The sequence below is a fragment of the Styela clava genome, chromosome 2 (genome assembly GCF_964204865.1).
Source record: "Styela clava chromosome 2, kaStyClav1.hap1.2, whole genome shotgun sequence".
Lineage (NCBI taxonomy): Eukaryota > Metazoa > Chordata > Ascidiacea > Stolidobranchia > Styelidae > Styela > Styela clava.
The window spans coordinates 11396394-11525889 of record NC_135251.1 but is presented as its reverse complement, the minus strand read 5'-3'; the positions used below and the strand labels follow the sequence as shown (position 1 = coordinate 11525889).

Below are 129496 nucleotides of genomic sequence, written 5' to 3'. Positions count from 1 at the left end.
ACTACTGTTCTACAAATACTGTTTAAACATTTTATGAGTTAGGTGGGAGAGTAGGTTATGAATTGATTCTGGTCATTTTTGTCCATCCTGGTAGCAAATAGGTCATTGAGGTTTTGTTACAAACAGTTTCCTTAATCTATTATTTGTATTATTTCAGCCCGGGGTTCTAGGTTCGATCGCTGTGAAATTCAAAAATATCGCTCAATACTTAAGGAAAATCGCTAGTAAACATCTCAATCCAAGCCAATTTTACTGTGTTTAGATTGACAAACATACCCGTTTCGCGTAACACTTCATTTTTTCATACTGAAATCGTTTAATACTCTTGCCTCGCTGCTAGTCAGATGTTTGTGACTGAGACGAAATTGGTGTTTGTCGTTTAGGTGTGTGGAAGTACATCTAGTATTATGCGATGCATTTACTATGTAACTCTACTAAAAAGGAAGCAATAACTGATATTTAATAATTTCCTGTCTCTATTATTTCTATTTATTGCATGATTGTCCCCACCTAACTACAAATCCTTTTGTTACCTATTGAATAGGTACTTATCTACTTGCACTATATTGTATGTGAAGATATATATACAAAAAAGAAGATACATGTAATTTATTTCAGATGTCAATTATACATATTACAATATGCTAGTAACCATACAGAAAAGTAATGTTTAATCGAATATATTATGTCAAATAAAAAATTAAACGCTACTTTTGTATGTCATCTCAGCGGTCGTGTGGTCCCAGTGATGTTAATTAGGGCCAGGAACTAAATTCTCTTAGAATGTCTTTATAAGGTTGAACGCATACCAATATGGCACCACAATTGGTGCCACTTTTGCATGTGATTGAGATCTCGTTAAGCAAGTGAGATAGCTTATCAAAGTGGCACCAGAAATTATACTTGATAAATAGCAAATAAATTCCGTGAAAATTGCGAATCAAGGGCATGGAATGATTACTTATTCGGTCCCTAAAAAAATATAATATAATCAAACCAACGAATGATAAGCTTAATTTCCATTAAAGCTATTTTTTTTAAATAATTTAATATTTGCCAAATCTGATGAAACTGCCTTACTAATTGTACGAATATTTGTTCATTTCTTTAGTGAGCTTCTCGTTAATAAAATGTGAATTTTAATTTTTCCAACAATTAAAAAAATAATTTTACACAAAATACGCGAAAGAAAGTAATCATAAAATCTTACTGTGAGCGGAAGCGGCTGAGAACCAAAGCTGTTTTGCGAGTAGCGACTCTGAAAGTTCTAGTATCCAATCAAAATATTAAAAAATAATACTTTCAAAACTATTGTTATCGTCGTAAAGTAGGCCTATCTTATGATCTTGGAGAATTATTCAAGGAACGTGTCTATCTAGAAAAAGATGATCAAAGATTACAATAAATTTAAATATAATTGAGTTAATACCGCAGGCTTCATAATAACGAATTGACCACAACCGGTATCGCGAGTGACCTAAGTTAAAATTCAAGTTTGTAAAACAATAGTCCAGCGATGTCAGAAAGTTCATAAGTTCATACAACATCATGACAATCCTTCACGAGTCTCAATCAAATTATAAAAGAGTTTTACTTTACGTCAAATCAACGAATTCGAGATTGAGCTTTGATTCATCGAAGATATGATAGACTTTAGCAACGGATTTCAACGACATTCTAATCCGAGCTACCCATAGATCCACAAGGATATATTTATTGGGTGATATGGAAAGACGAGTGCTTGAGAAGCAGTGAATCGGTGACGGTTCGGACACATTCCCGATATTTATTGTTGGTTCATTAGTCAGCAAAATTTGTACATTCGTTACTTTGCTTGTCTTAGACATCAAATCCTGTGTAAATGATATAAATAATATTAATTGTGGTAATAATGATGATTGTTGTGTGTTTGACAGAGTCAATTTGTTCATCACTAAAATCTACAATATCGACTACTTTTGAATAATACGAAATTTCAACATTTGCTCGAAAATATATTAAATATTCACCAAATTGACAATATTTTATAGTTAAACGAGGTAAATTAATTTTTTCTGTTATTCGAATATTTATCGGGATGAATGTGTTACTGACATTTGAACGAATAATGTAACGACAATGAATTACGTTTTGTAGCGAATTCAATTTGTAGCATCGATGTGTACAAGATATCGAATTGACTTTGAACCTTTGAATAAATTCAACCATATTTTCGCCTCACAGATATAAGTTTCATGATGTCAATGTGAATATAAAAAAAAAGTTAAAAAATAGATGAAATTTTTCTGTAATTTTTATTACATAATTTTTTAGCATTATTATCAACCGTAAACTGAGTACTCAAAAATATATGAGTACTACGTAAACTGATACAAAAGAAAGAGCTCGAACAAAACAAAATAAACCTTTTCAATTTCTAAAACGATCAACACATAAAAGATAACAGAGTGACATTTTCAAATGTAAAATACAAAATCACCTCCAAATAAAGTTTGTACACACTTTCAAACTTGTGCTTTTCTTGATTCCACAGAATTGATATTCCGGACTGGAAGCATGAAATCTGTGAAATCCCTATGTTACAAAATACACTTTACAATTTCAAATCTTTGAAAGTGTTTATGAACATTGTACTTATTCTTGGTTTGTTTTACTGACTAGCTAGAACATAAACATACCAAAGGTCATTCGGTTTTATAATAATAAAAGTTTATAATATTACTATATTATTACGCAATTTAAACTTCTGGGCTATTCAATTCCTCTCCATTTCAATTGAGAAATAAAAAATTCCGATTCCGGAAATCGTTTTCGAAGCGCTTCCTAAATCTGAAACTTTGGATTAGAATTCAATGAACTATTTTTAGGCAAATGTTTGTTGGCGCATCAGTATTATCTTTTACTGTTTTTCAAATTTTCTTAATTTTTCTGCACAAAAGTTTCCAAAAAAATGTTAGATTACTCGTATCATATTATTATGGGACTTTTGAAAGTTCATACCATAAGAAAATAAAATTAAACTTCATAAAATAGAAGATGGGTATGTCCAATTTCAACCGGACCACTAACCCCAGAACTCTTAGCGCAATTGAAAAACTGGCTGATGTTGGCGACCATTAGGTGTATTTTATTGAACAGGTTCCCAACAATGATATTCCAAATAAAATATTACTGTGTTTCTGTATTGTCGCGTCAAAAGTTAACTATAGTTTTTAATTAGTAAATGAATATAAAACTTACTTGTTTCACAATTTTCTCCCGTATAACCCCACATGCATTTGCACTTTCTTTGACAACCGATCTGTATGCATGATCCCGAGTTAAGACAGGGGGATGGTGAACATCTGTCAATGGCTGTAAACCATCAAATCACTATTAATACTAGATTGGAATACTATTTCAAATACCTACGGTTACAGTACGAGTACCATAAACTTTCATCACAGACGAATAGTAAAATCCAGAAATTGGTCGAAAGTCGATATATTATATTTTTTGTATCATATTGAAGAACTGTTTTCGTGGCCATTGGATATTCTGAAGTTATCTATGAAAGTTTTATTTATTGGTGCAATAAACAGCAGAAATAGTAGATGTTATTACTGAAGAAAAAATGTCTTCAAAGCCTAAGCCTAAAGAATTCTTTTTATTAAAGGTATCTGTTATGTCAAATTAAAAACATTGTACCTGTTAATAAATCTGACACTCTAAGTAATTACATAACAGTTTTTCTTTTTGATAAATAACATTCTGCTCTAAAAATACGAGAAAACTTGCAATCTATTCGGGCTCTTTTTGTTGAAATAGTTCGTGCGCTTAAAATTTTTTTATGTTTACCGTTTGCTACATTTAGCAATAGCAAAGTTTTTAGTAGTCTCATATAGATCTTAAATGGCCCCTCGATTTCTCTGTTTTTACATTGCTTGAAATTGTCCTCAAACGTTATCTATATATTTTTTACTCATTTTTAGTATGACTATGGAAATAGTATGAATATGGAATGGACAGAATAAAAGGAAATATTACATGTTTGAACAAACTTATATATCGTACCTGCTATCTCACATATGTAACCTTGCTGTGCATTGTTCTCAGTGGCAAACCATCGCATGCTGTTTCTAGAGCGATCTGGATGAGAACTGAGAACCATTTCGCCTTGTTTAGTGGTATTGTCAAACCAAGATGACCATTTTGAATCTTCTCCTGTTGTTGGAACGACTGTACCATCAACCCATATCCAACTAGTATTAACTTTGTATCCACCAATCCAAAACAGAATTGTTGGTCCTGTGGCTCCATACTGAGTAATTATTTGACTTTCAGCCAAGGCTTGTATTTCTGTTGTTTTCATCATTGCAACCGCTCCCCCAAGCTCTTTACAAGTTGAGTTCGCATCAGCGAAGGATTTTTTGTCGTAAAGGTTGATGTGATATTTGCAATTTTTAGCGGTATTGATGATGAATCTTCTTTCTAGACAAAATCGAAAAACATTTTTATTTAATTTACGGTGTGAATATATATATAGTATTGTGTTATTTGTGCTTTCATTTACCGCTTTGCGCATTATCAATTTTCGGTTCGTAAACTTGCTAGGATCCTTATTATTTACATGGTTTGATATTTTCTGAAAGTACATTCCGATTATTAAAAAAATATTTTAAAGATACATTTTAAAATTTTTATGTTTAACTGAAAATGAAATTTTTCTCCGAATTACTAATTTGGGTTGATGGTCTGATGCTATCTACCTTGATGATCAAGAATTATGAGATAATAAATAATGGCAGGTAAATGCAAAGACTTATACTTTCACATGATGTTCCAGTGTAAGCAGATTGACAGGTGCATTTGTAATATGGCGATTCAAGAGAATATGTACAATTTCCTCTGCTCGTGCAAGGAGATGAATCACATTGATCTGTGTTGTTGATGTAGATTAAGAAAACATAAACACGTGAATAACATTATTTAAACTAATATAAAAAGTATTCTGTGGAATAAAAATTTGTAAGTTGAACTCAATGCATGATAATTTTTTATCAATTTTGTGTTAAGAGTAGATAAGTCCTTCTGATGTAATTGACAGGACTTATCTTAAAAAAATTAAATATATGATCTAGTTTACTGAGAACATATTTAATCTATGAAAATATCCGATAATAATATAGATATATTTATGTAATGTTATATATCTATCAAAATTACTCGTTAATATTAAAGATTTTCATTTTTCAAAATACTAGTGCTAAAGTTTTTTGAGACAATTGTAGGCTCGTTTATCAAAGTTTGGGATATTGTTCCTATAGAATGCGGTTCATTTACAGAGCGCTTATAATTCATTGATTACTAAAATTGATGAACATTCCGATCGGAATTATTCTCAATTTTAAAGGATTAGGTCACAAACTCACTAGTTACGACCATATCAACTTCAACTGTTTTCAAATATGATGGTTTATTGAGCGCGCTCGCCTCTATAAAATAAGTTATTGTCGATGATGGAACAATGATGGGGTCATCACTGAAAGTCAACGAGAATGAAGGATTTTCATTGCTGATCCAAAGAATCTGCGTTGTATAAACTGTGATATTTTTCTCATTTTTAACAAAAACATCTACGTTTCCGTTGTATGACTCTATCTGTAAAGTAATTTTAATACGTTCTCCTCGTTTTATTGAAATCCTTGGAAAGGTCGAAATAAACAATGTTTTTGAAAAATTAAATATGTGATCCTTTACTTACCGACACGTTAAATTTAGCAAAAATATTACAAACTTATTATACACTTTGAATTAATTCGCCTGGTTTGAACACCGTATGTCACTGTGACTCTGGCATAATACTTCATCGTGTCATGGACATCATACTTGTATAGAATCGAGAAGCAAAAGCAATTCAAATTTTTGATTTCCTGTCGATTGCAATATTCTCTGTATATTTACAAACCTGGGTTTACTACCGTTATGGTTGCCACTCTCGAATATGAAGCAGCTGAAACCGGGGTGGCGGTGAAGTTGTAAATTCGCGTTTTTGAATTTACTCCGAATGGATTGAAAGTGAATGAAAGGGTGGTTAAAACAGTATTGCTCGTGATTGCTGTTGTAGATTTTGATGTGACTGAAGAATTGTCATTGGTTGAAACTCTAATGTTGATGTTGCCGTCATAAGACGTTATATTGAATTTTACTGTTAGACTTTGCCCTTGTTCGATATTGTATTTTGCAGATGAAGTTGATATTGTTAAAAGATCTGAAAAATAGCACAACATGCTGTAAGTGATTATGCATTTTATGGCAATTGTTTGAGAAAAATAAATAAACTATACATATGTTAAATAAAATTACTCAAACTAGCTGATGTGTTGAATTATAGTTGATGCTTTGAAGGGTGACTTTTCTTTTTATATAAATATCCGATATGTTTTTTTCTCTCAATACAATGAACAATCAACTTTTCATTTTTGGATATTGATCTTCCGATCCCATACAATCCTTTTTCAAGTACTAATGATTTCCTTCCACATATGTCGTAATATTCACTATTACCACAGAGCATTTTTACTCTGGATATCCCTGGCTTACAAATTCTGAATGAATTTCAAAATTATGAAAATTTAATGCGAAAAGCAAATAAGTCACTTATTCAACAAATTGCTTCTGTTCACTCAATCCAAATTCTACAGTTTTGAATAATTTGAAAAACGCAATATTTTTCCAGGGTTGGGAATATTATTGAATTTTTGAGTCTTGGAATTATATTTTATGCTAATTCGCTGTCGTTACAAAATGCGTATTGTATGCGTTTTCTAGCAAATTAAATATTCTGTCAAAAATGCATGCATGGGGAAAAGTTTACTTCTTATGGTGTTACAGTGTTATTTATTGCAGGCAGGTGAACAATTCAAATGGCAACTATAATCGCTTAATTTAACTCAGTATCAGACTTATGAATGCCCTCGTTCCTAATTAATCAAAAGACAAAATGAATTAAAATAGTTTTCCAACTCAACAATATTAACGTAAACAGAAGTGTATTCGAAATTACCTTTTTCGCATTTTGTCCCAAAATATCCTGCATCGCAGGTGCATTTGTATCGATCCTCATGTAATTGACAGGTTCCCTTGCCTGAGCAGACATCTCTACCACAATCACCGGATGATACATCTGTTGTAGAATACTAGAATATTTTATTGAATTCTAATATCCGAATAGAACAGATCTTGACACTAGCGATATGTTCTTATCAAAACCTCGGATTAGATTTATGACATGACCACCGCTAAAAATTATGATAATACATTTGCATCGCAAAAAATATCATAATCCGTGTCACTAAAATTTGAAAAACGCAAAATTCAGATCAAGACCATTCGCAGTGTATATCAGAGACAGTCAAAAAGATATACTAATATTTCCGGTTCCTTGAACGGCCGTATATACCAAGGAATTCCTCATGATATATTCTTTTCCTTAAGATGAGGATAAGATGTCATTTTGTCTAAAACAGTGATTCTTAAAGTGGACAATATCTCTAGGGGTAATTTGTGATTGTACTTGACCAAAATGTCTCCAAATATTAGAAAAAACGTTAAGATCCCAAACTATGTCTTATCAAAATCTGCTATGATATAAAATTACTTTCTTTTTTTGTTTTGCGGGAGACTAGGTAATGGGGTGCTGTATTTGTAAAGTGGCGACGGTGCATCAAAGTTTAAGGACCACTGATCTTTCCACATTTAAAATTTTATTGACTGTACCATATCTCCTTTAAAAATGAATTAATCACCTCGCTGGCAAATATATCCAGAAAGTTGATTGCAATCGTAATCAACCCATTTATAATTCACACTGGCGTATTTTATCAAACAGTTTTCTATTTTTCCTCCATTTGGTTCATTTCCACCAGACCATTTTTCCCTTAAATTATAACAGGACAATAATTTAAATTAAATCGCAATAGTGATTAACTAACTTTGTTGCGTCTATTTGACTCATTTCAGTGCCTGGCAATTCATTTCTTTGTGACATAATGCAACAATTAAACTAAATAAATAACACGACCAAATGTGCTTTATGTATTATTGTTGCCTCAAAAAACTACAAAAATAAAAATATTTTTCTAATAAGCGATAATATTTTTCTTTACGTTTTTCAATGTCATCATTAAAAAATTTCAAATCCCTCTCAAGGTGGCAACATTCTTCATCTAGTTTCGAATATGGCATAGCGCATATATATATAGTTTATTTTGGTTATTTTCAGGATATTCATGATATATATAAATCACATCATTCCATAAAAACTTACGTAATAAACTTGTTTGAGCAATAGGGTTCATTACAAATCATTTCAAGTTTTGTTCTTCATACTATCCCGAAATATCAAAGTTAGTAAACAGGATAAATTTACCAATTGTCATCGTTGATATCTATAGCTGTCCCATCTCCCCATTTCCAAGATCCTTCTTCCTCTAAATCACTTCCACTCGTCCAGAAATTGTTGCTGTCACTGTTTGAAAATGAGAGATGATTGCATGAGTTATCGTATAAGATCGGCAAAAGATCCCCTCATTTGTTACATTTTCTCTGAGGTGTATTCGATAACGTGCGCAGCAATCGTGCAAATTCATTAACATGAATGACAAACATGAATGATTAACATGAATACTGATGATGTGGCTTGGAATATTCCAAATCCTTTGACACGTACACATTCATCAAAACAATGTGGTAACATAGCCTATTAGAAAAAGAACAAGTCTGTTTTCCATCGTATCAGGAAAATTGGAATATTTGCAGCCATTTTAAATCAATATTAACAATACTTATATAAAATATTATAGTAATTTAGAATATTAAGAAAACCATAATTTGTCGTCGATGAAAGAATTAAGAGCAATATTCTTTTCAGATACCACGAGCAACAAATGAAGTTGGTTTGAAATGCATATTTATGGTGCGAAGTTGCTCTTCTTGGACTCCGGTGCGAGTCGAGAGTGGGCGACGCAATTTGAAGTTAGGTGTCGCTATACATCTATAGTATTTCTGTTTTAAATTTTTGATGTGTTGATGTGGAAAAAGCTCATTTTTATGAAAATGACCTTCGTAACTAGAGTTATGAGGAAAAATCTGTGTGGCAAAAAGATGCACAATTGCAGTAACATTTCTTTTATTTTTGGTGAATTGTACTGTGTCTATAAAAGTTGAAAACATTAAACAAATAGAAATGAAGTTTATTGATTGATAATTAGTGAAGTGCAAATTTATTTGTGTAGTAATCAATCAGCTACATTTTTGCTGGGAAAAAGATAAGTGAGTTAGAAAAACAATGATAATTTATTTTAACACAAACTAATTCTAGTTTTCAATCTATTTTACCTGTCCTATATTTTACATCAGGTGGGTTTTTCACCCGCCAAGTTTTTTTATTTGCAATAAAATTTTTCATCATCAAAAATTTCATTGTGTTATTTGTGTCCGCCATATTATAATCAATAAGTAAACTTTTCCAACCTCAATTTTTGATTGATGAATATTTCCAAGGCATTTGTTTTTATCTCCACAAGTGTCGATCCGTTCTTAGCACAGGATTGTTGAGACTCAAAGAATGTTTTCACAGGACTTGTTATTATTTGAAGTGTTAGTTCATTGTTGAAATTGATCCAAGTTCTATCTATAAGATGAGAATTTACCACATTAATTAGAACCAGATATTTGATGTAACTAAAAAATAGATGATTTACTTGGTACGACAACGACAGCTTAATTAACAAAATACTTGTTTGTCAATCACCTATTTAACTTAGGACATATTTAGTTCGAAAAAAAAATCGATTGGTACTAAACAGAATCCAACCACGTAAAATTACGGCTTAAATGCTCATCAAAATAGACAGGAACCGTTTCAATTTTTCAGATATAAAGTTTCCATCCCATTTATTATGTTAAGGCTCGTATTTCGGAAAGTATTTTGCACACATTAGAGGAGCTAAAACAACAGTTGAAAATGAAAACATACCTGATTGACACACGTATCGATACCCAAGTCCGCAATCGTAATTCATCCATTTTCCATCAGATGATCTGGAAGTGACACAGAAGTTGTTGAATGAATCAGACACTGTTCCAGGACGACCGGGGACCCTATATGAAAGTTTGTATGAAGGGATAAGTTTCCACAGTTTTTGTTCAGCATGTTAGGTTTATTTCATTTATCCGATCCGTTAAAGATGGCACTTTGTACAAGACTTCTGAAAAGCCCGAAGATCGTTGTTTGGGTTTCTACTTGTCGATAAATTAAATTTGCTAAACAGCATCATCGTTGAAAACATGGCCAAATCATTATTTCTCACTTTTCATAAGTTTAATACACCCGAATGTATTTTTTCTTTTTATCGAATCCAAAACATAAATTGATTTTGTTATTCGTTAACCTCGTGCTTAATCAGTAATGTGTGGGTCATGTGGTTGAGCGTATACAGTCAGAATTGTCCCCTTTAACCCTCATTAAAAGTAATTTATACTTGATACCGAAATGTCATTGACTAAAGAACGAACAAACCAGTTAGCGTAGTGTAATTCATAGATGTTATTCCATTTCCAACCTTTGTCATGATGTAAACCAATCCAAATAGTATACCTAATGAAAATAAAATGAAAAATTTGAAGATACAAAGCCTTAACCCTTTTCCAGCGCTAAGCTCATATGAGAGAATATTTACGCTTAATTTTGTGCTCGGTAAACTACTGTTAATATCGCTCTTAGCTCTTTGTTGACTTTATCGCCTGATATGAGAGAAGCGATGGAACCTTCCAGCCGTGACGCATCGTGCGAATTCTATAAATAGCGTGGATTTCAAAATCGCCTGTCAGACGTTTGAAAATGTCGACTCAGCTCAGACAGGAAATACTCCTTTATAATGACTTATTGTTGGTTTAGCATGTATTTTCAGACATATATACTATCCCTGACCATCCCTGGCGCTGTGTTGTTTTGATAAATAAGATTTTGACTGCTCCATAGTTGGCAGAAGTATGGAGATTTTTTGTAGTTAAAAAAAACGTAAAATTAATGGTAATTTTAACGCGTAAATGCGCGTATGGGATTGTTTACGCCGTTCTACGCGCATTTCCGTCGAAAAAATTTAATTTTTTTGCGTTGGGGGTGGTCTGTGCAGTAATAATAAGAGCTGTGACGTCATCAAAATCAGTAATTTTAGCCTTGAACTTGATACACCTGTAGATACAATTGTGAATTTCAGAGTAATAACCATTTATGCTATAATAGGCGTTTCGGTGATGTTGTGTTAGGAAAAACTTGACGAAAACGTTGAAAAAAAAATTAATTAATTAGGAATTAATTATTAACCCTCTACTGTACACAGAATTTCTAAAAGTCTAATTTATTTTTAGAAATTTTCGAGATATTTTTGCAAAAAAATTTTTTTTTCGGAGTGTAATTTAAAGATATATTGCTGAATAGAACTCTAGCACACGCTTTTAAAAATCCATAAGAGAAGCTTTAGGGCTTAGTGGTTGACAAAAAAAATAACTTTAAAAAGACCATGTCAAATAAATTGGGTCAACAGCTGTAAGAGAGTTAAGAAAATGTCTATTCGTTGTAATTTTTAACACATTATTGTCAACCTCTTAGACCAACGTTTGGTTTGGGTCATTCTGCTATCGGGACCCCGTGCCACATTTGGTACTATGCGTGATAGGCAAAAAAGCATAGCGTTGTTCTTTTTCTCAATTTATACATTTATGTCAAATAAATATACATGTTAAATAAACTCACTCAGTAAGTTGTCTCACTGCATCTTGAGTTTCTTCATCCTTGATCTCAACAAGCCATGCATTTCTTCCTTCACATACAGTCCTGGCATCATCATATCTCTTTCCTTCTTCAAATAGTTCCAATCTATAGTTTCGAAAATCTGAGGTACCTTGACAGTAGATGCAATAATGATTTCTCAATCGCAGTATTAAAACAGTCGCAAATAACAGTTTGTACTAACACAAACAGCTTGATGTTTGCTTTGCTACGACAACTCATGTTTCACAACGTTTGAATTTTTAGCTGAAGAAAATAGCTTTCTAGATCCCATGCTAGCATGTTTGGATACAAAAAAATAAGGTGTACTCACTTTCTGGGGTCTGTGATTGAGTCAGACTGAACAATGAAATCCAAATCAATAAAAACCACATATTAGCTTTTACATTCACACTGTTTGTTCTACGTAAAATGGTAAAAGTTTTCACAGTTAATTAAGATATTTTTTATTTTATTGCATAACCAGTTTCACGCTGCCCTAATGCCAAATGGACTTTAGGTAAACAGATTAGGTCGCTAGATTTAGGTTTTTTAATGATATTTTGAGTACTATTCTGGTGGTCATGACGATTGGGTTTCTACGAGACTAACTCTATATCTCCGTCGACTAATTTTTGCGACGAAGGATCCGTATGCAAATAATGCAAGGATGCTGCAGCAAGAGTAAAGATAACTATCCTGCGTAATTCAATAGTCTTTCCGCACACTAACACAAATATATATAGTGGGATCTGCGTCATGGTAAACCAAACAATTGATGAATATATATTACTGCTTGCTGAGTTCACAAACACTTTCCACACTTTTATTTGTCTCATGTTATAAAGGCATGGGCGTATATAGTTCATCATAAATATTAAAATGCCATGAATGCACATGATGCTATTGAGGTTTTCCGGAAGGTTATCATTGCGTAGGCCTAAGAAATGAATCTTGCGCATTTCCGAAATTGAGTTGACGCAATGATCACCAAGAACGTCACTGAAATGATTTGTTGGGAACAAATAATTTTAATATAGGGAACGATTCAATTAAAGCATGCTTTTAGTGCCTTATTTCACTTATAATCTTAGAGAATTCATGAACCAATGTTCAGTTTCATATAAAATAACTATCAATAACTTATATTAATAATATCTTTGCTTGAAGTCCACTCACTTCTTGGGGTCTGTGATTGAGTCAGACTAAACAATGAAATCCAAATCAATAAAAACCACATATTAATTTCTACCCTAAATATATCACATTCACGCTGTTTTTCCCTCGTAAAAAATAAGTTTACATTAATGAAGATCATTTTTTTTTAAATTTTATTGCATAATCAGTTTCTATCTGCCCTAATGCCAAATTGTCTTTAGGAAAACAAATTAGAATCTTAGATTTCAATTGTATGTTGAGTACAATATGAAAATGGCCATGACTTTTGACGACCAATGTATTCACATTTCGACAGTAACGAATTCGAGCAATCTACAGACACGATAAATAAATCTGATTTTTTTTTATTTTCTTGACAATGAACTCGATTTAGTCAATTATTGTTCGATGAATTTCTAAATTATTGTCATTGTATACCAAACAATTGATGAATATATTTGACTGTTTGCTGAGTTCACAAACACTTCCCACTCTTTCTACTGTTATGGATCTGAAACGAGTCTAATGTTATAGAGACATAGATGTATATAGTTCATTATAAAGAATAAAATGCCATGAGTGTACATGATGCTATTGAGGTTTTCCGGAAAATAATCAATGGGTAGGTCTAAGGAAGTGAAACTTACAATTAAAAGTACAGAGTTTTAGCAATGATCATCAAGAACGTCACTGAAATAATTCGCTGGGACAAAAAACCTTAATATTGGAAACGATTCAATCGATTCGGGAATGTCTTATTCTATCATAAGCATTCAAATCTCTAAATCATTCAATGTAGGTTTTCAAGACCACGGTAAAGTAATCCTCGGTTAACGAACGTACCATATCGTTCTCTAAATCATTCAATGTAGGTTTTCAAGACCACGGTAAAGTAATCCTCGGTTAACGAACGTACCATATCGTTTATCTGTAGACCACCATCGGAATTCGGGATAATAAAAACTAATGGCAAGACTTATACACGACTCCGTAAGTTATCTACAACTTTCGATCGCCGAGATAATTGTAACATGAATTTGAAAGCGTATAAAAGAGATTCATATGAGTATTATTGTTAATAAAAAGAATGATTCACTATTTCAGACAATCACATTCACATTGAATTTGCAACTATTTACATAATTCCAAACAAACAATCATGCTTTTAGTGCCCTGTTTAGTGTAAAATAAAAAGTTTTTACCACACATAGATATTTCAATATCAAGTATGGAACTGCTTTTATTCGAAAAGTTTGTCAATATTCGTTGCGACTGACGATGCAGCAATGCAAAGAGAATTTTTCATATGAATGTCAGAAGTTAGTGATCTCTCGGATGATGTGACATGGTTCATCCGTGAAAAAACTTGCTCGTACAAGTGAGTGCTTTCAAATATTGAAATCATAAAAACTGACTCTTCTAGCTTCACAGAAAAAAAAAAAAAAGATCGAAATACATGTCAGACGATAAACATAAATTCAAAATCTCTCTTCAGCAATACCACCCACAAAGGGACATAAAAATGGACAAATATTACTGTGCGGGCCACTCGATAACCTCCGGCGGGCCACGGATTGGACGACCTTGATCTAACTATTCTTGAGGCAATCAGAAAATTATAGCTTATAGCTAGTGGAAACCATGTCACATTAACAAGTATTTACAATGATAAAAATAAAACAGATATTTATGGGTGGACATCAGTAATGATCATTATGGAACCGTCCAAGTGTATACCCATAATGCAAATTACTGCAAAATTATATTTTACGATAAAATTGTAGCACATATTTATTAATTTCATATTATTATCATTTTCTTATTAAGAACTAAAGCGTAACAATTTATTTGGTAAGGATATATATCTTTCTGTCCAGATTCATATTGGGCATATGAGTCTGTTTTTAGTCAATTTTTACTGTTTAAAGCTTTACACAAGAACTTCTAATTTTAATTTCTTTATTTTGATGATTGACAAACAATGCTTTTTGCTCTCTCTAAAATGTAATTTTCTTGATTAAAGTTATTTTCTACAGAAATCTGATTTTCAACCGAAGTTTTTTTTTATCTCCAGCTTTCTTAGACATAGTTACATTTCTTGGGTGTTCCAAGAGGAAATATTAGTTGTATATAGGTACATACCAGCCCAGCATAGTATACTGCACATTCACTTAATATGCAATGTAATTAGAACTATAATATTGTGATGAATGAAATGTAAGGTTATCAAAATGTAGTCAAAACACGATAAAAAAAAGAGAATTCTTATTGGTCCATAAATGGCAGACTAATCAAGATGCATTTTTCTTACTACTTAAGATAATAGCACAACACAATTTCCAATGAATTACAATGGTATTAGATAAAAAAAACTTGATAAAATATTCACTAGATTTATCAATTAACAATAGATTAATGGTAGTCTCTATATTTTACAATCTGCACCATCCGTCTTCTGCAATTCCTCAAATGCTTGACAGGTCGGAGACGTAATTTTTCTCGCGTTTCAATTCCTCAACTAAATTAATACTTGCCGAATAATTTCCGGTCCTTCCTGCCTCACCACTAAAACAAAAAATATACATTATAGTATAAATTGAAATTTGATCAAAACATTTCCGTAGATTATAGATAATATATAATTTATTGTGTGATTAATTTAACTTTGTACTATATTAACAATACTCACAAAGTTTTTTTAATATAAAGATCATATTAGAAAGTATTTGTTTAATTTTGTGGTAATATGCATGAAGCATGTAAAAATGTTTCAATATTTTACCGTAGTTACGACAATGACATGATAAATAATTATAAATGTACCGATACCACTTTTGTCGCCGATACCGATTCTAATCTAATACCAACGAAAAACGCCGATACTGATATTTTAAAAAGGCCGATATTCCGATACTATGTTATTATCAACTTAAGCAGGGCTTCCCAAACTTTCTTCGCTGTGCACCCCTAATTTTTTATTCAAAGTCGTACGGACCCTCAAATGTTTATTGAAGATATCCAAGTTAAATTTAATGCTGTCTAAATAAAACTATTTAATTTTAGTGTGCTCTGTATAATTACTATATGAAAATTTAGACTACCAGGAAGGTTTGCCTGTGGCCCATGCATGTCGAGTTTGAGCTTTTCATTCCGTTCGGTTCGGGTACTAAGTTTGCAAATTCATTTCGATTTCAATTTTAAATATTTTATCAAAACACTTTAATTAGTGTAGCTATGGTAGGTTTATTATATTACTTAAATATTTCCCTTTCAAATTCAGAACCCGAAGACACCTCGCATAGATTGGGGCGGTTTTGTCACCCTGGTGCCCGCTGGCTCCTAGTACGCAGAACAATTTTTTTTTTTGGAACAATTAAGTTTTTAATTCTCTTACAAAAGTTCCGGTGAGAAACCTTGCGGCTGCTTGTTATTCACGCATCTACATTCTAGATCTAATTCAACATTATTGCAAGCACTCATATAACATTTTTTTAACCGTTTCTTCCGGTTTATCCAACATGAATCAAGTGCAACATCTTTAATGAAATGTACTCATTTAATATAATTAGCACTTCATCTGTGGATCCTCTAAAATTGCGCAATGAACCCATGGGGTCTACTTGGACCACGTTGGGAAGCCCCGACTTAAAAAAGTAGATATTCAAATTGAAACAGATGAGCGTCTTTCTCTTGAAATTAACTTTGAAGTAGGCTGAGAGAAGAAGATTTACCTCGACGAATGTGATCAAATTCAGAGTTTTATTTTTATTAAGTGAAAGATAGCGGGTGAATGTAATAACACATTGATGGCAATATTAAAGTAAATTTTACGTTTTACGTTTTGTTTATTGCAATACAACAATTTCGTTGATCTAATTCTACTACGAATTTAGTACAGGTACGTGGTTATCACACTATTTCCGTAGTTAAGTTGAGTTTTTTCATCAAAACTTAGTTTCATATCACTTTGTGTGTGATATCGTGGACTTGTTTGATTTCGTGTTATCACAAGTATTATAGTGCGGGTGACCCAGTCATTTTTGTAATGTTATTCCGACGGACTGTTACCCCTGCCTGCTCACTGCGGCGCAACGATTACTCAAAAGAGCTTGGTATAGTATTGAGAGGATCACATGTAAAGTCGTCCACGACGACGGACGCAAACTCACGTACGGCGCCTTGGATATTGCAGAGCTCAAATTAAACATATACCGCAAGTTGGAATACAGATTCCGTCGTCGACGTTTACTAACGAATTATTAAAGAACGCATGATTTGTGGAGATATTTTTTTAAATTCATTGGTTATCACTTTTCTTACATTTTTACTAGGTTCTAGACAAGCAGAAACAAAATAAATATTTTTCAAATGGTAACTCATATAGTAAAGTACACTTTAATAGTTGTCTTAATATGCGTTATTTTACCTGTAGAAAGGCCCTATACAAGCAGAACCAGCTAATTAACTTGAGTAGTATAGTACCACACATAGATATAACGATTTTTATTTAACTTCAGCGATGGGTGAGATATAGTGCCACACTGTTCTACCTCCTCAGTCAGATAGCAATCTTACTATGTTATATGCCTTCATCACATTGTTGTATATTTCAGTTGTTTTCTTCTCCAATTGGGGTTGATAATTTGACTCAGAATTGATGTACTTTTTGTATGGCCATAAATAGAAATTTTGAACGAATACATAGTAACTTTGAACTTTTTAATAAAGTAAGTATATAATCACTTCAACATATGGGTATGGTCTCCAATAAATGTCCTTGCACGCTAAAAAAAACGCCTTTGAAAGTATAAGAGAAAACTTTTAGTCCGTCATACTACACGCAAACAAATAAGGTATTCCCATAAAAAACAATCTTCAACTACTTTATATAAAAGGAGTCATAGTTGTATATTATATATACACTTATTTAAATTTGATAAAAGACTTGGAAAAAACAGAACATGCACATAACAAAAATCAACTTTTATTGAATGTGTTTTGTCACTGATGTTGTCGTTGAAATATGATTGATCTCACATAAAATGTAAGTTTGCAAAAATTAATATTAAAAACGTGACCTACATAACATCATGACAATCTCTTGATAGTTTCAATAGTTTCATACACTCTACAAGATATTACAATTTTGAAAAACATTTGATACACACACAATTTAGTTCTTGGTTAAACTATCAAAAAAAAAAAAAACAGAAAAAACGGCCACAGTTTTATGTTTAGTCAAGGAGTGGATTTTTATTGGGTTGTTTTAGATTTAGTTCGAGTGGCTTGAAATAACATAGACGCATGCATAAAGCATGCTTACCGTTTTTCAACCTCAAGGAAAACACTTATTTTTGTTTAATGCATTTTAAAAGACCGGTACTTAGGTTATAAAATTATTGTTTAAACTTTAAATCATATAAACATTAAGTTCCGATAACAAATGACAGAAGCCATTTTAAACTTTCTCAAACTCACTTTGCCGTAGTTATTTTACTCGCACTCCTAAGAATTTATATTTTCATAAGTTCTCACGGTGTTATCAGTTTTATTGATAGTTGACGTTGGTTCTTGTTAACGTGCTGTATCGTTGTCGTAGGTATATGGGGATTCGGGTTCATTTGGCTTTGAACTTGATGGTGATGATACAAATGTGGTTGGATAAGGGCTAACAATATAAATATCGTTGGGTCGTTGTGTGGATTGTGGTTCCAAATTCCGGCTTCTTATTCTAGTAAAAGTTCAAACATCTTTGAAAAATATAGAAAAAACTTTAAAAGTATGAAGACGTCCAGGATTTATTTTTATCAGATATGAAATAGCGCGAAACCAAAACCATAACATTTGAACGTAAAAAACATTTACACGTTCGTTATCTTGACGGTGGAGCTGGAAATGCTCCAGCAATATGAAATGGTGCGATTTAAATGTGGCAAAATGTTTTTAATTCTCATATTTTATTCCACATGTTATAAAAGTGCAAATTCTGCTACGATGTTTTTAAAGTTAAAGTAAAAGGAGGGTTAAAGCTAATTCGCATATCAATCTTCCATAAAATTCAAGTTCATTTTACTATTTTCTGAAAGATATTCATATGTTCTTCCATCTGTGATAAACTAATGCGTGGAAAGCTTCTATAAAATAGATATTTATGTCAATCAATGTTGTCTTGTAAAAAATCATTTATGACGAATTATAAGAGTATTTCAAAGCTAATTTGCATATCAATCCCCCATAAAAGTCAAGTTTATTTTATTATTCTGTAACGTTTCGTCTGACCAAAATCAGACTTCCTCAGACAAGCAGTTTACAACAATGACAAGAAAAGAGCAATCATGCCGTTTAAATACGGCGATAAATAAATTTGTTTGAAATTAATTGTGACCAAACAATGAAAAAACAATTATTGATATTCAGAAACAGATTGCGAAACAAAAAAATGCGATCGGTTCTCAGCATGGAATAATTGTTCCGCGGCGTGCTTGATTTCACAATAAGTTTCACTAGAACATTTATCAATGTGTTCTAGTCTCAGATCTTGATAGCCATGGTCTTTTTAATGTGATTCTTTTAAAAGCGTTGAATTCTGTTTAGTATTGCTTCTAAATTCTTTTCTTGTGGTAGTTGTCGAGTCACAATTAATTTCAAACAAATTTATTTTTCTCCATATTTAAACTGCATGATTGCTCTTTTCTTGTCATTGTTGTAAACTGCTTGTCTGAGGAAGTCTGATTTTGGTCAGACGAAACGTTACAGAAATATATTTGTGTTAGTGTGCAGCAGGACTCTTGGATTGCATATTATGGTATTTTATTCCTGCTACAGCATCCTTGCATTACATGCATACAGATCCATTAGCGCAAAGGCATAGAGAAAGGATTGGGAGTTAGTTTCGAGCAACCTCTACTGATCGTTATTTTATTATTATCTGAAAGAGTATTTTCATATTCCTTCCATCTGTAGTAAACTAATGGGTGGCAAGCTTCTATAAAATAGATATTTATGTTTGACAATGTTGTCCCGTAAGTGTCATTTTGTCAAAGCATAAGAATATTTCAAAGCTTATTTGCATATCAATCTCCTATAAAAGTCAAGTTCATTCTACTATTTTTTGAATAGTATTTTTATGTGCTTTCCATCTGTAATAAACTAATGCGTGGCAAGTTTCGATAAAATAAAAATCAATGTCAGGTAATGTTTTCCTGTAAAAAATCATTTTGGACGAAACATGGGAATATTTCAAAGCTAATTTGCATATCAATCCCCCATAAAAATCAAGATTATCTTACTATTTTCTAAAATGTATTTTTATGTTCTTTCCATCTGTAATGAATTAATGCGAGGCAAATTTCTATAAAATATAAGTTTATGTTATACAATGTTGTGCCGTAAATGCCATTTTGGACGAAGCATAAGAATATTTCGAAGCTAATTTGCACATCAATCCCCCATAAAAGTCAAGTTCATTTTACTATTTTCTGAATGGTATTTATATGTTCTTTTCATCTGTAATAAACTAATGCGTGGCAAGTTTCTATAAAATAGAAATTAATGTCAGGTAATGTTGTCCTGTAAAAAATCATTTTGGCCGAAACATCGGAATATTTCAAAGCTAATTTGCAAATCAATTTCCCAGGTCAGGTGTACTTTACTATTTTTGAACGTTAATATATACACCTAAATCTCGTTTAGTAAGAAATCATTTCGGACGATTCATTGTAATATTCCATAAAGCTAATTTGCAAATGAATCAATCAAAGTACTTTTTTCATGAACAGAGGGATGATTTTTACATTTAAAAGTGGTAATTATCTTCAACTTCCACTAAAAATCGTAATTTATTCCTTGTTTTTCACGACACTAGTGTTGAGCTTTATTTTGTACCGCAGGTGATCTGTTGCAGCGAAAAGTTACTCCATCCCACAGTTTCAGTTTCCAGTTTCGGACGTTTTGTTATGTTCAAGTACATTTGTATCGCGTAGTTTTGTGCAGTGCAGTGGCCCGCTCTGTATTTTCCAGATTGAAGAAAACAAAAAATTGAGAAAACTATTTTTCGAGTGATGTAGTATAAAAAGATGTGATACAAACGATTTGTTTATTTTCCTGGAATGCGCTCTGTAGCCCTTTCAAACGAGCCATTAGTGTCATTTTGAATCGAAACCAACTGGGAGGATAAATAAAGGTGCAATAGTCGCTTATACACTTGGTCTTTTATTACTCTATATGACGTTATCGCAAAACAATCAAAACTAGACGACCCTGTTCTAGATGATTGAGCTCTTTGCAGCTTCAATATTTGTATTATATTAACAGTTTATGATGATCTGTGTTACAATCTTCTGATTACATTATCTCGCAAATTTATTGTTAATATTGAAGAATAAAATCAAAGAAGTTTGATGCAAAATTGCCCCAAAAAAATCCAATACTGGACAAGTTATTCAATTCAAGAGTCTTGCTGCACACGAACACAAATATATTTCTGTAACGTTTCGTCTGACCGAGGTCAGACTTCTTCAGACAAGAATTTTACAACTATAACAAGAAACGCAATTGCATGCACATAAATATTGGTTTCAAATGTTGGGTCTGTTTGCGATAGAGAGATATAAATAAAATTGGGACAGTGCCAGAACAATAGGGAAGCTAAATTTGATTTAAAATCAATAGATACCCCACAGTGTAGTGAGGGACAATTAATAAGAAAATTAAACAATTTCATGCTGTTATCCCGTGACTCCGACTGTGGTATCGCCTAAGTTCATTTAAGGGTCATGGCTGCAATGTAAGGAAATGACTTAAACCGCGAAATAGAAATCAAGTGTAAGTGACAATGAAATGTAATGTTCAAATTAGCAAAAATTGTGAATTTATCCATCTCTTAAATTCATCCATAGAGGTTCTAACGTTTTGAATTTGTTAATAAAATAGGTTTCTTTCGTTTGCCGGTATACTTGATCTCGATATAGTTTTTCTATTCCAATTACCAGAAAGTCGTTGATGGAATGGCCTGATTGATTGAAATGTTTGCCAACTGCAAGATCTTTACTTTTTTGATTGATGCTTCTAATGTGTTCTGTAATTCTGTATTTTAAATGTCTGCCTGTTTCACCGACGTACTGCATGCCACACTTTCTACAGGTTATCAGGTATATGACATTTTCTGAATTGCACGTTATTCTTTGATTGATGTTCATTTGAAGTTTTGTGAAGCTGCTGGTGCATCGTATGATGTTTCCGTTCCAACACAGTATTAACGTTTAATATTTCAACGTTCCGGCTTTACTCTCTTTCACATAGTTTAACTTGAATCTGACTTGATATCACAAGTCTTGTGGGGATTTATATTTTCATATGTTTCTCTGTTGTTTTTAGCTTTCTTGATTGTCGACATTGGTTGTTCATAACATGTGGTATCGTTGTCGTAGATGTACGGAGACTCACGTTGAATTTGTTTAGAACTTGATGGTGAGCCACTATTTGATAAAACTGTGGTTTCATACGGGCTAATGGTGGAAGCATCTTTTGATCGTTGTATTCTGGCAGATTTTTTTTCTTCGTTTCTGCTCCTTTTTCTAATTGGATTGAACTTGCTTTAGAAATTTATCAAGATTTAAATATTAAAAATGTAAACGATATATGAATTCATACTTTTTAATGATCCAAAGAACAACCAACGCTACAGCAATTGCGATTCCGACACAAGTGACAACAATGGCAATCGTTGGGATGGTTTCTGAAACATTATGTAATGAAGATCATGTATAATGGCAGCTTTTCATTCATTAATTTCATGCATTAAATATATTTCATAAAAACAGGTATTAACGCAATTTTGCCAAACTTACTCGTCTCACAATTATTTCCCGTAAACCCATCCGAACATTTGCACGTTCTTTGGCAACCGTTAGTTAAGCAGGTCCCCCGGAAAAGACAAGGGTTTGAAGAGCATAAGTCGACAGCTAAAATGATGAAACATACGTCATTTAGTTTATTGCATCATGAAACCGAAACATATCGGTTTGTATTTTGTGCATCACACAATTAACTTTATGTTCACAGTGTCCAGTTGAACTTAGTTATCATCAATATTTCAGATTAATTCAGCGATAACATTTTTTTGATCGGGTATAATAACAAAGTATTATCTCTGTATATAATAGTTTTATTTATTTTCTCAGACACAGAAATGTGGAAGTTTATAAAAAAACAATTTAGCAACTATACCTATATTAAAGTGTTGGTGGGATAATATGCTAAATACTATAGTAGACTTACTTGGAACCTCGCAAACATATCCTCGGGTTGTTGCGCCGTCATTATTAAACCATTTCATATTATTCCTTTTTGTAGCATAAGAACTCATAAACAAATATCCATCCTCATTGCTAACGTCAGTCCACGCCCAGCACTTCCCGTTGATTATTGGCGTACCGTCAACCCATAACCAATCGGTATGTGGTTTGTAAGCTCCGATCCAAAACGCAATTGTGTCACCTCCATTACCATATAAAGCTATTATTTGACTTTCAATTAAATCCTGTATTGCGTCTGTTTTCATCATCGCGACTGTTCCTCCAAGACTATTACAAGTTGTATTTGCTTCAGCGAATGTTTTCTGATAGTAATAGTTGACGTGATATTTGCAGTTTCCATTCAACTTATACTTTAATTCTGTAAACGATAACTAAACTGAGATTTCAATACATTATCATTTAAGTTAATTACTATCGAGCAGAACAAAACTATAAAAATTGATCAAGTAATAAGACACTAATGTAAATAGATTTATTTAAAGATTTTTGGCGTATAATTGTTGAATTTTATGCACTGAAACTGTGTACATTTACTATAAGTGAAAGACAAACTTGAATGTTTATACCATTTCCTTTTTTGAACCAATTTATTTTTTCGTAAACTTTAGGTACCTATATATAAATGATCTTAATATTTACCTTCACAAGTAGTTCCATTGTATTCTGACTGACAAGTGCAATTAAAATATGGCTCTGCAGTCAAATATTGACAGGTTGCCCCATTTTTACAAGGTGATATATCGCAGGCGTCTAAAAATAAATCAGTACAAATATTGCGCATTTGAGCTGTCCCAATTGGGATCAATATTCTAGTTGAATTTATCGTTTTTTTTTCAAGAAAAAATGTCGTGAATCCATTACAGCCACATGCTATTTTCAAATAGAAACATAGATACATCATTTTGATGATATATCCCATTTCTTAAACCATAGACACGTTTTAGAAAGTTGCAGTCGATATGCATCGAACAATTCTAAGAAGACATCGCGAAAGATTTTAGTTTCTGGATCGAATGTGAAAAATCGTTTTGGTAGAATCATATTAATCATTGATATTTAATCAAGCGAAACAAAAAATGTACTGTTTGTATTTACCATTATTATGTTTATAGCAGTGTTTGTATCGTTGAATATGATGATACAGAATACTCGTGTATCAATTTTTTTACCTTCACATATCATGAACACCATTAATGATTTGTTAAGCAAATATAGTTTATTTTCATACATACCGCTAACTACCAACGTCAAGGTAACCATTCTTGAGTAAGACGGATTGTTGCCCTGAGGTCCAGCTACAAACTTGTATAAAATAGTTGTCGATGGAACATCTATGGGACCAATATTGATTGTCAATGTAGTTGAAGGATTGCTGCTACTGATATTGCTGGTCGTAACGGAATTAATTTTCACGTTGTTCTGATCTCTCACATTAACATTAACGTTCCCATCATATGATGTAATGTTGAGTTGAGCATCGGGGCTTTCTCCTCTTTTCAAACTTCTTGTTCCTTTTGCTGTGGAGATTGTTATGAGATCTATAAAATCAATATATATATATATTCAATGTAAAATATAAATATTTATATGCGATATGGTAACTCATCAGTGCCGTGTCTGTAGCTATAGCCTGATATCGATCGTGGAACCGCTTGTAATAAGTTAAAAACAGTGTTCCCAAGAGTAAAAATTAATACAGCAAAATTTTGAATAAAATATCTGATCTCATAGGATTAATAGAAAATATAGGAATAAACGAAAGTATTAGTTTTCTAGAGACAAAATCAATATTAACAACTAATAATTTCAAAGCAATTGATGCAGTAGTTGAAGAGGAAAGCAATTATTTCATAACGATGAGAAGTAAAGCAAAGAAAAAGAACAATAACATAATAACAAAGCGATCCAAAGGTCCACTACGTGTCAAATAACTGTTCTAACATACTTCTGTGTACAGATACTCGCAACGATTCGTTTAAGGTTAAGCGTTTGTGAAACAACAATACATTTTGTCTTTTTATAGTAGTTCCGTTACGGGGTTGTTTGACTAAAAGAGAACCTTTTGTGGGGATATACAAGAATATAATGCTACTTTGCAATTTAATTTATTTTTAATTTAATTTCGGACACATTCATATAAAAAGGTTCTTTATGCTAGGTCGAAAACAACAGAAGTGTATAGTTTTCTTAAAGCTTATGTTTTGAAACCGTTTATAGTGCTGTATAAGAGTTATGTTCACAAATATTTTTGACTAAAACTACTAGACATGTATTTTTAATTTTCATTATCTTTCCTACATTAGACTTTTAGGATAGTCTATGTAAATAAATGAACAATATTAATGAATTGCCAAAAAATAGTTCAAATATTAGGAATCACTGTATTCGTATTTGTATTTCAAATTGAAAATTAAATAATGTATTGTTTCATTTTCGCTGAATAAAATAATAAAACCGCAAACAATATTTCAATACATTTCATTATTGTCTTTTATCTTTTCAAATAGAAAAAAAATAAGAACTTGTCCTTTCCCCATTTTTCTCAGTATGAGCAATTGAAATTCGCCTTTCGAAAGTTTGGTTAGATGAAATGAATAAAAAAGGCGTTATTTATGCCTCCAGGATATTGACTGACGACTATCTTATGTTTGTCAAACCTAGATTGAAAATCCCGGTTTAGCTTTTCAATTTTTCTGAACGTTATTACCGAAGAAGTACGACATGCTATATGCAATAAGTTTATCTAAGATGCTAGATAAAAACGAATTAAATTTTACAGAAAACTCCATATTAATTCGCAATTGTTTAAATCAGAAATACATTCAAAAGACGGGATTCTACAGGACATTTATTCTTATACGTGGTAGTGAAGGAATCAACGAGAGATAGAGTGTATTTACCACTCTCACACTTTTTTCCAAAATATCCTGGCTCGCAATTGCAATTGTATCTGTCCTTCACCGTGGCCGTAATGCAGTTTCCGTGATTGGAGCAGGTTTCGTTTGTGCATGTTTTATTAATGAAGGTCATATCTAAATAGTTCAATATTCACTATTAAATCGCGTAAAGAACACAATAATAATAATAATGGGTGAGTTTGAATAAAATTCTGAAACATTTTTAAAAACTAACCTTTTTTCGCTTTTCTGATTTTTTGTGAGTAGCGCCATTGACTTTGGTATATATTTTCTGTCATACTAAGTGCCAATTAAGTTATAAGTGACCCACTCATATAGGGTATTCGATATAAGTCGGTTTTTTTAGCGACTTTTAGCGATGACTTTATTTAGAAATGAAAATCGAATTTTAATATTACAGAACATAATTCAACCTGACTGGCAAACGTATTTATGTCCATATTTGCAATCGTGATTGCGCCACAATCCTGTTGAGGCAAACTGACGAACGCACTGATTGTTGAAGTTTGTTCCGTATGTTATTGGACTTATACCATCCCTGCAAAAGTTAGAGCCTAATTTTGCTGAAATGAATTGTAATTACCAATAAGATATAATGTATTCCGCAATAAGTTTGGAATAGGAAATATCAAATTGCCCAATAAACTGCATTTTAATCCACCAATTAAAGCAGAACTATTTTGTAAGTATATTTCTCCATACTTATATCATGTCCTCGACTACCAGATATCGTTTTGCGATATCATCGATATAATATCAGGTTTTTTCTACCGTTGCTTATGGACCGTTAAAACTATTCAAGCTAATATTATTGAATTATTTTTTCAAAATACACCGATTTTCACAAAATTTTATATTACTGAAGTTGTTTCTAGTCACGTTGGTAATCAATCGGGTCTTTGCCCATCATATTGGTAAATGCGCTACTTCGATATATATATATTTTTTTTTTTATCTATTTTCTTCCTTCTGATTCATGAGATATCAATAAATACGTATTCGTACCATTTGGAAAATTCCACTTCACCTTCTTCGTTCCAAAGCCATTTATATTTTGGTAGATAGTTCAGTCCAATCCAGATATCGGCTCTGAAAAAATTGTGAAGTCTATTTCAACCTACAGTTTAATAGTAAATATGCTCAATGTACTTATACATGCTGTTGTGTGAAGACTTAATAAATTTACGAAGTTGCTTATGCATGGAAACTTCCTCTATATTGAATACCTGGTTAGATTTCTTACGGCTTCGTGTGTTTCGCTATCCTTAATCTCAACAAGCCAGCTGTTTCTATCGGTACAAACTTTTTTCGCTGCATACCACTCCTTCCCTTGATCAAATAGTTCAAGATTGTATGTTCGAAAAGTAGCTGTGTCTGAAAATATTTCAGAACCGGTTAGTTATACTTTCGACGACACATATACGAATATATAATTTCATCTATTACGATAAAATAACAGTATATTCATAAACTCACGTTTTGGATTTTCTGATCGAATAGTTGACAATAATGAGCTTATCAGAGCAAGTACCCATATTGCGTTCCTCATAGCATTTGCGATTTTTCTCAAATAACACTCTATTTTTTCGTCTTAATTCAACAGAAGCTGATAATGATAAGAGAGATGACGTGTGATTTTTGTTATAACCACATTTTTTAGTTCTAAATATAAAATGTTGATACACCTAATTGTTATTATGTTGCAAATTTTGTGATATATTTCTTAGTAAAGCTATTTAATTAGTCATTTCAAATTATTTATTATATTCTGGAGATACGAGGGCATATTGTGGGCGGTATCTTTACCTCCCAACTTTCGCGGACTGTAGTTTTGCGAAAGCGGATTTTCATACTCTTTTTTGTGAATATATTTTTAGTTAAGCAAACTTTTGCAAGAGTTTGTGGAACTGTCATATTTCGGAAATGCATTTAGGAAATAAGAATATGGCGTTATTCTAGCTTTAATATTGGTTTCTTCTAGTTTGAATAAAGATAGACATTTTTTGTTTCTGATTTATATATGAGTTTGATTCAGAAAATGAAATTTAAAGAATTATTCAATGGCTTTGATTCAATAAGCCCTGAAAGTTATAGTTTATGCGGAGCTTATATTAACTACTGCAATACACTTTACAATTTTTTCACGCAAAATTACTTTTTTCGCAAATCTGCATTTTACAGAAATATTTTTGAAAAAATATTATCACCAACAATAATCAGAAATCCATTATTACGAAAACAACCCTGTATAATTTATAAGATTAAAACACGCTAACTCATATGAATTTCTACGCAATGGTAAGGAGCCCAGTAAATAATTCACTTGCAACCAATTGTAATTTGGTGCAGGAGTAACTCTACCCCCAGCTAGGTTTTCCAGACGCGATGTTTGTGCAAGTTTTAAGTTCTGACAATATACATTAGCCTGATGTTTTTGACAATACCAAATTTTATTTCGGATTTGAGCGTGCATTTGTATTAGGACACGGTGAGTCCATTTTCGACATGGAGGATAATGTTATTCAAACAAAATACTGAAAAATTGCTGCAAACCTAAAACAGAACACTTGTGTTAGCATCGACTAATCTAATTTAATTCGGATATATTTATTATCGAATCTATCATTATTCCCTAACACAGTGGTTCTCAGTCCTTTCTTTCTGAATTATACACATCCCATTTACCTCAGTGGTTCTTTCCCCTACAAATAAAGACTGATATAATTTGGTAATCAGTTCTTTAATGGGGTGTAGAAATCGAGCAGAAGTTGAATGGCCATCTTTCTTTGCTTAGTGTTATTATGATCCTCATTTTGTAACTATTCATTATGTTTACTGTTTTTAATTTTTACAACTCGTTCATTATCCACCAGCAACTCACCAAGTCCCCACGAGTTGGGAATTATCGGCCGGTTGGGGACCACTGCGCGAACGCTATAAATATTCTCACTATTTTTAAACTAACAACGTCATGTTTCTATCTACTGCACTGCGGCAATTTAATGGCGCTATTTCTGCCACCCTGGGAACTTATGAACAGAAAATCAGGATGTCATATAATATTTCATACTTCCCACATCCTCGAATATATATACAATCTCAGTATGATTTGTATCATTGACACCACGTACAGGAAGTTTTTTGTTATGCTATCATTACGGTTTGAAGTAGAATAAAATAAGGAATCATATAATCCACATACAGTGAACCTATACCTTCTTCGTTGCGTTTTATTTAAACTTGTTAACAATGAAAATTTTCGTATGAAACATGTCGTATATTTATTGCATTTCAAACGCATTTTGAAATAATAAAACAAGGCTGAGATTAAGACCGAGTTAAACCTGTGCCGATTTTTTCACTTATTTCTTGTTCAAACTGACTTTTTATTTAATACAAAAACATGTTTGTTGTGACGTGCAGTTCCATTGAAAGAGCTGCTAGATGTCGATGGTACGCGAAGTACCAATGATGTGTTCAAGTGTTTTAGATAGAGGTGACGAATGACTCAATGAATCTTTCACCGCTTAGTGGTAGAATAGTGTGGATGATTAATAACAGATACTTTTTCTCTCCCTGTTTTATAAAGCAAAAGTTTTCAAGTGGCATATAGCAATATTCTTTATAATCTAGTTATAATCTACCTAGGGTAAATCTAAGTATTTTCGAATGTTTGCATGGTTGCTATACAAAACTCTTTTACGAGCACAACTATATACTTCAGTTGTTGGGACTTGTTCACAACATGATTTTCAGGCTCATATACTTACATTTGGTTGCATTGGTGCATTGCTATAGTACGTATAAAATTGAAATTCAAAATATAACAACAGATGAAAGAATGCACCATTAAATAGCAATATCACGTTAACCATTATTGTTATAAACTTATAACTCCACGGCACCTGTAGTTACTCATTAAACAAAAGACATTTAAACAGAAGACATGTAAAACATCCAAAGCAAAAGCCTCATTACGGAATAAGTGGAGTATCATATAAAGGCGCTATAGCATAATATATATATACACTGCCTCAAAATTAAAATAGGATATTACGAGAATGTATATTGTCTTAGTAGAGTAAGACAAGTCTAGAAACTCACTTTTCAGTTTCATAATAATGCCATTCATATAGGACGTTTGCCTTCAAAGTTGGTTAAACTAATTGCAATTTACATCAGATGTAAAACTTGGTATTTGTATCCATCTTGGCACCAGAGGTATTTTAAATATCCTCATATACGCAGTTGTTCTGAATTTTGTTCAATTTCATAGGAGTTTCGTATGATTCAACTTGTACATATTCAGCTTCAATGTTAAAATTGTTACATTTGTTTGGGGCATTTGCTGTATCAATCACATTTTCACTTGCTTTTAACCTTTCTGGTGTATTTGGTGTCAAATTAGTGTTTTCGTAACCGTTAATAACCTTCTGGCTTTTATGCTTCATGTACGTGGTTTGGTAAGGAACAGTAACTTCATCTGTACTAGCATCATGTCGAATGGAATCCTTGGTGTCATCACGCGATCTGGAACAAGAAAGCAATTCTCAAATATATGGACACGAAGATAGTATTAGTTTCGTAATGACTCAGCGACAAATTTGCTGAGAAAATCTATAGTCAAGCGTGACGGAGGTGGATAAAAGTAATCCAACGAATTAAAATAAAACACCAACGTTTTGAGTTGAATATCGCGTCTCTTAGAACCCAGAGGTCATTTTATGAGAATAGATCAATGGCGTTCTAGCGTCTTCAACCAACTTTCGATATCCAATATTTGTAATCGATTACTCCATTCGTTGCAAGAAAAAGCTATTTGTTCGCAACAACAACAAGAATGTAGCAACCACCCACAGGTCGACTTCGTGAAAATTAATCCATATAGTAAAACTAAAATCAAATTAAACATTATCAGAAACAAACCTTAATTTTATACAGAGAATGAAACTGGCGAAAAAAAGCAAAACGACTGCTGTTCCAAGAATCGAAGATGGGAGTATAAGTGACAAGTTAACCTTGCTTTCCGTGTTTGATCCATCCACAAAGACTAAAAGTAAAATATCATTGGATGAATGTCTTTATGACTGTATTTAAATAATAGTGAATATTATTACGATTTCCAAAAATGTTCCGATTTTAACCGATCTTTATTGGCATTTACTTACCAATATCGCAATGCTTTGATGATTCAGCACTTGAAGTTATCACATACTTATGAGTAGCTGGTGGAAGCACACATTCAGCAGGGCATAAGATGAGCTACAAAAATAATATATTTATAGGTTACTATCAAGATTGATATTTGAGTGTATGAAGTATCAATCAAAGTAGTATAATAATATCATTTATTAGGATAGATTCGGGTCTCGATTTGATTTAACGCATTCATAGGAATAGAAAGCGATATCAAGTTTATATTATTTTTACAATATACCGTCTCTGTTAAGTAGTACGTTAACCTCTATAAATTTCAGTACGTTTAATTTGTAAACTTGGGAATTCGAAGAATCAAACTAACACCATACCCGCTCTATTTCCATAAATATATTTGTTATCATTTAGTTTTAAATTTACTTTTGATACTATTTATTTATATTTCATTTATTTCTGTTAGTAAGTCTTATTGGTACGTAAATGAGCTTCCAAGTGTAAATATGAAACTCACCTTTATCATGTACATCGTTGAATACTGTAAATTGTTGAAGAAAATTGAATTCATCTGACGTACTGCTACGGTTTCATGTGATGCCAGTAACTGACTAGAATTTTTTTGAGATACTTCAATCCTGTTAGAACAAATAAAACGATTATAATAAAAATCTACAGAATAGCATCATTTAAAAGTTTTATCGCTGTTGTCTTCAATTACTTGCTCTTATTGTCATCTTCATAAATTTGTAAAATTTATTGTTAAATGTATATTAAATTTTAGAATTTTAGTCATATCCTTTAGTCATAACACAATAAAAAATCACCTATGTGTTACATTCAGTGCTTCCAACGAGGAATAAAAGGTTATTTTGATTGCCGTGCCACACTCTTCAATCTTCAAACTCGGCAATGTCGACGATGCTACGAAAAGTACAATTACATATAATATATGTTGAAACAATCTGATTGCATGCTTTATTATCAGTTTTGGGTTTCATTAACACGTTATAACACTAATTACACATACGACTGCATATAAGTATGTAATTCATCCATATACATGCTATTAGTTCAAACAGTGATAGTATACATAATAGTAAATAGTACAGTTTACCAAAATTTTCACATATGAATCCAAGTGTTCTATTGCATTGAACAACATTCCAGTACCATAGGTCCCAGTAGGACATACTAGCACAGTCAAACATTATATTATTTGGTTCGCCATCCTTCCAGCCAATATATTGTCCATTGCTTGATCGATTGTTGCGCTCATTCCATCTGCACAAAATTCGATAACCTACTGTTTATTCACTACAGTATTTTGCTGCAGACCACGTCAATATATTTTGATAGTTCAACATAACTATAAAAGCATTCCACAAATATTATATTTTACAATGCAAAAATGTTCTTACTTTCCATTTTTTGTTTCATCGTAGAATGCAAATCCATTCTGCCATTTCCATTCGATTTTTCGTTCTTGAATTTTCCTGGTTGCGCCGATGTAAACTGAACAACATATCAACAAAATTAGAAGGCAAACCTTTATTCAAACCTAACTCGTACTATAATCACAGTGCAGTATTTGTTACTGAGTTCATAGATATTTATTTCATTTTCAAAAAAGCAAAATTAGATGCACAGTGAATTCTACAAATATGTTGATATGTTTATGAACTGTCGATATAAATTGTTTGTATCAGTCAATATTTAAAGCTGAAAGATATGTAAATAACATTTCTGGTGTCTAAATACTACTCGACGACAAATAAGCACGTATGATAATTGCATATATTTATTTTGTTATATGAATCATTCGAGCTGTAGTATTTTATATTTTATTCACAAAAAAGTGTAGCTAACCGTCCACATCAACGCCAATGTTTTGTAACTTTTTTGATATTGCATTTTGAGTATGATCATTTGAAATCGTCACTAAGTTCCCACCAGAAGAATGACATAATTCCTTTGCCTTGTAGTAGGTTCGCCTGTCTTTTTGTTTCCAGAATATTCGATAAATCATGTTATTTTTAAAAACTACATCTATAAATGAAAGAACAGCAATTAATGTTGTACTTTAAAGCAGCGATTGCATTTCTATGAATGATTGCGATAGTTCGAAAATTTTTCAAATGTTGCAATATCGTCACATAAATGATAATATTATTTCATCCACACATTTGAATACGTAAAGCCTTAAAAAATGAAAAGGGTATGTATGAATGTTGTATCGCAGCTGCAAGGAAAAATGTATTAACAAACGATTTGTTGCGAGTTATATCATGATAAAATGGATGACTTACCGTTATTTATCAGAAATTCATGAACTGCTGACGTTTCATAGTCATTTTGGGCAAAACAGTGCACTTCAGTTGTTTCAAGAAATTTAACCAAACTTATGCGTAAGATTCCTGTCGTCTGAACAAGGTTATTAGTAGAATTGATAAAATTGGAAGTTTGAAATATGGAACCGACGATATTCTCATTTATATTTCTCAATTTTGAGTTGTATCGATATTCCCAATATACTTTGGGAGCAGGATACCCTTCAAACGTACATGATAGCAAATCTTCATTGTTTGATACGTTCCAGTTAATGAGTTGTAATTTTCCTAAATAAGAGATTAGCAATAAAAATCTGAATTTCAAATCACCTTGAAATACTGTCATAGATCTCAGCCGTCGATTTAATATAAAGAATACACTATATACAAATAATATAAAAAATACTAGAACAGTTATAATTATTTGAGTTGGGTTGCGCGAGACTAACTTCCTATCTTTTCTCTATTCTCAATCATATCAACAAACGGAGCTGCAACGGAAAAATTATCAGCTTTCATAGATTACAAATTAACTAACCTCCTGTGCAAAGAGGTAATACCATCATATGTCAGAGACAGTATGGATTTTCTGGATATTCTGAAAAAAATTGACAATATTCCGCCAGGATCTTATTTAGTAACTATGGACGTGACTTCCTTGTATACAAATATTCCACATAAAGATGGCATCTTAGCGGTGGAGAAGTATCTCAGTAAATATACCACAGAAAAACGGGAAATTCCATATATTAAAGAAGCAGTTAATATGGTTCTTGATAATAATAATTTTGTATTTGACGGAAAGCATTATCTCCAAATCAATGGGACAGCGATGGGAACTAAGATGGCTCCCAAATATGCAAACATATTTATGGCAGACTTAGAGTCTGAGATTCTAGAAACAGCCAAGATTAGGCCACAATACTACTATAGATACATCGATGACTGTTTTTCTGATCTGGACACACGGCGAAACCGAGCTTATATCTTTTATAAACCATGCGAATTCAACACACCATTCTATCAAGTTCACATTCGAATACTCAACGGAAAACATTACACTTTTAGACGTAAAAGTCCATATCATGGACAACAAATTGGAAACGGAAATTTACATTAAAGACACGGACTCTCACCAATATCTTTTACCCTCCTCATGCCACCCCAAACATATTACTGCAAACATTCCAAAGGGACTCTTCATAAGAATAAGAAGATCGTGCTCAAATGTCGAATTTTTTGACAAGCATGCAGGAATTATGAAACGCTATCTCATGCAACGAAATTACGAAGAGACTTCTATTGACAAAACAATAAAATTGGTAAAAGAAATGAACAGAGATTACCTTTTAACACCGAGAAGTACAAAACAAGGTCAGCAACTATTGCCATTTATTACCAACTACCACCCAAACCAACCGCACTTAAGAAAAAAAATTTTCGGACTACCAATATATTCTTGACAACAATGCACGACTAAAAGAGATTTTCCCTCAACCTCCGAAAATTGCATATAGAAAGTGCCCTACATTACGCGATAGACTGGTTAGAGCTAAACTACAGCCAGTAATATCACAGAAAGTACAATCTGGTTTTTATAAATGTAATAGAAAAGCATGCACCACCTGTAAATATTCCGAAGAAACAAAAATAAGTACCGGGAACGTGACGGGAGTCCATATAAACATTAACGAAAGAATAAGTTGTAAATCAAAAAATGTTATTTATCTAATATACTGTAAGAAATGTGGGATGCAGTATATCGGCGAGACCGGAAGGTCGTTAAAATATCGTATAACAGAACATCTGAGAAGTATTACGAAAAGGAAATATGATTTAGTAGTGGGAGAACACTTCAACAAACTGGGACATTCAATAAGTGACTTTTCAGTAACTGGAATAAAAAAACTATTCAGAGACCAGGGCTATCGCCAAACAGTAGAAGCATACTACATCAACAAATTCGGAACATTGGAACCACAAGGACTCAATTCACGGGAGAAATAGACTGTAGACTCATCTAAGAATTATTATTTAATAATAATTTTCATTTCAACGTCATATAATATTTAAATTTAACAATCACTCTTTTTCTTAAGTTTATATTATTACTCGCCCCTTGATTGGCGTTTTATTTTACTATTATTTTCAAGTGTCCCAAGTTTAATTTTAATTATAATTCGAAACCTTGGAGTTATGTGCTTGCGATATTTTTTTTATTTTTATTTTTTGTCCTACTCGAAATATGCTAGATGGTTAATTTATTCATTTATTATTATGAATTAATATTATATTTTAACGCTATTTAAGATCAAAATTCAGCAATAACTTTAAACCTTTTTTAATTTTGAAATTGGTCCTCACCAGACTAAGCCTTGATTTATGTTTAAATGTTGGTTTACTTCCTCGTGGTTCTTTAAGTGCCCATAATTTCAATTACATTTAGTTACCCATCATTTTCGTAAATGCAATAATAAAATTTTTTTTTTTTTCAATTACATCTAAAATGAGCTCCACTGATATTTGTGGTTCTAATCTTCCCATCATTACTTCTACGGCTAAATGCAAATTAAATGTTTATGCATTGTTACGTCATACTTGATTTGATATTTCAAATTCATTTAGCAAATTTATTTCTTGCCATTGTTGTAAACTGCTTGTCTGAGGAAGTCTGACTCTGGTCGGACGAAACGTTACAGAAATACATTTGTGTTAGTGTGCAGCTGGACTCTTTAATTGAATAGGTATAATTATAGTAGTGAATAAATTCGCGATTATAAATTAAAAATTGAGATGTTTTGAGGAGTATGTCATCTATACTTATAATGAAGGTAATATTTCTATCAGGTATATATGCTTTTATAATAAACTTGTGGCGTGGGATTTATTTGTTTTATCATAACAGGCTTATGAATATGACGCAAAACTAATTGACTTAAAAAAACAGCAACTTATATAAATAGATTGTAATAACAACTCACCTTTGAGTAAAATGGTAACCGAAGTAGTTTTGTAATAAGCATGAGAACTCGATTCAGGTTTCGCATGAAAGTTGTAAGTTAATTTTTCTCTTCCTGGTCCAAATGGACCAAATGTAAAACTAACAGTTCCTGTTATGTTGGATTTTGTCGCAACTGATGTTGCAAAATCATCATTTTTAAAAACTTTAATCTTTACTGGTCCGTCATAGCTCAAAATCGTTAAATCAACTGAGACACTTTGTCCAACGAATATTGTATAATTTGTTTCCGTTGGTAAAATCGATATTGATTCTGTTTTGTTGAAAAACAATTCAGATTCATGTTTTTAAATATTTTTCAATACTTTATTTTGTATTATGTTGAATTTTTTGACTTGTTATTTTTAATATCCAAAATGAATTCGTATCGACGCATCATCATCTCCCTATTTCACTTTTTCATTACTATCTCGCTATATGGCATATTTAATATTAAAAATATGCCAAGTTGTTACTTTTCTGAAAATTGCTGTCAGTATTACAGAATTCGCAGTTCTTGAACTTTTCGAGACACATTATAGTTGAAAAATTGTTTAGATTATGCTTGCATTTGAAGGAAAAAAAAACTTCGGTGGTATGTAAATGATATTATTAATTTCTACTTTGTCACTCTTAGCACTATAAAAATGAGTAATTGGTAATATACGTAATCACACTTGCCGCTGGTGCAAAATTCTCCAAAGTAACCTGGAGTACACATACAGTTTGATTGACAGCCAATCTGATTGCAAGTTCCGCCATTGTCACATACATTGGTTGAACATCGATCGAAAACTACAAAAATTGAAAAGTTAATCGTGTTAACGTGAAACAGTTGATAAGCAACGTAGAGGAAATAACTTGAGAAGTAATGTCTTTAGAATCAACATCATTGCTGTTGTATATATATATTATTTTCCAATTGTGAAGTATTATTTTTTTTAGCAAATACAGCATTTCAGTTCCATCCAGGTTCCACAAGCCGAATGACTTGTGAAACAGTAAAGATATAAAGACAGGGAAAATAGTGTCAAGGAAAATCAGAATGTTTAGCATCGCTATTATTCATATGAGGCTTCAATTATTAGTTTTACTAAACTCATGCTCAGGTGTCGCCTACTGTTGTTGTAGGTATGTATCGGTATTTCACCGATTTATAATTTTAATATTACTATCAGTAAATTGTGCTTGTTGTAGCCCCTAATACACAGTATATTCTAAAAATCGTGAGTTTCATTAACCCAAAACCTATGCCTATTGTGCGACGTATCTATTTTTACCGCAATTTACCGCATTTTTGCTTTAATTGATCAAAATATGATAAGATTGTTTTTGATTCTATTAGGTATACCTGATATTTCACAAATATAATCACGTAGCTTTGTTCCTCCATTATTAATCCACCTCATATTATTTCTTGTAGTTTCATAAGAGCTCATAAACAAATACCCAGATGACGTCTTAACTGCACTCCACGCAAACCTCATGTCCATGTCCGATATAGATGATCCGTCCATCCAGATCCACTTTTTATTTTCCTTATAAGCTCCAATCCAAAAATCCACAGTTCCACCCCAATTACGATATCGATATATTATTTGACTTTCAACGAAATCCTGTATTGCTGTTGTTTTCATCATTGCCAATGATCCACCCATACTTTTGCATGTTGCGTTTGCTTTACTGAACGTTATCGCGTTGTTATAGCTAACGTGGTATTTGCAAGTGCCGTTGGGTACCATATTGCCTTCTAAACACAATACATTTATAAAGAATTCAATGTAGCATGGCTATAAAACAGGGCTTCTCAGTCACCTATTGTCGCTGTGAATTCTAAATATTTATTTCAGAAGTTTATCCAACAACATATGAAAAGTGCAACAACTTTGAAATGTACTTTTTCAATATAATTAGCACTTTATCAGCGGACCTCCTGTTATCGTGCTGTGGACCCCTGTGGGTCTACCTGGAACCCATTGCGAAGCCCTACTGCAATGTATTGCCTTCTATATATACCAGTAGACATAAAATGACTTGAAATACTAAAAGCAACTTGAACTTGTTTGAAAAACTCAGCTGTTGTGACTGCGAGTTGGTTATCAACTAACCCACTGAGTGATTGAGATAAATAAATTAAAATACAGAAAGAAATGCCCGAAAAGAAGTATTTCGGACGAACTTTCAATAATATGTTCACAATTTGTTTCAGATATCTAAACATTTAACGTAAACGGCATTCATATTTCAAATCATGGCTATATTTATATATATATATACATATAAACATTTTGTATCTCAAATACTTACTGTCAGCCTTTACTTCTGTTGAAAGAGTCAAGAATATCAAGATAAATGTAAAAAAAATAATATTCATTCTGCTAGTCCCTGGAGCTTAAACAAAATCAATAATGATAGCAAGATTTTTTTCTCCAAACCTATTTATTTTTGATTAGCATAAATTATCAACCAAAAACCACGAAGAGTGGGGTTAATGAATATTCTCTCAGATTTATAATTGAATTATAAAAGGTCTTGGGAAAGAATGGTGGCCTGTCTTTAATCCAATCTTATATTACAGTAGTTCAGTTTAATATATGCGATGATATAAGTAAACAGTTATTTAAGATTTTCGATTTACTTCACTTCTGTTATGCTTTTAACTTTTTCACTGAAAAAAGGCGCTCCATAAGTATGTGTATCAAAATGGAGGTAACTAATTTTGTTTGCATTACCTTACATTAAGTTGTGTAAAGATAGGGAAGCCTATGGGCAGGGAGTATATTCACTCGGCTAACACAAACAGTCGCCGAACTCGTAACTGAACTAAAATAACGGGAAATCGGAATAAAATTATGGCCTAACCCTAACCTGGTACACATACAACGGGAGTACCAAAAAACGTCACAGACTAGGCTGTCTTTATTCCTTTTTCGCCCGCTGCTTACAATACATCATGATGCATTCGAAAGACTCTCACTACGCTTTGTTTTCCAGCACACATTCATATGAAACTTTCATTTGCGCAAAATATTGTGGGTGGTTTTATTTTGTTTGTGACAGCAAATGTTATACTTTCTGACTAGGTATTTTGATAAGCACTTCCTTATCTAACACTTTTAGATTTGGTTTATTTTAGGCAAATGACGATTTCAACAAATCTGTAAATTACTATAATTTGAAGTTAACGGCGTCAAACTACTCGAGAATTCGAGTGTAAGTTTTTCTCGTCTCCACAGTTATAAATGGAATGCATGTCGTCACTAGGGCTGGGCATTTTCGAATACCTTGTGATTTCAGAATCGAATCGAATAATTTTTTCGAATCGAATCGAATCTCGAATACTTGAAAATATATAATTGTAAGCGACTTTATTATATATAGTAATTGGTCCTCTCAACAAATGAATTACTGAAGACATAGAATGATTCACTCAGATAGATTACTGAGCGTTCACACAGAATAACAAACACGTTTTATCAATAACTCACTACAGAAAATAGTCATATGTTAGAATTCCGTTGAAAAAATATGACTCAAATAAAAAAAAAATTGGGGAATTCACCTCGACCATTAGCGGAAAGATAAAAACAAGGTGGCGGCGATTCGAAATTTAGCTCTGAACCGATTCGAATAATTTACTATTCGATTCGATTCGAATATTCGATTCGAAATGCCCAGCCCTAGTCGTCACGTGCTCAAAAATTGAGAAATTACTTATATTGAAGGACAATGTTGTAGTCTGGCTTATAAAGCCATTCCCATCACCACAGACAATTTTTAAAAACACTGAAAATTCATCTGTCATTTATTTAAAGTAGTCAGGCATCTGCTAATACATTCGAATGTCTCAAATTTTTTGATCGCTCATTCTTATATGCAAATTATAGATGTAACATACACATTTGCGATGCAATTTTATGATCTTATTCCTTTTTATTACATTTCATTATCATATGCTTATTTTACAGATCACGTTAGTTTGTTTTTGATGACTGCTTAATTACTCCCATCGAGGAGTCTAGTAGTATCTGAGAATTTGAAATTCTCTAGAGCTCCCAGTGAATGGAGTAACTTTGTCCTCAAATAAGTAATCCCCGTGGTATAAGATACGATAAATGCCAGTAGACTGAGATTTAGGCACATCCCACTCTATTGTTACGTGACTCTCCGTAGTTCCAGGATCTGCTTTTACTGGATCATATTTCTTTAAAACTCCTTTTGCAATCATTGCTTCTTGGATGCTTTAAAATAATAAAGAGAATGTATGAAAACCAATTTCATGTTCAAATAAGAGTGTAACAAATATTGTTGATCTGATATTGACTATTTGCTTATTCATCTGCGTGAAACGACCAGCTTGTGTGAGTAATATAATGAATTATTTTTATTATATTACACTCATTTCAATTGAGTTAATAAAGCTTAAAAGCAAACCTCAATTTGACAAAGTATCCATGATTATTTTATCAAATTTTACAGCTTTTATACACGCTTTCAACCGTAACACCAAACGCATATTTGGGGGAAAATCCGTAAAATAGGTAAATTTGAATCAGGTCTTTCAGGTCGTATTTTATGAGACATGTAATTGAAAATTTTACCTGTGATATCGATTCACATCTGCATCGTATGAAGGAACACTTAATTCACCTAGTTCGTACAGCTCTCTGGCTTTGTTTAAATCAAAGTATAATCCTGTGGCTTCAGCTATCATATCAATAGCTGTTGTTATGACATTTTCTTCTTTTGTTGAGTCTCGGACACTACTTACATCTTTCCAAATAAATTTGGTTTCCCAATCGGAATCTCTAAAGATTGTCACCCATGACGTATCGGGATCTTGATACATTTGAACTTCAAGGTAAGTACCACCCAGCTGAAATGAAAAAAAAATTAATTGTGATCTTTGTATTTTGAGGTTTTGAAAAATCTTATCCAATCTGATTGTTATTTTGACTTAAAGCAGAAAGAACTTGAAAAAGTCTTTTGAATTCTGCAAAAATTGGAAGTTTTCTTTGGTAATTAAACACAAATATTTCTCTAGGATTTCAAAACGTGCACGCATTAGATAAAGGAATCTTCAATCCGCCAGGCTATACGGTGAAGGAAAACTTAAATTTAAAAAACCTTGACTGTATAGAGCCCGAATGCCTCAATATTTTATTTCAAACTGTTCTTGCATTTATATAAATACACGTATATATAAAATATCTTACCTTCACATTATGTCTGGGGTTTGCTCCGTAGAATGTCAGACTAACTGTGTCACCGGGAGCATAAGTTTCATTGGCATCAGTAATAACATCACCAAAATTCACACCGTCGGGAATATAATCTGGATTCGGTGCACCCAACAGTTCTACGGCATCGTTGGGTAATGTCGGTGACGGTCCAGGTTCAACTAGTAACCATAGAATACCATACATAAATATATATATTAACAATGAATGAGATTACTAGCCGATTAAAATGTCTAAAAGTCATATGAAGATCACCCAAAGTGTCCAAGTAAAGACTCCCCACTTCTATATATATTTATTAAAAAATGTAAATTCTCTTTCACCAGTATTACCATTTTTGAATAATATGAAGACTCGTCCAATTAAAGACCCCCAAGTAGGATGGGAGATGATCTTCATATGACCCCCAATTTTTGTAGGATCAATGTTTATTTACTGGGATTTTAAAAGTACTTTGAGCATGATTGCTATAAATTAGTTTCATAAATAATAAATAAAAGCTGAAAGTTACTTTCTTCTCCTCTGAGCATGCTTTCGACCATATTTGTATAACGTTGCATGTAAGCCATGTGAGTGTAAGGGCCAAATAAAGTTGACGCCCCTTCATATCTTTGTGCTTGATATTCTTCGTATGTCACCATATAGTGAGTATAGACATTCGATAGTCCGGCAATAACAACCTTGAATAACATAATACTTTAACACTTTCAAGAATGAAATATATATAATTTTAATGTGTATCAGAAACAGTTACAAATTTCGAAAAAACGGCATTTACTGGTATTTTTTGTTCGATTGTCGAGACAAAATGAGGAGACAGAATGATAATTTCATTGCGAGTTTTAAAAATAACTTTTATAAGCGTTCTCCGCAAGATAGAGCTAGAGATTTGCCAAAATTTGAGCCGACCACATGCTCTATCTCTCGGAGAACGCTTATAAAAGTTTTTTTTAAACTCGCAATGAAATTATCATTCTGTTTCTATATTTTGTCTCGAAAATGAACAAAAAATACCATTAAACATTGTACGCAATTGTACGAATAGGTATAGAAATAATGAATGTTATATAAAGTAGTTTAAATGCAAAAGCAGAGATAGTAGACTCAAAAAACAAGGATTCAAGTAAGGATGCTATAATTTTATTAGTTGGACAATATATTTTGAAAAATTCAAAAGTTCTATGATTTCTATGATATTTGCGATCGAACATATGATACGTTTTCGCCACTTTCATAAAATTGTGATTATTTGTTAGACCAGAATAAATTGGGCTTCAATATGTATTCAATTGAATAATGACCATCAATGAGAATGAATAAATTCAAAATCACCCTTGTGTTCTCCGGCATTCCCATGCTAATTGCCTTTGCTTTTATTGAATCAATCAGTCTTCTGCCTCCCATTGTTGAGAATTCTCCAGGAACAGCGGCTATCAATAGTTGTCCAATCCGGAGCAATTGTACATCAACTATGGTTGGATGCCATTGATACGGTTTATCCATATCTAGACGATGAAAGAAATTTATTAAAGCATATAACATGACAATGATTAATTGAAACAAATGTTTTGTAAATCAAGTACGGATTTTGTCAATACTTCATCGGTGTGTATTTGTCTTCATAAAGTCAATTTATAAACGACCAAACAAAATTTAGCATTTTTAAATCAGCATCTTTCAAACGCGCGTAAAAAAGCCGCGGATTGCAATTTTAGTAGTGAGTGACAAATAGACTCAAATATTTAATGTATTTTTACATCCAGTTGGAAATAAAACCGGCTTTGGTGCCTGACAAGCCGCGTATGCATCATCGGGCAATTCCCCACTACAGGCAATTGGAATGAGAATTGCTCTGACGACTTCCCAAAATTCTGTGCCTTCTGTCGTTCCCTGGTGAAAATCAAACGCTCCGGTGCCATCCGTACATCCCGAAGCAAAACTAAAAATATAATCAATATTTTCATCAAACTGTTATATAATTTTGAGTGTCGTAAATGAAACTTAACATGGCGCTCCTCCTAAAAAGTATCCTTGTCTAAAGGCGCAAGAATACAGAGACGACCTACTTACGGTACGGAACGCTAATACTGGCTTTTGACTATGAAAACAACACACCTGTATCCTAATGCAGGCTTGCAAGTCGTTGCTGTTTTGCCTTCCCCAAGATCGACTACTTCATGCGACATGTTAACATACTGATGAGCAAACGAGACTGGTCCATGTACCGGTTCTCGTTGCGGACTGAGAGCGTAAAAAAGTATACATATTTGTTAGTAAAAATTTGTTTTTTTGACCGTTTTAATCCGAACAATTGAAATATTTGATGTAGTTCAAATTTTTATAAGTCTTATATATACATAGTATCAATCTAAACTAAAATCGCATATTCTAACGAGTCGACACTCGAACAATTTAGTAGTCGATCAAAAGATTCGAGTCAAAATTGATGTGGAACGGTAATTCAGAGCTCGAACACCCAAGCCGAACCGAGTGCGCATCATTTAGTAAACAAAGGCCTCAAATATTTGAGGAAATAGAAAAGTTGCTTATATTTGTTATAATTATTGTCGTTCAGGTACACATTTTTTCAATTTTTTTGGTATTTTGGAATACGTAGGAACATATTAAAAAAAAAAAACAGTGTTTCTTATGGCAAAAACGTTGTGGTACAATCACGAATTATATTCAACTAATAAGACATCATTTTTTGCAATTTATCCATGACTGTTAAGTTACACATAAAATAAATTTATGAATTTCCTGTGTAAGATTTTATTACTTCTTGTACTAATTGCTGAAGATGTAAAAGTAGCATACCTTTTTTAACTGAAATTAAATTTATTTTACCTGTGGAACATACTGCTAGCAAACTCATATTGTTTTCTTCCGATTATATCTGTAGATTCAAACATGTCGTTGCCGGGTCCAGAAGCGACGCAAAGTTGTGCGCGTTGAATTTCAAATTTTGGTACTAATGGTGGCCGGATGCTGATTGTGTACGGACAAGTAGAGTTGTAAAAATCGCATTCCAATCCTAATAGAATTAGGATTTAAATTGTATCTTGTATATTTAGATCAGAGGTTCTCAAACTGGGGTACATGTGACCCCAGAAGTACATTTCAACTTTTCAAGGGTGCATTACATCACAAGTATAAGGTTATTCTTTCCATAACTTCTAAGATAACTGTCTTAAAATATTTTTTATCACCTGCTGTTAATAATTTTCAATGGGACAGGGTCTACCACCTCATAGGCAAGTATTATTCAGTCGATATATTGCGTATTCGAATGCAGTGTTTGTTTTGAGCTTGGATTACATCTTTGTGGTCTTTGAATAATACTATTAACTTATCTTTGTGGTATCAAAGTAAAATAATCGTTATTAAAGTTTTTGGGCAAAGTAAGGGGAATGTAATGGATTGCCTGGCTACAGAAAATAAGTTGTGCATCAGAGCGAGTGAAGTTTGGCAAACTTAACAAATGAGAAAATTTTGGGATATGCGAGCGAATCACGAAATAGTCCGAAGGGTATACCGATGAACACAAAGTTTGGGAAACCCTGCTTTCGACTATTATCTATTTTCTAAAATTAATATTGTTCAATTAGTTCATCTCAGCTCTAAACGTTCTTTTAACATTATTGTTATATTTTCTCACCTGTATCAGTGCATCGAGGTCCTGCTGTATTTGGCGATACATCACCTAGATGAGATTGAGCAAATGCGGCCGAGAATGATTCCTAAAATAAATGTGTTTTATGTGTATCACTTTATTTCAGAGATAAGCGACAAAATAAGCAATACAAGAATACTATAAAGGAGAATTTATATTACTCGTGTATAATAGATCCAACTACAGTCTTTGACGACGCATTAAAACGAAGTTTGCGTTGTAATAGCAATTATACGTTGGCCAAAAAATGCATATTTGATGATACTGATTTGTATTTAAATCACATAGCCATTGTATTTGTACAGCTGAGAAAACTTCAGGAAAGATGAGAGCACTTATGAAAGCGTAGAATATCAAACTACTTCCTTTCCTACGTCACACTGTAAGATATTTTAAAATATTAACATAAGATTATGAAAAATTAACCCTATGTTATAATAAGGCAAACAAATTTTAGTAATGGCGTGAGAGATATGAAAAATTAACGCAAGAATAATCGGACGTTTGGCAATGATATGCAGTTCATTAATTTTGGTTAAAACGTATTTTTTCGTGTGAATGCAACAACAACCGTTGTTAGTAAATTGCACCTTTCCCGTCATGTTTTCTCCTTCATTTCGCATAGAATTTTCAAATAATATAGCTGCCCTTCCTTTGTTATCTGAATTTATCAAATGATTTGAGCTGTTCATGCTTGTTAGGTGAACTGGAAACCAAGTGATGATTCCTAATGGTCCGGCATCTGCTGCGTCAAATCGCAAAAGTGTCATTTCGTGATCAGTGTTGTATTTGTACCTTCAACCAAATAAAAGCTAAGTAAATGTATAACGAGATATTTTGCACCGAAAAGAAAATACAGTGGATATTAGGGTATAGTGTACTGAACTGAACTAAATATTCGATGTTTAATCAGGTTATATACATCTTGTTTTGTCTTTAAGTTAGACTATGATTTGACAAACGTTTATTATAATTGTTTTTTGTGTAAATAGATTATGCAATTCCAGGGAAAAGAAAATAGTTTATGTAGTTGTTATCTGCACAAGATTGTATAAAATCGAAGAGAATAACAGTATGGAAATATTGAAACAATATTGCTATAACAATTTTAAAATGTCAGTCAAATGTTGAAATATTTGAACCATTAAATCATGATTCATTAACTTGAAAACATTACAAAAGTAAAAGTATCCGCATTCCATCCCCTTCTTAATCTCCAGTTGCTGGAATTTGCAATTGCTTTGTCTATTTATATTAGTTGGAGAGGAAGAAATTTTCTTCACAATTTTACTGGAAATATCGTTCAAGCGTGAGGAAGGCGGATAAGTGAGATGGTATGAGCGTTTCATATTCACAAAAGATTGTTTATTAGTTAAATTAAAACAGAAAAATGTTGTGTAAGTGTATAGAATCCCATATGACAGATAGAAAATATGAAAATGACTGAAAATAATTGCCCCCAGCAGCTTCAACAATTTTTATTACCCAATAATTAAAGCAATTTTTCACAGCAAAAAAAAGTTAAACAAAACGATCTACTAACCTTTTTCTCTCGCTTTCTGGGTTCCGCAAATATGCGCTAGGACTTCTGTTGATATTCGCATCATGAAGTTCTTGCGAGATGACCTGAATATTTCCAATCCGCATTTTGCTGTGAGCTACAATAGATATAGGTCGTTACAATCAATTGCATTGAACATCTTTTAATGAAAGGATGCAAATAAAATATTTACGTGAACGAACCATATTTTATACTTCGAACGATTCCTTCGATATACGATTCAATTGCTTGGGAAACCATTCCCTTTGAGGTGACTTCAAATAAAGTATATCCAAAAAATCCTCCTGGAGCAGAGTGTGTATGCGAACCGGATAGCACAACGTTTCTCTCCGTGTAACTTTTCCGTGTAAAATTTTATAATTTTGATATTTTTGCAAATTTTACTTCAAAAAGTACAATTACTCTTAATTAAACAATCAAAATCCATTGTATACTGCAAGATTTTTAGTTGGATTAGATTAGTAAATAGGTATTTACTTGCGTTTTGCTAAAATTTCATATTCATACTATCAATATCTTACATTACAGTATATCTCGAAAATTATTAAAAAAATATCTGTTATATTTCACAAAATTCTTTATTGGGGTTAGTAAATAGGTTATTTCTTGCGTTTGAGAAATTTTTAACTCATACATTAATCATACATGTCACCAAATTCTTTTCGTAGTTCCTCTATTACTCGTAGTTTAACGAGTTGTGAAGTCATTCCGTAATCGACACTGACAAATGCTACTCGAGTAGTTTTTGACATATCTGCAATGATAAACGCGCGACTGTACAGTCGAGTATGAATACCACCCGCATTTTGACCAGGTTTAGCATAACCCATCTAAAGATAAAAAAAAATTGGTTTGAAGAATATTAGACAAAGACAATGTATGTAAATATATTTTAAATGTAACTTGAATAAACAGTGTTGTTGAAACAGGTTATTCAAGAACGGGAAAATATTAAAAATGCGTTTTCACGAGATTGTCATGTGAAAAAATGACAACACTAGAGCCATTACGTAAATTATTGGACAAAAATGTGAAAATGTATTAACGAAAAATTTTGTATCAATTTTTCATTCAATAATTATTTCTTGTTGATCAAATTGGCCCTATAAACTTTCAAACGCAATGTATTTTTCGAGTACAATTGCAAATATGTCATATTGATTTCTCACATACCCTATTTTAAAAAATAAGACACCTGATAAAAATTTACAGAAAATATGTATTTTAAAAACATTGTGCTATTTACTTATTGAGTATGCATTTGGTTAATAGAATATTTCGCATATTCAGAGTTAAAATAATTTGCTTTATTAACAGTATTGTTCCTATTGGACATAGCTATGCATACCATGTTTACTTGGCTGACGGGTCCTGTGACGTCATTTTTCCATATACCGATATAATACTCTCCACTAGGGATAGGCTCGACGACTAAAACAAATATTTGGCAAACATAAATCATATTGTCAAAAAACAGATTATAATCGATATTATGTCGTGGTGATCAAACAACGCCAGTGCATTTACCGTTACCAGGAATTCATTAATTTTGGTTTGTGTTGCAGGTTTGTGTTGCATGATACTTGTTGGTTTCATCGACGAAAATTAGGTTTGCCCGTAGTGTGTGTACCAGGTAAAAATTAGGCCATAATTTGAATTTGATTTTCCCTCATTTAGTTCTGTTACGAGTTTGGGGACTGTCTGTGTTAGCCAAGTGAATATACCCTCCTAGCCATCAGCTTTTGTCCTATCACACAACTTGATGTAAAGTAGACAAAAAAAAATAAAATAAAAATAAACGCTTTAGTAATGATAAGACAGTAATCAGTTAGAATCAAAATTTGAAAACTGTTGAAGTTTTTGCATTCCTATATATATATTGAAGTGAAAAGTCGGCAGACTTGTGATATTTTCACTCATGTGTGTGCGCGCCACTTTGTCAGGACCAATTCTTGTACACTAATCAAATATCTATATAAAATATGTATATTTAGGTTCGTATAGACATCACAAAGGAAGTGGTTTTATACAAATATAGAAAAACAACAATGTCATGTAAAGTAATTTCACCTATGACGTCGTCATCTTGTTTTTCGCTATAAAAATAGCCGGCCATTCCACACAAGAAACCAAATATTATAACAGTGACGATTCCTAGGATAAACCGACTAATCAACTTCTTTTGAGAGGTTATTGAAGGTGAATTGTCCCTTTGCTGTGAATTACACATAAAATGTGAAATATTTCATTGGTAAATATTCGAAAAAATGAAATTGCTAATGTGAAGTGAAATGCAGTACAATAATATTCATATAAACGATGAACCGAAACAGGTGAATCACAAAACTTTTGGAACAAAAGTACTAAGTTATCATTTCTCTAATTTCTCTGACAACAAGTCAATTTGTTTCATTGGTAATGATTAAAAAGGTACCGCTTTGAAATAAAACTGACCACAATAACTTTGCAACTGTTTTTTTTTGCTAATTATTTTTATTTTAATAAACTGACAAAACGTGGATGAAATAAACAACTTAAAAGAGTCGTGCGAATATTGAGATACACAATTTTGATTTATCAGACTAACATGTATAATGTGAAATAATAAATATATATTATGCCACATAATTTTAGCACGAATACTTTCTTACCAGATGGTCAAATTCTTCCATGTTTCTGAAGCAACTTTTTCATCGGTACATGAATGTAATTTTGCTGCTGGAGATACAGTCATCAAGAAATAGATCACATCAACAAGTGATTACTTTATTGATATATTTGACTGCTAATCAAAGCCAGCTTCTATGTAAGTACTTGAAGTACAGAACCTTTAGTTGAAAAATAATTGACATTTAATGAGTCGACGACATGTCACCCAAAAACATAAATAATGAGTTTCTTTATCGCAGGAAAAGACGTACTCCTTCAATTTAGCGGCATTTGTGATTAAAAAAATTATTGGCTCAGGATGCAAAACATTTATGCTATAATTAAACCTGCATTCTAGACCGAATCTATTAGCAACGAATTGTCGTCTAATATATATAATTAGAGTATACTAGTTTTATCTCATGATGCGATAGCTGTTTTTGTGTGCTTTACTTTAAAGCCAATCAGTAATTGCACTTATCTTTGACATAGCTTAAAAATTGGAGACAAAAATCATAAAACTTTTTTGTATACCTAAATTGGCTGAACATCTATTTCAAACGTTATCGCCAACTTCTTCAAACTAATACTATCGCAGTCAAGTGAAAAGTAGTAATAAGCTCGACATTTATCACTGCTGTTTACGACCGGCTTGTATACTGCACAAATATAACTTTTGTTTAATTAGTGATGTTCTGTATTCGAGTAATACAGTTATCAAGGACGATGCCAATTATGTCAACGTTGGTAAGCTGACTTAACAGCCATAAAATTGATTTCAGTATTGAAAGAAATAATATGTGGAAATTATATTGGCCACGATCAATGTTTTCGACATTGTTGGACTAATATCACTTTTTATTTCCATGAAAATAAAGTTTACATTTTTACCTGAATCGCATAATTAATGTGTTTTAGATTCATCTTGAACTGGATGGTAAGCTAACCCGAGATCACGGAATGTGGGTATGCACAGGCAGAATCAGAAATCGTTGGGCGATAACAATATAGCTAGAGACAACGTAGAAGTTCGAGCACAGTTCTAGGTTCCCCAGGAAACTTTCGGGTCGATCTGGACGAAACGTGACATGTGGGTCGGGGATAGTGTCGATATAAATTCCGTCATTCGTCCCGCGCAACGACTACCGTGCATCTATCGAACACCAAATTTGCGTATCCTTTTTACTCCGCCCAAATATTTTCCTTACATTTATCCATTCGGGTAGCGTAGCGACCATCAACTGGATTGACTTAATGTATTCTACGACGATGTCCTGGCTGAATTCAAATTATGTAAATGGCTTTTAACTTATGTTAATGAATAGGTTTTAATAACGCTTTGTCAAAGTAGATGTGCGTCATTTGGATAATATTTTCATTTTTCTCCTAATTTCACTAAACTAATATTTTGCATACTCTCGTGGAAGCATGTAATGATATTAAAAACAATCTTCACAGGCACATATTGATTGACCTTTTTTCTATTTTTCACCTTCGAGCGTATGATAAGAATGATCATTGCAGATATTGATATTTATGCAGCCTAGGACTGACATCATTTGAATGGAAATATAAAGCGCTATCGCGAGTTTCGTGATTGATTGAAATGTTTTAAATAGTATATCTCCTGAACGGATATCACAATGTATTTATTTTACCACTGCATTATTGAGGATGTTTCACCAAACATGGCATTTCATAAATTATGTAAAAAATTTGGTTTTCGTGTAGACAAAGTTTTGCAATTCAAATGACTATTTGTCTGCAATATTCAAAATTCTATTCGAAACATAAAATATTAAACACACGCTAAATTAGGGGAGATAAATAGGCAATTTTTGTAAAGTTATCACGGATAAATGATATTTTGCATGAGGTTGTAGAACTTCCTTGTTTCGAATGGAAAAAGTATGCAAATCAGGCATGACTACCACGCTATGATATTATATATGGGATATATGATTTCATAAGTCTTACGTTATCACAGTAGCAATCCGATAACACATTATAAACCAAGCACAAATCAAATTTCGATTTGAGCAATTGTTAAAATGCAACTGAATTAGAATAGCACTTTCTATAAGTGGTTATTAATACAGTTGACTCCAGCTGAAATTTATGATCCGAATTCAAGAGTATAGTAATTTTATGTAATTATTTTTTTTTTTTTTCATAAATTTGGAGAAATAACAGAAGAAATTATTTGTTGCGTAATTTTTTGTTAGATTTTGGTCTATTATGTTTCAAATGGGCGTTTTTGAAAAATCGAATCTCTGTTGTCGCCTGAGCAAACCTGATTCATGATATAGTTATATACGCAACCACTTGCTTCCTCACATATTATTAAACTTATTGTCCATTGTTATTGCCCATGCTTATTAAAATAAAAACGTGATATGATTAGGCAAAGGCTATTGTATTTTATTTACTATCCCAATAAATAGCATATTTCTAGTGTTGCAATGTTGCAAATATGGCGGTATGGTATCACGACCGTTTTAGGTCATCTCTTGCTTGATTGACGAATCGAGTTATAGTTATGAAGAAACTGATATTCACGTGGGTAACTGTTTAGACGGAAACTGCGTCACTCCGGTAAGTGTAGAGTTACCTGCAGTCGATTGTAATATTCGTATCTGTTGGCATTCAGTTGAGTCGAGGAATTGTGAGGTCGTTGCACCTAGGTATAATTTAATTGCTGTAAATCGTTTACTTCTCTATATCTGCTAGCCTTTATTATATCCGCTGAAACTGAGTTAGAATAAAAATTTCTCAAAATGAAACAAATTCCTGTAGTCAGTAACCAATTGCCAGATAAAGGAATTTCCATAAAAAGGCGTGACGAAAATCTGCTGAAGTGAGTTTCTTGGAATAATCATAATTATTTTTTACATGTCGTTATCGCTACAGCGAAATTTATGAAAACATTTATACAGAAAACAAATTATCTCATTTCGTATTCATCGATTTATCTGTTTCGAGAGCGACAAGGGACATTGTTCCTACAAAAATGTTTTATAACTGTCCAAGAAAGTACTCAGCGTTAATTCAACTTGACGTAGAGTTGTATAGAACTGCTTTTGTTCGGGACTGGTCTTTGCCAAAACAATACCTATATATATATATATATATTTGTATATATTATACATTGGCAGGCTATTGTCCAATTTTGTGATATATTAGATCTGTTTTTATTTTGTTGACAAAATTAACATCAAGTAAATTTTTTCTCTGTAAATGCATCTCCGACTTTGCAAGGAATGGCTTTTTGACTTCGGAGTTAGTCTCAATTGAACAGCTGTCACCCAGTTACAATTGCTATATAGTTGAAATAGGTAAAAATATTCAATGATTTTTTTTTGGATTCAAGAAGAAACATGACACAAGAATAAGGCAAGCTAATGGATGGGTTAATCAATATTGAAATATTTTAAAAGTTTGTGTAATTTATACAGTTCGACATAGTAGAGCGAAATGTTTGAAAATAATTCCTAATACAGCGTGAAATACCGAAAGAATGACATGTTGATGATTAGAATTACATGTTTTAAACTTAAAATGTTTTAACTCTTATTAATGAAAAATGGGAAATCCAAATCATTGTTTATTTCTTGTAATTACTTTGTAAATGAAAACGTGGTATTGGATGTATATTGTACATTACTTTTATATATATACTGTGCCTATATGAATAACACGCTTGTTTTAAATGAATAGAAAATTTTGTAACTTAAACTTTAGGAAGGCCCCAAGATTATCAACTTAGTGTGAATTCTTTTTTTTTGGCACAACACTGTGTCTAATTGCTACATTTCTTATTAGGTTGTTTTCCAATATTAAACATCGTTCGCTTTGTATAGCATGTATTAATGCATTATTGTGAATCGGGTATTTTTAATTCGTGATCTTACTCACTCTCCATATTGACTATAGAAATATCCTGAGCCGTGATGCGTCAATGTTCCACGGTCCGTTCAACGAAACAGAAATTCTTGCTGGTGACTGCATTTGACCTAGCAAGGTGCAACAAAAGCTTACGATTGGAAGCGACCAAATTCGAAAATACAGGTCGAATCGTCTTTTACCCGATTACTACCCGACAACTCACGACACGAAATAGGGCTAGGAAATTATGCCGAAAAAAAACAATATGACTTTTAGTATTAGCTACACAAATACTGTTGAACTGCACAAAAAAGCAGACAAAAATAAAATATGCCTTTCCATTGCTTACGGACGTTGCATATCGATATACAGTGAGAGCCGACTTTTCTGAAAAACAAATGGACCGATAAAGGTGATGCAATAATAAAGTGTTCGCATTTAACTTAATTTGAAATAAAAATAAGTTTGAATGCAATATCGGGGCTATTACAATTCAGGATCATTTTGAAAAACTAATGGAAGTATTAGCCTTCTAGAAACTGCTTTCACATTTGAGTAATATTGAATTGAAGTCGATTCGTCCATTCGTGGCCGAGAAATACAATTTTCCCCCAACGTTAATCATGAGAAGAAGGCGAACATTAATTTAGTAAAACGACTGATAGACCCATTCGTGACCTATAACCGAGATGTCACCAACTAGTAAATAAAAATTAGACATGTAAAATAAAGAAAAACAGTTGGATTTGATATAGGGTAAGTGATATAAGTGTCATGCACGCTTTCTTTCAGAAGCCATTTAAAGAAGCTTTCAAGATGCATCTACCCAATAGCATTTCATTTTATAACCTTAGGCGGTTACCTAGTTTGATAAATTTGTAGATGTCATCATAATTCATAAATTGCTGTCTACAAGATTTACGAAAAATGCAAAGTCAAAACATGGAAACTAGAAATAAAAACTTAGTTACTGCCACTTGACCCATTTTTTCTAATAATATGATAGACCATGCATTAATGTACCAGTAAATAAAGTGTGGTAAAAGGAATGATGTGTTTAGTTGAAGGATGAATCATCCTACTCCGCTTTCTTGTATATCTAAATTATTCAATTTTCTCAGAGTTATCTTACCTGCAGATTAATCACTTGTTTTCCTGTTGAAAACTACCTTGAATATATTTTTTCTTGAATATATATTTAACTTTTCTGCTGCGGATCACTATTGCGAAAACAAAATTATGGTTTGTTGTATTTTTAAATATGAGGTTTAACTGACGACCATTTTCGTCATCTTTGAATCATTTTCTAATATGCATTCTATATATGTGAAATGGAAAGTTATTTCGTTGCCGATTTGCACCTTGCAGATTAATTTGCACATTTTTATGGATCATTCAAAATTTATAATGAAAAAATAAGATTTACCAGTCTTAAACTAATTTATTGCTGAAAAGTTCTCTGTGGTATTTTTCTTGGTTCAAATTTTTACAACGCCAGGTGCAACATGAGTTGTAAATGTTTGTGCAAAAAAATCTTCACAGAGATTGTTAACATGTGGGTTACAAAACTCTTTCAGTTCAATTTTGCCTGTTCGGAATTTGAGTCAAAACAGGGGTAGGATAAAGTACGAATTTTCGACAATATTTATAACATAGTTACGTTTATGCATATTACGAGTTCTGATATATCTCTTTATTACTCCCGATGACATTCTTATATGCTATTGCTTAGGAAATCTCTACGAGGAAGTAGATATGAATAAAATTAGTGCTCATCTTTAATAACGTTGTTGTTCAATATATGACGCAAATTGAAGGAGTGAATATTGCGCACGTGGGACTTAGTTATCTCGAATGTCCGTACAGGGCTACGTCATTAAATGTTCATATTTCAAAAGAAAACATAGTACGATATTCAATTATTTTATATCAGTTCAGCAGAGTAGGAGGCATTCGTTGTCTTGTGATTATTTAAAGTTATTTTGATACTATAAGTAATTTGTCTTTTAAATTCTCGGTATCGTTTGACGTTTAAATCTGTATGGTTTATTTCATGGTATAACGTATAATATTATCTTATAGTTTATGGAGGAGATGAAAAAAAGTATTGAGCTTTTAAAGTTTAAAACCAATTCGTCTGAAACTATATTGAATAGGAAAAATAAATTATTTTCTTCGCGGTTTGTAAGAATGCTTGTTATAGGACAAAGCATAAGTTACAAAATTATATTTTATTAAAACTCAATATACAAGTTCTTTTACATATAATTTGTGTGATTTGAAGGGACCTGGACCTACGCATAGCTTCAAAAATAAAATTATAGGATTACCGCATTCGCAATAAAGCATATTTAGTGTCACAAAACCAAAGGTGAAATCACAATTTTAGCCGTTTGTAGGTACATCTAATATATATTTAAAGTTATTAAAATATATCTGTTAAAAAATCGATTGGATTTTTTTATCTGTTTTAAATACGAGCTTTTGAAGTCAGTGACGGATAAAAGTATTCATTTTATACAATCACATGTCATCAGATTTCTCAACAAATATCCGAAGTTATGATGTATTTTATCTGCATTCCAGTTATCTGTTTTCTATCATAAACTGAGTTTTCAGTAACATAATTTCTTAGTAAATAATTTCAATAAAGTGGAATCATTATTCATTAATGATTAAATAAACATATCTCATATCTATTTTAGTGCTTTGCTGTACATCGAACACATCAGTAGGCAGACTTTCACTTTTCATAAGAAGCAAATTCAACAAAAGTACACAAAAAACGTGTCATTACAATATTGAAGCACTGAAGAATGAGCGTATAAAGTTTAATGTATTGGTTTATCGCAAAATATATTGATTTATTTTCGGTGTTCAAATATTCTTTTGAACTACCATTGTTGAAACAAAATTAAATTTCTATCTAAACGTCATTACGTTTAAAATCAATATTTTTGTTAAAATGTCGATTTTATTGTAAAATATCATTGAATAAATCTCAAAATCCAGAAATGAAACAGCTATGAAAGCAATAGTTTGAAAATCAGATATATATTGTATGGATAGTAGTTGTAAGCATGCCACTAGACTCTAGTGACTAGAGTAATGTATAAATTTGATTGTATTTCTCATCGCTAAAGACATTCATATACATACAAGATTTGGCATGTATACTTTTTAAATTCATGTAATCTTTTTAAGGTAGTAGAAAACCGTTAAAATAATTTACGAATGTTACGCAAGCGCAACATTGAATTAAAATTGTTCAAGGCAAAGGTGAGAACAAAATCGGCGATAATATATATATTTATAATATATATATATATATATATATAATATGTTTTGTTATATGGCAGCATAACGAATTTAAATATGAGTAAATAACTATAGCAACAGATTTAATATGAAATGTTTTGGTTTCATCGTCTTCTTTTTTCTGGATATTGTCGTCCAAGGGCAAGATCCAAGCGGTATGTAAAATGCATTTTATTCATTTAAAATATTCACCTAATTCATCCTATCTATCGCATGATTGACTTTGCTACTGTTGGTAAAATGAAATGTTAACTTGCAATCTTATATGTAACGAGTATTGATGTTAAACAACTGCGCCTTTTTAGAGAAGTTTAAAACTTGGCTTCGTCTTACAACCTCCTTTCTTGGTACTAATTTCAAAATTTACTACGCTGAGGAAGTAATATTTAGATCAATAAGATTCGACAAAAAATTTTCGAATGGAGTCTAGTGCTGTGATAATGGATTTTCTAAGCGAGCTTGGATTTCATAAAAGGGCAAATCATAAATATTTGTTTATTTTTACGTAATAGGTAAAATAAGCAGTTAAATTCAGCTAAACTTCCAAATGTTTATAGCAATGGCTAAAATTGAACGTTTTTTTGTATGATAAAATAAGCAATTATAAAATGTGTTTTTTCCTGTGATAAATATTAAATACAATAGTTGCCTCCATTTAAGTGAAATTGATCTTGTTATTGTTCAGGTACATCAAATTTTCGAAACTACAGATTAGAAGTATTTCAAGATGGAAAGGGCTATGATGATGCAAAGGCTGTGTGTGTAGGAAGAAATGCATGGCTTGTTGAGATAAAAGATGAAGAAACGCAGGCTGCAGTGAGACAGTTAACAACGTATGCATATTCCAATAAGTATTTTTATTTGCAAAAGATAGTTTGATAATTTGATACGCAGTGTGAAATTCCAAAACATCAACTAAATATCATGACTCCTGTTGCATGGATATTCAAAAATACATAAGCGCAAGACTTCAATATACGAATCTCTGCAGAAGTTTGGAGTTTTATATATTGGTTTTGGACATTCTAGTACAAGCCCTTCCAATTGTAAAAACAAAACTGATATTGATTATTTCTTTCAGACAATATCATTTATGAACTTCATAATGATATATTATTGAGTTATACGTGCTTATTAAATTCAGCTGTTGATACTTTTCTGATATTCTAATAAAAACTACATTACTTGGGAGATAGACAGATAAAATCGTTACAAAAAAATTCTTTTCAGACAAAATATTTGGATCGGCTTGCATTATGACAGTGGATGGAAATGGAACAACATGGGTTTATTGAAATATACAAATTGGTGGGTAATTTGAATCAATTTTTTTTTTCTTTCAATATGTTTGCACGTGCCGCAGAAACTTTTTCTTAAAATAATATTTTAAATGAGATTTTAAACGCCATCTGTACAATGTGATATTTTGAAAAATAATAAACGATAAACGAACTTTATACCTTATACATGTGCAATATGTTCTAAATCTATCTTAATGTTGTGATAATTATATTTTGTGACTTAACTTTTTCTGTGTCATAAAACAGTTCTTGTAGAATAAGGGTCTCCATCACGGGGCCCGCGGGCATTTTTTTTTTCTGTCCGCGCCATGATTGAGAATTTTCCACAAAAAACTGAAATAGTACGATGTCAACTATGAATAAGTTTTAACGTGTTATTTTACATCAAGAGCCGGTCCGACAAACTGTAAACAGTGAAAATATTTTTTCCTGTTATTCCACTTTACCAAGTTCATATTTTATTCTATGGACGTTTCGCGACCCTTGACCCCTGAAAGACTTTCTCTATAACTCATCATAACAAAATTTTCAACACTGATTTTGAGAGTGTTTTAGAAAGTTGGCGCTTACAGACTGGCTCAAATGTTCAAAACTATCGTTTTTATTCAAGCGTTATTTACGACTTACGTCATTCTTAACTTATGGCTGGTTTGCAATTGTTATGGAAATAAACAAAGAAGCTCGAGAAGCATTCCTTGTAATAATTGAATTGTAAATTTAATAATTTCATTTCGCATTTTGATTACGATAAAATAAACGAATTTTGGTCAGATCATTGAAGTGTGCAGTCATGCATGATTAATTCTGCCTATACGTATGCGCAATGGAAGCAAAATTAGATTACTATAAACTTGGTATAGAGTAGTGAACCTATACGCAATGTCCAGGAAGAGAAAAATGTTCGGAAGAGCTCAGAATATCCTAAGAGAAGTGGGAGGATCTGTATTTTGTGTGCAATTCTAAAAACAAGATTCAGTGTCTGTGATCTTACATCACATATGTTGTATATGTAAGTTAACAAATCCGCACACGACTAACGGACGGGCATGCGGTCCTAAGACTACCGAATCAACGCAAAATAAGGCCAAACATCGAGTCTCTCACCACTACAAAACAGTGCCAAATATCAAGCACAAGTAAATGAATATGTTTCATGACTCATTTGGTGTGAGATTCAACAAATACATTCAGATTTCTTTTGTTATTTTTTATGTATATCAATTTTGTAACTAATTTGTTGGTTTGTGACCCGCGTCGTCAATAAAGTTCAAAAAGTGGATCATGACATATTTTAAGTTGGAGACCCCCTGTTGTAGACTGCACTATGGCGCTAAATTTTACTAACTGCGTTAAATTTTTTGTAAATTATGCGTTTGGTGCAATTTTAAAAATGTTGGGCGCTTTCAAGTTATACAGTATCTCTGAACTATTTCCTAAATGTCGTTGCGGATCCCAACTGTAACTTGAACTGTGAAATTTTAGGAAAATTTTTAAATAGTATCAAAATTGATTTTATGTGTCTCCCTTAAGTAATTATTCTTAATTCTTAATATAAAGCACTGTTGAATAATGAATCTCAATTTTGAAACGAGTGACCCACGATTGAAATTTTATTCGGAAAGTGGAAATTAGTACTTTCAAAATTATTTTTCTCTTCGATAATAAGCTATGTTTTTTGTATTGGCATTTTACCGAAGAATTCTCGTATATTGGTTTTCTTGAATATCATAATACCACAGACATATCATTTTTCATTAATATATATTTTTTTAAATTAGTGATGAGGAAGCAGTGAAAACATTGAAATATTTATTTTTGAAATTCCAAACTGCATTCATCAAGCAAAAAAAGCTTGTGTGCAAGTGATAAGATGAGAATTTCCTTGAGCAGAAATGAACACTTTGTCAATTTTTTCGATATTACTCCGTCAGGGCCACCGATAATCCCCGGACTGTTCGCAGCACAAATAATAACTACTGTGGAGCATCCAAAACTTTAGATGGAAAATGGCATAATCTTGACTGCAAAGTCGGGTTGCAGTATGTTTGTCAATCAGGTGAGTTAAATTTATCAGTCATTTCGGCACTGCCGAAGTATGTGCACCAAGATGACGCACAACCTGAACCCTAACCTGATACACATACTATGTTCAGGTTGTACGCCATCTTGGTGCACATATTTCTGGAGGTCCGTCATTTTATATATTACGCGAGTTCTTTGTTGATCAACAATGTCCATTTAAACACTGTTTAACGCAGAATACACATGCATAAATCAATACGGAAATTAATTTGAATATTGAAATAAAGAAAGGGTTCTAGTAAAATACGACGCAGGAAAGTTCGCCGTATAAAATCTCCCCGCAGGAAATTTATTCGCATAGGAAAAATCGCCGCATGAAAAATCGCCGCAAGAGCATTTTGCTGTAAAACAAGTATTTGTGATAAAAACAGGTTTTGAAGTACTTTTTTTATTCATAAAAGATTAGGTATTTAAAAGCATACCCTAACTCCAACCCTATAAACCTAACTGTTTTTATCAGAAATACTTGTATTACAGCAAAATGCTCTTGCGGCATTTTTTTTTGCGCGAATTTTCCGGACACGATTGGAAATATATATAATTTGCGTTGAACGTTCTTTTTCATATTTTTACACTAAACTTGTACATAGAATTTTGAAAGTGAACTTCCTTTGTCATATTATCGAAAACTGATATGCGTACATCACATTGTTGAGTAACTTAAATCATATATTTAAATATATAAGTATATATATATATATATACATATATATATAGGACTAAATCTATTACACGCGAACATCAGTTTACTTTAATGGTTATCATTGTTCACGATAATAAAGAAGATTTCCAGGTCATTTTTTCATATATTTTTGAGCGAAACAAAATCTTATTGTGTTTTGTGGATTATAATAGACTTTTGTTTTTAAAAAAATTAAGACCATCTGCTACAACGTTGAAAAAAATTAAGTGAATGAATCTATAAAAACGTACACAACAATATAAAAAAGTGGGTGCATAGTCAAAGCACACAATTTTCTAATACATTCAGATTTTTTTGTTTACAAAATTATCTATGACGAGAATTGCTTTTTAGTCCAAAATTGATATTCATTTACAGATTTGACCTGGGTTCTCCACAGTACCAGTGCTTTGGCTTTCACAATAATTAGCGATCCGAAGAAATCATTTGCTGATGCTACATCAGCTTGCACTGCAATTGAAAAAAGCTTAGTTTCCATTACACCTAATGCATTAGATTCATTCTTGACGACAAAACTATCTCAGAAGTAAGTATTGTTTTAGGGGTAATTATTATTAGTTATCGAACTCACTTCATTCTGACAATGTAAAAACGTGGTTAAAGTCATCGAAAATGCCATTCAACAACAATAACAAAATATTTCTGAGGTTTGCTTTATAGTTCAGCATACAGTCTACAAAGTAATAATGCGCGAATTGACAATCGCTATCTTAGTAGAGTGTGAGTGTATGCTTAATTTTCAGTGGTACCATGAATTACTGGACAAGTGGAAGTGATTCAGAGACAGAAGACATTTGGAAATGGGGAGATGGAACAACTTTTAGTAAAACTGATCCAAATTGGTGATATATGTATATATATTTATTATAATATATTTATATTATTAAACTTCAAAACATTTGCTTCTATTGTCTGCTACTTTTGCTTAACCGGTCGAGCGGTAAGCTGAAATTATTTTCATTAAAGTATTACCTCGGCTATAAATGTCAAAAGCGTCCTACAATATATCACAATTCGTCGAGAATTCTGATCACAAGCATTGCGCGCAGTTACAAGGCGTTCCTCGTAACATTGGATTTTGAGTGTCACCTGTTTACTGTATAATTTATAATGACCAGCTGAACACATTGATGTCGTCAAATATATTTGGTTTATTCTCCCCATGAATGTGCATGTTCAGCTCAAAGTGTACCTCGTATTTTATAAAATATAAATTATATATAGATAATATCAATATCTCTGTATTTTATCATTTCGAAAAAATTATTGCATCAGGATTTGCGCTTTTTTAAAACAAATTGTCACAGAATAGCCCTATTGTAAACCGAAGTTTCATTAGGAATAACCCTCATTCAACTTCGATGTCATATAAATTAGACCTTGGAATAAATAGAGTAAAAGTTATTAAAATTTTTCATTATGCGAGTCTAGGAAGAAGTGGATATTTGAGAGAGATGAGCCAAATGGGGAAACAAATGAAAACTGTTTGATAAAATATGCCAATGCAAAATATAAATGGGTTGATATGAGTTGTACAGCAAAAGCTGGTTATATCTGTCAGAAGGGTGAGTATTCAATTGTAGTGCCCAAATTGAAGTCAATTTGAATAATCCACAGTTTTATTAAACATATTCAAAATGTTAAGCAAATTATCACAATTCTATACTGCCGATACAAAAATTGAATTTTATTTTGATCTCATACATCCAACTAAATGAAATAGTGGAATGAAAAACCGCTATTAAAATTAAACATAAACCTCCCATTTATTTATGTAATATAGTTGCATTTGTTAATTGTCAATAATTTGATAGTTATATTTTCGGGACAGCTGAATATATTTCATAGAATATACAATTTATATTTCCATATGAATTTTTACGACTCCCTACTAAATATTCAAGCATTGAATATTTACAATCCTGCGATCTTGTATAAGTAAAGGTGAACATTGTGAATGCAAAAAGTATGCGTTATTTGGTGAAGGATGAATTATTACTCATATATTTCATTTTTATATTCTTTCTCAGACGTGAAATCTGGTAACTGTGGTAGTGATGTGTGCTTAAAAAATGGAAGCTGCAAGATTAAGAATTCACGGTATACATGCACATGTAATGCGGGTTATTTCGGAACAAAATGCGAAAAAGGCAAGATTAATGTGAATAAATGAATTTTCGTTTTATCCTAATATCATATCAACAATTCGTTTAGGGCAATATTTCAACTATAAGATTCCTCAGATACTTTAAGATATTTTTTCTTGTTTTCTCTTTTCCTCTGATTTTTTGAAGCTCAACTTTTCGAGAAAGCGAAATCATGTATTACTTATAAAAACTAAATTATAGCATTTTACAGCAGTATTAAGAACATGATATTTTGAGATAATCAGTCTCACCACGTGTACAATAACTTCGATTAGTTTCACATAAATATAAAAAACTCGAAAAATAAGTGATCATATCTCAAATTTATGAACGCAACAGTTGTACATTTTCAACGGTAAGCCATTAGGCACCGAGTTTGCAGAAAACAAGGCGCGAAGTTAAATTCGGAGTAAAATATTGGATTCAATAAATAGGAAATAATATGAAAAACTGTTAGCGACTTGTTCGGGTTGAAATCGATTTCTCTTATAATTTAAGATAAATGGACGTTTCTATAATTTGAGCGCAAAATGAACAAGAAATGATGCCTAAAATCTTCATAATTGATTTGTAATCCTGAACTTAAAAATGAAATATTTTTTTACGAAGCAAGTATAATAACGTCACGACTGCAAACATCATTTGCGGATTACTTCGTGGTTGACTTCCCTCCATTCAAAAGTCATTCGTTTTGCCTAGCAAAGCACCAAACCGACCGCAACTACACGTGATAAATCTTACAGATGATCTAGCTCTAGCTATTGCTATTCCACGATCAAATCATAACCCTGTTTAGATATTCCAATTAAACATTTAAACTGATTTTGCAATAAATAACGCAATAATTTCATGCATGAGTGATATATCTTCAGCGGTACAAAATAAATTTATGTCTATGACCAGCATTACTAAATTTTTTAATGTGTTGTTTAGATGTTATAACAATCTCTGCAACTCCTACAAAAAGAAGTGTGAAAAGAGGAGAAAGCACCGATGTTCAACTCAACATTGAATCTTATGATGGAAACGTTAATATTAATATCAGAAACCAGAATGACTTAAAAATTAAAACTGTTTTCACTAACGATATCAGTAGCAGCAATCCTTCAACAACGTTGACAATCAACATTGGTCCCATAGAAGTTCCAACGACAACTATTTCGTACAAGTTTGAAGCTGGTCCTCAGGGAAACAATCCGTCTTACTCAAGAGTTGTTACTTTGGAGTTGACAGTAACCGGTAAGATACTTTATAAATAAAGTGGATAAACGTATACATTGCAACATTAATGACAAATAGTACAGGTCTTTTGTTGATAGTATGCCTTTAAAATAGAGTAATCAATATAATTGCAATCAAATCTACGACAAATACAGGAAGTTAAAAGTTTTTAATTTTTCCTCCTTTCATATTATAAATTAATACCTCCATATTACGATAAGTAATGTTACGCGTTCAAATTCTCTTCATTTTATAGAAAAACAGATTTATATTTCTTGTCCCAATTCCTCTCCGAACCCGGCATCCTTTAGAAAATAGCCGAGGTGACCGATGTGTTTTGTCGCAATTTATTTTATGAAATTGAAGTTGCCGTTTCCACAACCCCGCATCTGTAGCAATAAGTATCGAAATCAACTGAAAAGTCTTATTTCAGCGTGAGCACGTCATGTTGACATTGTTTCTTATAATAAAACCAATTAGTAGCCTGTTACTGAGTTGAAACAAAAGTCAAAAGGCTCGCGCTTTTCTCATTTCCAATCAGGTAGTATAATACATGAATCAAAATATAAAAATGTTCGAAAGGAGAAGTTTCTTGCATTTTGTTTTATTCATAAATTGTCACTTTCCGTTATTCACAAGTATATTACATATATATATATACAAGGTGTTCAAAAAGTTTTGCCCAATTTTATATTAATAACAATTGCAAACTTAATTTTATTGTATGATAAATGAGAACTACCACATCCAACATACATAACATCCAATTCAATACAGATTGACTATGAATATTTTTACAATTCAAAAAAATCATTTGATTATAAAGACTTTATGATCGGGAGACACTGTTGGACACCCTGAATATATACTTATATTTTATTTTAGTATTTTTTTTATGGTGATCTAAAATGAAAATCAACTATTCTTGTGATAGCTTATATGTCAATCAATTGTTGTAACCATTTATGCGCCTATTTCTAGATGCCTGCATGTTTCTATTTCTTCATTGAAAAACAATGAATGACTGTGCCATTGTCATTAATTATAATTATACAAATTTATTTTTAGATGCCTGCGATTCATTACCTTGTAAAAATGGGGCCACCTGTCAATATTCCACTGCAGAGCCATATTACAATTGTACTTGTCGCCCGGAATACAATGAAACTACGTGTGAAGGTAAGAAAAAGGGGTATTATATATAAATATATATTTACCCAAAGCTTACCAAATCAAAGGGTTGGGAATGATATGAAGATTCGGGCATAAATCTGCAGAATTTTGTACATACAATCCCAAAATTTGTGCATTTTTTATAGCTATTTTGGCTTGATGATAACTATTTTAGACCCTGGTTTACACTGAATTGTCATAACCTATTGTATCATTTTTTAAACAATAAAATTTAAGTTTTCTAATTTTAGACTTTTTAATCACAGAATTAAAGTATACGTTAATTGGAAACTGCAAATATCATGTCAACTATTACATGAGAAAAACATTTGGTCAATCAAATGCAACTTGCAATAGTCTTGGAGGAGCAGTCGCCATGATGAAAACAGACGCAATACAAGATTCTGTTGAAAGTCAAGTAATAGATCAATATGGTGAAGGAGGAACAATTGCATTTTGGATTGGAGCTTATAAACCAAATACCAATTGGTTATGGGTTGATGGTACGCCCATTACTAACGGGAAGTTTGCGTGGACTGCAACAAGAAAAGGAAATGGGTCTTTGTTTATGAGTTCTTATGAGACAACGAGGAACAATATGAAATGGATTAATGATGATGGATCAAGAATTCAGGGATATGTTTGCGAGGTTTCGAGTAAGTTTTAGTCTACTATTGTCAGGGCTTTATTTTTTAATTAATGTTTATTTTTAACACCCCCGTCCTCCAAAAATATTTTGTATACTTATTCTTAAGATTCTTCTTTACTTTTAAACCGCGTTCTTGTTTTGTATTATATTTATCTACAAGATAAACTCGACATAAATTTTAATATTATAAAAGAATGAATACTTGTATATTAGCGTAATGTACGAACGTTATGCACAGTATGGCGTTTTGCGGCGTTGCAATAAATTCAGTGTTGGTATATGATTGCTCGGTGGATAGCAAATTTTTGAATCTGTCGCTAAGACATGTTTTCATTCATCGCAATTCTTAATCTTTTCTAAGCGAAAGTGTCAAATTCATATATAGACTTCCTTTAATTTAGGGGTGTTACTTTGGAGAGAGGTCTACGTGAGATCTACCACCCAGTAGCACTTTAGCGTGACGTACACTGCTGTATAATACCTTACGCGATAGACTTTATGTTGCACCTGGGTAGGCTGCATATTGCGGTAGACTTCACGCTAAAGTAGCACATATCCAAGTCCTTACTAACAAATATATAGGAAAATTTGTCAATATAAAATTTATGCTGTCACTAAATCAATATTTGGATTAGAAGCATTGTGGAATTGTTTATTATGAGTGCGCGTGATGTGTGACGATTTTTGATTTGCAAAAGTTGAAATGTTGCAAACAATAACCCGTATATTGATGCATTAACGTCGCTTACTTTATTTTGTTTACTTTCATACCATGTGTTTCTACACGCATACCAAATCACAAAATTCGAAACTCTGCTCATAAAGTAAATTTTTGGGTATTCCCGTAGTGTGTAAACCAAGATGGCGGACACCGGAACGTAGTAACAGGTTAGGCCACAATTTCATGTACAAATACTACGGGAGTCACTTGATTAGCCCCCGAATTCGTAATAGAACTAAAAGAAGGAAAATTGGAATAAAATCATGGCCCGACCATAACCTGGTACTACGTTCCGGTGTCCGCCACATACTACGGGAGCGCCAATTTTTTTCTGTGAAATTTCCAGGCTTGTCCATGGGAGATATTTTTCTGTCCCATTCCAATCCCATAGCAATTATGCCTGTCCCATCCCATTGCTTTTTATAGCTAACAAGAGAGATATGCTCAAATATATGGACACGAAGTCCATAACGGAATGTTTTATCATCATTTCCCCGAAAATAATACGATTTTCGTGTCCCATGAGAAATACAAATGTGTGCTGTCCCACCTCATCCCATGGGACGTTTCGCATGGAAATCTCATTCCCATGGAACAGCCTGGAAATTTCCTACTTTCGGGAAGAATCTTACCCTCTTGCGTGAATATAAAAATGAATTGAACTGTGAATCGACAGTTGGATTTTAAATAGTTTTCGGAGTTTGTTTATTTTTGATCTAGATGCGTACTCTGCGCAAAGCTTTGACTTATTTAGTGTTACAATAATTTCAACATTGAGTTGCCGGCCCTCAAGTATAGTTTACTTTCTCGCGTTACCCGTTCGCCTACGTCGAAAGAATGAGATTCGCTGTTCAGTACCAACTCACACACATTTTTACACATAGATGTCTACCTTCGATTCTCTCTCTACTCCTGCTCATGGCATTTACTTGAAGTAACTTGTTTTTACCTTCGTCGTCATTTTTGATTGCGAGTCGATCGGCAACATGGCTGGAGCATTTATCATATTTTTACGAACATTTATATTATCGTAAATATGCAGCACTATTATTGATCTTTAGTGAAAATGAAAGCTGAAACACTACGTTGTGATAATGCAAAAAACCTATAGTTTGTTCAATATAGCTATTAAAATATCTATCATTTTTAGCCGTTGACTTGTGCTCTCCATCTCCGTGTCTTCATTGGGGAACCTGCTCAAGTATTGGGTGTCAAAGAAGTTGTGAATGTTTGATTGGTTTTACAGGAAATAATTGTGAGACAAGTAAGTTTGGTAAAATCAGTTTGAAACATCCATATCTCTCAAGTCATAAATGTAATGTAGTTTTTTTTTCTTCAATTTATTTACAAGGCTTTATGTGCATAATTCTGAAAATAAATTTCGTTATTTCTCAATTCTTTGTATCGTATTAGTTGTTATAAACATTTCATTTTCAACATCTTTTTTTCGTTTTTTAAGAAAATAAAATTAATATAGTTTGTAGTTTTGGTAAACAAATTACATAAATCCATCAAATATAATATGGTAATTCACAAGAATAGTTTTAAATTACCTGCTAAACGATATTTTCGTAAGATAATCTCGTTTACCTAGGTGTTTTCTATTTGATTGTATAGTTTACTTTTACTAGCGTGAAATTTTAGAAAATTGCATGATGCGTTGTATTTCCTCTAGAAATAAAATCTTTCACTTTTCTGCAAATTATGAACAACACAAAATTGAATTGCAGCTCCAATTTCAATCTTCTCTACAAAACAAAATTACACGGCGAATATCGGGGAATCTATCACGGTAACGCTGAATATTCAAAGCCATCAAGGCCCAGTGAGAATACGAGCCTTCAGAAATTCAAATTTCAACAATGTGATTTCTACCAAACGAAATGTAGCTTCAAATGTTGAAATACAGCTTGGGCCTTTTACGGATCCTAGCACAAAAACCATATATACTTTCCGCGCGGACCCTGAGTCCAACCTTGATGCCTATTTCATATCAACATTGATAACTGTCGTTATTGAAGGTATGTTCAAAATAAATTTTAAAATACAAGTAATTGTGTAATCTTCATATAATGAAAATGAATGAACGCCATATTTTATTCTTTAATTGCAAGATTTCAATCTTTAACTTCGGAAATAATATAATAGTATTTTTTTAAATTTAAATTCAGCTGGGGCTGCAATAAGTCAGCTACAACCAACAGATATCACCATTGGAACAAGCCCATATTCTATCAGATGTTACGCAACCGGCGTGCCATCACCCACTATTCGTTGGTACAAAGATTCAACACTTATCACCACAAGTTCTTCATCCAATGTATATCAGCGGATAGATAAAACCTATGTTGAATTCAATGCCCAGAATGCAAATATTTCCGATGCCGGAATCTATACTTGCATTGCAACTAATACGATACAAGGAATTGAAAAGTCGGCAAATTCTACAGCAGTCGTTAGAGGTGAGAAGTTTTCGCCATTTCTTTACAAATTTTTAATATATAAACTTATTACTTTATACAAAGCATTTTTATAAGCATTTTAAAATTGCTTGTAAACCTCAATGAATCGAAGAAACCAAAGAATTTCATTTATTATATATATATATATAATTACTACTCAAAACAATGTTTACAAAAAAAATTTTCAAGTAATTTTTTTAATGTTTTCAGCAAAAGTGACCCTCGTCAACTCATCAATAACAATGCCCAACAGCAACTCGGAATCTCTCCAACTAATGTGCTCGTTTGAAGGGTTTCCGACACCTAAAATAGAATGGAAATTCAAAACAAAGGGAAGTTATCGAAAGATTTTATCAAATCTTTCTGGATCAGTGTTCAGATATCAGAATTATGCTGAACCTGCAAATCACCCGATCAGAAACTCGAGTCAATTATATATTTCATTATCTGAATATTTGGGGACAATTGAAGTTGTCTGCTCTGCATGGAACGAATTTGAAAACTCGTCAAATGAAAAGACTTTTCAAATGAACCAAAGTATGTAAACAAAAAATATGATATCTTGATATGTTTGCTTTAGTACATTAGGCCGAAATTCTATATAAATTTTCAAACAGACGTTGAGGCTTGCTTTTCTCATTCATCATCTCCTTGTTTTATTATATTATAATGGCCTATTATTTATATGATAGTGAAAGTAGTAGGAAGTCCAAATTTTATTCATTAGAGAATATAGCAAAAATTTATCATCACACCCATTCATAGAAATGTTTTCTATAATGTAACATTGAAGACGTTGCGGTGCATTGTCTAGTTTTATTTTTATAGAATTGAAAAATAATCGGGTAGTCTATATTTTATCCAAATGGCCATTACCAAATATCCATATTACTAGCATGAATATTATTAAAGAGTAATTTTTCGAATGTACAGAGTGTCCATAAAGTCCTTTCAAACTTTTTAATTTGTCATGAATTCAGTTCTCAACATATCTCAACCAGGTTTGTTGTATCTATTTTATTCAGTAATTGTTTAAGTATTTTGCTTCATTTCAAAATTTTTAAGACTTCATTGACACCCTGTATATTTTCAGATGTTGTGACATCTACTGGAAAGTTGTATAAATTATTCGGAAAGGTAGAAAATGATAAAAGAAATATGTCTGGCGCTGAACATTTTTGTTATTCTGCTGGGAGTCGTTTGGCTAAAATATCCAACAGCGAAACTCAAGCATCACTGAAATCGATGATTATTCATACCGGGTTTTCAAAAAACGGTAAACATTAATACACATAAATATTCCGATAAAATATTAATAATTTTTGTTAGAAGATGTATTTTTTCGGCATGATATAACACTAATATTAACTAGAGCTGCGTGCAGCTTTAACAGGCTTCCCGCGTAAAAAAACTGAAGACGCGTTTTGCTCACTGGAGCGTGAAAGCGTGGTCAGTCATGCATAAAATTTGCAATTTATGATGGGGGACCTATTATCTGCATGTGATGTAAATTTCAAGTCTCTAAGTAGTGTCGTTCTCGAGAAGAAGATGAAAATGTAAAATCCTATATTGCTCACTGGAGCGTATCGCCGAGGTCACTCATGCGTATCCTTGACATATCGTATCCGGAACATGTCCATTAATCATTGTTATGAATTTCAACCCAATAGCATGTATCAATTTCGAGAAATCGCAAAAAAACTGAAGACGCGTTTTGCTCACTGGAGCGTGAAAGCGTGGTCAGTCATGCATAAAATTTGCAATTTATGATGGGGAACTTATTATCTGCATGTGATGTAAATTTCAAGTCTCAAAGTAGTGTCGTTCTCGAGAAGAAGATGAAAATGTAAAATCCTATATTGCTCACTGGAGCGTATCGCCGAGGTCACTCATGCGTATCCTTGACATATCGTATCCGGAACATGTCCATTAATCATTGTTATGAATTTCAACCCAATAGCATGTATCAATTTTGAGAAATCGCAAAAAAACTGAAGACGCGTTTTGCTCACTGGAGCGTGAAAGCGTGGTCAGTCATGCATAAAATTTGCATTTTATTGCTAGCTGAGAACTTCTGCACATTTGAGGTGAATTTCAAGTTTGTAGTACCAATATGAAAAAAAAATAATAAAAATAAATAATAATAAATAAATAATAATAATAATAAATAAATAATAATAATAAATAAATAATAATAATAATAAAACGTAGGAATACATTAGGTTCCCTGCTGACAAGCAGTGGGAAGCCTAACAAGAAGGCTCTGCTCAAATATATGGACGTAATAATAATCAAGTAATAAACGTAATAGCCTTCTAACGGAGGATACAATCTTTTACCACTGAAAAATAAAAAGTATTTGGTTCAGTAATTAAAAAGAAAAGCGACGCTTAACGATAGGAAGGAAAATTCTAACAACGAGGCAAACAACAACAACTACAACCTATTAAAGACGGTCCGTATTTGCTAACACAAGTCTGATTTCATTCTTTTTCTGACCAACAGTATATATAGGTGCAGAAAGGACAATTGAGGAGAATAGCAAAATATGGAGATGGCATGATAACACATTGTTTTACAACGAGACCAAGCATGGAACGTAAGTAAGAGTTGAACTTTCTCCTTTCATCGAAAAGTTTGTATGGCGTCATACAAAACACGAAATAAAGAGAGACAAAGATATACAAAGTGTCCATAAACTTACCATTAACTTTTAGGTAAGTTGTCTGGTAAAAATGAAAAAGTAGTTATTAAACAAACCAGTAGTTAGTTATTAATTGATGAGTAGGTCACATGGCAATTTTGGTCTTCATTGAAAAATTCTGAATGTTTAGGTGGATGCAGAACGAAAGCTTTGTAGATGGAAATTATGTTGCTTGGCATGAAGGAAGGCCCTATTATGATGTATCTTGTCTAGTTTTGCGATCGGATTATCAGTGGGAATGGGCTGATGCATATTGCATATCAATTAATGGCTTCATTTGTGAAAGTGAAAGTAAGATACAAAAAAAAATGATTTCTACAGTATTTGAATTCATGTCACCAATTCATGTTAAATCTAGATATTTGTGTAATATTATCGTTGTTTTAATCAGTTTAAAGATCATATCATCTTTTTTATGCATACCACTTATTCAGGTATGTATGACATATTAAATCACGAAATTCAACCTTCTCCAATGTGTATATTGTCAAAAATTTAATTTTAGCAAAACTCGCTTTGATTCAAATTTAATCTACTACGCTTTCGTAGAAAATCGTAGAGCATTGACAAAACAAGCAAATCAGCTCCTCTACGACAAATTGTTTCACATAACTTCTTATGATAACTGCTCTCGAACCACGAACGCATCACCTCCAAATTTAAAAAAATGGCTGTATTGATTTTTCATTGGAAGACTTGATAATAAACCAACTAATATTTTGATAATCACTTCATCCTTTGTTTGCAGTTCCTGAAATTACAAAAAATTTCAGCGCAAATGTAGACGAATGCAGCTCAAATATCACAATCAGTTGGTTTACCTCATCAGGAGCAGTTGGAATTTTACACAGGTTTTTGTATTTGACTATAAAATAAATTTAGTTTCATAAATTTATTGTCTCAATGTTATTTCATATGTCAAATATTAATAAAGAGATAGTTTTGACATAGAAAAAAAAATCTATTGTTCTGTCTAACCAGAAAACATGTTGATGGTACAAATAATAACAATGATAACAATAACACATATTACAGTCTTTGGTGGATGCTGACTGGAGGGTAATGATCCGATCATATACGGTCATCTGAGTCAGCTACCACCCAATGCAAATACATGAATAATAAATTGAGAAGAATTCGGTTCCATTAAACTCTCATTATATAAAAAAAAAATTATATCCATGATATACAAAAACAATCTGATTAAAAAGAAGATGAGTTTTGGGCTACATTTTGTTTAAACAGGATAGTGGAATTATTTAAAGAAATTTTCAAATTTCAACTTTTTTTAAAAGTAAATACCGAGTACTGAAACTCATCGAAATTAACTTTTGTTTTGATGTTACACAGAATTGACGTTATAAAAGAAGATTCAAATAAAACTTTGCAAAACTGGCAAACGGATGTTGTTCCTTCCCATCAAAGTTTGATGTCAGTGAGATTAACAAATTTAAATTATTCTACAACGTATCTTATCCGAGTGAGTATTCAAAGAATTAACGTTTTTATTTATAATTATCCAAGTTGATCTGCCAAAGAATAGCATGATATGTGTGACTGAAAATATCTTCAAGGAATTTCACTTTTATTTCCTTCATAGTTTAACAAAGATTAGACTAGAATATTAGCTTAACATGCTCAAGTCCAGATGGTGGAAAATTGAAAACCAAAATGTTTGATTGACAACTCGCATATGTAATCGAATTGCGGAATCAATTTGTTAATATAAATTCAATATTGGAATTAAGGTTACTGTGTGTCCAGAAGAGTGCAAATACTCTTTCACTTCGACAATGAAAGTAAGAACACATGCAACAATTCCTGAAAAGATAGAAGAAGCAAACGTAATTAAGGAAAAAGAAAATAAAACATGTTCAATTTCATGGAAAATGAAAACAGTAGACAAGGGGATCATTAATTTTAAGGTAATAAATTGATTATAAGTTTTAACATATGATGTAACAGGTAAATTAATTTACAAGATCTTTGATACATTGCGACTTATTACTCTTGTTTGAAGAAAATATTTTATTACTTTTAAGATAATTGCACATTCCACACTAGTCTATGCAGCTTCGGACTTCTATTCCAAACAAATGTACCAGACAGTTTACAACGCAACAACTCAATCCACAAAATTGGACGTCGAATACTCTTTCAATAGAAACTATTCATTCACTATTCAAGCAGTAACTTGTGCTGGTGTAGGCCCACCGTTAAATATTATTGGCAATTGCATAACAGAAAGAGGAAGTGAGTATATATATCAGGAAGTAATTTAAAATGCGTCTATCTTGATATGTTAAACACAATAAATGATCTTGTTATATTCAGTACCAGACAAAATTCAAAAATCAGTTGTGTCAGACCAACCAAACAACGACGGAACTTACAATGTTGAGATCAATTTCCCAGAAGAACAAAATGGACCTATCAGGTTAGTTGAGAACATCAAGTTTACACTAATGATTTTTATTTGCGAAACTCCTTATACTGTAATATTGCTTTCTAACTAAAAGTATAAAACTAAACACACAATTGATGTTAATTTTAGCATTTTTCCTTTTCAAATATTTCGAACTGTTTCTGTTTTATTTATTCTGATACAATTTAAGATAAAATTCTTCTGTGCATCAATGAAGTTGAAATTTTTTTTATTTTTTGGTAATTTGCCACTCAATTGATACTTTCACAAATCATAACATAAATTTTCAATAAATTTAAGGTTTGCTATCTTTTAGTTGTTTGTTTGTCATTGTTGTGTATGAAGCCAACAATTCAAGTTTAAGGCAAATTGAAAATCTCGAAGAATTGAAAGTTCTCATGAGAAATTCAGTCGAAGCAAATCAGCCATATATTGCCATTGCTATTTCAAGGTGAGCCATATGTACAGTTTTTTTAGTTGAGTATATTCAAGTGAACCAAATACTATATTATTTCAATTAAAATCTAAAAAAACGCATTTTTTATATTGTTTTAAACGTTGATTTAAAATTGACATTTCATTTATCTTTCGAAATATTAAACTGACATATAAGCTAATGCCATGAACATCCGGTTCCACGCGTATTCAATTACTGGTTGTGTTGCCAATACAATCTATAGTATAATATTGTTGCTTAACCTCTGAGTACATTGAGTCACATAATAAAAAAAATTGAAAGTAATTTTTATTTAAAAATAAAGGAATAAAATAAATGAAGAAATTGGAAACACTATCAAAATATCGCGACGTTTGGGAGATGAATCATTAACTTCCTGCAACATAAATCTCGCCTCCAATAAAACAAGAAACAAGAGAGCTGTGTCAACATCTGATGATGATGTGACAGGTCAAAACCTCAAGCTAAACAATGATGCCGAATACAGGTATTGATGACCTATCAACGTGACGTGAACTGTACGATCGCTCAATTATGAACCTTATTTAAAGAAATAAATGACAGATAAGAATTGCTTGCATATCAATCGTTTTAACACGTCTTTCGAAGTGTGGTAGATATTTGCCAAATTACAGATATTTTGAAAATAAATGCAGCATCATAATCTTCGAATGCAACTAAAATTATAATATTTGTCATGTGCGAAAAGAGAGATTTGTTTATTGCCGTGACTCTAGTTGAGGACTACGGAACAGAAGGTGGCGTGGAATCATAATTAGGGATAAGGTTATTTTGCTATTCGTATACAATTGTAGTATACCTGTTGTCTTTCATTACCGTAATCATCAAGACCTATCTTCATATTATATATCTCATTTAAACTGTTTTACAAGATATATATAATATCAAAATGATTGGTAATTTTAAATGCGGAACTCAAGTCTAGATAAATGCCACATTTGAAGTTAAAAAAAAACGATTGAGAAGCCTTCCTTTAATAACGTTGTTTGTAATATTAATACAGTCTATATCTGAAAGTAAATATGTGAACTATGATAATGTGTTGCCTTTTTTCGTGGATTTTAATATATGCAAATGCAAAAAATCTGTTTCAGCTACTACACAGTGTCGGCAACACCGGGAGAAGATGATGTTTTGTTGAAAGCCAGTGAAATTTCACAATTCACCACTAAGTCCAAAGAACCCGTGTCTACAAGTGAGATGACGTAACAGTAATTTTAAACTCAAAATTTAAATATACAATTACTAAAGTTTTATACATAATTCAGTTTTTGCTTTCACTAAGTATACTTTAATGGTATAAACGTTTGTATTTATCGGGTGCTTTTGTAATCAGAAGATGACAATATAGAACTGGAATTGTTTTGAAATTAAATTAATAATTCATTACTTTTCGCTATAGATACATTTTGCCAAAATATTCAGTATTGAATATAATATTTTACAGCAAATCCATTATACATCGTCTTACCTCTGGTTGTTCTGGCTGTGTTGGGTATTTTTGTCGTCATTATGGTTATTCGAAGGTATGTAAACATTTTCTTATTTTTCCAACCATAATTCATTTGCTCAATAAGAATGAATGTCGTTTTTGCAAAAAATAGCATCGTATAATTACGTTCGTCGGCTAGGAACAAACTTTTATTAAAGTTAATTATCAAGTTGAAAATTCAATATTAGGAAAATCAAAACTACAACCAATTAAGACTAGTTTTTTTTTTGAATAAAACTCGAATGATTCATTATTTAATATGTAAATGTTCTTTTAGGCGACGTGGGGGTGAGAAGAAAACGCCCAGTTTGAGCATGCAGGTGCTACATGACGAGGAAGGTAAGTTCATGGGTTTATGCCTGGTCCGGGTGGTCGTATTCGAATTCGAACCCTGAAAAATATTTAGTTCGAATAGAACTACAGTTAAAAAAATATTGGCATCGAGAAAGTAATATGAGATTTTTGTCGTCCTCTTTATATTCGTCCACCGGACATTTACGCCTAAAATATACCATTAATTTCCTGGTTAATTTTCTGTGTTTTGTTCGTTTTCTAAAAGTAAAAGCAGCGATAGTGTATTTAGAAAACTATTTGGTAGTTATTTAGATTAGCAAAAACAATGTACGAAAAAACACGATGTGCAAATCCAACAATGGATTTTTCAGATATACGTACTCACTTACGTTCATGTTTTTTTTAATTTTTGCTTAGAGCACGTTTACGCTAATTTATCAATGAATAAACACGAACCAAGGTCAGAAACAGAAATTCAACTTGATCAATTGTTGGAAAATTATAACATGATGATATCTTCAGACAGAGCAAAATTCAGGGAAGAGTTTGAGGTAATTTTTGATTATTGATCAATGATATTTTTATATTAGCCTTTCGTTAGAACCTATCATGAATATACAATGTATCATTACAATCTTTCATCAAATTCAAAATTTTTGCTTGTAATATCACGGTGAAAAATAGTGAAATCTGTGTTGTTTGGAAATGTTTGAATTACAACATCATTTATGGATGTTTGATATACTTAATTATAAACTTGTTTATATAACTTACAGGATTTAAAAGAGAATGCAAAGCGTCTTGATTACCCAACTGAAATTGGAGCAGCTGTTTCACTAAAAAAGAAAAACCGATACAAGAATATTTTACCATGTGAGTTTCTTTACTTACCATTTTAGTTTCCTAGTCATGATACGATATTGTCATTTTCATCGTGTAAGCTATGTTAATTAATACCACATATATTTATTCATGTCATCTCATACTTTATATTTTTGAGTCCTTTACTTGTCAGCAAAATTTTATTTCTTCTCTTATAAAATCCTTTTGCCTGTGTAAAAATCAGTAAAATTATTTTGCAGGTGATAACTCTCGAGTAATTCTGAGTGGTGAGGGAGACAGCAGTTACATCAATGCTTGCTACCTCCATGTAAGTTCTCAAGATTTTTTTCTCCGAGAAACCTAAACGCAGCTCGGCCGCGTATACATATATATTGATTTTTTAAAAACACTAATTTTATTCAATACATTGGATATTTTTATATATGTTGGATATGAATATTTTTGTTGCTCAAGTATCGCATTAACTATTCGTTGTTACTTTTTATAAACATTTGGTGAAATCAACTTTGCAATAAATTGGTTAAATGATAAAAATAAGTTTATTTGATTTACCCTTGACAGAATAATCTTATTTTATTTTTATAAGAAGTTTTTATAGTTTTTCGCCTCCAACACGACTCCAGCACCAGCAGTCGATGCTAGATAGGGGGCTGCTATTTTTCGTTTTTGTACTTTTTAGTGATGTAGTGGATACCAATAATTGTTCTAAATGATACCAATGTTGCCATCATAACAATAAATTATGTTTAAATAGGGCTTTAGCAAACCGAAGAAATACATTGCTACACAAGGTCCTCTACCAAGTACGATGGATGATTTTTGGAGAATGATTGCAGAACGGAAAGTTACTTGTATTGTTATGCTGACAAAATGCATAGAAAATGGAAAAGTATTTTATTTTGTACTATATATATGTATATATTTCAATATGACTTTCGTCAATAACGCAAATATCTTAATTGTGTAAAGTGTAAACTTTTAATATAAGTTTTATCAGCAAAAAACGAAGTTTAATGACCATTGAAAAGAATGATGGGATAGGGCATTCTGGAATTGATAAAAATGTCTATGCTGGAGGTAAACCTCGATATCATACAAACCGTTAAAATACAATCCGCCTATAAGACATTTAATTTTGATATAAAATGTACAGAAAAAGTGCGAAAAATATTGGCCAGATCAAGGAATGGCCAATAAGTACGGAGAAGTTGAAGTTGAAAATTTGGAAGAAGTTACCTATGGGGGATTTAAAGTTCGTAAACTAAAAGTTATATCAAATACACAGGTAATAATTGTATGTGAGTTTTCCGTTGATATCACTATATTTGTTTGGTCTATCTACATTGCGATTTTCACCATCTTCCAATCCTTATGATCAAGTCGCTTACTTCATTTACTTTTTATCAAGTACTTTACATGTACATGTTGAAAATATAGCAAGTTGACAGGTGATAATTTTTTGTGAATATTACAATTGCCCACTCGTTTGGAATTATGTATAGTCATATTGGCCTGTATCGTTTTCCTCTTATTGATTTATTTTATTGACTACTTTTGTCCCTAAATTGTTGTTATGTATATATACACAAACATAACTTTCTTCCTAAATTATTTATTATTCATTTAGGAAATTATTATCATAAAAATTACTTTGCTCTTAAGTAAGGTTTGTTATTCTGCTATATAATAGAATGTTTGACTGTTTCAGAAAATAACAACACACATGTTTCATTTTGTGAATTGGCCTGACCATGGAGCACCAGTCACTACCAGCAATCTAATTAGATTCCACAATACCGTATCAACCCATAAAACGACTGCTCCAATTGTTGTGCACTGCAGGTGCGGTACTAAATGAATTACTTTATATGTCTTTGCGCTGTTATTTTACTATTCAAATTTAAATTCTGCTCAATCAAACAGATATATTTATGAGCATATAAACAAACATGAACATAACAATTATTTCGCTAGAATTTAAATTGCTCTTGCATATGTGACATATTGATCGGTAGAACGAGACAAAACATATAACTTTATGCTAAATGCTTCTTTATATGAGCTAGAGCTAAAAATGTTTTCGAAACCTAAATTTGTTAGATGGTTTTTGGCTTAGCGCAGACAAAATATACTGTAGTCAAAAGAAACAACAAACTTTCATCTGCTTTTTACACATATACTTAATGTGGTCTAATTAAATGAAATTAAGTATCGTTTAATATTTATATTTCAATTAATTGTCTTTGCTTATAAAAACTGATCGTAACTATGCAATCAATCTTTTATATTAATTTTAGTGCTGGAGCAGGAAGAACGGGTGCTTTCATTGCCTTCGATATGTTACTAGAAGAATCTAGAGCTCTAAGATCAGTTGATGTTTACAATTGTGTTTTAAAAATGAGAGAGCAAAGGGTGGATATGGTTCAGAGCTGCGTAAGAATTCACTTTTTACTTATTTTTACCAGGATAGATTTAGGTCAAGCATTTAGACATGACTTTGACTTGAGCGTTATTTTTTTTTTGAGGTATGGTATGATTTTTTGACAACAATTCTACAGACGATGATGAACTAACTAAGTGTTCAAACGACTATAGGGGAGGAAGAGAACGATGCAAAAATATATAGTCAGAAACGCCAAAACGACGGATAGTCTAACTTACCTTTTACAGTATCTTACCTAGTCTATAAACTTCATGACTTTTGCGTGGAGAAAGAAGTCGCAGAACCGCTAGATATAAATTATATTACTTTTGAAGAGGTCATCACTCAAAATCTCGAAGTGAAAATCACATATAGCCCACTAAAAAGCTTGAAGTAACTAAAAGTAATATCCTTTTATGGAAAAATACTATCTTAACCACTGAAAATTTCTAGGCTATTGGTCCAGTGAGTATTGAGAAAAGCGTAACATTAATGAGAAAATAATGGCAAAGCGATCCATATATATACACCTCTTCTCCAAAAATTGTCAACTGTTTCATAACCATAAACGTTGAATACAACATAGAAATGAGTATCACATTTTAATTTAACCCACAAGTCTTATAGTGTTAGTTATCATTAATTTTGTTTTAAGGACCAATACATTCTCGTGCACAAACTTCTCTTGGAACATTATATGTACGGTGATACTGATATGGGTCCAGATGAAGTGGCTCAATATTTAGAAGGGTAAGACTGAAAATGTAGTTGTGCTATAATGTTGTGTTTAACTTGGGAGTAATAGAACAATATTATGTCATAAAATATTTTTTCTCATATTTAAAAACAATAAACAATCATTAATATCTTCTTGTAATATCACGAATTTACATCAAACTCATCCAATTTCTTAAAAACGTATTTTAAACTTTGTGGAAAGAGATCATTGTATTTTTACAAAATTATCCATTTATTTTCATAGATTTGCATTAATTTATTTACAGCGACCAGAAAGGTGTCAAACTTCGTAAACAGTTTGACAACTTGGGAAAGGTTGGACCAATAAATCAAACTAAGCATGGGAATACGGGGGATTACAGAGCAATGAATAGAAATCCAGATGTAATGCCATGTTAGTAAGCTGTAAAATACTTATTTACTTCAACGTTATATTAGCTAATTACAAACACGTGATGGTATCTCTGATATGATTATATTATGCACATATTAATTATTGTTACTCCAGAAGTATGTGAACTAAGATGGCGGACACCGGAATACAGTATGTGTACTAGGTTAGGGTTGGGCAATAACTTTATTCCAATTTTCCTTATTTTAGCTATATTACGAATTCGGGACTAGCCGAGTGACTCCCGTAGTATTCGTACCTTAAAATATGGCCTAATCCATCGTACACATCGTACACATACTATGTTCCGATGTCCCCCATATTGGTTCACATACTTCGGGAGTACCTAAATAATTGGGTTGATTAAAAAGAGCTATCATGAATAACAGTTTCTTGTGCTTACAGACATTAAGAACAAGGTTGTGATTGTGAGGGGAAGTGATGAAACTGAAACGCCTTATATTAATGCATCAAAGCTTGAAGTGAGTAAAAATTTCACCTACTGTTCTTCAAGATAAACATAGCCAAAACGAAAGATAAACAAAGACAAAAAAGTTGTTATCTGTCGAATGATTTGTCGAATGTTATCTACACAAATGATGAAATGATGAACAAGTTGAACAAAATTTCACTTGTAAATATTTGAATGAAAATCTGAAAATTTATTTTCTGTGGAATAACAAACTGAGTTATGTTAATTAACTGAATATTTTGCAATATATATTCCATTTAGTCATACGGCGATATCACAAAATTAATCGCTGCTCAAGGTCCAATGGAGTCCACCACTGAGTTTTTCTGGAGAGCAGTAATTGACAACAATGTCAACACTATTGTGATGTTAACCCTTAATGAAGAAGGCAATAAGGTATTTGTAACATCGTTTCAAAATATCCGAAGGTATGATGAACTGTCATTAAATCTTTTCAATGTTTCGCAATAATATTATTTTATCAATAATTGACTTTGAATTGGACACGGAAGATGTGTAACTGTACACACGATACTTCCACACATTTCCTCATGGCGTTGATATGAATATAATACAATACGAAACAGACATTGAGTTAAGAAAATTTGAACGTAAGGTTAGATGCTAAATAATAAAATGACAGACGACGAAGTTGAAATATAAACTATATAATCGTGGCAAAATATAAAAAAAACTTTGTAATGCTTCGAAGTAGTATAAAATCGTTTACATTAAATTATAGATATACGTTAGAAACACTAGTAGCTTTCACGGTCCGGCACAACTCAGACTGTGTTTAAGATTAAGTTTAATAAACATAGGACGCATCTTAAATACGATAAAGTTTTATACTGACAATGATGAATTCAAAGAGTCTGAAAAAATGGGATCTTGAAATAGTTTACGATGTTTTGGTCATCTACAGGATTATATGAATACTGAAATCTAGTCCTACTAGGTAACTAGGATATTTCTCCATTCTATAGAATAGCGAACTATCCTCACACAAGATGGAATTATTGAAAAATATACCATTTGTCTTTTTAACCAATTGATTGATGATTTGTATTGGTACAATATATATATTTTACACATACATAGTTGAATGAAATTTGAATCATTATAATTTATAATAGTTTTCTTCGTTTTACTAAAATAGGAAAAAATTTGAAGTCTAAATCATTAAAAAATGTATGGAAAATAAATTATACCCAATAAAATATTATGTGCGTGCAAAAGTCTTATTTTAAAGCAATTCTAATTATTATACACAAATACCTGAGCCTGATAACCCCGTGTTTTTTCCATCGAAAATTGAAATTATTTCCTGCACAATTGGGAATATCATAATTCTACTGAGAGGAATTGAAGGCAATTGTAGGATTCAAATGTTCTGTTATGTTTGAAATACAACATTAGTGCTGGCGTGACCATTCACTTGAATTGGACTGGTTTAACCATTTACTTGTGTATAATAACAAACACCTACTTTTCATCTTTCGCTGATAGCTATGTTTACATTAGTTTCATTCAAGGCCCAAATAAAAGTTATTAAGCAACAACATAGATTTTTCGGTGGTGGTTGCTACCTTGAAATGGGAAACAGTATTTTCTTTTTAAGGCAGGCAGCTTTGAATAGTCAAAACTACAATAATATATCCAGAAATCGTTAATGGTTGATAAAGGTTTTTAATAAGTAGAAAATCAATGGATTAAGAATTGTAATAATATTGATCTTATTTGTATCACTAATAACATGTTCCCTAATTTCAGAAATATGATGTCACTCCGCAAGCTATATTAAAGTAACACACTAAATCTAACACATATCTTTCAAAACGACAAATATAGCACTTTTTGCCAACTGCGACCGCCTTACGTACGAAACAAAAAACAAGAAGTATCACAACATTCCAAGAACAGACAAGAACCCCATGCCATGCAAACCCTACGAGTACCACCACCGGGCTGTATGGCATAAACAGTATAAATTAAATATATTGAGTTATTAAATATCTTCAATATTTTTAAGACGTTATAATTTTATTTCTAGGAGCAATGTTATCCTTATTGGGAAGATCATAAAATGCTTTCAAGAAGCTTGAATATTTCCGTAAAATCTACGAACACAGAAGGACAAATTATTAGAAGAGAAATCCAAGTTTCTAAAGACGAAGCAGTAAAGGTAAAATTATATTTTAATTTTGGTTTATTCCACGTAATGTTTTTTGAACGATCCATTGACTGGCCATGGAGAGAATATTCAGAAAGCGATTTTTGACATTCTAATATTAGTGGATGCTGTTTATAATCTAGTATTTATTACTCACTCACCATTTCAGTTCAGTTCATATTAAAAATATGAGCATATTGCAAAATATTGCAATCTCGTATATAATTGTTTTAAACTGCTTGTCTTATGAAGTCAAATACATTTGTGTTAGTTTGCAGCAGGACTCTCAAATTGCATAGAATGGTCATGTTAATTCCTGCTATACAGCATCCTTGCATTTTACGCATACGGAACCACTAGCGCAAATGAATTGAGGAAGAATTGGGAGTTAGTCTCGCGTAGCATGATAGGTATAGAAATATATCCTTATTGTGTCAGCACTCAGCAATATTTTTAATACAGACAATAATTCACTACCAATATGTTGGATGGAAATCAAACGAATCTCCCGAAACAACTTCTGATGTAATTGAACTCATAAAGAAAATGCAATCGAGCGTAAGAAGAAACAAAGAAGCAACTGCTCTGATTCATTGCAGGTAGAGTTTCTAAAACTATGACACAATGTTTACAAAATTACACCGCATATTCAGAATCATGCATCCAACGAGTAATAAAACTTGTCTTAGTTTGTGACCAAAATGTTATGCAATTTATTACAATTATCTAGAGATTTATATCGCTTCAAGTGATTTGTATTTGATATAAGCAATAAAGAAGCACTAAAATATTTGAATTTTAAATGCTATCTCGCTATTTCAATTTCATCACTCAGTCATCTGATAGTAGTCAAGATTATTGTTTCGATATTGCTTACCTATAAGAAAACTTGTAGTCAAATCTCCTATCAACTAACCTCAAGCTTGTAATCACAGCGATGGAGCTGGAAGAACTGGAACATTCTGTGCAATATTGAATTTGATTGAAAGATTAAAATGCGAAAATAGGGTTGACGTCTTCCGGACAGTAAAAGATCTACGTGACTGCAGACCTGGAATGGTCCAAACTTTGGTAAGACTTTATTCAATTCTTCTCACTAATCCTAATTTTTTATGTAATTGGATGATTCTAAACTGAAAACACACTAGACTGATTGACCTACCAAAAACGTTTGGCAATAACTCACACGAATGTAACGTAACGTTCAATAAAGCTAGTTACAAGAAGATTATGTGGTGGGTTGTAGGTAATAATTCATGTTGGTATAACTTATAACTACCAGAAAGATGTTTTGTAATTACGTACCTGTTATTCGTGATAATAATGAGCACTATTTGGTATGAATCCACGTATTTTATTTCAGGATCAATATCAGTTCTGTTTCGAAACTGTTTCAGTTTATTTATCATCGTTCAACCTCTACTCAAATTTTGATGTTAGCAATGGAAAGCAAATTACGCAGGAAGAGAGTTTGTATCAGAACTTATAAACAAATCATGACGTCTGAAACAGAGATTTATTAACTAATTTTGATGTATTTCTGAGCTAACGCAAACTTATGGAGATCTTTAAGTTGAACTAACAGTGAAGTCGGCGGAATACGCCTCGTTTGTAGATAATTTTTTCATAATCATGACCTTAAGCTTCCATAACCATGATCTTAAAACATAAAACTTTATGATAATTAAATAATCAAATTTCTAATTTTACTAATAATATTACTGTAATGCAACATTATTTTATTGCTACTGCTCTTATTAACTTGCACTTTACATTTTGAAATTGTCTACTTTATTTATTTCATTGTTTATACTGTGTATGAGAGAATTTCTATATGCTATATATATTATGTTTTATGGTATGACAATACATAATTAATATTTTGAGAATGAAATAATAATTGGAGTAATCTGATTTATTTATCAAATACAGGAATAACATGCATGCTTGTGCAGATTATATGTATCGGCATAAATATATATATTTAATAGGAGTTATTACAGAAAAAATCTTTGATAAGCTAACATTTTGAATTAGTAAATAATTTTTGATACAATACGTAGTCTAGATGTTTTGACAATAACATCGCGAGTTAACTTGGCAATCGAAATAAAGTTAGTGGCTAAAAAGGACAAATTAAGACGGCAAAAATGAATGTCTACTGTTTTCTAGAACCAATCATATTTCCAAAATGAAGACGTGATAGCATGAATAGTTTAAAGAAAACGTTCCACAACACTTTTTTGAATTATTCTGCTAGCGGACGTGTTTGAAGCAAAACAAATTAATTAAGCAGTTTCATATAATTCGCTTCCTTTTTATATTACGTTTTTCTAACTATGACCTTAATTTATTTATTTCACTCCATTGACGTAATGTAACCGTTAAAATTTCAGCTGCATCATGTGAATAGTATTCACATACTAATAAAATAATTTAGTAAATAACAAGTTAACAATCATTGTGACTGAATTTCATTTCATACTTAATATTATGTCGATAAAAAGTGATATGATTTATTAATTAATAAAGAGTGATGTCATGCATGCTTGTGTAGATTATCGTTTGTTTTTAATATATATGTAAGAAGAAGAATTACGGAAAATAAAATATACTTCAATTAGCTAACGTTTTAACCGTGTATTTAATTTATTGATTTATTAATTTTATTGGTAATATGTCTTGACAGTAAGTTATTGACCGAGAAGGGCAAAATGAGTTGGCAAAATGAATCGATCTTCACTCTTAATTAACCAATCATAATTTAAAAAAAGGGTTGATTGTATAAATATTTCGAAGAATTGGTTTCACAGACCATATTTTCTAATATTCTGATAGCAGACGAATCATTGCAAAAAGGTAGTCTTTGCAATATTTTCACCAATATCCCATTGATTTCAATTTGTATACAGTAAAGTTCGACACAGACGCCCTTTTTAAATGTCAATCAGAAATTATGGTTACCGGTGCCGTGATTTATGTTTTGTAGCTTTCAGTTATATAACAAAAACACTTTCCATTTCGAATGTAGAAATGACCATTGTTTCCATTATTCATTCAGTGATGTATTTTTGTAAAATCCGTAATAGACTTCAATCAAATTTAGTTCCAAGACCTTGTTATACGAAGTATTTATCTAAAGTTTTGTCAATTTTTAGCTACGATATCCTTTTAATTAAACAAGCGAACTTATTAGGAATGAATGAGACAAATAACATTTTCAATTTGCATTTGAAATAAATTAAGCTGCGCGCTGATATTGTGTAAATAGTTGAGTTTGAATATGACATCCTAGAAACGGCAAACTTTATGCCAATTTATTTACAAATGTGGAATAATGAAATATGTTTTATAGAAAAGAATTTGAATTCAATATAAATGTACATAGCAAGTTTGCAAGTATTAACAATCATACGTCAGGATATAAAAAAAGGTTGAGTGCCCGACATTTCACTAAAAATGCATTTCGGTGAATACCTGGTCTGAGCTTATTAGTAGTACGAAGATTATGAGCTTCATTACTATATGAAAATTGGTCTTCTATATACATGGCACTTTTTTAATTTAGATATCAACTCTTCCATATTTCTAATTTATGTACCCCTAGTCTAATGCTTTAAGACATATAAAATCCATACTATGCGAAAAAGAGGGCGATCCAGAGGTATGTGTACCAATATAAAGGTAACTCATTTTGTTCTCCTATTTTGCATCAAGTTGTGTTAGGAGACTGAAACCTATGACCAAAAGGATATTCACTTGGCTAACACATATAGTCCCCGAACTCATAATGGAGGAAGTAAAATAAGGAAAATCGGAATAAAAGTATGGCCTAACGCAGCGGTGCACAACCTTTTTGCTATTGGCGGCAACATTGCTTTTATTTGCATTCAATACGGCCTCCAGGAGAATTTTTCTTCTAGCTTTTATGACGTCATAATCGCGTATTTTACCCATGCGAGGTGTAGTCTGCCCAATTATGAAGAATATAGCACTAAGTATAATATTCGCATTTTAAACAGATTTTTCTTTTCGGCGGACCTATTCTTGAGCAGATATATGGCAGCAAGTTGCATAATGGTTGCACAACTTTGAAAAATATCGAAAGTCGGGGAGGGGCGGTCGACCTCATTTTCTTGTCCGCAAAAGTATAATAAAATGCCAAATATTTTAATAAATTTATTCTATAAAAGTTTGCAAAGCATAGCCGTCAAATCCTATATTTTGAACTTTTTTTGTTTTTGGTTTATAGGATTTTGTATGTAGATGGCCGCATTATTTTTTCACGACGGCCGCAGGTTGTGCACCGTTGGCCTAATCCTTACCTGGTACATACTACGGGAGTACCGGAATAAGTGGCAAATCCAACTAACAATTTCTAAAGGTTCTATGATAATGTGGTCTCCAGAGCAGAAATTTGCATTTTTTTTAGTATCAGTTAGATTGTGTTCTGTTTGTCGGGCAACACGGCAATTCAGTATGATTAGTTTTTCTATCGTACGTTTGAAAATGTAAATAGAGTTCAAATTTTTTGATGCAATCTTAAAAAACTGAATTTTGACTACTAATATTTCATTTTTTTCTCCTAATTAATAGTAGTCTCGTTTTGCTGTGTCTATATGGTAAATTGGGGTGTCGCCAATGGAGTATTATTATTTATCACAACGCATAGATGCTGTGACCAGTCAAACTGTGGGTTGGTAAGAGCTAGTCAAGGTAATCTTTCCAGCTGCATGAGTGCAAATAGTTTATCAGTACCGATAACAACAGATTAAAGGAACAACAAAAGGGTGTTGACAAACTTAGATTATTACTCATTCAGACGACTATTCGTCTTGAAAAATATCGGTAATGATGTATCAAATCTAGGTCTTCGGCCGGCTTGAATCTTCTGCTCAAGTATTGATATCCGGTTAACAGTTTGTGTAATCTCTTATCACTCTCACTCTCATACACTGTGAATGATTACCTGCTAGCTCTTTATAAAAAAATGCCAGCCTGTAGGTGCCAATGATATCTCATCTAACGGCAATGCATATCGCAAAATACTCAAATTCCCCTGATTAACCTTCTGCGCAAAAATGGTGCGCCAATCTTTGAAAATGGATTCACAATATTCAAATGCCATCTATATTTTCTGAAGAACGAAAAAATATCTAAACGAAGTGAATCATGCCATGCTACCAGACAAACAAAACTAAATCTAACTTAAAAAATTGAAAAGGCAAATTTGTACTATGGTGGCATCTGGTTCCGTGAAAGATAATGTCAAAAAATTATCCGTTCATGCCACTATATATATATATATCCGCGTGGGATGGGTTTAGAATGCCTAAATCCTATTGACGCAACATTTATTTTTTTGCAGTATAGACAATGCAAAATGTAATTTATCATAATTATTAAAAGTAAAATATAAAATGTGGTGTGTATTGTTTTGGATTTCCTTGTTCAGTTCCACCGAAGGACAAACAACAACCCCAAACCCAAAAAGTAAGTATACGTCCTCTTTGTTATGATCTGTTCGTGTAATAACACTTTCATTGTTATCAATATATACTCGGTGATGACGAATATTGCATTTTGCGTTGCGATATACGTTTTGGTACATATATTTTTATTAAATATAATATCACATTTGAGAATACTGAAAGTTGTGACAAAAGTAGTGATGGTGCCAAATTATATTTATCAAAATTATATACAGTCCACACTGGGTTAATATTTTAAAAACAAACTGTAAGAATTTTTAGATTGATCAGAAATAGTTTGCTGATTTTTTTCCCGGTGTCTCCAAAATGTCGTGTCCCACGTGTACAACTTGTACCACTTGTCCCACGTGTCCCACATGTCCCACTTGTCCCATGTGTACCACGTGTCACACTTGACCTACTTGTCCCACTTATCCCACTTGTACCATGGCAAGTGGGACACGTTGTACACGTGGGACATGTGGTACAAGTGGTACACGATGTACAAGTAGTACACATCGTACAAGTGGGACAAGTAGTACACGTGGGACAAGTGGGACAAGACATTTTAAAGTCACCCATTTTTCTTATGACTTATAAACTAACGCGTTTAATAAAACAAATTTAGTATCATTACACATTGTCATTCAGGTATATCAGATTTCCGAAACTATAGATTAGAAGTATTTGAAAAAGGAGAGGCATATGATGATGCCAAGACCGTGTGTGAAGCAAGAAATGCATGGCTCGTTGAGATAAAAGATGAAGAAACTCAAGTTGCAGTGAGAAAACTTATTGAGTGAGTTTATGTAACATGTATTTTTATTTAACATATGTATAAATTGATAAAAATAACCCACGCTGTGCTATTCTACTTATCCCACCGTATACCAAATGTACCACAGGGGATAGCAAAGGTGTCACAGGGCCCCCCATTAACGTGTGAATTGTGCTCAGAGATCGAGTATGGCTTGCGCTATGCGTTTATGCTTGTAATGTTATGTAATTTACCATGGAAGGCAACAATTGTATGATGACCCAAGCGTTGGTCTAAACGGCTGATAATTTATAGATACGCCAAAACAGATTTTTGTTATTGTATATTGTATTTATTATGAATGTTTTATAGTTTCCTATTTTTAAATGCTATGTATATAAATACTTCAATTCATGTCACCTCTCTATGACGCTTACTCACTTTCTGCTGCGTAGTGTCTGCCCTTTTTTGTGTAGACGCTACTTGCTGCTATTTCGCGAGCTGCAGTTTATTTATCAGCTGTACTGATTTGTGATTTTATTTGGTATTTTAGAGGAAAACCAAGCAATGATGAAGAAGAAGCTTTTCTTTAGGCCTACATACTTACAAACTTTAAAAAGCATAAAGTATACATTATCGATCACAAAATTGAATTTTATTTATGAGCAGCGTTTTTTCGTGTAAGTGAGCCGTGAGTTTTTTCCGCTGACACTTTGGCGCAACGATTAAAAAAAGTTTGGCAACCGCTGATCGCTGATTCAACGTAAATTAATAAATCGGGGGACAATGAACCTTTCCCCGAGACTTGTTTACATCGTGACATTGGCCAATCAGCAAGATACAAAAAGTGACGTAACACTGCTCCCTTTTCGCTTCCACTCAGACACTTTTCTCACTCAGACAGATTTTTAAGCGTGGTCGTAAACATTACCTCATTTTCGCGTTTTTTTACTCTATTCGTTAGTTTCAGTTGTGTTTCGGAAACTTAAATATAAATCAGATAATTCAATGATCACTCTGTCTTTCTAGGAGTTTTAAATTAATTGTAGTAATAAAAAATTAGTGTAGAAATACCTGTGATAGACTAGGCTAAAATTCTTTACTGGTTCTTTTAAAAATCATATTTGTAATGGTAAAGTAATGGAAGAAGAACGGGGGAAAAGGTCAGGGAAAGGTCCATTGTAGACGAATATGTTGAATATGTTATTCAAATTAACGCAAACTGTAGACCCGGTTTTCATGTTTTTGCCAGATAGGTATTGGCATGAAGTCGACTCGTAATGCATTTATTTCATTTGACTTCAATCGCATTTCAAATTACAAACAATATAGTTCGACACATTATAGTGATCCTTGTGTTATTTATAATTCTCCAATTTCAAATAACTTGTTCAACTTTCCTTAAAATATTTATTATTCAGGAAGATAACAAAAACGGTACCGTTTGACCTCAAATATTTCGCACAACGAGAAAAATGTAATACATTCAAGAACTATTTAGAAGAAATTTCCTATAATCCTACCATGCACCATCTGTATTGTAATGACAACCTGTATTTTTTGCGACTTTTGAGCATTTTTTATTTATTTCTTGTAAAGGTGAAAATAATCCAGATGCTACTGTTCGAGCATTTCATGACTTGTTTTCATGACATTTCAATACCTTGTGAATTATTACCAAAATAAGTATGCATGTTTCAGAAAAATATAGATTTTGTCAATGTAAAAAGCTAATCGTATTTTCAAATGGTATAAAATTTCAATTACTATTGTTAGTGAATTGCTCAGTTCACTTTCCAAACCCTGAGCAACATCGCTCGCAACTCGGTATTGTTTTGTATTTTATCCTAGTTGCTTGAAGCCCTGGTATATATTACACTGCTATTCAAAAACGTCGTTTTGTCCTTCCAGACTCCTAACAATCACTTGGTGATCTACCCAAACTTTGCCAGGGACAGAGAAACAGCAAACGTAATTTCTCCTTACCGGAAAGTATTCGTATACAGTGCGGCGGGAAATATTGCATTCAAAGCGCGTGTCCTTACTTTCCCATGATAAAAATTTGTTTAAATTTTTGGAGAATGAATATCAACAATTGATTTTTGAATTAATGTCATGTACTCATGGACGATCGTGAATTATACATTAAATAATCTGATCGGTAACTGACTATAGACTAGAGACAGACATGGTTTTTTTTATTCGAAATTCTCACATTTCTTGTGTGCAATCGGAGTATTACTATTTTACAAATCATGAAAAAATTGTGTGAATTAATTTCCATATAATTCTATATTAAAAAAATGAGAGCTAATGTTGGAATTATTCGTTTTATTTTTTGTTAGGAATGATATTTGGATTGGTTTACATCATGACAGTGGTTGGAAATGGAACAACATTGATGAATTACACTATACAAACTGGTTTGTTTCATTATTTGTGGCATAATAAATCCGCATTTTGGTAACCAATAAAAACCGTGATGTTTATGGTAAGTAGAATATTTGTCGTTTATTCTTGTAGAAATGAAATTAGTCATCTTCAGTCATACTGAACTCTCTCCTGAAGTTATTTTATTCCATGTCCTAGCTTGTTTGCTATTCATCACACTTTAACGTTTAAAAACTTTATTTACAAATTACCAATCAAAATTTTTGACGGTGCTTGGAAAAATGCACAATTCATATCAACATATACTGACCAAACACTCTATTTAAGCATTTACATTTCAAAATATATAGTATAGAAAACGGAATTTGATAAGACGAAAACGATACGAGTCTTGTAAGCATAAATGAATTTCCATTAAAAAAAATTAACAAAAACTGAAGTTGATTGCTCCACGGAGAAATCTCTATAGGAATATGAAATCTCATATACGCAAATACTATCTTGATTAGACCTACCTACAAAAGGAGAATAGTGCAAACAAAGAAGCGCAAACAAAGAAGAAATTGAAATACGTGTAAATATGTCTTAATGCAGGGCCTCCGATCGACCTAAAGAAGTTAAAACTGTATGGAATAACTTCTGTGTGACTTCTAGATCATCTGATGGAAAATGGCTCGATTACGATTGCAAACCTGGTTACCGATATGTGTGTCAATCGGGTATGTTTTTATTTCATTATTAATATTTTGAATTTATAGCAGAAAACGATATATAAATAAATATTAATCATGCGTGGTCTCTTTCATTTGGGTGTCTAAAGAGTCAAATTGCATTTTGTTGAAACTTATTGCAAATAATACGATCAGTAAAACACATATAATATTCACAAAGTGTAATACAACAGCATACAAGTGACAACTTGTAAAAAGTATCACCTACGTCTAAAGTGGTGAATTTAAAACGACGTTTTTCAGTTACAATCAAAATCCTCGTCTCTTTACGAGTCTCGTTTGTGTTCCATATCAACCAATTTAGGGCCAATTCTTTCGAGCTAAATACTTCATAATGACATGTTCTAAGGCAAATAAGTGAACATCCCCTGTGATTCACAAGGAAAGGCAAATGAGTACTTTTTTAAGGTCTCCTTGCCGCAACACCGATAACAGTTGCCTAATTCTACAAAATATGGTTTAAAATGAAATTCTACCGGTCTCTCAAGTGCTGTACAATGCTGTGTACTCACGTAGTGTGTGTACCAGGTTAGGGTTCGGCCATAATCTTATTCCGACTTTTCTTATTTCAGTTCTAATACGAGTTCGAGGACTATCTGTGTTAGCCAACTGAATATAAACCCCTTGCTCATAGGTTTCATTCTCTTTATACAACGTGAAGTATTCGAACAAAATTAGTTACCTCCATATTGATACACACACTTCTGGATTGCTCAATGCTGCAGTTATATACAATGGTCCTCGATAAAATTTTATTAATATCCTAGAAATATTCTTAAATGAAAATTTTTATAAATAATAATCTAACAGTGAAGATTTACAAATTTCTGAAAAATTATCGTTCGTTTTTGAACTAAACTTTCTAGTAAGCTTTCGTCCATAAACACCATTTACGTTCTGTGTCTATGACTAAGAAAATTATCTTTTGTACGGGACAAATAGTTCTGCAAATTTTATTTGAATTGCTTTACCAAAGCAATCGTTGCGATTAATAATTACATATTTATATATACGCTTCTGGCGTTTCATGTTCCATCAGTCGCACAAGCAAAATTTAAAGATAAGATTAGTTTTTGCGCAAACAAGTTTCTTAAAATTTCGATGTTAAATCTCATTAAAAAATAAAAATATTCAATTTTTGTAGTATAAAATAAAACCGATATAAAATTGTATTAATGTGGCAAATCATCTTTTTATAGATAAGTCTTGGATCTTTTTCAACAATGAGTTAACACTTCAAATTATATCAAGTCCGGTGAAAAACGTGTTTGAGTCTCAACAAGCGTGTGCGAAATATGGATCGACACTAGTACAGATAAAAACAGATGCTCTCAATTCTTTCATCGACGACAAATTAAGGGTTTAAAATTTTTTTATTTACTAACAACTTTAAAGAAATTCATATTACAAATGGTCCAATTGAATGATTATCGCTGCTTATTTTCCTATTTCAACGGAACATGGGAAAACTAAACCCATCGCAAGTATCCTATTCCTATTTGATTTGATTGCTATGTTGTTTCAGTAAACATAGACATAAAGACAGACGCTCTAAATTCATTCATCGACAATAGATTTGAGATTTTCTAAAATTTTATATCTTTACAACGTAAACAAAATTATTATTAATAATGATAGAACTTAATAAATATTGATGCTTATTTTCTTATTTCAACGACACGTAGGAATACGGAATGTAAGATCGAAACTTTTAAAAGTTTGCTATTGTACTTTATTGCTACATAGCAGCGATCGGCAACCTGCGGCTTCGGAGCTGCATGTTGCTTTTTGTTTTCGAAGCTGTGGCTCCCGTGAATCATAATGTTTACAGCAGTTTTTCGTTGAAAGAATCGGTTTTTGATATTATTGCATCATTCGTATTTCATTTGTCTTCTTCTTAGTAAGAACTGAATTATTGCATCATAGGTTGCCCAGCGCTTCAATAACCGGCACTGCTGCTACCACTCGCAACCATTTCAATCAAGTTCAGATTAAGATTTGTTGCATTCTTTGCAGAACGCCTGCTGCGCTGAAAGTCATTTCTAATTCTAACCCGAACTGGATAATTACCAGTTTATTATTTTAAAACGTGGAGAGAGTCATTTTCTCAAATATCCAAATTGTGCAGAGAAGTTCAGGGGCATAATTCACATTACCTGAGTGGAATAATTGGTTAAAGGCCTTTGTGTATGTTTATGCCAGATCATGAATCGACAACTTTCATTTGCCAGCTAGAGCATTTCACTTTTTCTGTAGATAGAACAAAAGAAACCCACTAAAGTTTTTACGTGTAACTGTAAAATTTTGATAGACATTGAAGTAGATATTGCAGCTACGAGTAGGTTTAAGTTTGAAGAAAGGGATACCACAGAGATCTTTTAATGCTAAAGGTTGCCGACCCGTGCTATGGAGTTCTAAACAATTGTATACATTTATTTGTCGACTTTGTTGAGCAAAATCGTCGGTGTTGCTTTGACATTCATGTTGTTTCTTCTTGCATAATACTGAAAAAAAGTCGGAGTGAATATTACAATTTTTAGGTTTTCAAATGCATCATTTCATTATTCACAGTCGTTAGATGTAATAATAATGGTGATAGTTCATTGATAGTTCACGTGATCGTCTGTCTAAAATATGACTTTTATTATATTGGGATTGTTATTTTAATCTATATTTAATCTTCAAAACTACATATTAGATTATCAGTGGCAACATTAATTTCTGGACAAGTGGAAGTGATTTAGAAGGATCTTGGAAATGGGGAGATGGGACAGCTATAGATACCAAGGATGACAACTGGTAAATTTATTCTGATTACGAACATTGGTATTCCCGGATAGTATGTAAAACAAACAATTATAACAATTTCAAGAAATGAAATCTATTGCTCAAATATTTTGCTTTAGTAAGTCTTTTTGAGTATTATATATTATGAATATGTTGATGAAATAACCTAAACCATATTTACACGCTATGCACTATTCAAAGTTAAACTTACATCAGATAGAGAATGTCGACCCCTCAGAGGGATTTGAATTTTCTAATGATGACAAAATAATTTATTTAATAAACGTAAGAAAAATACTTTCTCTTGTTATTGGAAAAATATCTTTCATATCTGGGGAGTTTTGTAACAATAAAACATAAAGCAAATTATAAATAAAGATTCAGTGGTTTTACTGATTCGGTATATTGCAGTTTAACTTAAAATATTGCATTTTCAGGAAAAAATGGTTTGGTGGGAATGAACCAAATGGAGGAGAAGGCGAAAACTGTTTGACAAAATACGCCAGTGTGAGTTTCAAATGGGTCGATCACGATTGTAATCAACGTTTTGGATATATTTGTCAGCGAGGTGATTAATCTTAGAAGAAGAAATGCTACAGTGATTAAAATTTTAAATGTGCAATGATCAATGGTTCTCAAACTTCTATGAACATCGCCACCTTACAGCATCCCATTTATACATAGTCCCCGGCAAAACCGAAAAAAAGTGAACTAATCCTAGATCATGACGGTTTTTAATGAGACAGACGAGTTTGGGATCCTCAAGTTTTTTAATATTTGGAAACAATTTGGTCAGGTACAATATCAAATCACCTCTTGAGATATTACCCACTTTGAGAATCACTGTTTCGATTATTTTAATTGCGAAAAGGAATTGGTCATTTATTGTTGAATAAGGTCAATTGCACAATTCAAGAAAATCTTTGATCGTCTTTTACAGATACGTTTACAATCTTTAATTTACTTTTCATGAATTTTAACTGAAAATATCACTGTAATTTAAATAAAACGGCTGAAACAAATTCCCACCTCCGCGATTTTTCGGTAGTGTTCAAAATGTTTAAATTTAACTTTACGCCATTATACCTTCGATGGGGAAGTAAGGACTGCGGAACGTGATTAAAGTGAACGGTATTGTGAAAGCAGCGTCATTTTAATATAACCAGCGTTTTTCCATTACTCTTTTAATGTTTTTGATGGTTAAACAACCCTAGATTTCGAGAACATATATACTGGAATTTTAATGATCGTTTACATGATTTTACTTTTTTTAAAGCATTTCTGATGTTACTTCAATTTAGGCATTACACGTTCCCCCCGATATCGACATTCACTAAAACAATATTGATAGTTCACTTCAGATTGAACAATCTTTTTTCAAACATCGAACACGCCAGTCGATTATTTGTATTTGGAATGAAATAACACCCAACATCCAAAACCCAGCGAAGACGTTGACATCGAATCCTACACCAACCTACAATTATTCGCGGCCGCCATTTTGATATATTCATTGATACTGTATTATCAAGATTACGTACAACGACACCTTGGGGCCATCTTAATAGCTTGAATAAATATTTTCGATATCCTTGCCCTATATATAAGGCGGAGCAAGGAGTCTGTAATTTTAATATATCGTTTTATCTGGCTACGATATACACCGCGAATAGTGTTTGGATAGAATATTACGTCTTTTAAATTTTAGAGAGACGGATTATCTTTTTTGCGACACAAAGGTCAAGTTATTATTTTTAATTTAAGCGGTGGCCATCCCATCAATTTAATTTGAGTTTTGGTTAGAAAATATTGCAAGTGTCAAGAATTTGGTCCATTTCAATTCCAATTTCGTCAAATATTCAATTTTGTAACAGTTCAATTCTGAAATTGGAATTTCATAAATTATTATACAACAGATGTATCATCCGGTGTTTGCGGCAGAGATGTCTGCTCAGGCAGGGGTACATGCCAAGTCAATGGAACACGATACAAATGCAACTGCGATGCAGGATATTTTGGAACACAATGTGAAAAAGGTAATCTTGAATACATTTCTGTTTTTAATATGGTTGAGATGGAAAATCTTTTGATTTATCTTGTCATTCGAACAATTTGTAACGAGGGCATTCATAGTCTGCAGCAGTGATACTAGCTGAACTATACGAGAATATTTGCCATTTGAAGCGTCACCTGCCTGCCCTTTTCAGTAAATATACAGTAACCCTGTATGAAGTAATCATGGTCATTCAATGCCTGCAAGTCACATAACCTTTTGAGTATTTTATGTAACATTTCCTCCATGCATGCATTTAAATAGGATATTCAATCTGCTAGAAAACACATACGGTGCAACAAATAATTTTATGAAATAGAATATTATTTTGTAACGACATAGCATCACCATGAAATATAATTTTAGAACACAAAAATTCAAAGATAAATACAACACTAGAAAATATAGCGCTCTTTTAAAGACAGTCTTATTTAAAGACCTATTTAAAGGCAGCTACCAAATTTCAAAATAACTTGGTCTTTTTTTTGTTTTCAGATCTTATAACAATATCAACTTCACCTGCAGTTTACAATATCGAACAAGGACAAAGTCTGACTGCAAAATTCAATATAACGTCTTATGACGGCAACATTCAAATTCTAGTCTCAACCACTGGCAATCTTTCAGTCACATCAGAATCTACAACAGCAATCACGAGCAATGCTGTTTCAACCACCCTTTCATTCACTCTCACTCCGTTCGAAGTAGATGCAAAAATGCGTACGTACAACTTTACCGCCACCCCTGTTTCTGCTGCTTCATATTCGAGAATGGCATCCATAACGGCAGTTAACCCAGGTTGGTAAATGTACACAAAATAATGCATTGAATATAACATCAAAAATGCTCAATTGTTTTTGCTTCTCGATTCTGTACAAATATATAGTCCATTTTGACAAATTTGCAAGGTTTTCATTATTTACATACAAAGAGTTTATCTTTTCCCATTCAAAATTGGACCAATATGTTTTTTCGCCGTAACTTCGCAGTAACAACAATTTGTTTTCGACATATTTTGCTTTGTGAAACGTTTGTGGAAATTTCGACATGTCAGTAGTTTTGCTCAAACCAGTCACCGTGAATTAAATTAATTTTATGCAGATTTGTAGCTATACCATCATTAAATTATATTAAATAACAAGCAGTTATATGTATAATGTAATCAAGGTGCAAGGTGCAAAAATTATGCGCTAACTTGTGATTCGTTTCCGTTTGGTCTGCACCTATATACCAATTACAGTTAAAATACACGTATTGCAATATAACAAATCATGTTTATACGTTTATATATTATATCATAGTAGTCACAGCGACGTACGGTGTTTAAATTAAGTCAATCGATTCGAAGTACACGCTTAGTTAACTCTTTTTGACGTCTCTGAGCGAGGTTACACTCTCATCCCGAAGGTTCGCGGCGCCGTATCTCGAAGGGCAATAAAATAATCCGACATATTGGTTATATACAGGCTTGTTCATGGGAATGGGATTGCCATGTAACGTCCCATGGTATGGGATGACATGGGACTGTACACATTTGTATTTCCCATGGGACACGAAAACCGTATGATTTTCGTGGATATAATGGAAAAACATTTCGTTATGGATTAAACCTAAATTCAACAATTTGTATTGGATTTTAATTCAATGGGAATCCCATAGTATGGGATGGGACAGCCATAATTGCTATGTGATGGGAATGGTACAGAAAAATATGTCCCATGGACAAGCCTGGTTATTTAGAACGCTTGTACCTTTTTAACAAATGTGCGTAGCGTATATTGACGAACATTTCAAACGAAAGCAATTTTTATCGTGCAGTAAGAAAAAATGGTAACTTTTAAATTGAATTTTGTCAATAAGTGAGAAATCGATTTTAAACCAAATATAATTTTTTCTGCTTATAAGTGATATATGACCCAAAATATTGATTCTTCGTGAATAATATACTGTAACTGTTACGAATTTACATAGAGCTCCTAATATTCTTTTTGCTGATATTTGAATTACTTTCATGGCTATTGCAAATTATAGCAAAATATGCAATTTGGCATTCTTGTGTCGGGTAAACAGATTCGATAAGTAGCAATGAGGTACTACTGATCACGCAACTAACAAATGGCAATCGCATGACTGGCGTCACGAAGAAGTATTTGCTTGCTCAACAGATCAAAATATCAGATTGTATGAAATGAAAGTCGGAGCAAGAAAACCTCTCGGACTTCATCTTTCACTGTCTGAATCCATCAAATTTGGAAGCGCCTAACGAAAACTCAGGAGTCATGTCGAGACCAGAAATATGCTGAAATGGGATTTTTTGCACCAAGCCCCCGTCCAAAAAAACACATTTCCGCCACCGGCCAAAACAACAAAAAAAATAGTGATTATGTTGTTAGGGTTAGGGCAGTGTTTCCCAACTTTTTTTTATGTCGCGGCACACTATTGAGCTATTTAAATATTCGCGGCATATCTATCACAAAACAGGAACATTTCCTACTCTTGAAGCCATTTAGCTATAAAATAATAATAAAACATAGAAGATCAGATAAGGGAGATTCTATTCTTGTTAATATAACATACCCTGTATTTAAAATGAATGGTTAATAGTTACCGATATTATAACTGTTTTCGTACAATAATGTACACGAGGCCCACCTTCGGAGCACCTGACATTATTGTAAAAGATGCGCGGCCGCACGGGTAATACGTGAAGCGATACGCTTTAGTTTTTCTCGCTCTTCCCCTGTGTGTAGCCTTGTTATTATCACAGGTATTCTCACTTTTGCACAACCTAATTCCTTTTTGTTACAATTTAATGTTTCTCCCATTGCCAAAATCATTCAACGGTGTAATTGTTGGCACTAGCGAAAGAAATGAAAGAGGCAAACAAACCGTATTTCACTGGTAGTTGAACTATGTATGTCTGAAGAAGTCTGACCTTGGTCAGACGAAACGTTACAGAAATATATTTGTGTTAGTGTGCAGCAAGACTCTTGAATCACTTAGGATAGTTATCTCTACTCTTGCTACAGCATCCTTGCAATATATGCATACGGATCCACCGGCACAAAAGCATAGAAGAAGGATAAGTAGTTAGTCTCGCAGAAACCAAATAATCAGCGTAGGTTTAAAGTCTTTGTAAACAATTTTCACCGATGAACGAATCTTTTCACGTAATGAATGTCGTGCAAGAACCGAGCATAATTTAATGGCAAAGATCTTATCATTTACTATGTCGAAACGCTTGTTCGACTTTCAGACCGCAGAAACTGTCCGAAAAATAACCGTTTCTGTGTTCGAGATATGAAATAATCGTCGATTCCACCACGCTTTTGTTAAGTAGTGCAATTTACTTAATTTAATGAAGGTTTTATCATTAAGTTTCATTGCATCATTGTGCTACCACTCGTTTCATCTGATTACTGGCATGATTACAGATCGCAAAGTTGGGCAGAATAGAATATTTTCATCGAATCGAATAATTCGAATATTTTTACCTAATTGTCGAATATCGGATATTTTTAATACAAATACAATGGGCATCCAGAATGCTAGGCATTCTAATGTTGGTGAGCTATTTCCGCCCATCCTCTCTTTTTTTACAAGGACTAATTCTTACGCAACGTTTGGTTTTTTATCCCTGGGAGAACTATGCGTTCATATGGGCGACATATGTTAAAGACGGCTATTAAAGAGTGAATTAGGGATTTTATTCTGATTTTTATCTCTCACGTCGGTTTTGATCTTTCTCCCCACCGATTATAAATTAACTGTCCCAATTTTAAGCTAACAATATTATCATTCCTATTTAACGATAGTTGACCTTCTTATGATTTTGCCTTTCTATTGTGTCTGTTTTATTTTCGTATTGAATGGTGAATAAAAATCCTGCAAAGTCATTGCGTGAATCCTGAATGTTATTTTGAGTGTAAATAATTCGGGATTTTACTCTGATATTTATCTCTCACGTCTGTTTTGATCTTTCTCCCCACCGATTATAAACTAACTGTCCCAATTTTAAGCTAACAATATTATCATTTCCAATTTTTCTGAGACAATCGTATAATATAAAATTGATATTTACGACATGGTTCTTTAGACATAAGAGTATAACGTTGATTGCTTTTTGTAAGATGCGCAATCCGGAAAACCGACTTACAAGGCGCAAGCGGTTAATGTCATATTTCTGCTAAATTTATTCTGTCGGTGATTTTTCAGAAACATTGTTTATCTCGACGACTTCTGCAAGGGTACAAATAAAACGAGGAGAACGTGTCAAAATTACTTTACATATAGAGTCATACAACGGAAACGTAACTCTTTTTGTTAAAAATGAAAAAAATGTCTCTGTTCATTCAAAGAAAAATCTCGGAATCAGCAGTGAAAAACCTTCAGTCTCATTGACATTCAGTGTCGGCCCCATCATTGTTCCATCATCGACAATCACTTACACTATTGAGGCGAGCGCGCTCAGTAAACCATCGAATTTGAAAACCGTTGCTGTTGTTATGGTCGTTACTGGTAAGTTTGTGACTTAATAGTTTGAACTTGACATTAATTCCGACCGAAATATTCCTCAATTTTGGCAATTTATTATTTGTCATTTAGTTTGTAAATGAACCGCGGTTGTAAACTTCAGATATGTCCTCTATAATGGTACATGTACAATATTCGAAAGATTGATAAATGAGCTTATATTTGAGCAACAAAAAAACTCGAAAAACGTGTGACATAATAATTTATCAAATGAGAATTTTCAACTTATACGAATGATTATTATAGATACATCTCATTTGTTATTTAGAGCTAAAATAAATATTAATGTATATTTTAGGGAGTAAATTTATTCTCACTAAAGTCAATCATATATCTTAAAAAAAGTTTTGTCAATAGTTTCGCGAGAAGTACTTAATTATTTTAAAATGGTTTAAATTAGATTTTAAATCACGTTTTTATTATTTCGTCAACAACAACAATACAGATGAATGTGATTCATTACCATGCGAGAGCAGAGAAACCTGTACATATTCCCTAACGACGCCATATTACAAATGCACCTGTTTACCTGCTTACAGTGGAACATCATGTGAAGGTATAGTTCCTTAAATTCATATTTACCTATTCCCAGAGTTTGAATCTATGGGGAATATTTCAATCCAATATTTGGATCAAGATTTATGTATATAAAGAAATCTAAAAAATACAAAAATAATTCAACAGCAATTGGGTGTGAAAATGTGCAAACGATCAAAGGAGGATTATTTTGTGAACTAATTATTTTTGAAGACATAAGAATGATTAAAACAGCAAATATATTTTCATTTTGCAAATGAAAATAACAACAATATTAGACATTCATACAGCACTATTTCAAAGCAAATAAATATGAATTTTTGCAGAAAGAAGGTTCATCACGAATACTGGTGAAAACTGCAAATATCACGTCAATTTTTATGACAAAAAATCATTAACCGGCGCGAACTCAACTTGTAACGGGCTTGGGGGAGCATTTGCAATGATGAAAACAACAGAAATACAAGACTCGGTTGAAAGTCAAATAATAACTCAGTATGGGGCCACAGGACCAACGATTCAGTTTCGGATTGGTGGATACAAAGTTAATAGTTCATGGATATGGGTTGATGGTACAGCAGTGCCAACAACAGGAAAACATTCAAAATGGCCTTGGTGGTTAAACACTACCACTCTATCAGGCAGTATAGTGCTTAGTTCTTATCAAGAACGCCCTAGAAAGAACATGCGATGGTATACCGCTGGGAGCGATACCAAGCAAGGATACATATGCGAGATAGCAGGTAGTATTTCTGACTTCACTATATCATTACACTTTTATTCTTTGGCCTCCGTAGGTTATTCTGCTATACATGCACTACCATTTGTTTTTGTTTGTTAGTCTTATTACTGAACTCAATTGATAAAACAGCGCAAAATGAAATTAAATAATCGCAAAATATTTTCATACAAGTTCTGTGCAATAAAAAGTTCGCTAACTCTAAAAATATCTTTAAAATGAAAATTTGTACTTTTAACAATGTGTGGCCATATTAAAGATTTTTGTAATGGGAGGCAGTGGAAATAGTACAAGAGTAAATGAAGTCAGTACTTCACCAATAATATCGAAAAAACTTTCATTCATTCTCAGGTGCAACCATAACAAATCATATTACAATTCTTCAAACATATACCCAAGACACGCCTGTTTTGACATTCCGTAATACTGAGGCAATATATATGTGCAAAATAAAAACAATATATGCGTGCCGCGTAGAACATTAAATTGGCAATTAGATTTGTAACCAGTGGCATATCTATGTAAAATAGCTCCCATTGCAAGGACTAAGAATGCACCCTTGATAGTTGGTTGATAATTTATAATGACTGTTATTGAAATGAGAGATACGTTGTTTTTTGAGTTAAACTACTAGTTTCAGTTGTTTTCAATTTAAAATTATTTTATTGAAACATTCAAAAACAAAACATTTCGCTTTTTGCGTTTTTGCGCCCTGGTCATACCCTAGATAGGTGCCACTGTTTGTAACATACCTGTAATCATATAGTTCAAGTTTTCTTTGACCTTCAAAACGTTTAGTCCTTTAAATCAGTTGTAGATATCGGGTTTGTCTACTTAAGGTATAAACAACTCTTTCCAGTTCATAGTTTATAGATAGATGTTGGGTCCAACATCGAGGCACTTAAATTATAACTCATTTCTAATAATAAAATCGAAAAGAGCCACAAAATTCCATATATATAACAATTTCTTTGCAGTTGAGAATAAATGCAAATCAACTAACTGCGGAATAGGGGGTACCTGTATGCTAACCGGGTGTCAAGAACACTGCAAGTGTTTACCAGGATTCATTGGCAAACATTGTGAAACAAGTAAGAATCAGACAATATCGGGATTATTCTTTAATGAGTTCCATCGGAGTGTGAGTTGTATTGGAAATAACTAAGACTCCAGCTATTTTAAATTTATGCTGTCATCTTGTATCAAGCTCACCATAAAGCCACGTGATACGACACGCTTGAATCATAGGCATATCTCTTCGTGCGTCCTTGTCCTTTTTGCTAGCGAATATTGATTCAAATTTTAATATAAAAAGTTAAAGCGTCGAAAAGGCAACTCTTGAGATTCGATAAACCCCAAATAAAGAAAGATTAACTCCAAATAATAATAAACAAAAATTGTTCTTTTAACGTGATATATTAATTCGCCGACACCTAATAACAAACTCGCTTTTAAACCAAACAAATTATTTTATTTGAAGCTATTAAGGTTTTGTTATGTTCAGAACAAATACAGCTTACTGCAACAAAATATAACTACACCATATATGTGAATGAAAGTTTCATTGTTGAACTGAAAGTGATTAGTCTTGATGGCCCTGTAAAAATTGGAGTTTATGAAAATAACGACTTGAAAGAAGTCATTCCCACTCAACACAATGGTAATAGATCTGTATACGTTACGATCGGACCTCTTTACGAAGCAAGCACTGGAATAAATTTCACGTTCTATGCAAATCCGATATCAAATATCAACTCCTACAATTTTACAACTTCTGTGCGTGTTGTGGTTGAAGGTATGAATTCACTGGCTAGTATAGCTGCTATTTAGTTCGCTTCAACCATCCCGTAGAGTTTTTTTTATATTGAGGTCTCACGATATCTCTTTCTTTTTAAAATTTATTACTATATTATTAGAAAATGAAATAAATAAATATATATAACGTATATATAATTTCGGTTTTGCATTTTGATACCTTGCCAATATATCTGTAACTCTAAATACAGGATATGTAATAAGAGGACTTGTGATATTGTACATTGATTAACTGTTTATGATACAATACTCCACACCTTCTGTTTGTGTTATTGTTGAAGGTATGAATTTACTTACTGCTTTATTAGTATCATATCTACTATGAAATACGGTACAACTATCCGCGGAGTTATTCTGGGCCACACGCTACATCTGATTTTTAAATATTACAACAATATTATTCGGAAGCAAAAATGAAATATGTATGATTTGGGCTACATTTTGATAACTTAGTAATATATCTGTAAAATAAGAGACAGTGTGTGTCATGATGAATTTTTCAATGCTGTTAAATACTTAACTGCTGCTGACCAACCATTCACACTTTTTCTTAGCCTCAGCATATATCACATCTGTCACTCCACAATCTGTGGTTATACCGATCGAAACAGATATAAAGGAAGTAAATTGCTATGCATCAGGCGTGCCTATCCCGAGTGTCCATTGGTACAAAGATAATCAACTGATCAAAAACGAAATCGAAATCGGTGTCTACCAAACAACATCGCCCGGTAATGCTACATTGCGTATCGATAAAGCAACAAGGAATAATGTCGGGATATATACATGCATTGCATCTAATGTAATAAAAGGCATAACTAGAAAATCGAATCAATCAGCTGTAGTACGAGGTAGGCAAAAATGGCGAAAAAAGAAAATTGGCAATAAAAACTTAAATATTGATTTTTTTGAAGATCGTACGTTGAATTACTTACTTCTCAACAACTAATCTCTCTGAAATAGTCATAAAATTGTCCAAAGAACATACTGAAGAAGCAGTAAAATGACAGTAAAGCTTCATTATTATTAGATCATACTGATTATGTTTTTAATTCTGACACTACATTCCTACACATTTATTGGTTTTTGCTAAAGTATTAGGGTCAAAATTCAATAAGTTTGGGCTTCTTTGAAATTCTGTCATAAAAATCATTCGAAACAATATTGTCTTATATTATAATCCATTTGTTGGAACCATCTACCTAGTAGCAATTTTGAATAACTAATTCAAGTTATTTTTGTTAATTTCAGGTAAAATATTGCTTTATCGTTCGACGGTTGCAAAAACATCAAACGGAATTACTTCTCTAACTTGCAAATTTGAGGGATATCCGTTGCCTCATATTATTTGGAAATGGCATCTTCCGAATGAGGTGAAAATAATTACAAATGACAGCGTAGCGATGTTTATAGAAAGCAGTATGCGTGACATCAGGAATTCTTTACCACGGTCCACAAGTCAGCTTAACATCACATTAGCCGAATATCTTGGCGCAACAAATTTTTCCTGCTCGGCAAGAAATGAATATGAAAAATACACGGATAATGCAAAATTGTTTGAACTGAACAAAAGTAAGTGACTATAAACCAGATAAGATCGATTGTACAAAATACGATTTTTTTACATGAATGTTTTTTTCTATTCAGATGTGGTCCTGAATTCAATTTCATCGTTTCAACTTTACGGCAAATCAGAGTCAGACAAAAGAAATTATACTGACGCAAAACGGTACTGTACCTCCATGGGTAAATCACTCGCAATTATATCAAACAGCCAGACTCAAGAATTACTTCAAACAAAAGCTGAAAACCTCGGAATCTCAGCGTTTTGTGAGTAAATACGTTTTTTAGCTTTATAATATATACTACTAATATATATATATATATATATACATATATACAGGTACTCACAAAAAGATTTAAACGTAAATGGAATTTATACTATTAAGTGGATATATTACAACAAATTGAAGTGTTTAACAAGGAGGCAGTTCCACTTTTTGAATGCATTTTTAATACGATTATCTGTCAATTTGTAACGATTTTTATTGTAAAACTGTTTAGTGTATCTTGGAGCCCAAAGAATGACAAAAGGTAGTGAAAATATTTGGAGATGGAATTCTGGATCTTTGTTGTACAACGAGACAAAATATGGACCGTGAGTATTTCTCTGTCGCGAATAAAATGTAGGAACTGTGCGTAACTGTTAAGTATTAAAGTTTCCAACAGAAAGTTGTTTTTAGTATTTCACAGAACTATTGGCCCTTATAAGTTTGACATTAAGGCTTGAAACTGTATCCATTATATTACGCATTCCTTGAATTCAGATGGAAGTCTGAACATGGTAATATTGTAGATGGAACGTATGTTGCGTGGGGAAATGGTAGACCGTTGACGAATATGAATTGTTTAGTAATGAGAAAAACTTTCCAATGGCGATGGGCTGACGGAGACTGTGCAGAAACAAGAGGATTTATTTGTGGGGGACAATGTGAGATAATAAGTTTTGCATAATTGAATAAAAAATGAGTTATAAGTAGTTACATGTGTATGCACAACAATAATCAAATTTGTACGGGAAGACCCGAAAAAAATGGAACTCATACAGTATCCAGTTGCACATACATCCGTTCGATGAATTTCGAAAATGATCAATTGACCCTGAAATTGTACGGTTGCAAAGCACTTTAATAGTTACAATTTCACCCTTTTCATCATCCTTTAAAGATGGAGAAATCTTTGTATCCTAACTGTAGATTTAAAATACAATGGTATTTAACGTAATTTCATATGATAAGTTTGATAACTGTATTTGTCTATAGTGGAGGGGATTCCTCTTGACTTTCATGTAAATTTGGCAAAATGCTCTTCGAATATCACCGTCCAATGGACTCCGTCGAACAATGCATTGGGAGTGAGACACAGGTTTGTGCGTTTTGATTTTGAAATCAAGATCTTTTACTATAGAAAACTATTTTAAAATTTGATTATATCGTGAATGGAAAATTTATTGTGGATTGGTTCCAGTCATTGCCTATTTTTTTTTATAAAATTCAAAGGAATAGTTTTCCAGTAGTTAGTAGTTATATAAGCAAGTGCGTATTAGGAATTTTCTGTTTTCCATGCGATTGATATTGATTTTAAATGTCAGTTTTTACAAAAAATTTATTACTAAATAATTTTATATGTGAAATATTTTTACTTCATTTGCATATGATACAGGCTTCAAATCGAACGTGTATCTTCGATGGAAAAGAAGGTAATTAACAATACCGACATTACGCCTCTTCTACAGAACGTAATAAACAATACGTTTGTGGGGTTGAATTTCTCAACAACTTACAACGTAAAGGTGAGTAACATAAAATATATATATTATAAGAATAGATAGATAGATTCCAAGAATAGATTGATCGATGTAAGATACGTGACATTGGGTTGCAGGACTATCAGCAACTTCAAGCTCTTTGTATAAATAAACCATTTCCTAGAATTATAAAAATAGCAGCATGAATTAAGAGGTACCACATTATTATAGGCTGAAATGTTTACAAAAAAATTTAAATTAAAAACAATAAATTTTGAAGTGCATCAGAAAATTCGAAAAATACAAGAATTTCATTACTAACAAGTTGAATCAATAACAACAAATCGCTATTTTCCCATGTAAGCATTTTTTTGTTTTCAGGTAATTGTGTGTCCTGAATTGTGCAAATATCCGCACATCACTACGAAGACAATAACTACGGATGCAACAATACCTGGTTCTGTAAAAGCTTTCAATATGACACACGTAAAAGAAAACAACACTTGCCTTATTCAATGGGAGATGGACAACACACATGGCATTACGGAATTTTATGTATGTTGGTGATACGAAAACGACAGGCTTTTGTTTAATTAAAAACAAATTCATAACATTTTATTCTAAAAGTTTAAACGTAACTTTCAGTTGTCCAATATGAATGATATTCTCCCTATTAAGTCATTGGCATTATGAACTTTTGAAAAAAATAACACTTTCATGATATAATTACTTTCTATCGTCGATTTTCGGTTACGTAATTAATTTAAATTCTAAAAACAAATTTTACCTTGTTGAACAGGTGAAAGGAACATCATTCTTTGTCTACGTAGCATCTACAAAATCTACACCGAAACAAACTGTTCTAGATAAGAATATTTCAGCGGAGGAAAGATATTTCATTTTTTCCAACATGTCATTTAATCGAAACTACACATTCAGTATTTCTGCTCGGACATGTGCTGGTACTGGACCGGGTATATTTGCTGTCGGAAATTGCAAGACAGAGAGAGCAGGTTTAAGCAATTTAATATATAATCTACCCAAATGATTTGATTTTTGCGGGACTAACTACAGCACGTCTTCCATGCTTTTGTGCCGACGGATCCGTATGCATATTATGCAAGGATGCTGTAGCAAAGTAAAGATAACTATCCGATAACATAACCAAGGTCAGACGAAACGTTACAGAATTATATTTGTGATAGAGTTCAGCAAGACTATTGAATCAATTAATATAATTTAGAATATAGATTGTGACAATGCTTCAGTACAATAAATACCGGATTAAAACCTCATTGATGGAAAATTAAATTTGCTTGGCAAAGTGGTACCTATTTAAAGTAAAGGACTTTATGTAAAACTGGTCTAACAGTCGTTGTATTTTAGCACCAGCTATAGTTCCCTCTCCGATTGTGGCCACTGATTCAGGCGGTGATGGAACGGTTCCAATTAGGATCAATTTACCGGACGAAAGTAATGGACCTATCAGGTTATTTTAAGTCTTCATTGAAAAATAACTCGATTTAGATTTTTATTTGGCACGAAGGGGACCTATTCTTATTGTTGCTCTTGTAAACCAAAACGCTTTTCTTCTCAACTACACTACCAAATGCTTTGAAATTTTCAGTGATTAAAGATTGGTGTAGTCGCCAGAAAGTTATTAGCCTACGTTCATTTATTTTAAAATGATTCAATCAATTTACCGCATATGAAAAATTTCACAGTTGCATATTTGTTATTGTCGTATTCAAACCTGAAAAATCGACTTCGATGACATTTGAAACCGCTGAAGATCTACGAAATATAAAGGGCAAAACTTTGAATGCCAATGAAGCTTTCATCGCTCTTGCGATTTCCAGGTAATTTTACAATTCTTCCCTTCCCTTATTCGATTTACGAGTCTCCATCCATCTTTTATAATCATGACCCCCCTGACATTATTTTAGTGTAAATGCACATACATACAAAATCATCAAACATTTTCTTTCAATTTTTCAAAATACATAGTAATATAATATAAAAAATTTTGATGCTAGGTAATATTTTTATTTATTTACAATCAAATTTACGTATCTATACGTATTCAAAAACAATCATTTTCACTCATTCAATATTAAAAAATCGATCGAACATATCACTGTCTGAAACTCCATAAGGCTAATTAAATATATCTCATTACAGAGCAAGCATTTCAAACGAAATCGAAAACATCATGTATATAACAAGAACATTGGGTGATGAAAGCACATCCGATTGCAACATATATCATGTAAACGAAGTGAATCGGATGAAACGAGAAGCTAGTTTTGATGGGAACATCCAAGCAAATAACTTGAAATTGGAAAACGAAGCTGAGTACAGGTTCCTATTGTTCTTATTTAGTCGGAATGCTTTGCTATGGATGACGTTAACTAAACACTAATGATTTCAGCTACTACGTTGTAACTTCAACACCAGGAGATGGAAATAAAACGCTGATCAAAGCGAGTGAAGTTTCCTATTTTACCAAAATTACACCTACGTCTCGTAAGTCTGAACAAAATATTTTGCTAACATTTTGCCAAAGTAAAAAGTTTAATATCTCGTATTTTACTTGCGTAAAAAAAATTTCTAACTTAACAATACTTTTTTTTTGCAGCGACGCTTGTTATAATTATTATCATCGTATGTGTTTTAATTGTTGGAGTTGCAATTATCGGGATATATTATTATAGAAGGTAAGTGATATTTCTTTTCAAGTCAACCAAAATTTTACATTTGTGTCAATGATTTAGCGATGTATAAAAATGAAAATCTCCGATACCGCGACTTATTTTTGAAATGAGTGAAACTAGAGCAGAAAATGATAAAACTACACTGTAAGTGGATGCACAACAAATATGAGTCTACAAAAACTATCAAAATAAGTGAATAATTCGCAAAAACGTGTCACGTTTGAAGTTTGTCATTGAGATTTGTGTATGCAAATTCAGAGTCTTGTCATGGAACCCATTTTTAACTCCTATCACATAAAAATTTATGCCTACTCCGTCCCATGGGACTTAAAAATCTCGTTGGGACGAGCCCGCTTCTGTTAAATAAAAAAGGCTATGAATATTCATCCTATATTCTTCCTCAAAATAAATAATAGATAAGGATATAAAAAAAAATCCCGATGAAAAGCGCACAAAATAAAAAAACCAAATGTATAGTTACGACGTTATTACGTTGCCATGGAAAATAAAAATGTGTGCTGTCCCATTCATTGAGACGTTTCCCGTAGATATAACAATCCCAAGCCTGCCAATCCACGAGATACCATTTTGATTCTGAATGTTATGATTCTTGACTTAATAATGACGTATATTATTATGTCACTTTGCACAGGAAACTTGGTCGAAAGAAAATGTTCATAGATGACGTGAATATGCATGAATTACAAGATAATGTGAATGATGGTAATTTTGATTTATGGCTTCATGAAAGTAATCCAGTTGTACTCTGCTAGTCTGAAGGCTCAGATTTTCAGTTATGAGTTTTATAAACGAATTAAATAAATGACTTGTACAATTTAGTTTGAGCTGCATACCAAATGCATTTCCTTTTTCTAAGATCATTTGTACGCAAATATAGCAGTGGATAAAATAGAACCGAGGTCACCTTACGATATTCCACTGGAGCAACTTCTTGAAAGGTACAATCGTTTAAATGAAAAAGATGGTGCAAAATTTATAGAAGAGTTTCAGGTACGTTTAACATGATAGACCCAAACACAAATAATTTTTTGCACGCTAAATTTTAATTGCCGTAAATTGATACAGAATCTTAAATCAGACGCAAAAGGACTGAATTATCCCACAACAGCCGCTTCCTCTGAATCACTGAAGGGCAAAAACAGATACAAGAATATACTACCCTGTAAGTTTATGATATTTTGGACTTATGATATCAATTCTTAAAATCAAATGTATACTTAAAATACGATAGGCAAGTTTCAAATAAAATAAATAAAAAATGTGATCTTCTGGCAATGCTTTCAGATATCCAAATATACATTGTGTATATAAAGTTCCTTTACTGTTTTTAAGGTTGTTATGAGTCAGTTCTCAACATATCCTCAATATAGCCAATTTGTTGTTTCCAATCAGTAATTGCTCAAATATGATAAATCTGTGAGGGTCAAAACAATATATGGTATAGATAAAAATCCCTTTGCAATTTTGAAAGACTTTATAGTCACCCTATATAATATATACAGGGTGGCCCAAAAGTTGGTATACAGGTATTTTATTTATTTTTTATTAGCTTCCAAGCAGCTAGAAAACTAATGTAAAATTCACACTAGATTTATTATTATATCTAAAAAAATAAGCAATTTTCGTGGTATCCAACACGTAACATAAAGTGAACTGCAAGTAGCTTCAAAGCATATAAAATAGTTTAATAACTGTATACCTACTTTTGGGCCACCCTATATATAGTATTGCAGAATGAAAACTAGTATTGTAGAATAGTTAATTGTCAATTTGAAATATGTTGTTCCTGATTGCAATGTTTATTTCAACAGCTGATTTATCGCGAGTGCTTCTTGATGGGGAAGGAAATATGAGCTACATTAACGCTTGCTACATTAACGTAAGTAGTACTCAATAAATGTTGCAACGTGAAGGTTTTTGGAGAAATTCATTTCAATAAACACTGTTTTAATTTATTTTTTTTCAAGGGATTCACTGAAGCAAAGAAGTTTATTGCTACACAAGGACCGTTGCCAAGTACAGTGAAGGACTTTTGGAGAATGATTGTTGAGAAGAAAGTATCCTGCATCGTCATGTTAACGAAATGTGTGGAAAATGGAAAGGTGAGAGGGATTACTACTTGATAGAGCAATTGAACTTGTCTCAGTCTAAGTCATTTTATATGAATTCAAACAAAGCATGATGCTCGAAATTTAACGACTCATAAATCCTTTGTGAGATTTGAATATAATTGTCTTTTAGTATTTTTGACGTGAGTGTGGGCACACGTCTCAAATCCATCAAATTTCATTGCAGCGAAATCATTCCATATTAAATCACATCATCAAAATCTATGAGTTGATTGAGTTTCAAAGTCGTGGAATAATCAAAAAAGAAAAAAAATTATTTTTAAATTACCTTTCCATTACAGAAAAAGTGTGAAAAATACTGGCCTTCTCAAGGTTCGCCTAAACAATTTGGAGATGTATATGTTGAAAATATAGACGAAATATTTACAGGTTGCTACAAAATGTTTACGCTAACAATCACAAAAAAAGACGAACAGGTGAATAATCAATAACACATTATAAATTATTTTAATGCTGCCCAAACAATAAAGTCAAATTTTGATGAACACCATATTTATCTATGATCTATGATAGGCAAATGAATTGGCTCACAATGTACAAAACGAAGAGCTTTCCAAGGAGCAATTGCCACTAAATTCATTATTTGTAGTTTATAGCAATCCTATTCACCAAATTTTGTTTATTCATTCAGTCCCATAGCCTAGAAAGGCCGTTAGTAAGAGATTGTCTTTTTAGACTTACAAAGCGTTTTTTTCGTGGTCCGTTGAACAGAATATAATGAATATTCATAGATAATTATGTTTATTCTCACTCATCAACTTATTTTACAGACTATAAAAGTGTTTCTGCTGCAATACCTTAATTGGCCTGATCACGGAGTACCAGTTACAACAACAAATTTGATAAGATTTCATGGAATAGTCCAAAAACACTCATCAAATGAACCAATAGTTGTTCATTGCAGGTGAAAATATTCATTTTCATACTACGCGCATTCACAAGACTTCTTAAGAGCGAACATTGACACTTTCAGAGTGTGGACTCACTGTTTTTTCTTGGAATTCCTTGGCACCAATTTTTACGCTATTTTCCGCATAAAATTACTCAATTTGCCTTGTAAAAATTACAGGACAATCCCGTTTTCACAGCCCAAATTGCAAGGAATTCCCAGTAATATTTATCTGACTTTCCGAGTTAATTTTACCTCAATTCCAAGTGAAACCGACCTGCTTTTCCCTATATAAAGTACACGACTTGCATGTATGCTTGACATGGATGTCCGTGTAAAATGCGTGAAAGAATTTCTCTGTATATGCAGTTAACGAAAATTCCGTGGCAGCCATTTAAACTTGGAATTCCGTGCATTCTCTAAGTAACACCCAATCTTATGACAGATCAACTGAAACAAACTTAGAGAAGTTTATTCTCAAAAACGAATCACCAGAAAATTAAACATAAAAAGAACAGGGGGTGTGGTAACTACCCCAAGACTTTTAACTTTAGGTGATTTTTAGGCATATTTTCCATCACTATATATGTCGAAATAACGAATCGAAATATCGAAATAACAAATTTCTTAGCATGCTCCAAGACTTAAGACAATTTCCAAATACGATCATGAACTCAAGCTAGAAATCCCAATATTTGACCCCAATCCCTCCAAAAATATATTTTTTTTGGCTTCCAACTGGTTACTGTCCAAATCTGAAGAACAGTACATTATACTATTCAAGTTTGATTTTGTTAATTATTGGATTTCCCAAACTCAGGTTTTCGTGGGAAATTTTAACAAAAACAGCCACAAAATTTCATTCTAATATAGTCTGAAGCGATTTTCTAGTGTTTTGATCCAGAGATGTTCTTAAATAATTTAATACCAAAATATGTTGAATAACTTTTTGGCAAGCAAAAAGACAGAAAATTAATCCAAAAAAGATGTTTTTTTCTTCTAGATTTCCAACAAGTCGATTTAGGTACTAATATACATAGTCACCCATCTCTCGCTCCTTGTACCGCCATTGATAATGGACGTTCACAAATTCAATATGCATATTGAATACGTTAACGTCCTTTACCAATGACAGTACTATGAGCGAAGGATGGATGACTGCATATAGGGACTTACTTGTGAAATCTACTTAGACTATAGTTCAAAATCTAGAAAAATACAACTTGTTTGATCGAATTTGAGTTCTTTTAATTCAAGATGTCCTACATAGAATACAAGGAATATACCCATGAAATATCAAAACCCTAGGAGGGAATCGCACCAGACTATTACAATGAAAGTTTTCATACAATTTTCTGAAAAAAAAAAAATTAGGGAAATCCCCCATTTTCACAAAATTAAACTTCAAAAAATAAAAATGTGATTTCCTCAATGTAAGCTAACAGAGAAACTAGGTAAAAACTGTGAGTTTTTTCGTTACACAGTGTATTCGAAATTATATATAGTGAGTTCGCATATTTAAGAGGTCGCATATTTTCTTCAGCACCCTCGAACCTTCGAGTTGATCTCATGTCGAATTTTTTTTTCTTTAGTTTACTGTCTGCTTACCGAAATAACTGAAAATAAAAGAGGTCCGAAATCCTAAGCAAACATATATGCACAATTAGCAAGTGCCAGCCAATATTCAGGCAGGTGTTGACAACCCCATTATGTCAAATACAAAGTCAGAGAAACACGCACTTCTCATCTGTTTTTTTTTACTCCATATAAAGTTCTAATATAATGCTTGCTATTCAGCACAACTAATAATCCTGCACAGCAGTCAAGTTAGAATCTAAGTAGTTGTATGCAAAAAAATATATTTACTTACTACCATTAAGTTGTCATAAAATGCTCAATAGAAGTTGTTTCAACTTACCTTTGAATGAACTCAAGATAGCAGACGTCTTTTTTGGGTACACCAAAGGCAAAAATATGCCACGAATACATACGTTATTTCATTAAAAAATCCTCCACTGTTGCAATATTATTCTTTGAATAGACACATAGTAGGAATATTAGAATGTCCTGTAAAAGAACCCCCTGTAAAAAAGGAAGTGTACTTAGCTCAAACCCAAAGCCTATATATTTCAAGAAACTTACAACGCAGTGCTATTAACAAACATCACGATAAGATGGTGGATCTTTTTGCTTAAGAACAGGAAAACCACAGTGTGAACAGCAAGAAATGAGTCTGGAGTGTATAACATGAGAAATCATAATTCTACTTGCGGACGAACACGTGAGAGATATATTTAAAAACAGGTCTTATTCATCATAGCTTAAATTTGGCCGATGCTAGCGCAATTGGCAAGGTTATTAATGGTAATATGAGAGATTTAGGTAACATAATATCGAAGTTATATGCTTTGTGAGTGTCTCAATTGATTTTTTGTTTACTATGACCACATATGGTAAAAGCACCTCAATGTAATCCACTACATAGACATTCATTATTGGTAACACTTACCTGCAGACATTGATCGATTTTTCGTCGAGATTATTGAGCAACTCATTCTGCCCCTTGTAGGTGAAATGTTCGTCTAGAAATCCATTCTCAAATATGAAGGGCCACCCTGTCTGAATATCTGCATTCAGCAAATTGTTACAGTAGACTATTGATATTACGTCTGTGTTCCGTGTGATGCTTTCATCATATCTCTCCCGAGTATCTCCTGATTTCTTATAATCCACTCTAATTGTAATATGCTCTAATCTAATTGACATGCTTGACAATCATGTTAGAAGTTTGAAAAGATTTCTGACAAGTTGTTAAATGAACAATGTAAATCTTTGGATTTTTGGAGCATTTACTTTTAGGCCTATAAGTCATCTTAACTTTCTGACATTATATAGCTATCACATAGTTCGGTAATATACTGGTATTGCCTACCCCTCAGTATAACTCAAACCTCCTACATTGATCAACTTCCTCATTAAAACGGAAGAACTCGCCTTCTTGATCAATGGCGGATTGCGGTTCGTGACAGTCAGTCGCTTCATCGAGTGACGCATCCGTTTTGGCGCGAGAAAATAAGCGTCTGTGATTGGTTTGTTCAAAAACGAGAGAATACAGTAGCCAATAGTAAAGCAAAAGAGATGACGTACAGTGAAATCCCATCGTTTTTCCAGGAATTCCCAGTATATTTTACGGCGTCACAAAAACAGGGAAGTGAATGTATTTTTAACTGCCATTTCCTTGTTGAAGCTACGAAAATTTTTAACAGTGCTGCTTTTTTTCGAAAGAATTGACAACTTTCCAATTTGGCATTGCCTGTCCGATTTATGGCACCCTGCATAAAAGGATGGCGTATGATTTACATGCTCATTGAGAAAAAATCATATGAAAGACTTGTATTCTAACTTAATTAGGTATGTGTTGAGTATAGTTATACTTATAGATATTAATGTTAACAATTTCAGTGCTGGAGCCGGAAGAACTGGCGCATTTATAGCATTAGATTTTTTGCTTCAAGAGAGTGAATCACTTCGATCAGTTGATGTTTACAATTGCATTTTAAAGCTGAGGGAGCAGAGAGTAGATATGGTGCAAACATGCGTAAGTGCTAATTTAAGTATCATACTAATTAATTCACATCATGCTATACAATTCTGTGAAATTTCTTCATATATATTGGAAATAAACTACGCAAAAACTTATTTATTACCAACAAATTTCCCCACCAACGACTTAAAATCAACTTATTTAATTAGTGTAGAAACTCTAATTCAGCGATGTTTTTACTGTTTTAATGGTGAGGCTGCTAGACTTTATAACATTTCGATAGATTTAATATTTTGATTTGTGGAGGCCCCTAGACATTACATTTTGCATTACATTTTGATACATCTATCATAAAACTATATATCTATTTTTAAGGATCAATACATCATGGTGCATAAGCTTATTTTGGAGAATTATTTGTTTGGTAAAACGGATATGGAATCGGAAAAATTCAATAGCTTTCTAACCAGGTAATTATTTTTGTACAAAAATTGCTGATCGAATGAATGAAAAGTAAATGAAAACATAGGAATTTGAATTAGAAAATTATAATCTTGTAATAGATAAGTGCAATTAAATCAGTATTGGTCAAACTGCACTGTAGTTGAATTTTCATAACTTCAACAGTCTTTTTGATTTTAGGAAAAATTAAAAAAAAAAATTCTTGGTAACCATAGTTACTATCTATCCATTAGCTAATTTATTGGCATTGTTTGCAACTTTTTCGTTTGTTACAGAGTTTCTTCTGATATTGGGATTTTGCAAAAACAGTTTAACGATCTTGCCAGAGTAGGACCAGTGAATCAGGCAAAGCAAGGAGAGGTGGCAAAACACCCAGAACTGAATAGAAATAAGGAAGTGATACCTTGTAAGACAAACTGTAATGCCCGTTTTGCATATCAGTATCTGCAGCTAAAACACTTTACATTTTTTGCTTCTAATTTCAATTTTTTTGTAAGTTGAAGTTTAACAGCGCGGTCAAATATCTAAATAGTGTAATGTTCTTTTAATAATATCGGTTCAAATCTAACAATAACTACATATTCATTATTATATCTACACCTCTCATCATATTACAATTTGTTGATACTTTGATCAAAGCTACAGTAACTTATCCTATTTTTTAGTTTCACGAAACAACATTGTAATAGTCCGCAAACCGACTGAATCAGAAACTCCTTGTCTGAATGCATCAAAATTAGAAGTAAGAAACACTTTTTTACCTTCAACAATCCTTGTTCAAACAACGGGATCCCGTATAAAACAATATTATTAACTTTTCAAGTTTGCAACGTTATTGAAACGTTTCCTATTTTATTTTCAGTCATACGATAACGCTACAAAATTAATTGCTGCTCAAGGTCCTTTACAGCAGACAATTGGTTTCTTCTGGCGTGCAATTCTCGACAACAATATCAACATCATAGTGATGCTTACAGAGTGCAAAGAGAATAAAAAGGTAAAAACTTGCAAAATCATTCAATTGAAAAGCTATTTTTAAGGACTTGATGAACAAAAATTCTTATCATATATATACAATCTACATGAGGATATTTGCATGATCCAGACAAAAAAACCTTACAACAAATGTCCTAAGTGATATTCGACGAATAAATACGAAATTATTTCAGGACTTGAAATATTTCACCAATTAACATATTAAACACATTAAAAAGACATAAATGCATCGGAAAATAAAACAAATACAAATAAACAAATTAATTAGAACAAACATAGTTTATCGTTGGATAGTTTAGCGGTATGAAATTTTGCTTTAAAATTAGTTTTTCGAATAATCAAATGGGATTTATTTCATAAAAAAGATACATCCCAACGTTTACTCCGTAGTAATTCATCTAAGTAAAATTGATAAACAAAAATATTGATAGTACAAGAAATATCTCTCATTTCTAGTACTGATTATTTAATACAAAATTTTATTCTGATAGCAAAAACTTCGAATTTCTTTAAAACTAATATTTCTGCAATACCGATTTCCTGATTGAAATTGAATCTGTGAGTGCCTATTAAAGAGAAGTATATACCTTTAATCAACTGACAAAAAACAAATTCGTTAGCTTTATAGATTGATCATATTCACTTGTTTTTAGTCGTAAATAATATTTGAAATATTTATAATATTAACAGGAACAATGCTTTCCATACTGGCCCAGCGACAACGAGAAAGATCTCGTGATTAATGAAATCACCATTCATTTAAAATCTGTCAGTACTGACAATAAAATCACCAGACGTGAATTACGTGTAACCAAAGAAGATGAAGAAAAGGTATGTTAGTTAAGTTAACAATCGATATCAAATTTTAATGCACTTGATGATTTAACACATGCCACATGCCACTTGTCTACTGTTCTACTGTAATATTACCGGTAATGCAGCTTATTCACAAAACTCGTTCTGTGTTCGCAATAGTTGCTAGCTCACAGAATGTGGAAAAAATAGAACCGCATTGTGTATGAGTCATTTATCAATTAAATAAAATTTGTTAAGGAAATTATCCAATACCAATACACTGGTTGGGCATCGAACAAATGTCCTGATGATGCTACGGCAGTACTTGATCTGATAGAGAAAATGCAATCAAGTGTGAGAAGAGATAAGAATTCTGCTGTGTTGGTTCATTGCAGGTAAGATTGATATCAAGACCTAGAACCACGGTTAAAGTTATTAGAACATTTTATTGCGAAATTAATAATGTGGAAATAGGATGTTTTGTACAAAGCACTCACCACAAAAACACCGACGCAAACGCTCACAACATAAATAAAATAGTGAATATTCTGTTGGGGTTGAAGGTCGGAAACGGAGATTGCACTGGAAGTTCAACTTTTAAATCATTACTAAACCTAACCCGAAGTAGATATTACTAATTAAAAATTGAGCCATTTGTATACGAAAATGCGTAACAGATGGCTAAAGTATGGAACACAAAAAACTTGGGAGTGAAATATATCTTTTTGCTTAAACAATTGGTAAAGCATTTCTTTGAGGTGATACTGAAATGTGGAATCGATCGATCCATCAGTTGCAAAAATTAGTGATATTTATATATATTTAAATCACCAAACATCCCAACAAGAATTCTGCAAAATGATTAAATGCGAATATGGACTATTAAACAGAAAGTTTCAAGTTAAAATTTGATAATATTTAATTGAACCAAATATTATTTCAATTATACTGAAAATTTTGAAGCAAATTTTATTAATTGGTCCGCATGAATATCTAATTTGCACGGTTTGTTTAGTGACGGGGCAGGAAGGACCGGAAGTTATTGTGCAATTATTAATCTAATTGAGAGATTGAAATGCGAGAGCAATATCGACGTCTTCAGAACTGTCAAAGATCTGAGGGATTGCAGACCAGGGATGGTGCAGACATTGGTAAAATACGCAGAGTATTGGTAATCGATTAGAATTAAATAACATATATAGTGAAACATAATCCAGCTAGGTAACAAAAACAGCGTAACCTTCCTGAAGCTTGTTTTTGTTTTTTAACATTTATATGAAAATGATCTTTCAATATTCAGAGGAAAGTGTTATCACCCCGATAATCTGCCAAATGAATCAAATAAATTGGAAAAAAAATCAAGTCAAATAATTACTATTACAATGGGATAAAACTTTCTTTCTTGTATATATGACAATAAATAGGTATTCAATTGCATTTAGACTTTTGAACACCCAATGTCAAGTACAGCTAATAATTAAGAAACGAATGTGTTCAGTTTTCATATAAAATTAATAGGTTTTTATTATTTCATGTATTTTTATATTTCAGGACCAATATAAATTCTGTTTTGACGCCGTGTCGGCTTATCTGTCTTCATTCAATCTTTATGCCAACTTCAATGTCGACAACAAACCTTCAACATCAACGAAAGAAGAAAACTTGTACGCAAACATATGACATTTTAAAAATGCTCATAAGGAAAAAATTGAAAATTGCTATGTTTGTTTATGAATATTGGTCCCGGAGTAATTGCACATGATAACTTTGTTATCATTAAAAACTGAAAATTTAATTTTCTGTTCTTATAGTATAATCTCTTATATACCGGTATGTATTTACTATCATACGCTAAGTTACATTTATTTTAATTTTTATTTTATTATCACGTTTTAAATTACCTTGGCATTCCCTCGAAGTAATCTTAATGTAACAACTGAATCAACATGAACCATTTACACAATTACATCCAATTAAAAAACAAAATTAGCACAGTTTATTGATCTAAATATAGAGAAGAGTTATCACCGATGTATTCGTTGAAAACAACTAAATGCTTCTCTAATATTAAGATGTGAAGAATTCATGAATCAGGTATGATTATATTTTTATGCGTTGTACACCAGCAGTCGCAAATGCATGCCAATAAATTAAGATGAAAAACTTCATACTATCTTTGAGACTAGGTTACATGAAAGATATTGCATGCTATGTGGTTTTATGTCAGTTTTTTGTTGTCCATAACCAACCATGCTACTCTAAATTAATTTTGCCTTCTATTAGTTATTGTAAAAAAAGTTTAACAAGTTGAAAGTCATGTATTCTAAACCTGCAAAAAAACCTACAGTTCTAGATAGTATACTATATATAGTATATATATATCATTACGAAATGTTTTGTAATTCTGTCCCGACAGAACTTTTTAATCAATTCGTCAATCGTTCAATTTAATCAGCCAATTCGTGCTGAAAATTTATTAATCGATGTATATTAAAAATATATATTTTTCGAGTTCAAGCGCTAATTTTTATTGAGGTAAATTTATTCATTTGTACATTCTTTCACCACTTTGTTCCATCATTCTAAAATAACTGCAGAATGAACTGCTTGAGCGTATCTATAATAAAGGAAACACACAATTAGTAATATACGAGCTGAAGTAATTTTAACAAAACTATAATGTCGAGATTTAAATTGCACTTCGAAGAAAGCAATATTTTATAAAAGTTTTACAACACCGGCGCCATCTGCAAGCGCGCTTATTATCAGACATTTACAAATTACCAACATGATTTAATTACTTTTTATTAAATATTGTATATTTATGATGGGGGTAACTGATATTAAAAATGCTCAATAATTTGATAGTTGTCTTTTGCGTATTGTATTTAAATGTTTTCAAGATGTTATATATTATACTTATCATGTTATATATTATTTTATTTGTGGCGTTTTTCATTTGTTGCATGCAGGCTGAAAAGACAAAATACTCCACTGACTTGCCGTACCTATAAAATTTATATACACTTCATTAGTTGTTATAGTTCAAACAATTTTGTTCAATAAGTATTTGTAGTTTCTACAAGGTAATTAAACCAAATACATGATGCGATCATTTAGTTTTGGCAATGATTAGCAATCCAAGTCAATAATTTCTCGGTAATTTCCCAAAAGGAGAATATGCCTGCTTCGTTGAAAAAGTGCATGCAAACTGAATTTGATATGTTTCATTGGTGTATTTTTCTGCCCTTGCAATTTGGAATAAATATTAAGATTCTTGCCATTTTAGTCTCTATGGTTTAAAAAAATTTGTTCAATATGTATTTGTCTTTTTCGTCCTTGTTTTATTCCAGAAAAATGATGTTTGTATCTAATTTTTGTTTTGAAAAGTGTACTAATTTTAGTATTACACAATCAATAAATCTACGTGTACTTGTTTCAAATTAATAGGCACGATTAGGTGTGGTTAGGTGATTAGGTTAGGTTACACCCAATCGCCATTTGAATGGCCTACTCATTAGCGGGCATATTGGGCTTCCTTTTTATAACATATTTTAAGAGCAGCTACACAATATGTACATCGCCAATCAAGTATACAGTGTCCATGTATGGATTTGTTCTTTTATTAATAGGTTCAAATGTATCTAGCCTGAACGAAAAACTGTCATGAATGTGCCATGTGACGGCGTTACAGAAGTATGTGTACCATTATGGAGGTAACTAATTTTTGTTTGCCTAATCTCCATCAAGATGTGTAAAGAGACTGAAACCCATGGGCAGGCGGTATATTCACTTGGCTAACACAGACAGTCCCCGAACTCCTAATAGAACTAAATTAAGCAAAATCGGTATAAAATTTTGGTCTAACCCTAACCTGGTACACATGTTACGAGAGTACCCATGACTCCATGAGACGTGCAAAGTCAATGTTAAGTTGATTTATTTTAAAACGTGGGAACACATTTTTATAAAATATGCAAACGCTTCATTCTTTTACACTAGTCCACTTAATCGAGCTTGCCCGCCAATCTTTGTAGCAAACTCGTTTTTCAGCCAGACATACAGCTAAGGCTTTATTCTATGGGTATCTTTGCGCAACTTCCGTGTTCATATATTTAGATTTTTATTCTTTATTTCATATCACGATGTTATGAAATTACCTGAAAGCAACTATTTCCCAGCTTTGTAAAGTTTAGTAGTAGCATCGAGTATTGACTAATCTCAAACGTTTTCCGATGGTCCGCATTTATGCTCATGACAACCTATCATTATTGTTTAAATCGAAGATTTATTTTTTGAAATTGTTACTTGGGTCGCAACAGAAATAACCATTCTCATTAAGAATACAGAAAAAATTTACAAAATAAAATTTGAATCACCATTTTTTGTTATCTAGAGATCCTAGACGACCAACGCTAATCTCACATTAATATATTGTTGTTGTTGAAATGAAAAATCGCCCATATCATTGAATACCAGACCAAACGTGCAACACTTGAGAATGGAAATGTTCACAAGAAGTTCGCTACCTTAGTTTCTTTCATACATAAGACTAAGGCTATTAGGAAAATTTCGCCGATTGGTTTAGTAGGCAAACTGGCTGGTGATCAACCAATGACAAAAATCGGTGCCACATGTATGAGCTACTCCCTTACTCCCACATGTATGAGTTTTTATTTCCCAACGTCACAACTAAAGTAATTATTCAAGAAACGCGAAAGGTTGATTTTTTCGCATCTATAATAATTAAGACATTAGCAAATAATTTATTATAAATTTATTTTTTATAGTAAAATACCTAAAAATTATTAATCTCCAACGCAGAGTTTATTAGGGATCATACTAAAGAGATAGTGATGTTTCACTTTATATTTACACTAAAAAAACGGTAATTACTAAAATTTACGGAATTCAGACATTCAAATAGTAGAAACCAAAATGAACCTGTTTTTAGAATAGATAAAAAGTCTAAACAAGCAAGAAGTGCGATTTTTGCCCAGTTCTTGCCTAGTCTCAGTCTCTACCTTGCTCAAATATTTCAAAATGCGTATAAAATGCAATAAATATAGGGCATCTTTAAATTAAATCCTAGATAATATCAATTCTCAAGAGTGAAAAGTTCCATAACATGAACCTGGCTTAAATACAAATTTGACTTTTCTTGCTCTTGCATGTACCAAAACCACAATCTGACTCTCGCATTTCAATAAGTAATTTTTAAATAGTTAATTCCGGTTGAGGTTGCAAATCAAAATGAATGTCCTTAATCAGTATTTAGTAACAGGGCACAGGTTGCAGAAATTTTCATAGTAAGTTCTTCGACTCCTAAAGGCGGTGTACAAAAAATTAGGAATGACAAACAACATTTAAACCCAAACTTACGGCATATTTGACTGCGACTGTTAGTTTTGCTGAATAAAATGTAAAAACATATTGGAAATGAATATATATTAATTGAAATACGTGATTGATTTTTTAAATTCATCATATACTGAATGTCTGTTCGCAGATATATGTGATCCGAAATAACACACATATTTTCTGTGACATATGCACGCGGTCAACTTCCAGCAATGCCTGAAAGTCATTTGAGTTTCATAGATTTGAATGTTCTCATGCAGTCATATTGAAGATCATTTGAAATCTAGTAGCATTTTACGACCTTATGACTTTTTATGAAGAGGGTAATAAGAAAATTTCAGAATGTTTTACGAATATTGGTATACGACAGTGTTTCCCAAATTTTTTCGGCCATCGCCCTCCTGGACGACTTTTTAACTAGCAAACGCCCCCAGTCAAAGCAACTTTATTCTCCATTTATCATTAGTATAATGTGGAGGTTGAGCCTAGTGAAATGCCACCAGCTTGATAATATCTGGCTTCATTGCTGTCAAAAACAGTCTTGGGTCTCGTATGACACTGTCAAGGGAATCTCTCTTGATATGTAGAAGTGCCGTCACTGCACTAAATGCTCGCTCTACCAAGAATGAGCTGGCAAGAGCAATAAAAAAAAACTTGACCCGATCTCACGCGAGAGAATATTTCAATTTGATTCTGTTCCCAAAAATATGAAACATTTAACATGAGTTTGGAAGTATAAACCCAATTGTAGTGGTGCATTTTCGCTTCTGGAAATTCATGGTCATTTGTAAACGGAAACCAAAAATTTCTTTACTATCTCCAAAATATTTTTTTGGCGGCGATCGAACTTCTGTTTGTGTATGATTATACTCAGAAGTGTCGCAAAATTTTTAATCACTCACTTAGTTTTCTGCTGAAGCGCACCTTCTTCTATCTGGACATGGAAATGAAAGAGTCCAAACAGTAAATATAGAGCATTACTTGTTTGCGCCGAAAAAAAACTGGACATTACTTGAGGAATTGATAGAGGTGACCAGCAGTGCTTCAAGCATGACCCCCTTCACATCAAATCAGATACTTGCTTTCCCGAGAGAGAAGTCAGCAGTGATATCCTGCGAGCACCTTAATTATCTGACTTAAACCTCTCAGATTTCGATATGTAGGTAGTTCGAAGGACAAATTGTATCAGAAAAATCTACAAACGATTGGTGAACTCAAGGCTGCAATTGCATAAATAAAATAGAGAAATATTCAAAAGAGAAATGTTGCAAAAAGAATGCAATTGTCGAGGAGGGCATTTAGAACATATTCTAGGAACAACATAATTTTTGTGCAAAACGTCCTAGATTTTCCGACACTTTTAGGTACAAACATACGCAAACAGAATTTCAAGTGTAGACAAATTTAAATAATTCACTCCATTTTCGTACAAGTAATCGAGCAATTAATGGTCTCGTTTTTTGGTGACCACGCTGTATAATACTGTTTTTAATATAAATGGATTAAATATGCTGGTTAAATCACTGTATTCGATATTTTAAACTTACGCAACACAAATAATAAACCGACAATTAAACAATGTCAGACACAACATGAAATAACAACGAGCTGCCAATTTATGTATTACCTATGTAGTTTTATTATTCAATGACCCAAGAAATTAAAATGAACCAGTTAAGTCGCAACATGGAAATGGTCCTATCTGGCGTACGTCAGTTAAATCAGATGGTCCAGCTCTCACATGTTGCTCTCAACAATACCAAAAGCATAAAATAAGGGTGCTGTACTGACACTACCGTTTCAAAACACCATAGAATAAGATAGTAAAATGAAGCTGTTATTTAAAACAGTACAACGAAACTTGCAGGAAGCGTATGCTGTATGCGCTATGTATTATTGTGAAACGATACGGATTTAAAAAGGTCATAATCCTATTCTACGTTGAGCGAGAAATTTCGAAACAACGAAATCACAAGCAAACTTGTTTGAACCAAAACATAGGAGTTAAGGGCATAAAATATCATACTTCTTGTGAGTTCCCGTATTGATGTCAGCGCCCCCCAATCGCCCAGTTTGACAGCCAACGTCCCACAATTGCCCAAATTGCCATCAGCGCCCGCCAAGCTATGGCAAACGCCAATCTTTTCATTTTTGAAAGTGGCATATTTGTAAATTTTGTAGCGGAGTAGGAAGCAGACGAAATTTCTAGCTGAATTTCTCGCGTCAATGTTCCTAAGCAACCTCCTCTGGCGCCCTTGAGTGGTGGGAAAATGACGAGCGCTATGTAAACACCTGCCCCGCCCGACCAGCAGCCGCGCCGCGGCTCAACGCGTCCAGTGTAAACGCACCTTAAGGGGGCGTTTTTGCTGACTTTGGGAACCGCTGGTTTACGAAGTAACAAACCTCGGTTCACAAACTATAATTCGGCTTGCCGAAACGGGTAACGACCCAACAGCAATGAGTTGTTTTAAATGGGGCCATACGGATTTTTTTTGTGTGGTAAAAAATTGATGCAGTGGAATAGACAGTGCTATTTGTTTTCAACCCTCACCAACTCAATTACTGATCACCATGAAATTCTACCAACTCGATGAACGAGTCAAGGATGGGCAAAACAACAAATAGCGACAATCGTGGATATACAGTTGTGGTTAAAAGGAGAAATTTATGGCAACATAAGGCGGCTCGGTTCAAAAGACCATAAAGAACAGTTTTAGCTTGTGAGCAGTGGTCCGACCATGTCGGTTTTGTGCGCGTTATGATAATAAACAAAACTTTTTAGAGGCGGATCGCAATCGGAAAAAGGTCGCAAAAGAAAAAGAACAAAAAACAGACAATACCAAACCGATACCGCTTGACCGGTTGCGGCAACACTGAATTCTAAGCAAAATTTGTGAACTGAAGATAATTCTAATTTAGCTAGTGTAGTTTTTGCTCAGCATACAATCGCATATTCATGCAAACCATATATTAGGCAAGTTTAAGGAGCGTAAGTACAAGACGTAAAACAAATATGGTGTATTAATATACGACGCCCTGTTCGAATAATCATCAATAGAACCCCGTTGAACCATCTAAGGCTTCTTGAGAGTTAGGGATTACCTTGGAAAGTTCCCGTGGTTAACAATTTTTAATACAACGCAATGAAGTAGGTAGGTTTACTATACGTGGATTAATAGCGTGGTTCCTCATTTTATTCTACCTCAAACCGTAATATTAGCATAACATAAAACTTCCTGTACGGGGTGTCAATGATGGAAATCATAATGAGATTGTATATATATAATCGAGCATGTGGGAAGTATGAAATATTATACGACATCCTGGCTCTTCTGTTCATAAGTTCACAGTGCGCAGATCTAGCGCTATTAAATTGACGCAATGCAGTAGATAGAATCGCTTTGAGTGAGATTATTTATAGCGTTGGGCAATGGTTCCCAAACAACCAGTGGGTATTTCCCAACTTGTGGTGAATTGAGGAGTTGCTAGTTGGTAATAAACAGACTTGTAAAACATTACACGTAGTAAACAGTCAATGAATATTATTACAAAATGAAAATCATA

The 129496-nt window shown here is 32.5% G+C and overlaps 6 protein-coding genes across 7 annotated transcripts; 2 read left to right on the top strand and 4 right to left on the bottom strand.

The window, feature by feature from the left end:
- Positions 1 to 621: 621 nt before the first annotated feature.
- On the bottom strand, positions 622 to 12231 carry LOC120336006 (uncharacterized). 2 transcript variants are annotated; one of them, XM_078109848.1, is made up of 14 exons: positions 12147 to 12231; positions 11798 to 11945; positions 10562 to 10639; positions 10019 to 10143; positions 9514 to 9673; positions 8411 to 8509; positions 7788 to 7918; positions 7046 to 7165; positions 5948 to 6250; positions 4808 to 4918; positions 4054 to 4470; positions 3241 to 3354; positions 2480 to 2574; positions 622 to 1853 (listed from the first exon to the last, which is right to left on the bottom strand). In XM_078109848.1, the coding sequence occupies exons 1-14, from the start codon at positions 12205 to 12207 to the stop codon at positions 1596 to 1598; spliced, it is 2220 nt and encodes a 739-aa protein (XP_077965974.1). In that variant the 5' UTR covers positions 12208 to 12231; the 3' UTR covers positions 622 to 1595. The 2 variants fall into 2 exon arrangements, with proteins under 2 accessions (XP_077965974.1, XP_077965975.1); XM_078109849.1 differs by lacking the exon at positions 10562 to 10639.
- Positions 12232 to 21492: 9261 nt separating this feature from the next.
- Positions 21493 to 26316, bottom strand: LOC120336008 (uncharacterized). Its single transcript, XM_078119165.1, has 7 exons — positions 26187 to 26316; positions 24519 to 24824; positions 23926 to 24036; positions 23249 to 23644; positions 22819 to 22932; positions 22622 to 22706; positions 21493 to 22545 (listed from the first exon to the last, which is right to left on the bottom strand). Exons 1-7 carry the CDS (start codon positions 26314 to 26316, stop codon positions 22272 to 22274), a joined length of 1416 nt encoding a protein of 471 aa, XP_077975291.1. The 3' UTR covers positions 21493 to 22271.
- A 3033-nt stretch (positions 26317 to 29349) lies between these two features.
- LOC120336009 (uncharacterized) lies at positions 29350 to 39894 on the bottom strand. Its single transcript, XM_078109832.1, has 13 exons — positions 38991 to 39894; positions 38035 to 38433; positions 37365 to 37478; positions 36667 to 36957; positions 33665 to 33973; positions 33225 to 33404; positions 32777 to 32870; positions 32473 to 32639; positions 32183 to 32279; positions 31873 to 31993; positions 31373 to 31466; positions 31131 to 31254; positions 29350 to 30734 (listed from the first exon to the last, which is right to left on the bottom strand). The coding sequence occupies exons 1-13, from the start codon at positions 39055 to 39057 to the stop codon at positions 30431 to 30433; spliced, it is 2361 nt and encodes a 786-aa protein (XP_077965958.1). The 5' UTR covers positions 39058 to 39894; the 3' UTR covers positions 29350 to 30430.
- A 519-nt stretch (positions 39895 to 40413) lies between these two features.
- On the bottom strand, positions 40414 to 50394 carry LOC120336268 (putative neutral ceramidase C). The gene is made up of 17 exons (XM_039403913.2): positions 50341 to 50394; positions 49809 to 49985; positions 49228 to 49372; positions 48506 to 48588; positions 47803 to 47987; positions 47340 to 47494; positions 47140 to 47254; positions 46187 to 46391; positions 45582 to 45663; positions 44771 to 44957; positions 44039 to 44164; positions 43681 to 43862; positions 43256 to 43428; positions 42435 to 42603; positions 41900 to 42084; positions 41285 to 41559; positions 40414 to 40924 (listed from the first exon to the last, which is right to left on the bottom strand). Exons 2-17 carry the CDS (start codon positions 49827 to 49829, stop codon positions 40702 to 40704), a joined length of 2511 nt encoding a protein of 836 aa, XP_039259847.2. The 5' UTR covers positions 49830 to 49985; positions 50341 to 50394; the 3' UTR covers positions 40414 to 40701.
- Positions 50395 to 57048: 6654 nt separating this feature from the next.
- Positions 57049 to 87416, top strand: LOC120336011 (uncharacterized). The gene is made up of 43 exons (XM_078119163.1): positions 57049 to 57164; positions 57695 to 57842; positions 58240 to 58317; positions 60242 to 60366; positions 61453 to 61621; positions 61839 to 61937; positions 62527 to 62660; positions 63126 to 63245; positions 64176 to 64481; positions 65532 to 65642; positions 65903 to 66292; positions 68157 to 68270; positions 68737 to 69027; positions 69178 to 69468; positions 69679 to 70005; positions 70562 to 70744; positions 71974 to 72067; positions 72303 to 72463; positions 72921 to 73023; positions 73523 to 73652; positions 73921 to 74097; positions 74215 to 74425; positions 74507 to 74609; positions 74914 to 75048; positions 75359 to 75541; positions 76170 to 76270; positions 76523 to 76601; positions 76845 to 76906; positions 77279 to 77412; positions 77638 to 77734; positions 77944 to 78011; positions 78459 to 78593; positions 78858 to 78989; positions 79413 to 79546; positions 80002 to 80137; positions 80782 to 80876; positions 81131 to 81258; positions 81661 to 81737; positions 81989 to 82123; positions 83781 to 83912; positions 84363 to 84499; positions 84836 to 84971; positions 85264 to 87416. The coding sequence occupies exons 1-43, from the start codon at positions 57098 to 57100 to the stop codon at positions 85387 to 85389; spliced, it is 6294 nt and encodes a 2097-aa protein (XP_077975289.1). The 5' UTR covers positions 57049 to 57097; the 3' UTR covers positions 85390 to 87416.
- Positions 87417 to 89107: 1691 nt separating this feature from the next.
- On the top strand, positions 89108 to 123991 carry LOC144431430 (uncharacterized). Its single transcript, XM_078119569.1, has 44 exons — positions 89108 to 89393; positions 90023 to 90170; positions 92474 to 92551; positions 93114 to 93238; positions 94450 to 94610; positions 95949 to 96049; positions 96475 to 96605; positions 97954 to 98073; positions 98586 to 98888; positions 102306 to 102608; positions 103069 to 103179; positions 103487 to 103903; positions 104877 to 104990; positions 105404 to 105694; positions 106269 to 106565; positions 106966 to 107286; positions 107362 to 107544; positions 107779 to 107872; positions 108042 to 108205; positions 108537 to 108639; positions 108937 to 109066; positions 109403 to 109576; positions 109821 to 110034; positions 110408 to 110510; positions 110746 to 110880; positions 111203 to 111382; positions 111453 to 111547; positions 111660 to 111738; positions 112388 to 112458; positions 112613 to 112746; positions 112822 to 112918; positions 113568 to 113635; positions 113724 to 113858; positions 114167 to 114301; positions 114656 to 114789; positions 118237 to 118372; positions 118694 to 118788; positions 119056 to 119186; positions 119446 to 119522; positions 119643 to 119777; positions 120467 to 120607; positions 120830 to 120966; positions 121587 to 121722; positions 122123 to 123991. Exons 1-44 carry the CDS (start codon positions 89321 to 89323, stop codon positions 122249 to 122251), a joined length of 6639 nt encoding a protein of 2212 aa, XP_077975695.1. The 5' UTR covers positions 89108 to 89320; the 3' UTR covers positions 122252 to 123991.
- Positions 123992 to 129496: the final 5505 nt, after the last annotated feature.

Coding starts and splice junctions, on each gene's coding strand:
- LOC120336006 (XM_078109848.1), bottom strand. CDS start 12,207: ATGTGGTTTTTATTGATTTGGATTTCATTGTTCAGTCTGACTCAATCA. Junction 11,946..12,146: donor TCAATCACAGACCCCAGAAA/GTGAGTACACCT, acceptor TCTACTGTCAAG/GTACCTCAGATTTTCGAAAC. Junction 7,919..8,410: donor GATATCAACGATGACAATTG/GTAAATTTATCC, acceptor TTATAATTTAAG/GGAAAAATGGTCTGGTGGAA.
- LOC144431430 (XM_078119569.1), top strand. CDS start 89,321: ATGTGGTGTGTATTGTTTTGGATTTCCTTGTTCAGTTCCACCGAAGGA. Junction 109,067..109,402: donor CAACAACTTACAACGTAAAG/GTGAGTAACATA, acceptor TTTTGTTTTCAG/GTAATTGTGTGTCCTGAATT. Junction 119,523..119,642: donor TGAATGCATCAAAATTAGAA/GTAAGAAACACT, acceptor TTTTATTTTCAG/TCATACGATAACGCTACAAA.
- LOC120336008 (XM_078119165.1), bottom strand. CDS start 26,316: ATGACCTTCATTAATAAAACATGCACAAACGAAACCTGCTCCAATCAC. Junction 22,933..23,248: donor ATATGTTTGCGAGGTTCCAA/GTAAGTCTACTA, acceptor TCATCATTTTAG/CTGTCGACTTATGCTCTTCA. Junction 22,546..22,621: donor GTTCTTTGGATCATTAAAAA/GTATGAATTCAT, acceptor CAATCCAATTAG/AAAAAGGAGCAGAAACGAAG.
- LOC120336268 (XM_039403913.2), bottom strand. CDS start 49,829: ATGGAAGAATTTGACCATCTG. Junction 47,495..47,802: donor CGAAAAGAATTTGGTGACAT/GTATGATTAATG, acceptor TACACGGAAAAG/TTACACGGAGAGAAACGTTG. Junction 43,429..43,680: donor GGTTTTATTTCCAACTGGAT/GTAAAAATACAT, acceptor TTCATCGTCTAG/ATATGGATAAACCGTATCAA.
- LOC120336011 (XM_078119163.1), top strand. CDS start 57,098: ATGAAATGTTTTGGTTTCATCGTCTTCTTTTTTCTGGATATTGTCGTC. Junction 80,877..81,130: donor GTGGCTCAATATTTAGAAGG/GTAAGACTGAAA, acceptor ATTTATTTACAG/CGACCAGAAAGGTGTCAAAC. Junction 84,972..85,263: donor CTGGAATGGTCCAAACTTTG/GTAAGACTTTAT, acceptor ATTTTATTTCAG/GATCAATATCAGTTCTGTTT.
- LOC120336009 (XM_078109832.1), bottom strand. CDS start 39,057: ATGAATATTATTTTTTTTACATTTATCTTGATATTCTTGACTCTTTCA. Junction 31,467..31,872: donor CAACGATGTACATGATAAAG/GTGAGTTTCATA, acceptor TTATTTTTGTAG/CTCATCTTATGCCCTGCTGA. Junction 30,735..31,130: donor ATTCTCTGTATAAAATTAAG/GTTTGTTTCTGA, acceptor TTCTTGTTCCAG/ATCGCGTGATGACACCAAGG.